Raw genomic sequence first — 144,179 nt, forward strand, 5'->3', positions numbered from 1 at the left:
AAAAAGCTGTGCAGCTTCTTCACTGCTCACCTTCATTAAATTTTCTACTGCACAGTTATGTTAGCCATACATCCATCTGCCATGTGACCTTCCTTAGTTATACTTATTACAAGTACAGTGCTCTCAGGAAAAAAAATCACTATTCATGTGCAGAGTACAATTTTCAAAGCTCATAACACAGATTAAAAAAGTCTTCATCAGAACATTCAAAAGCACTTCTCTTCAATCAGGACTGCTTTAGTGCCAAATGTCAACTTCTGCTTCTAGCCAACTCTGCAGGATTTCTCTTATATGACAGGAATTCTCTTGTGATTGAAAGATTTCTCTTGCATGAGATGAGCTGGTCAACACAGCTAGATACATGCTACTGCGTGTGCATTATAATACCAGCTAGTTATAGACAAAAAAGCTACAATTGTTAAGATAGTTGTTTTCATGTCAATAATTATTGAAAATATTAATGTGTTCATTAATAGATGTAGTTCAAATGGATTAAATATGCCCTTTCAGCTGACATGCCTGCCGTATAAATGGGCCCAATTAAGCAAGAGTAAAAATTAAACTCCAGAGAAATACACCACAGTAGGATCACATACCTACTTGTATTCCTTGATTATTTCAAATTATGACTTTCACTAGAAGCATCTACAGAAATAGGATTTCAGTATTACCAACTATAAATATTTGTAAATGTCTTAATGTTCATTCTTTTATTCCAATTTTGTATTATGTGTATCTCCTGCACACCTAGAAAATGTCTACTGTGCTCACTCTGCATACTATAACAAGATAAATATACCCTTGTTTCAGTGAAATCCTGAAGAGTGCGTTTGACTTGAACAGAGGAGGACAATTAGTTTCCACCGATATTCATAAACGGTCATTTCTAACTGAATTTAGAAGGTGTGACAGGGTCGGGCCAGATGGCTATAGGAGAGTAATAGAAGGCAGATATATTAGCCCCAGGTTAAGTAGATCCTTTTCCCTGGGTAAGGTAACAGGGAAGGGTTTTTTTTGAAACAGAAAGAAAGTTTATTGGTAACACTTACAAGATTACCAAAGGAAACAAAACAACTATGCAACAAAACAACGCAAAAGAAGGTATAACACAGCAGCTTTCAGGAGGGAGAAGTGTTCAGGCTAGCCTGGGCCCAGAGCGGGGGGGCTTCCTCGACACTCGTGGTCTTCCACCCTCCTGAGTTACCTGGTGGCCTAAAGCGGGGGGGCTTCCTCGACACTCGTAGTCTTCCACCCCCTCGAGTTACCCAGTGCCGCGCCCAGTGTCACCGACCCTCCCTCTCCTGAGAGTGCCCGGTAAGATGGGCACGGCTGCGGGGTGGGCGGTTTGGGGGGGGGTAGACACCCATGTATTATAGGACCCCTCCTAGATGACAGGAATGATGGTATCCACAGCGGCAACGGCTGGGGCTGGCATCTCTCGCTCTTCCCCTCAATCAAAGGGTCAGACGGAGGGAACCGGACGGGGTCACCGAGCAGAGAACCCCAGACAGCGCCCACCGCTCCTCGAAGGCTTCAAGGGAGTCGGTGGACGCCGCCCAGAGGAACTCTGCCCAGATACGTGAATGTACTGAGGATCGGAAAACGGCCCCACAATCGCAGGACGTTTCATGGGCCAACCTCCTCTCTCTGATTTTATAAATGGCTGTTTTAGCCAAAGCTAGGAGGAGGTTGACCAGAAGATCCCGCGACTTTGTGGGGCCACGGATGGGAAGTGTATAGATAAAAAGGTGGGGGGGGAAATGAAGCCAGAAGCGTAATAGAATATTTGTGAGGAGCCGGAAAAGGGGCTGCAATCTGGCACACTCTAAATACACGTGCGCCAGGGTTTCCCTCACATTACAGAAAGGACAAGTATCCGGAATGGGGGTAAACCGTGTCAAAAACACGCCCGTACTCACAGCTCCGTGAAGGAGCCGCCAACTGATGTCCCCGACGGGCCTTGGGACCAAGGTGGAATACAGGCTGGCCCACCGAGGTTGCTCACCCTCCAAAGGTGGCAGGAGATCCCGCCACTTTGTATCGGGGAGGGACACCAGGGTGTGGCCGTGAAGGGTGTGAAGCGTAAGTGTATATAAGTATTTCCGTAAAGCAATTTGAAAGCTAAGCGGCTGCAGTTCGTGCAGCCGGCTTGCAGTGAAAGGGTGGGGGGTTTGTTGGGATCTACGGGGTGGGGACCCAATGGAAAGGTCCGGCGGGCCTGGGGTAAGGGATGGGCGGGGTGCGCCCTCGCACAAGGCTCGGCTAACATAAGCCCGAGCAGCGGGGGTCAAGGCGGCCTTCACCTCCTGAAGTACGCGCCGGGGGGTACGGAGGCTGGAGAGCCCCATGCGCCGAGCGAGCGTCAGGGGATCCAGCCAGTCTCTCCGGTCGTAGTCCAGGAGGTCTCCGACCCTCGTGACTTCCGCCAGGACCAACCTCTGGCGCACCGAGCGGGACTCCGCCACCTGCACACGGAGCTGGGGGTTGTGTAGCAGGGGCTCCGTGAGGAGATCTGCTCCCACGGTGGCCGCCACAGACCTGGTTGTTAAAAACAGTTTCCAGGTCCGGAGGAGGTCCTGGTAGAAGACCGGCAGCCCAGAGAGGTCTCGCGGAAAACCCCTCGGTGAAAGATAAAAGAGCTGCCGGTCATATCGAAGCCCTTGGAAGCAGCGCAGGAAGGCGTGCGCCAATATGCTCCACGCCGAACTACGTGCACTATAAAAGAGCCTCTGGAGGGCCTGGAGGCGGAAAACGCGGACCTGAGTGTACAGACACTTCAGGCCCTGCCCTCCTTCCTTCAGGGGTAGATGAAGAACTCCAACAGGGGCCCAGTGCATTCCTGACCAGAAGAACTCTAGAATCAATCTCCGGAGGTGGGTCAGGAAACCCGGGGCCAGGGCCAGGGTGTTGAGCCGGTACCAGAGCGTGGACAGGACTAGTTGGTTAAGCACCAGTGCTCTCCCTCGGAGGGAGAGACATCGGAGTAGCCTCGTCCATCTCCGGATCCGCTCTATCACCCCGTCCTCTAAATTTTGCCAGTTCTCCGGCGGGGAAGGATGCGTGGCGGAAAGGTAAACGCCGAGATAGAGCAGTGGACCCGCACTCCACCGGATGGTCTGAAGTGCGGGTGGGAGGGAGCTCACCTGCCGCCAGTCCCCCACCGCCAAGCCAGAGCTCTTGACCCAGTTGACTCGGACGGAGGAGGCTGCCGAATAGATGGCTTGGCATGCCTCCACTCGCGCCAAGTCACCCGGGTCCTGGACCACGAGGAGTACGTCATTGGCGTACGCCGACAGGACCAGCCGCAGCTCCGGCTCCCGCAGCACCAACCCTGTCATCCTCCTGCGGAGGAGACAGAGGAAAGGCTCGATCTCCAGAGCGTACAACTGGCCCGAGAGGGGGCACCCCTGCCGCACTCCTCGCCCGAAGCTGACCGGTTCAGTCAGGGTCCAGTTGAGCCTAACCAAACACTCCGCGGAGGCATACAGCACCCGGAGAAAACTCACAAACTGAGGTCCAAATCCAAACGCCTGCAGAGTGCTCAGGAGGTACCCATGGTCTACTCTATCGAACGCCTTCTCCTGATCAAGAGACAGGAGGGCGAAGGATAGACCATCTCTCCGCCTGAGTTCCAAAAGGTCTCGGACTAGAAAGAGGTTGTCAAAAATGCTGCGACCCGGGACAGTATAGGTCTGGTCTGGGTGGACCACGTCCGCCATCACGGACCCTAGCCGCAGCGAAATTGCTTTCGCTACAATTTTGTAATCCGTGCTAAGGAGTGAGACGGGACGCCAGTTTCGTAGATCGCGGAGGTCCCCCTTCTTCGGCAGCAAAGCGAGCACCGCTCGCCTGCATGACAGAGGGAGGACCCCGCTCTGCAAGGACTCAGCCCAGACGGTGACTAGGTCTGGGCCGAGAATGTCCCAGAACGCGCGGTAAAACTCCACGGTCAGCCCGTCCATGCCCGGAGATTTATTGGTGGGCATGCGACGGAGGGCTTCCGAGAACTCGGCCAGGGTGAGAGGCAGCTCTAGTCGGTCTCGGTCGCCCACGCTGACCATGGGGAGTTCCTCCCAGAGCACCTCACAAGCGTCAGGATCGGTCGGGTCCGGGGAGAAAAGGCTTGTGTAGAAGTCACGGGCCCTCCCACACATCTCCTCCAGATCCGTGAGGGGGGTACCGTCTTCCGCAAGAAGGCAGATGACGTGTTTCTTGGCCCCCCTCGTTTTCTCCAGGGCATAGAAGAAGCGGGAGCCGCGGTCCATCTCCCGAAGGAGGCGGATGCGGGACCGAACAAAGGCACCTCGGGCCCGGTGGTCCTCAAGGGCCCGGAGCTCCTCCCGCTTCTCCCGGCACGCTCCGCAGAGGGACGGGTCCTCGGGATCGGCGGCCAGGCGCCTCTCCATCTCTAAGACCTCCCGTTCCAACTGCTCTATCGCCGCATTTCGCCGTCGGCTGGTGCCCCGAGTGTAGTCACGGCAGAAGAGCTTGGCGCGCACCTTCCCGAGATCCCACCATCGCCGCACCGAGGGAAAGGCACGCCACTGCTCTCGCCAGGCCAGCCAAAACTCCCGGAAGGACATCACAAAGCTCTCGTCCTCCAACAGGCTGTTATTAAAGTGCCAATAGGCCGGCCCCGGTCTCTCTGCACGGAGGGAGACCGTTACAGTGACTAAATGATGATCGGAGAATGGGGCCGGCCGAATGGCGGAGGAGTGGGCTTGTGAAAGATGGAAACGGGATAAGTAAATAGGGTCCAACCGAGAGTGGTGTGACCGATGGGCCTCCACCCGGACAAAGGTGAACGTGGAGGTGTCATCTGGGTGATGGTCACGCCAGACGTCCACTAGGGAGTGATGGTCAACTATCCCTTGGAGAATATTCGCAGCGGCCGGACTCGGTTCGGCCCCTGAGCGATCCCGTTCCTCGAGGGTGGTGTTAAGGTCCCCTCCCAGGACCAGGCACTCGTGCGAATCCAGGGTGCCGAGAAAGTCGGACACCTGCTGATAAAATTGTGGCCGCCTGGAGCTCATTTGTGGGGCATAGATGTTAACAAGATTAACCACGAACCCCTCCATACGGACTCGAAGGTGCAGCACGTGGCCCGGCACGGCCTCATTGACCCCTAGCACCTCAGGCCGTAGGTTGCGGGAGAACAGGCTTGCCACTCCAGCCTGCCAGGTCGCGAAGTGGCTAAAGTATACCCCGTCCCCCCACTCCAGCCGCCACCTGTCCTCGGCGGCCGGGTCCGTATGGGTCTCCTGCAGGAAAACTACAGAGTACCTCCCTTCCCGAAGGTAAGAGAGCACCTGGGACCTGCGGAGAGCCATCCTACAGCCCCTGGTATTCAGGGTCGCAATAATAAGAGGCGTCATGCGGAGGGCTGGGGGCCTCGTATTGGTGGGGGGGTTCAGGGCCCCCGGCGGGTTGCACAGCAACCCATGACCCATCCCGTGGGTGAGTAGATCGCGTCGGAAGCTGCGGGCTCGCTCGTAGGCCGCAGCACCGCGCTTTCCTTGCCCCCTGCCTTCCTTTATAAGGGCCCTTGTGGCCTGGAGGATTTGATCAAAGTCCCCCCATAGCCAAAGAGCCAGCTGTGCCCTATCGCGGGCACCACGGGTGTGCTCTAGGAACTTCCGTAGCGCATGCCGCAGCTCATGGGGGGGTGGGGTTACAATTCCCGAGGTATTCCCTGATGGGCCTCTTAATACAGCCTCGTGGTCCGCTAAGGCAGGTAGACAGGGTGCGGACCACCGACGGGGCGTCTGACAGGCTGGGGTTATTAAATTCATTTCACGCCTTGGGGTGGAGGGGGATGGCAGGGGAAAAATTGCCACTCCTAATGGGTCGCGGCTAGAAAGTGCAAAGACTGCTCCCTGGGGGGAATCTGCAAAAGGCGGAAAGGAAATAACCCCAGGGGCGGCATTAACATTGCAGGAGGAGGGACCTTGGGCAGGGGCAGGGGTGGGGGCAGGGGCAGGGGTAAGGCTCTGGGGTGCAGGAGGCAAGCAGCTAAAGGAAAGTGCCTCCTGAGCAGAGTCAAGGGTTAAGGGGTAAGGGAGGGGGCTCCCAATAATGCTAGGTGCTGGCTCCATGGTGGTCTTAGCGGCCATGGCATCAGGTGGTGGACCGCCTTCTGCAGGGTGCTCACCCGGGAAGGCAATTAGGGGGAGGGAGCATGGGGAAAGGGAGGCTGGGGTAAGGCTGCCCAGCTCGAGGCCAGCCAGCAGCAGATCATCCCCTCCCTGGGTGACCGGGGTCAAATCTAGGGCCTCAATCTCCGCATACACGGGGGAGAGGCCAACTCCTGCCACCCCGGGGGCCTCTCCTCTAGGGCCCGCCTCAACGGTCGCCTCGGGGTCCGCGGGGGGTTCAGGTAGCATCCAGGCAGAAGGGGCGTCCTCAGAAGTCTCGGAGGGGAGGGTCTCCCCTGGAGGGGGGATTCTGCCCTCCAATGCCAGTCCGTCTTCCCCTCCCGACACCAGCGGATGGATCTCGCTCGCGGCCGTGGCGGGAGGCTCGATAGCAGTGCCTCCTTTCCTGGTCTTCCGGGGGGCTTCCGCGTTGGGTGGATGCAGCGGAGCTCAAGCCTTCCGCTTGCCTCGTTTCCCCTGGACTAGGGTCCAGCCCTCCATAGCATCATCTGGGGGCTGGTTAGCAGGGGTCGTGTCGGGGGGCGGAGGCGATGGTTTAGGGGTTCGGGGAGGTAGCGGTGGGGCAACATGAGGGGCGGGTGCTTCTCCTTGGGGAGGGCCCTCTCCTATACCCGATAATATCCTTGCCCCACCCTCCTCCATGGGCTCTGTTGGGTTGGTACTAGCGAGGGTGGAACTCCCTTGCTCGCCCGGGCGTTGTAGGGAAGGTATCTCTTGGGCCCGGACGGGAGGAGCGATGGGTCGAGTAGGAGGAGGGTTGGTTTCAGGTGCTGGGCAGCCAGGGGCGTCGGCAGCGACGGGGCCGATGTCCTGCCGGGTCTCGGGGGTTTCGGGTGCCCCTCCCCCCCGGGCCAAAGGGCAGTCTCTGCGGACATGCCCCGCTGAACGGCACAGGTAGCACCGGGCCTCTCCGGTAGAATAAAAGACCCGATAGCGGGCTCCCTGGTAGGGGACTAGAAAGGACTGCTCAAGCGCCTCTTCGTCACGCGCCCCTGCCGGTGGTAGAAGCTGCACTTGCCGGCGGAACGAAAAAATGTGACGGAGGGTGGGGTCCTTGCAGCCCAACGGGAGAGGGCTGATGACAGAGACAAGTTTCCCCAGGGTGGAAAGAGCAGGTAACAGGGCAGCATTGGGTAAGAAGGGAGGAACGGAGGTAAGGACGAGGCGGACGCCCAGGTCTTCTAACGGTTCTAGGGGGACAAACACCCCCCCCACCGTCAGGCCCCTCTCTACCGCCTCCTGGGCGGCATCCTCCGAGGCTAAGAAGAAAACAACCTTCCCATACATCTTGGAGGCCGCCACAATAGTCGTGGGTCCTACCAACTTCGCCAACGCCTGCACGTATGTCTCCACGTGGGGCGAGGCGGGCACCAGGAGGCAACGGACGCCGTGCTTCCTGGTCAAGGCGGGGAAAGGGCCTCGGCCGCTGATGATGGTGGCGGAGGCGGGAGGGGGCGAGATGACGAGGGGGCAGGTAGGGGAGAGCCCGCTGCCGCCCGGGCATACGTCCTGGGGGCCGGGGGAGGGGCAATCGTGGAGCTGGTGGAGGGAAACGCAGGGAGGGGCGCCACGGTTGATGACGAGGCCGCAGCGGTGGGGGCAGCCCCTGCCATGGAGGGCTCAGTGGTTTTAGCGGGGCCCTTTCCTTTCCACCCGCCCTGGCCCTTCCGGCGAACCGGGGGGGGTTTCCTAGAATCTGGGTGGGCAGTGGGTGCAGCAGCAGCAGCAATCAGCCTGGTGCCTCCTGCTACCGGTGCCCCAGCAGGGGGGTGGCAAGTATCTTGACAATAGTGGTAGGGGAGGGACCTTGGGGGTCGGGCAGGGGTGGTGGTGGGGGAGGGACAACTAATTTTATTGAAGCAGTCTCACCCCTCTCGTTCCCCGCCATTGTGAGCAGGGAAAGACAGGGAGACACCGGAAGGAGGAGGTGGGAGGGGAGAAAACGGAGTAGCCCCTCCTTCCGCTAGGCTGCGGGCAGGAAGGGAAGGAATGCCGAGGGGGGGGGACTGGGGGGAGAGGGGGGGAACAAAATCGGGGTCCAGTAATAGGGGCAAGTTGTGGGATAAGCAATCCGGGGGGGGGGGTGCAGACCCACACACGTTTGTCCAAAGAGTCTCGGTTGGTCGGCTGTTATGTCCGGTCCGGAAGGCAAAGTTCAAAGCGGACAGCTGGATCCGAAGGGAGATGGCAGGTTGCCAGCAGGGACAGATGGCGGGGGGGCCGTGACAGTTGTAATAACGATGGGGGGGTAGGGGCACCGATGGATCGGGGGTGGGGGTCTCCACGCCACACCCCCTGTGCCGCCACAAACGCAAGTAATCACAGTCAAACTCCCCCCCACGAGAGTATAATTCAGAAAATTACTCAATCTTTTATAGCTCTCTTGAATTATTTCTTCTGTCTGCTGAAATCTCCTCCGGCTGTGTTGGCTGTGTTCCAAGGCTTCCGGCATGTTAAGAATGTTGTAAAGTCCGAGCTGCTGGCAAAACGGCTGGGTCTGGGGGTTTCCACTCCCCCCTCCGGACAGCAAATTGGCAATCTTCCCCCCCCTCCTCCGGGGGCTCAGCTGAGGCAAGTAGCTGCGCCCGAAAGCAGGCGTGGGGGGGACGGGTGCTGGCGAAGGACCTAGACGGAAAAAAACCCACAAAAATGAAAGGAAAAAACAAAAAAGCGTCTGGCCCGGTCGGGGGGGGACTAAAGCAGGTGCAAAAAGTAAGAAAATCCGGGCCAGGGGGCTTTAGGAAAGAATAGAAAGCAGATAGCTGAGGAGCAAGCAAAAGACGTTCCGTTTCCTAACAGGGACGGTTTTTTTTTGAAACAGAAAGAAAGTTTATTGGTAACGCTTACAGAATTACCAAAGAAACAAAACAACTATGCAACAAAACAACGCAATCAAAAGGTACAACACAGCAGCTTTCAGGAGGGAGAAGTGTTCAGGCTAGCCTGGGCCCAGAGCGGGGGGGCTTCCTCGACACTCGTGGTCTTCCACCCTCCTGAGTTACCTGGTGGCCTAGAGCGGGGGGGCTTCCTCGACACTCGTGGTCTTCCACCCCCTCGAGTTACCTAGTGCCGCGCCCAGTGTCACCGATCCTCCCTCTCCTGAGAGTGTCCGGTAAGATGGGCATGGCTGCGGGGTGGGCGGGTTAGGGGGGGGGGTAGACACCCATGTATTATAGGACCCCTCCTAGATGACAGGAATGATGGTATCCCCAGCGGCGACGGCTGGGGCTGGCGTCTCTCACTCTTACCCTCAATCAAAGGGTCAGACGGAGGGAACTGGACGGGGTCACCGAGCAGAGAACCCCAGACAGCGCCCACCGCTCCTCAAATGCTTCAAGGGAGTCGGTGGATGCCGCCCAGAGGAACTCCGCCCGGATACGTGAATGTACTGAGGATCGGAAAACGGCCCCACAATCGCAGGACGTTTCGTGGGCCAACCTCCTCTCTCTGGTTTTATAAATGGCTGTTTTAGCCAAAGCTAGGAGGAGATTGACCAGAAGATCCCGCGACTTTGTGGGGCCACGGATGGGAAGTGTATAGATAAAAAGGTGGGGGGAAAAATGAAGCAAGAAGCGTAATAAAATATTTGTGAGGAGCCGGAAAAGGGGCTGCAATCTGGCACACTCTAAATACACGTGCGCCAGGGTTTCCCTCACATTACAAAAAGGACAAGTGTCCGGAATGGGGGTAAACCGTGTCAAAAACACGCCCGTACTCACAGCTCCGTGAAGGAGCCGCCAACTGATGTCCCCGACGGGCCTTGGGACCAAGGTGAAATACAGGCTGGCCCACCGAGGTTGCTCACCCTCCAAAGGTGGCAGGAGATCCCGCCACTTTGTATCGGGGCGGGACACCAGGGTGTGGGCGTGAAGGGTGTGAAGCGTAAGTGTATATAAGTATTTCCGTGAAGCAATTTGAAAGCTAAGCGGCTGCAGTTCGTGCAGCCGGCTTGCAGTGAAAGGGAGAGGGGTTTGTTGGGATCTATGGGGTGGGGGCCCAATGGAAAGGTCCGGCGGGCCTGGGGTAAGGGATGGGCGGGGTGCGCCCTCGCACAAGGCTCGGCTAACGTAAGCCCGAGCAGCGGGGGTCAAAGCGGCCTTCACCTCCTGAAGTACGCGCCGGGAGGTTCGGAGGCTGGAGAGCCCCATGCGCCGAGCAAGCATCAGGGGATCCAGCCAGTCTCTCCGGTCGTAGTCCAGGAGGTCTCCGACCCTCGTGACTTCCGCCAGGACCAACCTCTGGCGCACCGAGCGGGACTCTGCCACCTGCACACGGAGCTGGGGATTGTGTAGCAGGGGCTCCGTGAGGAGATCTGCTCCCACGGTGGCCGCCACGGACCTGGTTGTTAAAAACAGTTTCCAGGCCCGGAGGAGGTCCTGGTAGAAGACCGGCAGCCCAGAGAGGTCTCGCGGAAAACCCCTCGGTGAAAGATAAAAGAGCTGCCGGTCATATCGAAACCCTTGGAAACGGCGCAGGAAGGCGTGCGCCAGTATGCTCCACGCCAAACTACGTGCACTATAAAAGAGCCTCTGGAGGGCCTGGAGGCGGAAAACGCGGACCTGAGTGTACAGACACTTCAGGCCCTGCCCTCCTTCCTTCAGGGGTAGATGAAGAACTCCAACAGGGACCCAGTGCATTCCTGACCAGAAGAACTCTAGAATCAATCTCCGGATTTGGGTCAGGAAACCCGGGGCCGGGGCCAGGGTGTTGAGCCTGTACCAGAGCGTGGACAGGACTAGTTGGTTAAGCACCAGTGCTCTCCCTCGGAGGGAGAGACATCGGAGTAGCCTCGTCCATCTCCGGATCCGCTCTATCACCCCGCCCTCTAAATTTTGCCAGTTCTCCGGTGGGGAAGGATGCGTGGCGGAAAGGTAAACGCCGAGATAGAGCAGTGGACCCGCACTCCACCGGATGGTCTGAAGTGCGGGTGGGAGGGAGCTTACCTGCCACCAGTCCCCCACCGCCAAGCCAGAGCTCTTGACCCAGTTGACTCGGGCGGAGGAGGCTGCCGAATAGATGGCTTGGAATGCCTCCACTCGCGCCAAGTCTCCCGGGTCCTGGACCACGAGGAGTACGTCATTGGCGTACGCCGACAGGACCAGCCGCAGCTCCGGCTCCCGCAGCACCAACCCTGTCATCCTCCTGCGGAGGAGACAGAGGAAAGGCTCGATCGCCAGAGTGTACAACTGGCCCGAGAGGGGGCACCCCTGCCGCACTCCTCGCCCGAAGCTGACCGGTTCAGTCAGGGTCCAGTTGAGCCTAACCAAACACTCCGCGGAGGCATACAGCACCCGGAGAAAACTCACAAACTGAGGTCCAAATCCAAACGCCTGCAGAGTGCTCAGGAGGTACCCATGGTCTACTCTATCGAACGCCTTCTCCTGATCAAGAGACAGGAGGGCGAAGGATAGACCATCTCTCCGCCTGAGTTCCAAAAGGTCTCGGACTAGAAAGAGGTTGTCAAAAATGCTGCGACCCGGGACAGTATAGGTCTGGTCTGGGTGGACCACGTCCGCCATCACGGACCCTAGCCGCAGCGAAATTGCTTTCACTACAATTTTGTAATCCGTGCTAAGGAGTGAGACGGGACGCCAGTTTCGTAGATCGCGGAGGTCCCCCTTCTTCGGCAGCAAAGCGAGCACCGCTCGCCTGCATGACAGAGGGAGGACCCCGCTCTGCAAGGACTCAGCCCAGACGGTGACTAGGTCTGGGCCGAGAATGTCCCAGAACGCGCGGTAAAACTCCACGGTCAGCCCGTCCATGCCCGGAGATTTATTGGTGGGCATGCGACGGAGAGCTTCCGAGAACTCGGCCAGGGTGAGAGGCAACTCTAGTCGGTCTCGGTCGCCCACGCTGACCATGGGGAGTTCCTCCCAGAGCACCTCACAAGCGTCAGGATCGGTCGGGTCCGGGGAGAAAAGGCTTGTGTAGAAGTCACGGGCCCTCCCACACATCTCCTCCGGATCCGTGAGGGGGGTACCGTCTTCTGCAAGAAGGCAGGTGATGTGTTTCTTGGCCCCCCTCGTTTTCTCCAGGGCATAGAAGAAGCGGGAGCCGCGGTCCATCTCCCGAAGGAGGCGGATGCGGGACCGAACAAAGGCACCTCGGGCCCGGTGGTCCTCAAGGGCCCGGAGCTCCTCCCGCTTCTCCCGGCACGCTCCGCAGAGGGACGGGTCCTCGGGATCGGCGGCCAGGCGCCTCTCCATCTCTAAGACCTCCCGTTCAAACTGCTCTATCGCCGCATTTCGCCGTCGGCTGGTGCCCCGAGTGTAGTCACGGCAGAAGAGCTTGGCGCGCACCTTCCCGAGATCCCACCATCGCCGCACCGAGGGAAAGGCACGCCACTGCTCCCGCCAGGCCAGCCAAAACTCCCGGAAGGACATCACAAAGCTCTCGTCCTCCAACAGGCTGTTATTAAAGTGCCAATAGGCCGGCCCCGGTCTCTCTGCACGGAGGGAGACCGTTACAGTGACTAAATGATGATCGGAGAATGGGGCCGGCCGAACGGCGGAGGAGTGGGCTTGTGAAAGGTGGAAACGGGATAAATAAATACGGTCCAACCGAGAGTGGTGTGACGGATGGGCCTCCACCCGAACAAAGGTGAACGTGGAGGTGTCATCTGGGTGATGGTCACGCCAGACGTCCACTAGGGAGTGATGGTCAACTATCCCTTGGAGAATATTTGCAGCGGCCGGACTCGGTTCGGCCCCTGAGCGATCCCGTTCCTCGAGGGTGGTGTTAAAGTCCCCTCCCAGGACCAGGCACTCGTGCGAATCCAGGGTGCCGAGAAAGTCGGACACCTGCTGATAAAATTGTGGCCGCCTGGAGCTCATTTGCGGGGCATAAATATTAACAAGATTAACCACGAACCCCTCCATACGGACTCGAAGGTGCAGCACGTGGCCCGGCACAGCCTCATTAACCCCTAGCACCTCAGGCCGTAGGTTGGGGGAGAACAGGGTTGCCACTCCAGCCTGCCAGGTCGCGAAGTGGCTAAAGTATACCCCGTCCCCCCACTCCAGCCGCCACCTGTCCTCGGCGGCCGGGTCCGTATGGGTCTCCTGCAGGAAAACTACAGAGCACCTCCCTTCCCGAAGGTAAGAGAGCACCTGGGACCTGCGGAGAGCCATCCTACAGCCCCTGGTATTCAGGGTCGCAATAATAAGAGGCGTCATGCGGAGGGCTGGGGGGGTGGGGACCTCGTATTGGCGGGGGGATTCAGGGCCCCCGGCGGGTTGCACAGCAACCCATGACCCATCCCGTGGGTGAGTAGATCACGTCGGAAGCTGCGGGCTCGCTCGTAGGCCGCAGCACCGCGCTTTCCTTGCCCCCTGCCTTCCTTTATAAGGGCCCTTGTGGCCTAGAGGATTTGATCAAAGTCCCCCCATAGCCAAAGAGCCAGCTGTGCCCTGTCGCGGGCGCCACGGGTGTGCTCTAGGAACTTCCGTAGCGCATGCCGCAGCTCATGGGGGGGTGGGGTTACAATTCCCGGGGTATTCCCTGATGGGCCTCTTAATACAGCCTCGTGGTCCGCTAAGGCAGGTAGACAGGGTGCGGACCACCGACGGGGCGTCTGACAGGCTGGGGTTATTAAATTCATTTCACGCCTTGGGGTGGAGGGGGATGGCAGGGGAAAAATTGCCACTCCTAATGGGTCGCGGCTAGAAAGTGCAAAGACTGCTCCCTGGGGGGAATCTGCAAAAGGCGGAAAGGAAATAACCCCAGAGGCGGCATTAACATTACAGGAGGAGGGACTTTGGGCAGGGGCAGGGGTGGGGGCAGGGGCAGGGGTAAGGCTCTGGGGTGCAGGAGGCAAGCTGCTAAAGGAAAGTGCCTCCTGAGCAGAGTCAAGCGTTAAGGGGTAAGGGAGGGGGCTCCCAATAATGCTAGATGCTGGCTCCATGGTGGTCTTGGCGGCCATGGCATCAGGTGGTGGACCACTTTCTGCAGAGTGCTCACCCGGGAAGACAATTAGGGGGAGGGAGCATGGGGAAAGGGAGGCTGGGGTAAGGCTGCCCAGCTCAAGGCCAGCCGGCAGCAAATCATCCCCTCCCTGGGTGACCGGGGTCAAATCTAGGGCCTCAATCTCCGCATACACGGGGGAGAGGCCAACTCCTGCCACCCCGGGGGCCTCTCCTCTGGGGCCCGCCTCAACGGCCGCCTCAGGGTCCGCGGGGGGTTCGGGTAGCGTCCAGGCAGAAGGGGCGTCCTCAGAAGTCTCGGAGGGGAGGGTCTCCCGTGGAGGGGGGATTCTGCCCTCCAATGCCAGTCCGTCTTCCCGTCCCGACACCAGCGGATGGATCTCGCTCGCGGCCGTGGCAGGAGGCTCGATAGCAGTGCCTCCTTTCCTGGTCTTCCGGGGGGCTTCTGCGTCGGGTGGATGCAGCGGAGCTCGAGCCTTCCGCTTGCCTCGCTTCCCCTGGACTAGGGTCCAGCCCTCCATAGCGTCATCTGGGGGCTGGTTAGCAGGGGTCGTGTCGGGGGGCGGAGGCGATGGTTTAGAGGTTCGGGGAGGTAGCGGTGGGGCAACATGAGGGGCGGGGGCTTCTCCTTGGGGAGGGCCCTCTCCTATACCCGATAATATCCTTGCCCCACCCTCCTCCATGGGCTCTGTTGGGTTGGTACTAGCAAGGGTGGAACTCCCTTGCTCGCCCGGGCGTTGTAGGGAAGGTATCTCTTGGGCCCGGATGGGAGCAGCAATGGGTCGAGTAGGAGGAGGGTTGGTTTCAGGTGCCGGGCAGGCAGGGGCGTCGGCAGCAACAGGGCCGATGTCCTGCCGGGTCTCGGGGGTTTCGGGGGCCCCTCCCCCCCGGGCCAAAGGGCAGTCTCTGCGGACATGGCCCGCTGAACGGCAGAGGTAGCACCGGGCCTCTCCGGTAGAATAAAAGACCCGATAGCGGGCTCCCTGGTAGGGGACTAGAAAGGACCCCTCAAGCGCCTCTTCGTCACGCGCCCCTGCCGGTGGTAGAAGCTGCACTTGCCAGCGGAACGAAAAAATGTGATGGAGGGTGGGGTCCTTGCAGCCCAACGGGAGAGGGCTGATGACAGAGACAAGTTTCCCCAGGGCGGAAAGAGCAGCAGGGGGGGTGGCAAGTATCTTAGCAATAGTGGCAGGGGGGGGACCTTGGGGGTCGGGGAGGGGTGGTGGTGGGGAAGGGACAACTAATTTTGTGGAAGCAATCTCACCCCTCTCGTTCCCCGCCATTGTGAGCAGGGAAAGACAGGGAGACACCGGAAGGAGGAGGGGGGGAGGGGAGAAAACGGAATAGCCCCTCCTTCCGCTAGGCTGCAGACAGGAAGAGAAGGAATGCCGAGGGGGGGGGGGACTGAGAGGAGGGGGGGGGAAACAAAATCGGGGTCCAGTAATAGGGGCAAGCTGTGGGATAAGCAATCCGGGGGGGGGGGTGCAGACCCACACACGTTTGTCCAAAGAGTCTCGGTTGGTCGGCTGTTGTGTCCGGTCCGGAAGGCAAAGTTCAAAGCGAACAGCTGGATCCGAAAGGAGATGGCAGATTGCCAGCAGGGACAGACGGCGGGGGGGCCGTGACAGTTGTAATAACGATGGGGGGGTAGGGGCACCGATGGATCGGGGGTGGGGGTCTCCACGCCACACCCCCTGTGCCGCCACAAACGCAAGTAATCACAGTCAAACTCCCCCCCACGAGAGTATAATTCAGAAAATTACTCAATCTTACGGCCCTCTTCACGATGACTTATAGCTCCCTTGAATTATTTCTTCTGTCTGCTGAAATCTCCTTCTCCGGCTGTGTTGGCTGTGTTCCAAGGCCTTCGGCATGTTAAGAATGTTGTAAAGTCCGAGCTGCTGGCAAGACGGCTGGGTCTGGGGGTTTCCACTCCCCCCCCCGGACAGCAAATCGGCAATCTTCCCCCCCCTCCTCCGGGGGCTCAGCTGAGGCAAGTAGCTGCGCCCGAAAGCAGGCGTGGGGGGGGCGGATGCTGGCGAAGGACGTAGACGGAAAAAAAACACAAAAAATGAAAAGAAAAAACAAAAAAGCGTCTGGCCCGGTCGGGGGGGGGACTAAAGCAGGTGCAAAAAGTAAGAAAATCCGGGCCAGGGGGCTTTAGGAAAGAATAGAAAGCAGATAGCTGAGGAGCAAGCAAAAGACGTTCCGTTTCCTAACAGGGACGGTTCCAGAACAATCAGGAACCTTCTGGAGACAATTAAGACAGGCTGATTAGAACACCTGCAGCCAATCAAGAAGCTGCTAGAATCAATTAAGACAGGCTAATCGGGGCACCTGGGTTTTCAAAAGGAGCTCACTTCAGTTTGTGGTGTGCATGTGAGGAGCTGGGAGCAAGAGACACTAAGAGCTGATAGTGGGAACGTGGACTGTTGGAGGACTGAGGTGTACAGGCATTATCAGACACAAGGAGGAAGGGCCTATGGTGAGGATAAAGAAGGTGTTGGGAGGAGGCCATGGGGAAGTAGCCCAGGGAGTTGTAGCTGTCGCACAGCTGTTCCAGGAGGCGTCTAGACAGCTGCATTCCACAGGGCCCTGGGCTGGAACCCGGAGTAGAGGGCGGGCCCGGGTTCCCCCCAAATCCTCCCAACTCCTGGTCAGACACAGGAGGAGTTGACCTGGACTGTGGGTTCAGAAAAAACGGCCAAGCTGAGGGCTGCTGTGAAGCTCCAAGGCAAGCAAATCTGCCAAGAAGCGCAAGACCCACCAAGGTAGAGCAGGAACTTTGTTACAAAGGGCATTTATTTGGAAAGTTTGCTCCAGCCCAGAAATGTAAAAAAAAACCCAACCCCAACCCCCCCCCCCCCCCCGTCATTGGGACAACTGAATAACATTTACTTCAGCATGACTCTGCTCCTAGGTATATCTTAAATCTAAAAGTTTATTCAAATTTTTTAAAAATGTGTTATTTTATGTAGGGCATTTTAAAAATAAATATTGCTCTAAAAATTAACAAGAACCTATAAAGCAAGTTATGTAGGTGTTTTAAGCTCTTTCTCCGCCCAGTCCTTGTCTGGAAACTATTTACATTTAGCTTGTTATTCAAACTTTCACTTTTTCTCCTTTTCAAAGCAAATCTTTATTTAAAAATATATAAGGATAGTGCCTGACAATACAGTCCTGATGCTACAATTTGGTGAAAACCTTGGTTAAAGAAATATACAAATGAAGAAGTAATTAGCACTGGAAATTGGAGAATCAGCTCCAAGTCTTTGGCTGAAGTCCAGTCCAGGTCAGACGCTAATGGAAATCATTATCGTTGGACATCTGTTCTGTGACCCATGTGAAAAGAGATGCTTCTGTTAGTCCAAGTTTCTAGTGGACAGGTGTCCACATCATAAAAGAAACTATTATAACTGTCAATAATTATTGCTCTGTCATCTCACACTCAGAAGTGTTGAGGAACACTGCTTAGGCAACGTTGGCTTTTATGGTTTTTGTAGTTATACATTGTCTATCTTTTAGATAAGTGACTCAGATATTGGTCGCGACTAAATGAAGTGCAAAATTAGGCTCTGATCCAAAGTCCAGTGAAGTCAGCGGTATTCTTCATTGACTTCAATCGGCTTTGGATCAGCTCCTGACAGCCAGTTCTGGCTCCCACTGATATCAATGATAAAACTCCCTTGAATGTATTGAGCCGGACACAGCAGCAAAATGAGGACACATACATGGATGGATTTTAAGTGGCAGGCTACAACTTTTATTCACTTAAACATGGGAGTGGGGCATTACCTGCCCAATGCCCATAGTCTCCTATACCTGCCATTTAAGTGGTTCCATTGCAGGGGTTATAGGGGTTCTACCATGTAACCTGTAACTCAGAGTAGTCTCTCCTCAGCCTACCTCCTAAATCCTACTACCCATCCCTCATGAGGGGGACAGAGAGTGCAGAAAGATGGGCAACTTGGCCTACGAGGGCCATAAGATCTGATCCTATTCCATGAGCCCAAGGCCCATCACCAAATTTCCAAGTCTTTTACCTCTGCAAAACGTTTAATTGCACTGGAAATCTGCCACAGAGAGCCCCATGACTAGCTTGGTCACACACACACACACCCCAACCATGCCCACTGGTATGACAACTCCTGCTCCACACATTCCCTCATGTTCTGTAGCCATATGTCAGCACCTCCACCTGACAAACATACACCATCATCCCTAAAAAATTCAAGCCAATTGTAACAGACTTCCCCATGCTGTAACAGCAAACCCTCCGTCTTCAGGAATATTCTGGTGATCACCCGATTCATTTTCTTCTGAGCCTTCTCCATGCAGGTTGGATCTGCGGTCGCCCCCCAAACCTGCCTTGTGAGCATTTTTGACCATAGCAACCTTACCTCGGGCCACAACTGCCTAATCAAGTCAACAGCCCTCTGGATTCTGTCCCATGCAGCCGCTGGTCCATATTATTGATCAACAAGTGAGGAAGTGGCATGAGCTGATCTCACTGCATGCCTCTTCTGCTGAACCATTGTATGCAAATGGCTTCAGCCCTGAAGTCCATTTGGGATTTGTCTGCTATCCTGGCTGCCCATTTGTGGGCCCAATGACTATAGAGTGCAAGTCCGTAGCTAGTCCCTCAGGTGTCAGGCACCATGGTTCCAAATTTGTTGGGGCACCACCTGCGTATCTCTGATGAAGGCAGGGTGAGTTCCCAGAACCTGTTGTCCTGAAATCAAGATAATGATGCTGCCAATGCTCTATCCCCTCCTGAGATGTGCATTTCACAACGAATTATGCTAAACAGAAAGCAGTGTAAAATGAAGACCCTCATCCACCTCATAACTAAGCATTATCACAATACACGGCGATAGCTAATGTTAAAAGCTTCTGTGTCCAACTAAAGATGCAACTGTGTTCCCACTTCTGCAGTTTAAGTAAGAAAATGATGTTATCAATCGTATCTTTATGTGTTATCTTTCTCGATACTATAAGTGGCTGTTGGAGAGGGGGGGTGCAGACTTACCTTGTGGTTAGGGTTTGGGGTTGTGGCAGGCTTGCCTTGTGGAGGGAGGGTGCTGGGTTTTTTGCATTTCAAAGGTGGTAACTCTACTTGCTCTGGGTCAGTCCCTTTTGGCTGCTGGTCTAGTCAGCTTCCCCCACCCACTGAGGTGGGTAAGTGGTATTTCTGTGCTGCAACACAGCACCACACAACATTGGGGAGAGATGAGATTGTCACATAAAGGAGCTTGTTCAGCTCCCTAATTCTGAGGACTTGGCCTCAACTCCTGAGCCACTTAGAGGTGCTGCAATGTAATTATATGTAGGACCCTTAATGAACCCTGTACCAGTGGAGCATGCCCTCTTTCCAACCCCAATAACATGGGGAAACAGAGGTGCATGCCCATTTCCATCACCTCTTTGCCAACAGGGCAGAATTCCTACATCGGGGAATTTTCTGCTGGAAATTTGCAGCCAGTTTTAGCCCCTTTTTGAGCCATTCAAAGTGGTGTAGAGAGCCCATAACCCACTTAAAAACTAGAGCAGTACTGGGCCTTTAGTCAACAGTATCATATACAGTAAATTTTAAAGTACAGAATTTTGAAACACTGTTATTCTAGGAAATGAGATATGGCTTTCTATTTCTCATCATACATTAGCAAAATTTTTCTTGTTTGTTTTGTCACAGACTTTTCTTCTGCTTAATTTGCCTCTCTTTCTCTCACTATTTTGTTTTCTTTTGTTCTTATAGAGAGACTGCACTTTAAAAAAATCCTCATTATTCTATGTATTAAGATTTTCTTTGCCTTTCTATTCCTCATAATTTATTAATGATGCAACTATGACTTCTATTTGACTAGTCTATTCCTCCATTCCTCATATTTTATGAAATACAAAGATGATAAAGAGACAAAGTCATTATTATTTTAACGTTAGCTGCACTGAACTGTCTTTGTTATCAATTAGTCTTCAAACAGTTTAAATATTTTTCCACAACCATCGCCCCCTTTTCTTTTTAAGCTGTCTGCATATTACTTCATTATTTACAGCTGCTCTGGTACTCCTTTCATGAGTAAGTTCTGTATTCATCATCTTTAAACTTTTAAACATCTGATACAAAATATGAAAACTGTTCAGAATTTTCTAGGTAGAATGATAGTTTTTTTTAAAAAAAATTACTGAAAGTTTTAAAAGCTATACGTTTTCCACATTTATTTTCAACCACTTATTTCTTCACTAATGCTGGCCCAGTTTCCTGGTAAAGGTGAAAATCACCATTAGCACTGCCTCAAAACATCATATTCAATAGAACTCAGATTTGTTTTATTGCTCAATCTCATTATTCATATTTTATGATACATGTACTTGACTTTTTGACTGTACTTAATTCCTTATCATTAATGGCACACGCTCGTCTGCTATCCTTCTTGTAAAGAGTGATTATTGATCCCCATTAATGTAACTGATATATCTTTCCCCATCTATTAGCCATGTCTTTTCAAGCATATAATTTAACTGAATTCCTTCCTTTTATTATTACAGTTCCCTCTGTCATCCATTTATGACACACATTGCACTCACTTTTGTTTCTTACTCTTTGTGCTTCATTTGTCACAAAATGTACAATTATTCTATGCTCATTTTATTACACTTGGGTCATTAATTGTGGAAATGGAACTTTATCAACAATGGTTTCTTTAAATGAAAATGTGTGAATTCAGTACTTATTAAAATAATGAATTAGCACAATAGCACTTGCTACAGCCATGTATAATGTATACCTTTGTAATCTTACAGCATAATTCTGTGTCCATCTACCACATATCTGACATCCGTGTTATTCCAATCCTTAGAATTTTTAAATATCTTGGTCAGAGGCTGAATGATGTCAAATTGCTGAATTTTTGTGGGAGGTGTACAAACAGTGGGTCCCATTCTGCTCCTGCTTGCTTCTTCGACATCAATCTATACCTCACTGCGCCACTCTTTACACCACTCTAGCAACATAAGGCAGCTGCAAAGAGGGCAGAAAGGCCCATGAGTAATGTGCCTTATACAAAAGTTTTTTTCTTGCTTGTATAGGGCTTGCAGAGTATCACTATGTCACCCTCCTGCACAAGAGTGTACAGTGTTTGCTCTCTTCTGGTCCACAGAGTGACCCCTAGGTGGCCATGCATTAACTTGGAGCAATTCCTGGTTTTTTATTCTAACTCACGCTGGGACCAAGTAAACCCTTGACCAGATCCAGAATTCAGAGGATGGAAAGGTGGCAGAAAGACACTTTTGCCCTCTCACCATGTAGACTGCACCTCTTGTGCTGTGCCAAACCTTGCCCTTGATTTTTAAACCAAACTTATTTTAGAAATTAAAATTGGGTAGATGGTAATGGGTAATGAGGCTACATTGCCAGATCCAATGCAGACACGTAACTACATCATCGGTGTTAAAAAAGGAGAATTCTTTGTGGGGAGGTAATACAGTTCCTCCTCATCTGCTAAAAATGGAGAGCACACCCCGTTTCTCCTAGTTTGGCTGTGTAGTGCCCCCGCCCCAGCGTTGCCTCCTCCAGGGCTGGTGCAGCGAGAACTCTCCCTCCCATTTCAGTCTTTTACCATTTATCATGAGCATCACCATCTGATAGCTGTTGTTGCCTAAATCTCGGGGCAAGTTCATACTAGGTAGTTAAATCTACTTAAGTCGATATCTAGCCACTGCAGTAATTAAGTCAGTTGGACATGTCCACACCACACTCAGCGTGTCGGTGGATTGCACTCTCACTAGCAGTGCTTGCAGAAGCACTGCACTGAGGGTAGCTATTCTAGAAAGGGCTTGCAATGCCTCCTGGAACCAAAAGATTGTCATGAGGGAAATGGGACCATGCCTTTGACTTCCCATAATGCAGTTTCCTACCCCCCACCCTGATATCAACGACAAACAACCCATACTTTTTTGCTCCTTTTTCCAAAAACCTGGCTTAACCATGCACACTCCGTAGCCCAAGAAGCATGGATGCTGCTCAGCTGTGCACTATTATTGTGAGCATTACAAACACCACATGCAACATCCTGCAGTATTTCCAGAGCAGAGAGAGGAGCAGCCTCACAGAACATAGCAATGTCCTTCAAGCAGCCCTGCTGCAAGCCATAGAACGAAACAATTCCTGGTTGTTGCTGGCATACGCACAGCAGTTGAACATGGTGGAGCACCATTTCTGGTCCTAGGAAATGAGCACTGACTGGTGGGATTGCATGGTTATATGTTGTGGGATAACTAGCAGTGAAGTGAGCTCTAGCTCACGAAAGCTTATGCTCAAATAAATTGGTTAGTCTCTAAGGTGCCACAAGTACTCCTTTTCTTTTAGCAGTGGCTGCAGAACTTTTGATAGCAGAAGGCCACTTTCCAGGAACTCTGTGCAGAGCTTTCCACAATTCTGAGCACAGCAACACTAAAATCAGACCTGCTCTGACAGCGGAGAAGCAAGTGGTGATCGCGCTGTGAAAGCTTGCAATGCCAGATTGCTACCGGTCAGTGGGGAATCAATTCAGAGTTGGTAAATCCAATGTGGGAGTTGTTATTAGCTCTGTCTGTCAGTGTCAGGACCAGAGGGGTAGGGGGAATGGGCTCCAACTGTGACCCTGGTGCCCAGCTGACAGCTCCGGTGAACGGAGGGGCTCCAGCTGTCAACCCCCCTTCGAGGCTGACAACCAGTAGGCAATGTAAGTAACACAGTGTCTAACAGACATTGCATTTCCCTAAGTACATCAATTTAAACACTACGCCTCTCGTGGAGGTGGAGTTATTAGGTCAGTGTAGTGGGTGACACATTGGCTGGAGCAATGATGTTAATTTAGATGCTTACAGAGTTAGGTCGACATAAACTGCCTTACATCAGCCTAACTCTGTAGTGTAGACCAGTCCTGATTATTTAGCAAGATTTTTAAATGCAGATAATCCTATGAGAAGGGAAGGAAGTAGGGATCCACCCAAGTAATGCCTCTTTTTGCACACAGCATTGTTGCTATTTAGATTATTTATTAGTTTGCATTACAATAGATGTCTATCCCATTGATGAGCAGCAAGTAAACACAAGGTGAGAAAACTATTTTTCAAACCAAAAAAATACACTAATGCATAGAAGCCCCAAGAATGCTAACTACAAAGAGTTTTTAAAATGGTTTACTGATTAGTCCAATTATTCTCAGGTAATTTGTTATCTCTCCAGGAATCCTCATTTTACACTTTGAAGTGAAAAGAAGCTCCATTTTTGCATTACTATTTTCCTGAATTAAGTCCCCATGACTCTTCTGTTCTGAAGCCTCATCTACTTTTAGCAATCAGTATTGGAAGATAATCAGAGCCCATTAACACAGTAAGATAAGTTAAAATTCATTAGTTGTTGCTCTCTGTGAGTGCTTATTCAAACTTTCCTGCTTAAACAACTATCTCCCTTCTAGATTACATTTTGGCTCAACAGTGGACATGTTTACTACATAACTCCATTTTATTCAAGACAGTCTAGTGCTGTATGTATGCAAACAGTAACAGGTGTAAAGTATCTTATTTTAATTTTAGAAGTATTGAGACCCAAATAGAACCAAGTGAATCTAACAAAGCAGATACATTGATACTAGATTGCTAATGCTTTTTAGACTGTTAGCCAAATCCATATTTAGAAGGAAGAAGCTCTCTACACTTTCTATAGAATAAGTATTACCAATTATACATTACCATTCATCTATGTTTTTGTAACCATGGTAAATATATTGCATCAGCTGATCCTGTAACATCAACACACATTAATAGCAATCTAAATATTGGACATTCACTGAAATGGTATCTGTTTGAGAGAAAGAGCAAAAGTGAAGGGGACTGAGGTGCAATGGGTGTAGTTCCAGATGGTCCCAAAATGATAAGGGAAACTCCTAATTATGTAATCCAAACAGAAGAACCAGAAACTAGCTATTTGTGGGGGTACAAATGTAGGAAGAGGCATTCTGGAAGTGGAATTCAGGGATGAGTGTGACATAGAGGCCTGGGAGCAGTACCAAACGTTACCAGTGAAAAGGGTATGTGTGTGGAGAAAAATGGCCAGGAAAAAATAGAAATCCTGGAGGCCGTCCAAGAGATGCTAGAAAAGGATTTTAAGTACTCCTGAAAGTGACCATGTGGAGATGGATGAGAGACAGAATTTCAGATTGAAAGATTAGAGGAGCTAAGAGAGACCTTATAAGTTTTTATTTTGTGCATTTAATATGCATACCTCAAGGCAAGATCCTTAGGATCATCTATTTGTTGCCCAGCACAGCACAGGCAGAAAGTGGTTGTGTCATAAATATAAAGGGAAGGGTAAACCCCTTTGAAATCCCTCCTGGCCAGGGGAAAGCTCCTCTCACCTGTAAAGGGTTAAGAAGCTAAAGGTAACCTCGCTGGCACCTGACCAAAATGACCAATGAGGAGACAAGATACTTTCAAAAGCTGGGAGGAGGGAGAGAAACAAAGGGGTCTGTGTGTCTGTCTATATGCTGGTCCCTGCCGGGGATAGACCAGGAATGGAGTCTTAGAACTTTTAGTAAGTAATCTAGCTAGGTATGTGTTAGATTATGATTTCTTTAAATGGCTGAGAAAAAGATTGTGCTGAATAGAATAACTATTTCTGTCTGTGTATCTTTTTTGTAACTTAAGGTTTTGCCTAGAGGGGTTCTCTATGTTTTTGAATCTAATTACCCTGTAAGATATCTACCATCCTGATTTTACAGGGGGGATTTCTTCATTTCTATTTACTTCTATTTTTATTAAAAGTCTTCTTGTAAGAAATTGAATGCTTTTTCATTGTTCTCAGATCCTAGGGTTTGGGTCTGTGGTCACCTATGCAAATTGGTGAGGCTTTTTATCCAACATTTCCCAGGAAAGGGGGGGGGGGTGCAAGTGTTGGGAGGATTGTTCATTGTTCTTAAGATCCAAGGGTCTGGGTCTGTAGTCACCTAGGCAAATTGGTGAGGCTTTTTACCAAACCTTGTCCAGGAAGTGGGGTGCAAGGTTTTGGGAAGTATTTTGGGGGGAAGGACGCGTCCAAACAGCTCTTCCCCAGTAACCAGTATTAGTTTGGTGGTGGTAGCGGTCAGTCCAAGGACAACGGGTGGAATATTTTGTACCTTGGGGACGTTTTGACCTAAGCTGGTAAAGATAAGCTTAGGAGGTTTTTCATGCAGGTCCCCACATCTGTACCCTAGAGTTCAGAGTGGGGGAGGAACCTTGACAGGTTGTATGCCACATTTGCAGTTCCCTTATTCTTCAGCTGCTAGCCACCAGTCTGGTTTCAAGCATCAACTTCAAGCAGTCTGGGGGTTGCTCTAAATCGCAGAAACTGAAACAGCATCCAAAGGGTAGTTACGACCATTGGAGATTGTGGTAGTGTATGAGCATTCTAACCACACTACTTCTCCTCAGTCATATCCCCTGTGCTGTGTGGCAGTCAGATCTGCCAGCTCTATAGAGCTTGAGGAGATTCCCATACCTAAGAATAATTGTCAGCTGGCCACTTAAAGAAGCTTTACATTGTTGGAGTAATGCAACACAAACTTTATGAGGCCAAGGTTCTGGACCACTAGCTGTACAAATAAATAAATAAATAAATAAATAAATTATGGATTAATAATAATGCGGTAATGCCCAAGAGTTCTAGTCCTGGACCAGGATTCTATTGTGCTAGGCACTGTGTAAACAGAACCAAAAGATGGTCCCTGGCCCAAACAGTTTACCATCTAAGAAGTTACCAGCAAACACTTAGATAATATTGGAAAAAGTCCATCAGAGGATTTGGCAAAGCCATTAACTGAATTACAGTGTTTTAAGATTACTCTAAACCCCAGCCTTAGCAGCAAAATAAAATGAAAGGAATTAAAAACCTTTCCCCCCCAATATTACCATCACAAATCCTATTTCACATGGAGTCTTCAGACAGGAAGAAAAAACTAATAAAAGCAGTGCAATTTATTCTAGAAGGAAGGATACTTTCTAAGGGGTTAATTAATTGGGGATAACAAGCAAGCTTTCATGTCAACACAGAAGCATTATTAATGTTAATACACAGCTGCTCTTAACACCTTTACTGAAACAACTGAGTTGGTTAAATAGTCAAGTGACAAGGAGACATTATTGACTGTAAACTGCTAAAATCCTAGGATTAGTTTAAGTAAATTCTAACATTCCAAATTAACTAAGCCTGTGAAAAACAAAAAGGGTAAATATTTTCCATGCATCTAATGTAATAAGGACACTTGCAAATAGTTGATCTGTTGTATAATAATTGGTTGTTCTATTTAAAGGTCTGAATGCGGAGAAGTTTAAGCAATAAGAACTGTTCCTGATAATATATATTGTGAATGGTCATACTTCTGCTAAGAGAAAATAGGCACTCAGCACTGATAATTGTGTGTGTTATCTGAAAGGGGAGGTCACACAAAATTGCACAGAAAAACAAAAACAATAGAGTCAGAGTGGACTGGCAAAGTATGAATCCAAATTTGACAACTGTGCTAAGGGTTAAGGACTCGTAATAACTCCCTCACGGTAGAAGTAGCAGAGGATCACCACAGAGATCTCTGCACCTGCTCCAAAAATTAGCTGCCTCTGTAGTATGGGACTGGAGCTATGAGGCTTGGGTGGGAATGGGAGTAAAAGTGGTAGAGAGTATTAGGGTGTCAGCTGTTCCTCCTTCCCGCAAGCCACGTGGTAATAACAGAAAATTGTTAATAATGTTGACAATTTGCAAAAAAACAACAACAACAAGAAACCCACTACTTTTCTTACGAAAAATAAACCCACAACCCTGAGTCTCTGAGTCCAGGTCATCTGATTCAGCCTTGCACAGTTTGGGCAGCAAGGCTAAAAATTGCAGTGTAGAATTTCACGCTCGGGCTAGAGCCCGGACTCTGAGACCCACCCCCTTGCACAGTCTTATAGCTAGTGTTCCTTCTCCAGCCTGAGCCTGAATGTCTACACTTCAATTTTATAGTCCCAGAGTCTGACCCCTGTGAGTCCAAGTCAACTGCCATGCCGCAGGTGTTTTATCTGTGTAGACATAACTAAGGGAACAACATCTCCACTTCCACCTCCTCCAAAATTCATTCATTTCAAAAGGAATTTTTTGATAAATTCCTGTATTTTTATGAAAGTTTCCCAACTTACACTTCATGGAAACACAGAATTGTAGGACTGGAACGGACCTCGAGAGGTCATCTACTCCAGTCCCCTGCACTCATGGCAGGACTAAGTATTATCTAGACCATCCCTGACAGGTGTTTATCTAACCTGCTTTTAAAAATCTTCAGTGATGGAGATTCCACAAACTCCCTAGGCAATTTATTCCAGTGCTTAACTAGCCTGACAGGAAGTTTTTCCTAATGTCCAACCTAAACTTCCCTTGCTGCAATTTAAGCCCATTGTGTCTTGTCCTATCCTCACAGGTTAAGGAGAACAATTTTTCTCCCTCCTTCTTGTAACAATCTTTTATGTACTTGAAAACTGGTATCACATCCCCTCTTAGTCTTCTCTTGTCCAGCCTAAACAAACCCATTTTTTTAAATGGTCCCCCGTTGGTCATGTACTCTAGATCTTTAATATTTTTTGTAGCTCTTCTCAGGACTTTCTCCAATTTTTCCACATCTTTTCTGAAATGTGGCATCCAGAACTGGACACAATACTCCATTGGAGGTCTAATCAATGCAGAGTAGAGTGGAAGCATTACTTCTCGTGTCTTACTTACAATACTCCTGCTAATACATTCCAAATTGATGTTTGCTTTTTTTTTCTTTTTTGGGGGGGGGGCAACACTGTTACTCTGTTGACTTATATTTAGCTTGTGAACCACTATGATCGCCAGCTCCCTTTCTGCAGTACTGCTTCCTAGGCAGTCATTTCCCATTTTGATGTGTGTTCCTTCCTAAGTGGAGTACTTTGTATTTGTCCTTACTTCAGACCATTTCTCCAGTTTGTCCAGATCATTTCTAATTACAATCCTATCCTCCACAGCACTTCAACCCCTCCCAGCTTGATGTCATCCACAAACTTTATAAGTGAACTCTGTATGCCATTATCTAAATCAATGAAGAAGATATTGAACAGAACCAGACCTAGAAATGATCCCTGTGGGACCCCACTTGATACACCCTTCCAGCTTGACTGTGAACCACTGATAAGTACTTTCTTGGAACCATTTTCCAATCTGTTATGCATCCCCCTCATTATACTTCCATTTAGGTTGCATTTCCCTAGTTCAGGGATTGGCAACCTTTGGCATGTGGCCCACCAGGGTAAGCCCCCTGGTGGGCCGGGTGGTTTGTTTACCTGCCGTGTCTGCAAATTTGGCCAATTGCAGCTCCCACTGTCCGCGGGTTTGCCACTCCAGGCCAATGGTGGCTGTGGGATGGGCCAAGGGATATGCTGGCCGCTGAAACTCTGAGAGTAACAGGGCTTACCTTGGTGGGCCATGGGAAGTGATGGCCAGCACATCCCTTGGCCCTTACTGCTTCCCACAGCCCCCATTGGGCTGGAACAGCGAACCGCGGCCAGTGGGAGCTGCGATCGGCTGAACCTGCAGACGCTGCAGGTAAACAAACCAGCCTGGCCTGCCAAGGGGCTTACCCTGGTAGGCCGTGTGCCAAAGGTTGCCAATCCCTGCCCTAGTTTGTTTATAAGAAGGTCATGCAAGACAGTATCAAAAGCCTTACTGACGTCAAGATATACCACATCTACCGCTTCCCCCCATCCACAAGACTTTTTTACCCTTTCAAAGAAAACTATTAGGTTGGTTTGACAGAATTTGTTCTTGACAAATCCATGCTGACTGTTACTTATCACCTTATTACTTTCTTTGTGTTTACAAATTGAATGTTTAATTATTTGCTCCATTTTCTTTCCAGGTACTGAAATTAAGGTGACTGGTCTGTAATTCCCCTTTTTTATAGATTGGTACAATATTTGCCCTTTTCCAGTCCTTTGGAACCTCTCCTGTCTTCTATAACTTTTCAAAGATAATCACTAATAGCTCAGTCAGCTTCTTGAGTATTCTAGGATGTATTTCATCAGGCCCTGGTGACTTGAAGACATCTAATTTGTCTACATAATTTTTAAAACTTGTTTTTCTCTATTTTAGCTTCTATCTTACCTCATTTTCACTGGCATCCAGTTAGTAGCGATCCAATGTCTAACTAACATTTTTGGTGAAAACTGAAACAAAATAGTCATTTAGCATTTCTGCCATTTCCACATTTTCTGTTTTTATTTTCCCCCCTCATTGAATAATATGCCTACTGTGTCCTTTGTTACTTCTTCTTGAACCTAATGTATTTGTGTAATGTTTTCTTGTTATCCTTTATGTCTCTAGCTAGTATAATCTTATTTTGTGCTTTGGCCTTTCTAATTTTGTCCCTACATATTTGTGTTATTTGTTTATATTCATCCATTGTAATTTGAACTAGTTTCTACGCTTTGTAGGACTCTTTTTTTTACTTTTTGATTATTGAACATCTCCTGGTTAATCCAGGGTGGTCTACTGTCATACTTCATATATTGCCTACACTGTCGGATAGTTTGCTCTTGTGCCCTTAATAATGTTTCTTTGAAAAACTGTCACCTCTCTTGAATTGTTTTTCCTTTTAGGTTTCAGAGTAGCAGCCATGTTAGTCTGTATTTGCAAAAAGAAAAGGAGTACTTGTGGCACCTTAGAGACTAACCAATTTATTTGAGCATAAACTTTTGTGAGCTACAGCTCACTTCATCAGATGCATAAAAGTGGAAAATGCAGTGAGGATGTTTTTATACACACAGATCATGAAAAAATGGGTGTTTATCACTTCAAAAGGTTTTCTCTCCCCCCACCCCACTCTCCTGCTGGTAATAGCTTATCTAAAGTGATCACTCTCCTTACAATGTGTATGATAATCAAGGTGGGCCATTTCCAGCACAAATCCAGGTTCTCTCTCCCCCCACCCCACTCTCCTGCTGACTCGTCCTCAGACGTTCTTATTAAACCCTGGATTTGTGCTGGAAATGGCCCACTTTGATTTTGTCACTTCTTATTTCTTTACATTCTACCTCATCATTGATATACAATGCTACTCCACCACCTTTACCTTTATTTCGGTCTTTCCTAAACAGCACATACCCTTCAATACCTGTAGTCCAGTCATGACTACTATTCCACCATGTTTCTGTTATCCCTATAATATCTGGTTTCACTTCCTGCACCAGTAGCTCTAGTTCCTCCATTTTGTTACCTAGGCTCCTCATACTGGTGTACAAACATCTTAATTTTAGCTGTTTGGCCTCACTCACATTCTGTACCCTATTAGGCACAGTCATTCTACAGCCAGTATAACCTATTAGACTGGTATCTACACTGCCCTTCCTCCTACCCATGGCTGTATCCTCTCTTACTTCGTTTTCCTTCCTCTCAATGCTAAAATCCAGCGTGGAGATTACCTGGACATCAACCAACCATCTCCCCCAAATTCCTAGTTTAAAGCTCTCTTAATCAGTTGTGCCAGCCTCCATCCTAGAAGTCTACTTCCTTCCCTACTCAGATGAAGTCCATCCCGAGAGAACTGTCCTCTGTCCATGCATGCCTCCCAGTGGCCATACATCCCAAAGCCCTCCTTATAGCACCACTGCCTAAGCCATCTGTTGATAGTCATAATCTTGTCACACCTTTGTTGCCCTTCTGGGTGGTTAGGAAAACGAAGAAAGCATACAGGGAGTGGAAGAAGGGAGGGATCAGCAAGGAAAGCTACCTTATAGAGGTCAGAACATGTAGGGATAAAGTGAGAGAGGATAAAAGTCAAGTAGAGTTGGACCTTACAAGGGAATTAAAACCAATAGTAAAAGGTTCTATAGTCATATAAATAAGAAGAAAACAAAGAAAGAAGAAGTGGGACCACTAAATACTGAGGACAGAGTGGAGGTCAAGGATAATCTAGGCATGGCCCAATATCTAAACAAATACTTTGCCTCAGTCTTTAATAAGACTAAAGAGGATCTTAGAGATAATGGTAGCATGACAAATGGGAATGAGGATATGGAGGTAGACATTACCATATTTGAGGTAGAAGCAAAACTCAAACAGCTTAATGGGACTAAATCGGGGGGCCCAGATAATCCTCATCCAAGAATATTAAAGGAATTGGCACATGAAATTGCAAGCCCATTAGCAAGAATTTTTAATGAATCTGTAAACTCGGGGGTTGTACCGTATGATTGGAGAATTGCTAACATAGTTCCTGTTTTTAAGAAAGGGGAAAAAAAGTGATCTGGGTAATTATAGGCCTGTTAGTTTGACATCTCTAGTATGCAAGGTCTTGGAAAAAAATTTGAAGGAGAAGGTAGTTAAGGACATTGAAGTCAATGGTAAACGGGCCAAAATACAACATGGTTTTACAAAAAGTAGATCGTGCCAAACCAACCTGATCTCCTTCTTTGAGAAAGTAACTGATTTTTTAGACAAAGGAAACGCAGTGGATCTAATTTACCTAGATTTCAGTAAGGCATTTGATACCATGCCACATGGGGAATTAGTTAAATTGGATAAGATGGGGATCAATAGGAAAATTGAAAGGTGGATAAGGAATTGGTTAAAGGGGAGACTACAACGGGTCTACTGAATGGTGAACTGTCAGGCTGGAGGGAGGTTACCAGTGGAGTTCCTCAAGGATCGGTTTTGGGACCAATCTTATTTAATCTCTTTATTATTGACCTTGGCACAAAAAGTGGGAGTGTGCTAATATAGTTTGCGGATGATACAATGCTGGGAGGTATTGCCAATTTAGAGAAGGACAGGGATATTCTACAGGAGGATCTGGGTGACCTTGTAACCTGGAGTAATAGCAATAGGATGAAATTTAATAGTGAGAAGTGTAAGGTCATGCATTTAGGGATTAATAACAAGAATTTTAGTTATAAGCTAGGGACGCATCAATTTGAAGTAACGGAGGAGGAAAAGGACCTTGGAGTATTGGTTGATCATAGGATGACTATGAACTGCCAATGTAATATGGCCATGAAAAAAGCTAATGCAGTCTTGGGATGCATCAGGAGAGTTATTTCCAGTAGGGATAAGGAGGTTTTAGTACCATTATACAAGGCACTGGTGAGACCTCACCTGGAATACTGTGTGCAGTTCTGGTCTCCCATGTTTAAGAAGGATGAATTCAAACTGGAACAGGTACAGAGAAGGGCTACTAGGATGATCTGAGGAATGGAAAACTTGTCTTATGAAAGAAGACTCAAGGAGCTTGGCTTGTTTAGCCTAACTAAAAGAAGGTTGGGGGAGATTTGATTGCTCTCTATAAATATATCAGAGGGATAAATACCGGAGAAGGAGAGGAATTATTTAAGCTCAGTACCAATGTGGACACAAGAACAAATGGATCTAAACTGGCCACCAGAAAATTTAGACTAGAAATTAGACGAAGGTTTCTAACCATCAGAGGAGTGAAGTTTTGGAATAGCGTTCCAAGGGAAGCAGTGGAGGCAAAAGATCTATCTGGCTTTAAGATTCAACTCGATAAGTTTATGGAGGAGATGGTATGATGGGATAACATGATTCTGGCAATTAAATATTCATGGTAAATAGGCCCAATGGCCTGTGATGGGATATTAGATGTGGTGGGATCCGAGTTACTACAGAAAATTCTTTCCTGGGTATCTGGCTGATGAATCTTGCCCATATGCTCAGGGTTTAGCTGATCGCCATATTTGGGGTTGGGAAGGAATTTTCCTCCAGGACAGATTGGAAGAGTCCCTGGAGGTTTTTCGCCTTCCTCTGTAGCATGGGGCACGTGTCACTTGCTGGAGGATTCTCTGCTCCTTGAAGTCTTTAAACTACAATTTGAGGACTTCAATAGCACAGATATAGGTGTGAGGTTTTTTGCAGGTGTGGTGTGTGAAATTCTGTGGCCTGCGTTGTGCAGGAGGTCAGACTAGATGATCATAATGGTCCCTTCTGACCTAAATATCTATGAATCTATTAATTCTACCATTTCATGATCACTTTCACCTAAACTTTCTTCCACATTCAAATTTTCAACCAGTTCCTCCCTTTGTCAAAATCAAATCTAGAACAGCCTTTTCCCTAGTAGCTTTCTCCACCTCCTGAAATAAAACAAAAAGAAAAGGAGTACTTGTGGCACCTTAGAGACTAACCAATTTATTTGAGCATAAGCGTTCGTGAGCTACAGCTCACTTCATCGGATGCATGAAATAAAACAGTGTATCCAATTATTTGTTGGATAATGTGTGTCCTGCTGTGTTATTTTCCCAACTGATGTCTGGGTAGTTGAAGTCCCCCGTCGCCACCAAATCCTGTGCTTTGGATGATTTTGTTTAAAAAATAGCCTCATCCACCTCTTCTTTCTGATTTGGTGGTCTGTATTAGACCCCTACCATGACATCACCCTTGTTTTTCATGTCTTTTATCCTTACCCAGAGACTTTCAACAAGTCTGTCTCTTATTTCTATGTCAACCTCAGTCCAAGTGTATACATTTTTAATGGATAATTCAACACCTCCTCCCTTTTTTCCCAGTCTGTCCTTTTCTGAGCAAGCTGTACCCTTCTATATCAATATTCCAGTGATGCCAACTATGTTATAGTTGTGTGTGTTAACTAGTATTTAAGTTCTTCCTGCTTATTCCCTATAATTCTCTCATTGGTATACATACATGTAATACACTGATTTGATTTTCCCCCTATGTTCTTTCTTGTCTCTTCCTTATCCCTGTTCTAATGGACCATGCTTCCCCCAGATTTCAACCCTTCTCCCAGGACTCTGTGTTTTTGACTTATCTGTGGGCTTTTATCACCTGCCGCTGTCTTACCTAGTTTAAAGCCCTCCTCACTAGGTTAGCCAGTCTATATGAAAATATGCTCTTCCCCTTCCTCAGTAGGTGGACCCCATCTCTGATTACTAGTCCTTCTTCCTACAACAGCATCTCTTGGTCAAGGAAGCTGAAGCCCTCCTGGCTACAACCTCCACACAGCCAAGCATTCACCTCCAGGATGCATCTGTCTGCCTGGGCCACTACACTTTACCAGAAGGTTTGAAGAGAACACCACCTCTGCCCCCGACTCTTTCACCCTTACTCCCAGTGCCCTAAAGTCACTTCTGATCTGCTCAGGGTCATACCTCAAAATATCATTAGTGCTCACCTGGATGAGTAGCATAGTGTAGTAGTCACAGGGTCAGATGATCCTAGACAATCTCTCCGTAACATCTCAGATATAGGCCCCTGGCAGGCAGCACACCTCCTAGGAAGCCATGTCAATATCTTTTCATAATAAATATGTCACCCGCCTTTTTAGCATTTTTTTAACGTTGTTTGGCTTAGTTCTCCTCTCACAGCAGTGTAATTCAGGAGTAACTCAATAAAAGTCAATTACATAAGGGGCACACGAACTATAAGGCCCCAATCCAGTGTAAATTATAATTTACAGACTCTGCTGAAGACTCATTTTGTTACGAAATCCTATAAGGATTGCAATAATTACTTTGGATAAAAGTTTCAGTTCCTGTATTTCTTGTTCCACTTTTTTACCTATAGCAGCTGTATTATAGGTAAAACAAGCACTGTGAGCTTTAACAATTTGGTGTTAAATATTGCAAAGCGGAGCAAGGCCCTGTTGCAGGAGGAGGAGGAGTGTCCTCCAAAGGAACAACAATTCTTCTGACAGGGAATCACTGGAGAGGTGGCCAAGGTGTTTGTCTTTATTTTTGTCAAACATTTTTAAAATATAGAGAAAATTCATGAATGAACATGATAAAAGTAATCTAATTAAGACTACACAGTGTTAGGCATGTGTGACTGCAAGGTGGGCCTCAAGACACAAAGTGATTGTTTCACTACAATGGTACGCATAGAGAAGGAAAAATAATAAAGAATGTTAGAGCTGAGTCCAAACTTTTGTGATTAGATTTGGATCTAGACATACCTACCCCACATTTTAGTTTGAAGGTGTTTGGATTGGGGGCAGGGAGGGAGTTGGTTCAGCCTATTAGACTATAGGCATTAGCTGAAAAATCCAGATTCACAATTTCAACCTGGAATTACAAGGAGAGGGGGTTTAGGGTGAGAGGGTTTTTGTTTTTTTTTAATTGGGCCCATTTTACATTTACGTATAATACCTCTGTGCTCCTGTAGGTTCCCAACATGTTTTAAACAAACTAAGATCCTCATTCTGTAGCTGGTTTGTACAGGAAGAACCTTGTGACCCTGTGTTTTTAGTGCAGTTATGTATTTGTACCTGGGTCCACTTACACAGGTCCAGTTTTGGGATCAGTCCATAAATGGATATGCAGACTATAGAAGCGATTACTAATCCCACCACTGAAAAGCTTCCCCCTGTATGGTGGAACTCAACAGCTGTCAAGCACATTCGAAATACAACTTTGGAGAGGAAGTGGAGCAGCATACTGAATAAGCCTGATTCTGCTATCCCAACAGAAAGATTCATGAGTAAATCCACTAATCTGTACCAGCCCACTGTCCTTTAAGAGTGATCACTAGCCTAGAAGTAATGAAACTATGTAGTGCTATTTCACAATTGCATTATGTAGTGATGTGTAAAATTCAACTTTGTTTACCACCAGCAGATTTTACAGCTAAGATTTTCCAAAGGAACTACGGTTTCTGGGTGCCTCAATTTTAGGGTCACCTTAGAATTTAAGAAAATGCAGAGAAATCATTCTCTAACAACCAAACCCCTGTAAGTCATTTCAAGTTGAGCACTCACTGTCACTAGTCATTTTTGAAAACCCTTGCTTGATCTGCATTTTTGATTCTGAGATTCATTCTGTTATCAAGATTTGATTTTTCATCAAGCTGAAGTTTGCAACACTGCATCAGGCAAAGATCTATGTATCTTATTTAATTTAATTAATTAATTTATTTAATTTTGTTATTTGTCCTGTCCCCGTTGTGTCCCCCTCCCCACTACCCCAAAAAAAGATCAAAAAGCAAAAATCTTCCTTTCAGGACACTTAGCTTTAGGGCACATGACAAATTACAAATTCCTTATGGGATCTCTTCTTGAATTACAGAGCCTTAAGAAGACACACAAAAGGCATCCCCCCTTCCTCTTAACTTTAGTTTCCTTCCTTTCTCCCTCCCCATCTTTTCCTTTCTCTTTCATTGCATGCCAGAAAGCTTGTCTGTTTGAATGGGTATTAGTGAAGGGCTAAGGTAATAAAGAACAGGAGCATGTGCTGATATTATGGACAATATAGTAACTGCTCTAGTATTGTGGATATAAATCGGTCAAAGGCCTCAGAGATTTGCATGGGTACCCTTGGGTGTCAAGTCATTTTTAGATCAAAATCTATAATTAATTTCATATTAAAATTAATGTAATATTTGTTGTAGTTACCACGATGAATTCACAAGGTTACCATGTGGCTTCCTTATTCTTTCTCGTCTGAGAGTGCATGGGTTTAAATATTATATGAAAAAGGAAATGACGTCAAAATTTTGTGAAAGAACCAGGGGTGAAAGTAAGTTGAGTGACTTACTGGTACGCTGGGGCCAGCTCTGGCCCCTGGAAGGGGCGGGGCCTAGAGTGGAAGGGGCAGGGTTGAGGGGGTCAGAGCCAGCCCCAGCCCAACCTGTAAGGTAAGTGCCCCCTCCCTTTTCCTCCTCCTCCCCCCCCCACCGGGGTAGCAGCAGCAGCCTGGGGTTCCGGGGGCTATTTAAAGGACTGGAGCAGCAGAGGCAGGTGGAGCTGCTTTATTAAGCAGTGGCTGCAGCCCCAGGCCCTTTAAATTGCCTCCAGAGCCCCGCTGCTGGAGCCCTGGAGTAGCAGTGGCGAGCTCCAGCGGCCATTCAAAGGGCCGGGGCGGTAGAAGCAGGGGAGCCCCGGGCCCTTTAAATAGACCCCGGAACCCTGCAGCGCTATCCCAGGGCTCCAGCAGCGGGGCTCTGGAGGCAATTTAAAGGGGCCCCTGGGAAGCCAGGCTGCCCCAGTACGGTGCACCGGCTCTTGCTGGTACGCCATACTGGGGCGTACTGACTTACTTTCACCTCTGGAAAGAACTTTACCTCAGGAATTTCTGTATTTTCATTGTGTGGCATTTAGGAATGAACAAGTGCATCCTTATATTTATGTTTGTACTGAATAAAAAATATTCAAAAAATAAGCCTGAGCTGTGAAGTTTAGATACCAGCTCTGAGTTCCTCCAACTTCAGGGTTCTTTAGAACTCAGGTTGTTTTCATATGCCAGTTTAATGCAAGCTCATGCCATTTCTTTCCCAATATACCTAGAAAAGAAAAATGGTAAAGAAGCCATAAGGAACTTAGGTCCTGACCCAATTCCCTTTAAAGTTAATGGAAAGAATCCTGTTGGATTTCAATGGGGATTGGATCAGGGCCTTACATTGAGGTAAATTTGGAGTAACTCGACTGGGGTCAAAGGAGTTCACCACAAGGGATGAGAATTATGGTCTCAGAGTGTCCTGATTGGATGGTGAGGGGGCTATTTAAGGCTTAGTGAGTGTATTGTTTTAGTCTTAAATGTACAATAAACCTGCTATAATGAAGGATTATTATTCTAATGCCAATGGTCATTGACAATGCTGTCTCACATATGCCAACATCTGTGAGTTGTCCCTCGACAAAATCTGGCTAACTATCAAGTACAAAAGCCTAAACGTCTATGCCAATTATGCACAGCAGTATGTGTGCCATTGCTGTTCCATCTGCACAAGCCGCACCATATGCCAGTTGCCGCTGAGTTGGAAGAAGTCTCCATTGAAGAGACGCTCCAGTGACTACTCGAGAAACATGATTCCTACACTCTCTGCCCTAATTTTTCTTTTGTTATATTTAAGAACTTCACTGCCTTTAATTAACCTCAGCTTCCTCAGACCTGTAAGTCTGGATACTAAGAGAGTCTATGCGCCAGCTGGAAATTATCAACTTTTCCCAGCATGTCTGAAGACATTCCTGGCTTTACAATACAAACTGATAGACTGTAAGCCTCTTCTTGTCTCTAAAAGTACTTATTAATATTGTGAGTATATATGCTCTCTTCATTTTGATCTATCTATACAAGCCTAGAATGTAAGCTATGCCATCTCATTTATATAATAAAAGTGATTTATTTAAGTTCAAATTGCTACAAACACCCTCCCCCCACATATTAAAGTATATAATGCAGAACCATTGAATAATCAATATCCAATCACTCAGATATAACTTCCTATAATAACCCAAAATGCACATACCAGATTAAGATGCAAAAGATACATTGGAATTATCAGCCGTCAAACAGCTAATTTAGTAAATAAAAGAAAAAAGGGGGGGGGGGAAGGACAAACAAACAAGAAAAAAAATCACATCCTATGCAAATATTTAAAAAAAAATCCCCATCTATCTCCATCACAGGTTGCTGGAAAATTCAGCCCAATAAAGATCTTGGAATGGATCTTATATAAAATCATAACATTCAGTTTCCCATGCCTAGCATAAGGAGCTTTTCCTCATTTTTTTGCCCAGTATTCTGTAGGTAATTGGTTCAAGCTGATTTGCATTTAAAGTTCTGGAGCATAACAGGATGAACTATATGCAGCAGCAGTTTTGTGGACAAAGTCTAAAGGAGCTATCCTTTTTCTCTTCATGAAGTATCCACAAAGCAACTTTTGATCATTACAAATTGGTATGATGTTCTGAATTATACAATAAAAGATCTAAAAATATATTTTAACCTATCGATTTCTCAGACACAAGAGATAAGGTAAAGGACAGGTGTGAGAGCACTTTTCCACCTCCTCTGCTCCAAAACAGAGGGATAGCACCCCTTCTTTTTGCGTCATATTGCTTGGCGAAATGAGAACAGGTCAGACAAGAGAATCTATAGTGGGAGGTGGAGGAGCAGCCAGTGCCAGGCTGGGAAGTGTATGGGACTCCAAGCCTTCCCCCCAGTAAGTGGAGCAGCACCAGCACCTCACGGGAGAATTATTGAAGTTACTGAAGACTGAGAGACACACAATACCATATATATATTTAACAACAAATTTGTTATAACTCTCTCCAGGCTGGATTTAAATGAAAGTCAATGGGAATTAGGCGCTTAAGTCACTAAGGTACTTTTGAAAATGTTACCCCAAGTTATCTGAAGTGTAAGCCCTTAATTGAGTCTGAGTCAGAGTGGAATACGAGAGACATAGGATAAGAGAGAAAGAGAAGGAATAGCAGTTGGACAGGGTCAGTTCGAGGTTTGGAAGTGGAAAACAGACCAATGATCTCAAGATCAGTGATGTGGTGAGCATGTGGGAAGTACTCAGGCCTTCTCCCAAGGTTCCCTTTTCCCCCCTCCTTCCTCACACCAATTTTCCATCTTTTTTCTTGTCTCTCCCTCTTTCCTCATTTATTTACCCCTTCCCCATCCCACCCTGTTTACTCCCCTTATTGACACCTCTTACTTATTTCCCCCCTTTCATCTCCTCTTTCAGGTCTCAATTTCTGACTCCTCTTATGTTTCCACAATTCACAGCATTCAGAGACTTCAGGAGAAGCTTAGAGAAGGCACACACTCCAAGCTGCACCCTAGCCAGTCAAGGAAAAGGAAAGTAGGTTTGGAAATCATCCCCTGGGGCCTTATACCCAGGCCCATTCTCTTTTCCCAGTCTTCTCTTCACAGGGCGCTTTTGTCCCAGGGGTAAACATGCTAGACCCTTAACAGGTACCAATCCAATAAAGCTGCCATAAAGTTAGACATGAAGGAACGGATGTCAGTGATAGTACCTTAGCACAGGGTTCCCTTAAGTGAGTTTGGACTTCTGATGTCCCACCTGATTAATGCACCTACATCTATTCTTTAAATGGGAGTTGGTCACTTCCTTACCCTGTGGGTTGCATTGGCATTCAGTTACTCCATTGGCAAAAACTATTAGCGGACACAAAGTTGGGTAGCTGTAAGCATGACTGCCAGGAGCTTTGTCACCAGTCTTGGCCATCCTAGCTCGTGGCAGGCTGGTGTGGCCAAGGTTGGAGTCAACACAAGTTTCCTTAATTGTGCGAATAATGGTTTGAAGCAGACACATTTGACTTCCCTTTCTTTACATGGACAATTTTTAATGTTTTAAGGGGAAAATCAACTATAATATGTAAAACTGTCCCTAAAGAACTGATAACAGCTGCTCTTTTTAATTTAACATTTTGGTGTAAGTCTAAGATGGCACTAATATTCACAAAAAATGTACGATCTCTCTCATACCTTTCTGAATAAGTACTTTGTATGGGTTATGTTTTGAGAGCAACTTTAAAAAAATGTCCAATAAAATAAGTTTAATAAAGAAATGAATTCCATTTGTACAGAGTAATATGAAGAGAAAAGATGCAGAACAATACTCTGCCAGGTTACTTTGCACTCACAGAACTCAAAGGGGATCTATGCTTTAAGGCTTCAGTGAGTGATGTTTCAAGAACTGTGTTGATGTGTGGTTGATGGGCCTTTAAGGCGTGGATTTTTCTGTGCAGCATATTCCAGAAGATTCATTAGTTGACAGTCATTTGTAGCTGGACGCTGGACCCAAGAATGGAGTGAGTTAGCTATTTGCTTCTAAATAAGTACGCATTCACTGGCCTAACCCACTTATTCTATTTCTTTCTTGCTTTTATTTTGGTTTTTCCTTTATGTTGTTCTCACTCAATTTAAACAATTTCGGTTAACTTTTTTAAAAGTCTGATTGATTTATTTGCATTTGGAAAAATAAAACATTGGAATTTTCAAAAGCACTCAAACGTTGTTAGTTGAAAAATAAGTTTTTTTACAATTTTCTTTTTGAAAAAATTAATTTTGCAAACATTTGTGCATGTTAAACAAAAATCATTTTTGGCTTTCAGCTGATTTTGGAGGTGGTGGAGCAGGTGTTGGGTTGGTTACTGAAAACAAAAAACATAGTGTTAAGTTTTTTTCTACAAACAACAACATTTTTTGCCAAATATAATTTTCACAAAAAAACTAAAAAAAAAAATCTCATTTTGACATTTTGGCCAGGACAAAAAAAGAAAAAAATCATTTCCCAACCAGCTCCACTGAAGAAATTACCAAAAAAGGCAGCAGTCACTGCTAACTGCATTAGTTGTTGTGATGTATTTTGCTGATCAGTTGGCTGGTGTCTACACCATACATAACTCAAGCTAGCACATTCATTATTTATATATTCATTTATATAAATTAGTCATGGCATTACTGAATAAGGAACAGTTCTTACCATTAGCAGAAAAAAAGCCTCTAACAAATGATGACAAGAATTGGGTGAAATAACGCAGATGCCAATCCTGCAGACTTGGGTCTGCATAAGTTTACTCACACAAGCAGTCTCACTGAAGATGTGTGTATAAATGTTTGCAGGATCTACTCTAAAAGTATTTTCCACCAATTCAGAGAGAGAGAGAGAGAGAGAGAGATCTCTTGCCTGACATATTTATATATTTATTGAATTATGACCAAATAAATACATACTGAATATTGTTGGTCCAGTGGCTTCTTGCCCTGAATAGTCAGTAAATGTAGTCTTTTGATTTGCAGTCATGATAATAATAAGTGCTATTGAATAAGATGGAAGGAGTTTAGTATTAATTGCACTTCTCTTATTCTCACCAGTATTTTTAAAACAAAGCTGAGGAGCCTATATAGGGTGTTCTATTAATACTGGATATTGTTGGTTCATTTTCCTTTGTTATTACAGCACAATATATCAAGATAGGGGTTTCATGGGGTCCACTCACTGCTAGGGTTGCTTCCTCCTAGCCACTCTGTGGATTAGCTCCTTCCTGGTCCATGGGCCTCTTCTGTTGCATGCCCTGCTGCTGCACTCTCTCAGTCCCTCCAAAGCCACACGTTCCTTCATTATTCGGTGCTCCAGCTAGGTCATTAAACGTATTTCCCCCTTTCAGGATATCAACATCTTTCCTCACTAGCAGTCTTCCCATTTACTGTCTCTGTCATAAACATACAGCTAAGGGTATCCTAGAATTCCTCCTAACCTGTAAGGCATTAGGAAGCTTAGATAACCAGGTTAGCACCTGACCAACAGGACCAATGGGGAAAGAAGATACTTTCAAATCTTACTGGGGGAAAGGTTTTTTTCTTGCTCTTTGTTTGTGTGGGGGTTCGCTCTTGGGACTAATAGGGACCGGACATCAATCCATGTTCATAGAATCATAGAATCATAGAGTATCAGGGTTGGAAGGGACCCCAGAAGGTCATCTAGTCCAACCCCCTGCTCAAAGCAGGACCAATTCCCAGTTAAATCATCCCAGCCAGGGCTTTGTCAAGCCTGACCTTAAAAACCTCTAAGGAAGGAGATTCTACCACCTCCCTAGGTAACGCATTCCAGTGTTTCACCACCCTCTTAGTGAAAAAGTTTTTCCTAATATCCAATCTAAACCTCCCCCATTGCAACTTGAGACCATTACTCCTCGTTCTGTCATCTGCTACCATTGAGAACAGTCTAGAGCCATCCTCTTTGGAACCCCCTTTCAGGTAGTTGAAAGCAGCTATCAAATCCCCCCTCATTCTTCTCTTCTGCAGGCTAAACAATCCCAGCTCCCTCAGCCTCTCCTCATAACTCATGTGTTCCAGTCCCCTAATCATTTTTGTTGCCCTTCGCTGGACTCTCTCCAATTTATCCACATCCTTCTTGAAGTGTGGGGCCCAAAACTGGACACAGTACTCCAGATGAGGCCTCACCAATGTCGAATAGAGGGGAACGATCACGTCCCTCGATCTGCTCGCTATGCCCCTACTTATACATCCCAAAATGCCATTGGCCTTCTTGGCAACAAGGGCACACTGCTGACTCATATCCAGCTTCTCGTCCACTGTCACCCCTAGGTCCTTTTCCGCAAAACTGCTGCCTAGCCATTCGGTCCCTAGTCTGTAGCTGTGCATTGGGTTCTTCTGTCCTAAGTGCAGGACCCTGCACTTATCCTTATTGAACCTCATCAGATTTCTTTTGGCCCAATCCTCCAATTTGTCCAGGTCTTTCTGTATCCTATCCCTCCCCTCCAGCGTATCTACCACTCCTCCCAGTTTAGTATCATCCGCAAATTTGCTGAGAGTGCAATCCACACCATCCTCCAGATCATTTATGAAGATATTGAACAAAACCGGCCCCAGGACCGACCCTTGGGGTACTCCACTTGATACCGGCTGCCAACTAGATATGGAGCCATTGATCACTACCCGTTGAGCCCGACAATCTAGCCAGCTTTCTACCCACCTTGTAGTGCATTCATCAAGCCCATACTTCCTTAACTTGCTGACAAGAATACTGTGGGAGACCGTGTCAAAAGCTTTGCTAAAGTCAAGAAACAATACATCCACTGCTTTCCCTTCATCCACAGAACCAGTAATCTCATCATAAAAGGCGATTAGATTAGTCAGGCATGACCTTCCCTTGGTGAATCCATGCTGGCTGTTCCTGATCACTTTCCTCTAATGCAAGTGCTTCAGGATTGATTCTTTGAGGACCTGCTCCATGATTTTTCCAGGGACTGAAGTGAGGCTGACTGGCCTGTAGTTCCCAGGATCCTCCTTCTTCCCTTTTTTAAAGATTGGCACTACATTAGCCTTTTTCCAGTCATCCGGGACTTCCCCGGGGGTTCGCCACGAGTTTTCAAAGATAATGGCCAATGGCTCTGCAATCACAGCCACCAATTCCTTCAGCACTCTCGGATGCAACTCGTCCGGCCCCATGGACTTGTTCACGTCCAGCTTTTCTAAATAGTCCCTAACCACCTCTATCTCCACAGAGGGCTGGCCATCTCTTCCCCATTTTGTGATGCCCAGCGTAGCAGTCTGGGAGCTGACCTTGTTAGTGAAAACAGAGGCAAAAAAAGCATTGAGTACATTAGCTTTTTCCACATCCTCTGTCACTAGAGGATGTGGAAAAAGCTAATGTTCTCCAACTCTTTCTAAACAAGTCTCTTATATTTCAAACTTGTAAGTAACAGCCAGGCATGGGGTATTAGTTTATCTTTGTTTTCTCAACTTATGAATTTTCCCTTTGCTAGAGCAAGGTTTATCCGTTTTGTTGTAACTTTGAAACTAAGGCTAGTGGGGGTTCCTCTGTGCTCTTTGAATTTTCTGCTACTTTGTAAGGTTAACTACCAGCCTAAATGTACAGAGGTGATTCTTTTTACCTTTTCTCTTTAAATAAAATCCTTCTTTTTAAGAACCTGACTAATATTTCCATTGTTCTAAGACCCAGGAGTTTGGGTCTGTAGTCCCTTTGTAACCAACTGGTGAAGATATATGCTCAAGTCTTCCCCAGGAAAGGGGGTGTAGTCTTGGGGGAATAGGACTCCAACTGGTCCTTTCCCTGATTGTTTGTTAAATCACTTGGTGGTGGCAGCGATCCCAAGGCAAGAAAGGAATCTGAGCCTTGGGGAAGTTTTAACCTAAGCTGGTAAGAATAAGCTTAGGGGATCTTTCATGCAGGTCCCCACATCTATGCCCCAGAGTTCAGAGTGGGGAAGGAACCCTGACAGTCTCTATGGTGCCACTTCCCCAGGGATTAGCAGAAGAACCCGGGCACATCCTCTACTCTGGGTTCCAGCTCAGGGACCTGTTAGTCAGCATCCAAGGTCTCTTCCCTCCAGGGCCTTACTGCCTTTCTCTGAGTCCTCTCCTACACCTTCTAACACTCCCGCTCCCCCTACCCCCAGGTTTGCAAGCCTCACAACTCCCTCCTCCTAGGAAGTAACTGTAGGCTACTTGCCTCTGTAGCCCCAAACACACCTTTCTTCTCCCAGGGAAAGACAGCAGCCTACTTCCCAGCAAACCTCCTCTGCTATCAGCTCCCTCACTTTATAGAAGCCCCACATGTTCCCACACAAGTGAACTTCCCCTAATTAGGGATTTCTTCTCAACCTTAATTCTCCCAGCTTGTATTTTAACAGGTTAATTGGCCCATGTGGTCTCCATTAACCCCTTCAGGGCAAGTATGGGCTTAACACCCCATCAGGGTTCAAAACTCTAGCTTGGATTGCTAGGTGCCCAATATCTGCCGGCAATTAGGCTTGTCAGCATTTCCTGATTTATCCAGAGTCATTGCCAGCAGACAGCTGAGTCCCTGGAAAGCAGAGATACTGTTATAACTACTTATTTGTGTAACACAATCCTGATGCATGGGGCTTAGTGCACAGCTTGGGGACAGGAGACAAAAGTCCAGGGTAACTTCAAGCCATTCTTCCACAATCCTGGGTTGAGTCCCAGCTTAAATTGGAGCAGCCTCAGGTTTGCTCTAATATATATATGGGCTGCTAATAGCCATGGCCCATTCTGGCAGAGCTAGCCAAGTGCAGTGATACCTCAACCATGCTGCTTTTCCCTAGTCACACCCTCTGCACTGGCAGCTGGTTGGGGGAGTCGTGCAGAAGGCAGTACAGTATCTTACCACCATGCCAGTATTTCCTAATGCTGGAGGAATTCTTCAGTGGCTGGGTAAACTGTGATGCTGTAGTACAAATCTACCAAAATGAAGGGCCAAATAGCCGTGTCAAAGGGCTAATCATGCATTTCTACTCTGCTTTTAGGAGCTGATTCACCACTATGTTCTCCAGTTTTATGGTGTAACTCCACCAATGATGTCTGAGTGGCATAAAGCTAGAGTATCGCAGTGGTGAACCATGTCCTGATAACATGTCAATCACAATGATATCTAAATGTGTTTGTGGTTTTGACCATTGAAGGTTTATTGTAAGTCACCCTACCATTGTTTGAATGCAGCTTTGTCAAATGTGAATGTAGCAGAACAAATTTGTGTTGAGATCCAAGACAGTAATGGAAACTGATATACAAAAATTTTGTGTAGACACAACCTTGTGGTGTAGAGCTGTTTAGATGTGCTCAAATTTCTTCCAAAATTATTATTTGATTATTTTAAATTGCAGCTATAACTTCAGATGCCAGGAATATTACACACACACACTAATGTACTGCATATTTTAATTTTATTCTACAAAAAGCAAAATAATATCCTAGCTTGAGTATACCATAATAGTTAGTTTTTTTAATTAATTTCTTGTACTAGGAGTTGCATAGTTATAGTATTTTAGTTTGTTTAGATTAAATAATTTTAATGCTGTACTCAGCATAAATGGAGAGTGCTTTTAACCATGAGAATAAATATTTGGAAGCTGAGGTTTTTCAATTGCATTAATGCCATTAGTCTACTTAATAATAGACTTTTCATTGTAATTTAAAAGGTAGTTTATCTTGCACTAAAAGTAATAAAATGTAACAGTATATAATAAAAAAGCTATCTCTAAACCACTTATTTAATTATATTCGGTGCTTGTAGTGAACTAGTTTTCTAATTTTATATTTTCATTGTGCTTTTACTTTTTTCTTAGCTGCATATATGTAGTATTTTAATAACATATTCAGATTGCATTGCCGAGATATGTAGATTAACATTTGCAATGGACTGGATTTTAAATGTTAGAAATAGTTTATAAGCACTTAGAATTCCCAGTTCTCTGCAGAAATAGGTTATGCAGAAGTAATAGTTTTCATGTAAAATGTGTGTGCTATAAATAGATTTCCGCATATAGAGTGAATGTATTGCTGAAGTACAGAGTGATCTGGGAAATGGTTCCCTCAATAAAGCTCCCAAACTTCCATTTCTGAGTTAGTACGTTGAACAGTTAGCAGTGGGGGGGGGGAGAGGGGGAGGAGTCATGGACATGTATACACACATACACATATACTCCATAGAACACCCCTAATTTCCACCTAATCGGTGGTCATTCCTGTATAACAGTTGACTCCGTACAGCTAATAAGATGGTATCTAGCACCTTCTTCAGTTCTCAATGCAGATTTTTCAGCCCATCATTGGGGAGAAGGAAACTCATTGTAAAGGTGTTCCCACCCTCTGTTGTCATTCCTCAGATGAACAAGTACATTACTTTAACTCTTTTTAATCTTGTGCCAAGAAGCAAGCAAACAGAAGAAAAAAAAATGATCAAGTCACCATGCAGAAAATAAATTCAAACATCTGCTGATATTAAAGCAATAGTCCTCTTGTAATGTATATGGCAATGATCAGAATATGACTTTTTTCCCCACCGTTGCAGAGTGCAGCACAAAGTTTATGCAGCACTTAAGTCTCACTTTAGCCCTCAAATTGATGGTTAAAGATGTGATAAGTTGTCTCGCAGATTTAGGGTCACCAGATGACAAGTGTGAAAAATCGGAACAGCGGGATGGGGAGTAATAAGCAACTATTTAAGACAAAAACTCTGAATATTGGGACATCTGGACACCCTACTCAGATTGCTATCAAAATAGGGTTTAAGTGGAAACTAAGTGGGTTTTTTTGGATTCTCTAGACAGGGCTGAATTTCCCCAAATACTGATCTCACATGTGGAATTGCTCCCAATTTCCTCCTGAGTAAATGAAATCAATTTCAGGCCCATAATTCATATCTGAATTCTGACACTATAGCTGAACTTGGTCTTGCAGAATTCTTTTGACTAGGTGCCTTACCAATGGCTCTTAAGGAAAGTAGGCACTCATGGAACAAGGGGAAAAAGTCCTCTCATAGATCAGCAACCAGTTAAAAGACAGTAAACAAAGGGCAGGAATAAATGGACAGTTTTCACAGGAGAGAGAGCTATGTAGCAGGGTCCCCAAAGGATCTGTACTGGGACCAGTACAATTCAACATATTCATAAATGATCTAGAAAAAGAAATACTCAGTGAGGTTGCAAAGTTTTCAGACAATAAAAATTACTCAGTGTTGGGCTTAATTATCCTGACTATGAAGAGTTACAAAGGGATCTCACAAAACTGGGTGACCAGGCAACAAAATGGCAGATGAAATTCAGTGTTGATAAATGCAAAGTAATGTACATTGTACAAATATAGTTGGGTTATATTTTCCAATGATGGGATCTAAATTAGCTGTTGCCACTCAAGAGAGACCTTGGAGTCATTGTGGATAATTCTCTGAAAATCGATGTGCAGTAGCAGACAAAAGCTAACAGTGTTATGAACCATTAGAAAAGAGATAGATAATAATACAGAAAATATCATGATTCCACTATACAAATCTACAATACTCACACACCTTGAATATTACTTGCAGTTCTATTGGCCCCATCTAAAAAAACACCCGTTAGAATTGAAAAAAAGTACAGAGACTTTTCTGCTTAGAAAAGGAGAGGACTAAGAGGGGGAATGACAGAGGTCTATAAAATCATGAATGATGTGGAGGAAAAAAAGTGTTATTTATAGGGCTGTTGATAATCGCAGTTAACTCATGCAATTATCACAAGAAATTAATCACAATTAAAAAAATAATCATGATTAATCGCACTGTTATACAATACAATTGAAATTTATTAAATATTTTGATGTTTTTTCTACATTTTCAAGTATATTGATTTCTATTACAGCACAGAATACAAAGTGTACAGTTCTCACTTTATATTATTATTTTTATTACAAATATTTGCACTGTAAAATGATAAACAAATAGTATTTTTCAAGTCACCTCATACAAGTACTGTAGTGCAATCTATTTATCATGAAAGTGTAACTTACAAATGTAGATTATTTTTTTGTTACATAACTGCACTCAAAAACACAACAATGTAAAACTTTAGAGTCTTCAAGTCCACTCAGTCCTACTTCTTGTTCAGCCAATTGCTAAGATAAACAAGTTTGTTTACATTTACGGAAGATACTTCTGCCTGTTTCTTATCTACAATGTCACCTGAAAGTGAGAAAAGGTATTGCCATGGCACTTTTGTAGCTGGTGTTGCAAGGTATTTACATCCCAGATATGCTAAACATTTGTATGCCCCTTCATGCTGCAGCCACCATTCCAGAGGACATGCTTCCATGATGATGATGCTCGTTAAAAAATAATGCATTCATTAAATTTGTAACTGAACTCCTTGGGGGAGAATTGTATGTCTCCTGTTCTTTTTTACCGGTATTCTGCCATATATTTCATGTTATAGCAGTCTTGGATGATGACCCAGCACATGTTTGTTTTCAGAACACTTTCACAGCAGATTTGACAAAATGCAAATAAGGTACTAATGTGAGATTTCTAAAAACATCTACAGCACTCAACCCAAGGTTTAAGAATCTGAAGTGCCTTCCAGAATCTGAGAGGGACGAGGTGTGGTGCATGCTTTCAGAAGTCTTAAAAGAGCAACACTCAGATGTGGAAACTATAGAACCTGAACCACCAAAAAAGAAAATTAACCTCCTGCTGGTGGCATCGGACTCAGATGATGAAAATGAACATACATCACTACATTCTGCTTTGGATTGTTATCAAGGAGAACTCATCATCAATATGGATGCATGTCCTTTGGAACGGTGGTTGAAGCATGAAGGGACATATGAATCTTTAGGATATCTGGTATGCAAATGTCTTTCGACGCCAGCTACAACAGTGCCATGGGAACTCCTGTCCTCACTTTCAGGTGACATTGTAAAGGAGAAGTGGGAAGCATTGTCTCCTGCAAATTGTAACCAAACTTGTTTGTCTGAGAGATTGGCTGAAGTTGGACTGAGTAGACTTGTAGGCTCTAAAGTTATACATAGTTTTATTTTTGAATGCAGTGTTTTTGTACATAATTCTAAGTTTGTAAGTTCAACTTTCATAACAAAGAGATTGCACTACAGTTCTTGTATTAGGTGAATTGAAAAATATTATTTCTATTGTTTTTACAGTGCAAATATTTGTAATAAAAATAAATATAAAGTGAGCACTGTACGCTTTGTATTCTGTGTTGTAATTGAAATCAATATATTTAAAAACGTAGAAATCAAAAATATTTAAATAAAATTTATTCTTTTATTGTTTAACAGCATGATTAATCACAATTACTTTTTTAATCACACAATTGGAATTATTTTTTTAATCGCTTGATAACCCTTGTTATTTACTCCTTTACTTAACATAAGAACCAGAAGTCACACAATGAAATTAATTGGCAGCGGTTTAAAACAACAAATACAAGGAAATACTTCTTCAGGAAATGCACGGTCAATCTGTGGAACTTGTTGCCTGCGGATGTTGTGAAGGCTAAAACTATAAGTGGGATCATAATAGAACTGGATAAGTTCATGGAAGATAGATCTATCAATGGCTATTAGCCAAGATGGTCAGGGATGCCACCCACATTCTGACTGTCCCCAAACCTCTGTCTGCCAGAAGCTGGGACTGCATGACAGAGGATGGAGAACTTGATACATTTCCCTGTTCATTCTCTCTGAAAAATCTGGCACAGGCCTCTGTTACAAGACAGGATACTGGGCTAGATGGCCATTAGTCTGACCCCGTATGGCCATTCTTATGTTCTTAATGAATTAAGTACACAGTTCTTATTTTCAGTGGGTGAATTAATCCATTTCACCTCATTAGATACCAAATTGAAAATACCATGTTTGCAAGCTTGCAGGTACTATGATAGGTACACTCATTAGGTCTCCCATTTGACCATTAGTCCAATAGATTCATGGGTATTGAAAGTGACCATATTAAAAATAATGTAAAATATCTATACATACTTATAGATTTCATTAAAACATGTAGCATGGTGATGAAGCTTCTGAAATGCATGCAATGTAAATTTTTCAGAAATGGCAAGACTGTAAATTGGATTAGAAAATCAAAGTATATATGCCATTTTAAATAGTTAAATCTTACCTTTTAATCAAATAAGTCATTCTCTTGATATTTGAAAAGACTGGGCAACACCACAAAATGTCTAAATGATAAAATGCTGGCTCCTGTTGGAAAAACTGCAGAAAATTAAATTTCTGTTGGATAGACTGTGCTAATACTTCATATTGCATATTTCCCCAGTGAAAGATTATAGCAAACTATACAGTACTAACCAAATGTTTACAACAGCTAAGTCTCAACTATTCACAGATTAAACGTGACTGCAAACAGAAGGAATTTGGCTCAACTCTAGTGTAAAGAAAGATGAATAGGGAGCATATGAGTGGCCAACATATTTTTTATTGTCAATATAGCAGCCTATGTTGTAGGCTCCACAATACTGGAATATCTAAGTTTTTTTAGTGTGTAACTTTATTTGTATTGTGCAAAGGTGCAATAATAAAGATTTTCTTCTAAGTGGCTACAATAGTTTTAGGAAGTTGCAATCCAAATTACAGTCATTCCTTTTCAGGTATTGTATTTAAAAGCCAAGAACACTGAGAAGCTTTTCACATCTACCATTATTCCAGGACACTTGCTTGTTCTACTTTATCAGCAAAAGGTCTTTCTTTTACAAGATGAGCAGTACAATATTGATCACAGTCTAATTTTAAGGCTGAACTACTTCGTGTAATACTAAAACACGCATGTAGGCTGTCAAGGCTGATTCCCCACTCTGGCACTTCGAGTGACCTGGAGGGACCTACTCACCAGGGCTGGAGCAACAAAATGGCACAGTGAATGGTTGTGGATTCTGATTATGTTATGGCTTGCACCTAGTGTAATAAGGGTTTTATATTTAATGAAAATGGCCTTGCTATGGAAACATTTTATTCATGTACAATGACTCCTTTATTTTTTCCCATGACCGACAGCTTGAAATGTGTCCTTTGGTGGGTCATCAACACCTGAAAGCAGACTTTCGCTGATTAGAAGGAGGAGAAAGAGAATGCGGGAGGACATGTTCACCAAGATACTGAATGGCTCCAGGACAGCTGACACAGAGCTGAGAGCTTGGAGGATTTCACTGTCCAGGAAGTTAGATGTGGACATGGAGAGCAGGAAAGCTTCCAATGAGCAAGAATGTGTGGCACAGGATGAGATGCTTCGGATTATGAAGGACTAAGCAGACATGTTGAGGCATCTGGTTGAACTTCAGGAACAGAAGCAGGAGAGTAGAATCCCTCTGCAGACCCTGGTGAAGAGCCAGCCAGCATCGCCTGATGCAGAATCACCCTCCCCCAAACATTCCCTGAGGCATAGGCAAAAAGTCCATTATCCCTTTCAGTTAACTCAGAGGGTGGGTACAAGGAACAGAAGGTACCCATTCACAGACCTTTGATGGTCTGGAATGCGGTGTTATGTTACACAGCTGAAAATGTTTCTCCCAACTGAACTTTACAACCCCATTTCCCCACGGTTACCTTTTTTTTTTTCTGTTCTCCCTCTTTACTTATGTTTGTTAAATAAAGTAAATGGATTTGAGAAATAAATGTTCTTTACTGAGTAGAAGCAGTGGGCTTGGGTGGGGGGTTGGCTTTAAAGGGACAGTGATACAAGGCAGCTGAAGGTTTGGGAATGCACAATGCAGACAAGCGGCTCACATTACTGTGGCTCATTATTGAAATGGCTTTTCAAAGCCTAACAGTTATGCAGCACCCCTTGCTGTGCTCTTCCTATTGCCCTGGTGTCTGGCAACTCAAAAATGGCTGCCGACCCCTGTGGAAAATTTTCCCGTTTTTTCACAGATATTATGGAGCACACAGCAGGAAGCTATAACCTGGGGATGTATATATGGGGATGTTCTCTTCACTAAGTTAGTAAACTTCTCTTGCACCCTTTCAAACGACCAAAGGCACATTCAAACACCACTCTACACTTGCTGAGCCGATCTTACTGCTGTGCAGACGGCCGGTGTACAGTTTCATGAGCCGTGGGAGCAAGGGGTAGGCTGCGTCCCCCAGAATAACTGTAGGCATCTCAATGTCATCAATGTTCATTTTGTGGTCTGGAAAGAAAGTCCCAGATAGGAGCTTTTTGAACAGATCCAAGGTCCTAAAGATGCACGTGTCATGAACCTTTCCCGACCATCCTACGTTGATGTTGGTGAAACGGCCCCTGTGATCCACCAGTGCTTGCAACACCATTGCCTTCAAGGTTAGGTCCCCAGCCAGTAGCCTCCATTCTTTGTGCTGCCTTCAGAGTTGGGTGGCCAGAGAATACCTCTCTCTGAAGCCAGCACTGCAGCCATCAGCAGCACAGAAGAAGCTACAGTTGGCAGTGGCACTGGCTTTATAGCTGGGCACCCAGCCAGCAGCCACTGTTCTGTGCTCTGCTTTCAGAGCTGTGAGGCTGGAGATGAGATTTCACGGTCTGTGACACACTTTTCACAGCTGTGGATTTGGTAGATGCCTACTGAGAGACTGTAATAGTCACCTCTAACCCTTCTCTTTATTAAGCTAACTAGATTGAGCTTCTTAAGTCTACCACTAGAAAGCAGTTTTTTCTCATCTTTCAACATTCTCATGGCTCTTCTCTCCAATTTATCAACATCCTTCTTGTATTCCAGCCGCAATCACACCAGTGCCAGTCTTCCATTGGTTATATATACTTTTTTTATACCTGCCTTCCTTTCCTCTCTAAGACAAAACAGTTCTTTTACCCAATATGGCCTTCAACCTTGATTGTAGCTTTTGGGACATTTAGTAAAGCTTTCTTAAGCAATTCCATTCTTTTGATAAAACACTTCCTCCCAACTGTCTTGGCTCGTAATTATTTTCAGCTTTGTGAAATTGGCCCTTTAAAATCACTAAGTGATTTATATCTGTATATTACTACTTTGGACTTTATTCTGTCCATACTTTATAAATGGGACCAAGTCATGATCACCTGTACTTATGCAACCATTCATTTTTACTAGTTCACTGATCAGTTCCTCTTTATCTGTGAGCTTAATATAGAATTTCCCCATGTTAGTTGTGACACTTTTTGAGTTAAGAAATAGCAGGTATAATATTTAGAAATTCCAGGAATGTTTTAGTACTAGCAGCATGAGACCACCAGCATTTTCCCAGTTATAGTTCCAAGGAAAGTGTGTGTTTTTACCCTACCAAGTAAAAAAGACAGAAAAATAAGGACTCACTCCTTGTAGGTTGCTTCCTGGTTTCAGCCCCACTGAGTGTTCAAAAATTGATGTGTGACTTAACTCAGCCAATTCACAAACATCCTTCTCCTCCTTCTTTCTCCAAGTATCTTATTCCTTAGCTGTCTCTGCTCTCTTCCAAGTGGCCCTATTACAGCAAGGGCAGGACTTCACATGGTAGCACATTGGAACGTAATGTATTATATCCATAGTGCATCCCAGTCCATTAAACACCTCATCAAATTCAATCTGATACTTTGTATCCTAAGTATAGAGAAATAATACACTCACTTGGTCATCTGCATTTGCCAATTCTTTAATATTCCAAAAAACACAAAACTTCCTGCTCCCCTGTTTCAATCCTTGTTGAGTGGGTTCTGTATGTATAGATATGCCAATGTAGCTTTGCTATAGGAGGTTCATGTTGTGCACATTGACAGAAAATGCACTTTTTAAAAAATTATGATTATTTTAATTTAACATAAATTGGGCACTAGTCTTTTTTGGAATACATTTCCTGTGATTATGTTGCACTCAGCTGCAGTACCTTATTTTGAAATTTACTTTTTATTTTATTTTGTTGTTACAAACCAATCTGTTATAGACCTTTGCTTTGTAAATTTGAGATCCAGTAAAGAAATCTGTTTCTATAATATCATAATCAGAGTTTTGACCTCCAGCAGTTTGGTTCTGAATGTATTGTGCTTATCTTTACACTTTTTCCTGAGTGTGACACACTTTTCCAAAAATGGTTGTCTTTACAAGGTTCACAATTCTCTATCCCTTTGACTTGTGTTGATAGGCATTGCTTCTATATTTATTGTATATGACTCTGGTTTCTGCTGTTTGCTTACTCTTGTATTCTGTCTTAATATCTATTTTTAATTAGGTACATGTCAGTTCTTTCACTGCTTGCTAACGTTTTCCATTTGGGAAATTCACATTTCACTAATCCTGCAAATATCTACTGTTCTTAGCCCTCCAACACAGGAATACCATAATCATCATCTAATTCAATTCTTGTATCTTAAATTGATTTTGGAAATGGTTCTGCTTGTCATCCACTTTTTCCTAAGTAGGAGTTTGGATGATCTGCATCTTCACTTCTCTGAATAACATCTAATTGGTCTCCTGATACAGTGAATGCTAAGTCCCAAAGAATTCTACTTTGGATATCTGTACTTGAGTACACGATAACAGAGACATCAGTGAGTATATTTGAAACACACTATTTTATGCCTTTGGGCAAAGAATCCATGAGTAGCAATTATATGAGATGCTTTAGACACTTTCATCTCCTACCCAATAAGATCTTTGGTCTTTTTGGTCAAATAGGCTTTTGGCTCATCTATTTTATGTTGCTGCTCCTTAGGAGAAAAAGGAAAGAGTTCTAGAAACACATTTTGTTACCTATTAAAACAGTAAAATGTGCAGTAAACATGGCTTTGATGCATATGGAATGACAATAACAGCAGCTGTTGAAATAAATGTTTGAAAACATTTTGGAAGTATATGGAATCTGAAAGAACTTTCTAAAGGGCAAGGGGTTGAACTTCAGCCTGCTTTTAGAAGAAGAGAAGGACCTTTATCAGATCAGGACACATTATAATATTTACAACAAATAATAGGACTTATTTTTACCCTACTTTTAGTGGTCTCTATGGGTGAAATTCACCTTAGTGTATAGAGGCCAAGACTTATATTCTAAGGTCCTTACTTTGATCTGGTTATCAGCTATACCACAAATACTTTGGTTTCTATTGTCTAGAATTGAACTGTTTAAATAACGTGGGTTATCTTTATTATATAGGTGTAACATAATGGGCACTCATTTCTTGATATTAAAATGAGCCTTTCCAAGTAGTATTCTGGAATAATTTTGTCTAGCTCTTTGCAGACCCCTCCATTGGAATGCAGTATTGTCAACTCCAAGCATTCAAAAATCATGACTTTTTTTTATGTGTGTGTGGGGGGGTCTTATTAGTCGAATTTTGAGTCTTCAGGATACTCTTGGATCACATTTTTAAGCTTGTCCTCTACAATCGTGAAGGCTAGAAACTTACTGAAAAAAAGAAAACAGACTTTCACTTAATCACATGCCTCCAGGCACCAGAGTTTTAACATATGCACTAAATATCACAAGAGATGGAAACAATGGGAGCAACTTTCTCTAGTTCTCTGACAGGTTCCTTTCTAACCTGAGCAATTCATGTGGTTTCATTGGTCTATTTTTGCCAAAGATATAATTTACTTTTGAACGCACATAATTAAAGGTGAAACAGACAGGAGTGGTGGCAAGATATGGATTTTTATTTTCTTGTTCCCATCAAATAGCATGGGTCAGTATCCATTTATTCCAGTGGATACAGTGACGCCAATCACTGGCCACAAAGCAAGGAGTCATATGTTCTGTCTTCTCTGTAATCAGCTGGGTAGCGCACCCCCGCCCCCAGCCTCCAATTAGTTAGGCTGAAATAAATTCAAAATATAAGGTCCTAAAACATTTATTTGTGAATAATAAGTGAGCTGAAAGAAGCTCAATTTATTACTTTTTTTGCTGGGAATAGATCACAACCAACTTTATAAAGGGTTTTTAAAGTGACACTGGTCCAGGAGTGAAGGGTATCAATCCTACACCTCAGACCAGTGTAATTTGGGGAGCAAAATTCCACATTTTGCAGGATTTTTCCCCCATAGAAAGTTAGTTTTGTTAAAGAGAGAATGAACAAACATAAGAAAAAGAAAGATCAGTATCTGAAAACTGTTCATGGGTCTGGAATGCAAGAGTTGGGGTTTACTGCCAAGTTTGGGTTCAAGTCTCAACTCCCCAAAAGTTTAGAGTCATTCATAGCTGATGTCAAGATGAAGCAAGAAACTACTGATGCTGCTAATGATTACTTCATTTTTTAATGGCCTGGTAAAAAACCAACTGCACTCATGGTCAAAGACTGATTTATTTCAAGATGCATATTTAGGTAGAAAGGAGGAACCTTACATAAGGATTTTACCTCCCTTATACAGAATATCTAGAAATTTGAGAACAGAGGGGATCTTTTCACTAATTACAATAAAGCCAAGGATTTTTTAAAAAAAAGTTAATAGCATAAAATACCTGAGACGGAAGATGGCCTATCTTTTTGAGATTGTCCTAGAAGCAAGCTAGTTTCCTGTTCAACAAGATTTATTCAGATTACTCTTAGGACAACAAAAATTAAAACTTACAAAGTTTAACGTGGATCCCAATTGTTATTGTATACACTTACTATTTACACTTATTAGTGTGCATTTACAGTTAAGAAGCTTGTATTGTACTTGAACATTTTATGGAACTCTCAGGAAGGATTGTACTGTTATTGCTAATCATTTTTGTTTTCCCCTGCCATTTGTTGGGAGTTATAGAGTATTAGTCCTTGGATCACTAATGATAATTGCCTGTCTGCTCCAAAGTTATAAAGCAATTTTAAAATGCAATTTTTTGTTTGCCTCATCTGTAATACTAATGGAAATTAATTTAAGAATTTAACATTCACAAATTTCATTTTCACTTTGTATATTCAGACTGATGAAGAGGTTTAGTAATTTGTTTGGTATGAGATTAATTTATGTAGATTCATTCACCTTAATTCCCAATGCCTGGATCATCTGTCTTAAATATTTGGTTTATCAATTATAGTATGTTAAATATAGTTGGCATAATTACACAAGATTACTGGTTATAATACACTTAAAATACAAAAACCTTAACATCTGTAAGTTTCATATTAACCATATTACTTTTTAAAATAGAATAATATGTTGTGGCTGTAGGAGATTAAGACTACACAGAAATGTAGTTTAAGTATTTAAAGATAGAATTTCTCTACCATAATCAGTTACATGAAGTATCTTTATGGTCTTAATGTAATTAATATACACCATATTCACCAGTCATGAACAGAGGTGGCCACAAATGGTGCACAAACAGCTCCCTCTTTCAGAAATCTCAACCCAAGCATATTGAGAAGTCCCAAGGAGTAACTCTGGCCATAGAATTGACTCTAGTTAGATTAAGTTATAACAGCTTCCACAATGAACTGCATCACAAAATTAACATTGTATTTCTTCAAAGACTGAACAGACCTCAGACGCCAAGAAAAAAAAACTTGCAAGAATATGTGTGACAACACCATTTTGTGACTACTGATATGACATAACAGTATAATGAAATTGAGGAAGTTAAAGGTTATATTCCTGTGGGTCATAGGGGTAGAAGATGTATTACACTTTGTACTTTATGTCTTCTGCAGGGTTTTTGTTGTGTTTAGCTAAGAGATGTTTCAGAGTAGCAGCCGTGTTAGTTTAGCTAAGAGATGTGTTCCACTTGTATTTTCCTTTGACATCTATTGGAGTCATATGCAATAAGCACAGCCCAGGATCAGATTCTTACTATGACTCATGGCTAACAAGAAAATGCTTTTACTAACAGACAAGATTTAAGCTCATCCTGTATGAGTGGACCTCACCCTGTCTTCTAGATACTTATTGATGTCAGTTGCTAATCCTTCAGTCTTCCCAAATAAAGGTTACATATCTTAAAAGATCCATCCCTTAAAGCTTAAAAGATAGGCAATATCTCCAGGAGAGATTGTTTGCTCTCCATTATAACAAAGAAAGTATTTCCTTTCCACAACATAGCTTTTTTTTTTAATGTCCAGAGACAATACTGAGAATGGCTAAGATAGAAGGATTTTGTGCAGGTGAATACATAAATTTAATAAACTCAGGAGAGTTTTGGCAGAGGAGAAGCTGCACAGTAGATTTTTCTGATTTGCCTGCAGTACCGAAAAAAAATACATCTACAATTTCTGTCAAACTGAATCCAAAAATTCGGAAAAAATTTTGCAAAATGGAAAAGGTGATTGTTTCATTGAGATGCCATTATAGAACCTGATATCATTCCACATAATTCTTCAATCTTCCTAACATGTGAATTAATGAAAATAAACATTTTGATGATGTTTCCAATAAAAATTTCAAGACTTTTCCAAAGAAATTAAAAAAATGAGTGCATTCTGAAACAATTACAAATGGTTTTTTGTTGGTTTTTGTTTGTTTGTTTGTTTTGTTTTTTGGCAAAGCTAATGTTTCCCATTTTCACCTCTCCTTACTAATGTTTAAGAAGCTCATGGTGGATTGCAAGGAATGTAAACCTCAGATACAATAGTGACACACACTAATCAAATCTACATGAAAGAATATTATGTGAATATTCATCTTCATTTTAGTGACTATGGGTTCCGTTAATGGGATGTTTTGCATAAGGACACAGTCAGAACATATGGTAGGGTGATGAGAATGTGAGCATTAACCACATGTGTTGAGTTGTATAGTTGAGTATAATGCCCTGGTCACTTTCTCTTTCAAAGAGAGTAGTAAGGCTAGATAGAGATAAGTGTAGGTGGATTGGGGAAGTGAAATCTAACCTCCCAACTACAGTGTGTACATAGATTTGCTATTCAGTCTTTCCCATATCACCACAATTTCTACTCCATAGTTGAAGCAGTGGCTACAGTCCCTCCACATCATGGACTTGGTGTGTTGGGACCACCAACTGTATCTGCATAAACATGGATCACACAACCCCTCACTCAGGCACTCTCCCAGATCATCCCTATTGTAGCCATTCATGGTGTCCTATATGAGTTCAGTGCAAGGACCTCTGCAACGGCATGCATCACATGCACAGGATACCTGCAGGACCACAGATTCTCCCCCTTTGGCTTTTCCAGATAGACCCAATGGAAGATTCAGTTTGTGCAGAAGACCTTCCACTGGCTCTGAGTTTGATGTAAACAAAAACTTTTTTTAATAAACCACCTTCTTCCTATCTGACCCAATCAAAGCTCTTTTTGATATTGAATGAAATGGTAATTTACTCCATCTCCTCTCTAAGAGTTATTTATGATGGCTAAAAGCCTCAGATGTTTTAATTAGGGTGTCTTTTTAAATATAAACCCCACCCACTTAATGCTTTTCATCTTTGGAATCAATATTTCAAATATGTCAATTCCCATTTAATATCTGTATTAAGTAAAGGGCTACAAGGAAATAGATTGTTATAGCCTCCTAAAAGTGCAAAGACGAGAGACAAACCATAAGATTCAATGAGCTGTCTCCACACGTGATATAATTTCCTCACGTATAGGTCCTAAATGGTGCAATCATCTCAGGGATTTAAGCATAAAGCTCAATAGAAAACCACCTAAGATAGGTGATTTAGTAAATGTCAGCTTTTTAATAGAAAAGGGAATATCCTCACCCACGGTGGCCCTGTACAAAATATTGCTGCCTACTTGCAAGAAGATGCTTAACATCATATTCTGTAGAAGAACATCAACTTTTTCATGTGGAAAATCTAACCTTCTAACAAATTCTGTATATCTGTGCATAGGATACAAAGCTGCCTTTCTGAGGCATGACTTTTCAGCTTTAATTTTGAATAGGTATACGAATGTATGTCTTCTTTAAACTGAATACTACCCATTATAAATAAAAATAGATATAGATGCATTATTCAATTTAACATTTAGCTGCAAGAATCAACAGTACTGTTTCAGTTAGTTATCATTATTTGTTAGAATAATGATGGTTATTTATTTCCAATATTCATTCCATTCTGAAAATTTTCCATTTAATGCTCACATCTCTACCAACCAACATTTTAGAAAGGGAACCCATGAAATCAGTGAAATTACTCACATAGATAACATTACTCATATTTGCAAAATCAGGGCCTAAAGTTGCATCTATAATGTAATTAATTACTGAACTTTATCAGCATATCATTAAATGGATGGATGAGGGCTTTATGATCTGATTCGCCATTTTGTTACTACAATTTTACTTTTTGTTTAACATAAGAACATAATAAGAACAGCCATATTGGGTCAGACCAAAGGTCCATGTAGCCAGTATCCTGTCTTTCAACAGTGGCCAATGCCAGGTTCCCCAGAGGAAATGGAAAGAACAGGTAATCATCAAGTGATCCATCCCCAGTTTCTGGGAAACAGAGGTTAGGGACACCATCCCTGCCCATCCTGGCTAATAGCCATTGATGGACCTATCCTGTATGAATTCATCTAGTTCTTTTTTGAACCCTGTTATAGTCTTGGCCTTCACAACATCATCTGGCAAAGAGTTCCACAGGTTGACTGTGCAATGTGTGAAAAAATACTTCCTTTTGTTTGTTTTAAACCTGCTGCCTATTAATTTCATTTGGTGACCCCTAGTTCTTGTGTCATGAGACAGGGTAAATAACACTTCCTTATTTACTTTCTCCACACCAGTCATGAGTTTATAGACCTCTATTATATCCCTCTTAGTTGTCTCTTTTCCATGTTGAAAAGTCCTAGTTTTATTAATCTCTCCTCATACAGAAGTCATTGCATACCCCTAATAATTTTTGTTGCCCTTTTCTGAATCTTTTCCAATTCCAATTGTTTGATTTAAACTCTTCCAGCAGATAGAAGGAGCCAACAGTATTTTTAGGGATACAAGTTCATAAAGTGCTCTAGATCGATCTGATGTTTTCTTTAAATAAAGAGTTATTTGAATTAGAAAAATACAGCAGATGAAAAATCTTCTCAGAAGATTTTTAAAAAAATGTATTTAATTGCAAACTATGAATATGTACATTGTAGGTACGATGACAAATGAAGTCTGTTGTAATGACCTTGCTTAGTTAATAAAATATTGCTGCTCAAATCAGGTTTCACTTACAGCATTTTTAAATCAGTAGTCAATTGAATTATACCAGAGAAACACTCGTCACAATAAAAATAGAAAAAATGTACAGGTATAAGAGATGTATTAGGACATTGTAGTAAATGAGACCCTGAAATTATGAACTATTACTATTAAATAATTACCAAAGCATTAAGGGTTTTTTTTTTTTAGAAAAGATAGATTAGAGGGCTAAGAGAATAAAACCCACAGTCTAATAGCTTGATTTCTTCAATAACCTGAGAAAACTGTTGTTGCAGCCTTTCATGAACTGTACCACTGTTGCAGCTGTAGAGACTTCCCCTTTTTCCCTACCTCTGAATAAGTAAATGAATTAAAAATCACATTAAATTAAAATCAAAACATTAAGAGATTATATGATTACCAGATAGTGTAGTAAATTAGGGAACTTTATAATATTATACGTAAAATGTGTATGAAAAGGGACGTCAACTATAAATAATACAGTATCAGGCAAAATTTTTGTAAACTTAAATGACAGGATTTATTTACCTCATGAGCAATCCTGTTAGGGAAAGAAAGGGATTGCATTCATACTGGTTTATTTTAATGTAAGTGATAAAGAGAAGTAAAGCTAATGTTTGCAATCAAACATTCTTATTCTAACAAGTTAGTGAAATACACATCTGTACTGAGAGAGGCAGAAAATAAAAGGAATTGAAACCAAATAGCATGTTTATGAAGACACTTGACCACAGAGTGGAACAATCAGAAATGTAACTGTTTGGTTAATAATGAACACACTAAGTTCAGTCATACCTACAAGTCCCTCCATTGTTATAAAACCTAGAAGAACAGAAATAGAAGTATCGTATAGTTGTTCCAGACTGCTGGAGAACCAGACTTCTTGACATGACTTTGCATTGTATAATGAGCTGTTAAAACACGTTTAAATAGTATCAGATAATATGGAGGAACTTTGTATAAATTATATGAACTTTAAACTGGACATTTCAGTAACTAGAAGAGTGTTGATGGAACAACTGCAACTTGAGCAAGCATAACTACAAACATGGCCAAGGGATGCAATGCAAAAGGGTTAATCAAAAATGACCTCCAGAGGTAAGTTGGTAACTGGAATAAACCAGCTGGTATTCAAAGTATGTTCCAAGATGTTTGTACCACCAGCTATGATCTAACTTGTTTTAGGCAAGCTGATGTCACAAAATGTTGCACAAAAAGACTGGAAAATTCCAGTTCCTTTTGCAAGAACTCAAAAACAGATGTTTCGTTCCTTGACTGAATGGTGAGAAAGTACAACTCTCATTTTGGTTGGACATTTTGAATCTTCAGCAGAAGTATGGGTCACCATCTAATTGGTCCATGTCAGTACCTCCCAGAAGAGGAATCCAGTTGAGCTAACCAGTAGAAACCATCTTGTCTGTTGCAGCACATCAATTCCAGAAAGCACTGGGGAAAGTCATGTCTGTCCTTCATTCCACCTGTGAATGACTCCTGCTGTGAATGACAACAAAGCTGAAAACTGATGGCTGAGCAAAAGATCTCAACAAAAGTTACAGAGAGACTTTCTCATGGGTGATGATCCAAATGAGTCAATCGACCACTTCCGGAAACTGGGTACCTAATTAGTTAGGAAGTATATATGCTTATGTATGTGCTTTAAAGACTGTCAGAAAGTTACAGTGTGTGTCCTTGTGTTGTAAAATGTTCTAATCAAGATTGGTGTTAAGTAGCTTTAAAACTGAACAAGTTACTATTAACTAGAATTGCAGAACACTGTACATGTGTCTACCATAGTTCAGGGGCACCAGAACAGAGGGGTCAGGGGCTTTTTAGTGGTAGCAAGGGTGAACGATGGGGAAGGGGGTGGGGCAAAGGGGGCTGGGCCACAGGGGAAGAGGCAGTGCAGGTGTGTGGCCACAGCTCAGGCACGGTTGCCCCCCCCACACACACACTTTTAGGAAGCTTTTGTTGCTCCTGCCATACTTAATGGTTTCACAGTCCTTTTCAAGCTCTAGGTGTACCAGACATAAAACAGACCAAGTGTGCACGCCTCTTGTACGGCACCCAGTATATACGCTTTGTTATAAATGTAGGAGTTTGTTAGATTGTTAGGAGTGTTAGTTAGATCCTGGGGCTAATATAATTCATTTGGAAGCAGGGTAAAAATGTTGTCTAACTATAAATCTACTCAGAAGGAGACCCTGATGAATTGGCATGTAACTAACTGACAGAATTGTCTTGTGATCTAACTTTGGATTGTTTTTCCTCTGTGTTAGCAACACTGGAGTTGATAACCAATTCACGTAAGTGAAGCTCTGAGGGACTCAGTCAAAAAGCTAAACAAAGTCGCCTTTCCAAGAGAGTGATTGAATAGGCGTTATTTTCTATTTTGGTTCTGTGATTTGATTCTGAAAACTGAATGGGTTATCTTGACCAATTTTCTAATGTATGTAGCCAAATCATACTTCAATATAATGTTGCCTTCTTGTATCCTATGCTATTAGTTGCTGTTAAGAATATTTACTAAACTCTATACAACTAAGTTCAAGTCCTTTTTCTTTAATTAAGCAACCAAAATTAAAAAAAAAAACCTAAGAAAAGTAGCACAGGCAATCAGTAACGATGTTGCTTAACTAAGGTTTGCTTTATGTGCTGTCCCTCTCACAGCAGCTAGTCTATTCCTCCACCAGTGTAGAATTATTCAATACAATGTATTTTCTGTCGCACTGTCGAATGCACTATTAATTGTTTCTAGTGGTGGCAATATCATAGCCCATGAGGTTAAAGCTAACTGGAAACTTTTCCACCACTTCTCTTTAGAAAGCAATAATATGCCAGTTCTTGCCTGATATTCTTATGATGCAAAGTTTTCATAAATTGGAGTCATTCTGAAGATCCTGAGAGAAAAAAATTCAATACAGGCTACCATTTGGTGGTTTGTTGGTGTTTTTTTTTTTTTTTAATTTGTTTGTTTTGTATTTTTCGTCAAACACATCTGAAAGGAATGTAATGCAATGGACAACATCAAAATAACAAAAGAGCATATCTGGATTAAACAGATCACAGAAAGGAAAACAAGTGAATGCAGCACTACATCCTTATATTTCTCTGCAATGCCTACATATTGCTGAAATAGTGGTAAACAACATCATGCACTTCTCAGAGAGCTCTCCAAAACTTTGGAATGAATGAAGGAGGGAGTGGGTGCTAATGTTCATTCAGAATTTCCTTGCTTACATCAGTTTAAGGATTTTAACATCCTAGGGTTTGTTTTGTTTTTAATATAATAGGAGATTTGGTGATTTATCTGAGAATGAGCCCGATTAAGGAAAGAGTCTATGTGATTCTAGAACAAAAGCACTGTTCTTAGGGTTCTCTCTCTGACAAAGCTTACCTAGTGTGAAAAATTATTAAACCAAAACAAACAGCAGTCTGAGATTCCTGACCAGGCTGATTGGCTGATGTGTTCCATGTTCTAGTCTACATAATCTAGTCAAGAGGTTCTCAAAGTGAGTTCCGCGGACTACCAGTGGTCTGCAGGGAGCTAGTTGGTAACATTGCTCCTCCTCATTTTTCCTGCTGTATTTCTGCTTAAACACCTTCCTAACATTTCTTTTCCAACTTGATCAATTGCATAACATCTTGGTAGGAACTATAACAATTACAAATGGGAGGAGAGATTGACCTCAGAAGGTACCATGCATCTATGGAGTGACACATAGCCCTACAGCAAGTGAGGAGGGCATGCGTCAGAAGTTTTAAAGAAAAAAGTGCCAGCACATCCAGAGTTCTAAGTGAAAGGAGGCCAATGAAATAAATTTCATTTTTACATTGTTTTAAGGTGTCGTGTTATAGGATTTTTTCAGAATGTTTACATTAAAGTGAGCTTGACACTATAGAGTGTATCTTGTGGACCACATGCTACAACTCCTGTTCAGCCCATCTGTCTTTCCCAATGCAACTATAATCCTTCCAACAATAATGCTCATACACTACTTTGTTCAATCATTAATTTACTAATTTTTACAAACACCGCTCTGAGGTAGCTCAGATATTATGGTGATGAGTGTGGTATAAATGCCTAGATAAATAAGGATTATGAACCCTTTGTGCAGATGTGAAAGTCAAAGTAAAAGGTACAGTGAATTTTACTTTACACCAAAGACCATGTCAATTTGGAGGCAGAATTTGGCACCAAAGTCTTCTTTTCATTCCCACTTGAGAGAGAGCTGTATTTAAAGTGAGCTAACCTATGTTATATCTCCTGGGTGCTGGGCTCTATAATATTTCTTTCTGCTTCTCTACAACAAATAATGTTAGTCTCTCACAGTAGTAAAATACCATTAAAACCCATCATCTATAGTGTACATCTAGAAGGTTTTGTTTTTAATTTAGAATTCCACTTGCACCAAAACTTGATACGAAATAAAAGTCAAATTTAAGAATAAAGTATTTTGTGATTCATTTAATATCAGCAAATTTTAGTTACATAAAGTTATTTAATGAAAAAAACTTATATTTTTCCATACTAGGGATTTTGTTTGTTTGTTTTGAAGAACAAAACATTTGCCTGCAGATTCATGTGTTTGCCATTAATTTCAATGGGAAACACATTAATGCTTTTTAGCGTAAAATTTGGACCCAATTATCCAAACTTTGAGGGCCCAAACTGTACCATATTCCAACATGTTAGGGGCCAAATCCTCACTTGGTTTAAATCAGAATGGCTCCATTAAAATCAGGGAGCAATACCAATAGTGGAGATTTGGTTTTAGTTTTCTTTAGACATCTCAGTTACATTTGTCAATTAAATAAATAAAGTCTTGTTCCCCAGGTCGACTCAAAATTATAGGAGTAGCTAATCAGAATAAAGCTGTAGTAGTCTTATGGCTATCATCATTCTTGTCTGCAGCACTGAGCCAAGATTTGTTCCTGCAGCAGTGAGGCAAAACTCCATTAGACTTCATCTGGAGTTTGGTCTGAAAAAGGAATGGAGGCTTGGACTCTTTGGGATTACACACACTATTCTTCAGTTCCCTTTGATGCACCACCTATATTTCTGGATTTGTGCTCTCGTGCATAAATATTTTCAAAAAGTTACTAGAATACAATGAAAAAATGGCAAATGGAACCATCTCCATTCTTTCTTTTTAGTCCGTAAGAGGTTATATAGTTTATAAAAAAACAATTCTTACTGTACTGTACTTCTTCATGAAGAGTTTCCCTGAGAATACACTGCTCTGTTATAAATCTAAGCTTTAATTGCAGTGTCATCATCTTCCTTTGTGTTCTGATGGATTTATAGTTCCCACTGTGAAAGTGAACCAAACCATGCAAAGCTAATACAACCAGGTGGAATAACACTCTGATACAGGACAAATGAAAGACACCCAAGTTAAACAGCTTCCCTATGTGTTTCATCAAGTATGTGAAGATGATCTTTTCCAATGAGAAAGTACCATATGGCATTGAACAAGGAAAATAATCTATTTACAAAGAGGAAATATGTACTGCCTAAAATTAATTTGCAGAAGCATTACTATAGTGAAGCAGGTATCCATTCATTTGTTTTCATATTACCATTTAACCCTTTGTTGGCTTCTCCCAGTTAGTTAAAATTCTAATGATCTAATAAGAGAGATTACCAGAAGGTGCAACATTCCACGTATATTTCAAAATAATCATATACATACTCCAAGCTACTTTACAAACAAAATTTATGAACCGTGTACAGTATGGAAATGAAGAGTTGGTCAGGAAATGGGTCCCCTCCCTCCCACCAAATAATTTTTTTTAAATATTTGGTGAAACAAATCAAATCCAAAAATATTGATTTGCAATACTACGCAGCACCTCACAGGAGTTGCAGTTCAGATGCCTCATTGGCCTGGCTTTTGATGCACCACAGTTTCCCCTGTTGCTGAACCACCACAGTGCACCATGGAAGATGTAGCCCAGCGAGGGAACCTAGCCAATAGAGAGAAATAGAGCATAAAACACTCAAATTATAAATCCCATTGAGGACTATGGCAGCAGTTTCAAACTGAATTTTTTTAGTTGTTGTCCCAAAACATTTTGAGTTTCCAATGTTCAATTTTATATTTTTCACGAGAAAACAGATGCTTCTCTCTCTCACACACATAATTAGAACCAAAAAAAAAAAAAAAAAAAGATCAATTTTCTCTCAAAAAGTTCAATAGATTTTTTTAACTGCCCTATGGAAATCACTTGCCTGTCACTGAGACCATTTAAACAGCACACTTGAAAACTTCACAGCTTTTACAGATAGGAAAGGAAAAACATCATTCTAATTTAACTGCAGAGAGAGTTCAGGCAAGCTGAATATAATTACCCGAATTAAAATTTGTGAAGGTGAACACCTCTACTTCTTAGAATAATATCCTTAGCAGTTGTTTCTTCCAACTACCAATAGCCTAGGCAGTTTCTATAAAATTTTGCATTAAAACTAAAAATGAGAATTTTTTCCATTACCACATTTATTTAAATGTGTAAGTTACTCTCTCTCTCTCTTTATATATATAAACTGTACAATATAGCAAAAATGATTCCCTGCCCCCAAAATGTTGGTGTGTAAAGATATGAGAGCATGAATTAAATTGGGAGAGGAAAGGTAGTGGTACTCTTCCAAACCCACTTGAAATTTCAGAATAAGTCACTGTTGTCTGTAGATGTTTCAAACACTGTGTGTTTTCTTTGGGCTTGGCTCCCTTCACCCAGGTTTGAATACACCCACGGGCTTGGCTTGGGCTTAGATGCCCTCCTCAGTTCCTTTGGATTGGCTACTGCTTAATCAGGGACAAAATAATACATAGAATCATAGAAGATTAGGGTTGGAAGAGACCTCAGGAGGTCATCTAGTCCAACACCCTGCTCAAAGCAGGACCAACACCAACTAAATCATCCCAGCCAGGGCTTTGTCAAGCCAGGCCTTAAAAACCTCTAAGGATGGAGATTCCACCACCTCCCTAGGTAACCCATGCCAGTGCTTCACCACCCTCCTAGTGAAATAGTGTTTCCTAATATCCAACCTAGACCTCCCCCACAGGAACTGGAGACCATTGCTCCTTGTTCTGTCATCTGCCACCACTGAAATCAGCCAAGCTCCATCCTCTTTGGAACCCCACTTCAGGTAGTTGAAGGCTGCTATCAAATCCCCCCTCACTCTTCTCTTCTGCAGACTGAACAAGCCCAGTTCCCTCAGCCTCTCCTCCTAACTCATGTGCCCCAGTCTCCTGATCATTTCCGTTGCCCTCTGCTGGACTCTCTCCAATTTGTCCACATCCTTTCTGTAGTGAGGGGCCCAAAACTGGACACAATACTCCAGATGTGGCCTCACCAATGCCAAATAGAGGAGAATAATCACTTCCCTAGATCTGCTGGCAATGTTCCTACTGATGCAGCCCAATATGCCATTAGACTTCTTGGCAACAAGGGCACACTGCTGACTCATATCCAGCTTCTCATCCACTGTAACCCCCAGGTCCTTTTCTGCAGAACTGCTGCCTAGCCACTTGGTCCCTAGTCTGTAGCAGTGCATGGGATTCTTCCATCCTAAGTACAGGACTCTGCACTTGTCCTTGTTGAACCTCATCAGATTTCTTTTGGCCCAATCCTCCAATTTGTCTAGGTCACTCTGGACCCTATCCCTACCCTCCATGTATCCGCCTCTCTGCCTAGCTTAGTGTCATCTGCAAATTTGCTCAGGGAGCAATCCATCCCATCATCCACATCATTAATAAAGATGTTGAACAAAACCAGCCCCAGGACGGACCCCAGCCTTATTCATTACCCACCTTCTAAGATTTGCCCTGACATCAAATGCCTTGGGTCTTCAGAAAGGATGGAATCTTTAAATACACGACAGAGACCTCTGTCACTTGAGCAAACGGAGTAATTGATAGCAGTACTTGGTTGCAATCCACTAAGCGGTCAAGCACTAGAGATGAAGGAGAGACACACTTTGCGAATGGGTTTTACAGATATTTGCTCACAGCAGAGGAAGGGTGAGACTCAGGAATCTCAGGTTCCATTCCAGGCTCAGCAGGTGAGTGTGCTCCGGGGAGAGAGGAGGAGTGACACAGGTCTCTTTTGCCCATTGTCCACCCCTTCGACTGCCTCCCAAGTTTAATGCCTTCTACCCCTTCTCCAATCTATCCCTGACCCAGTCCTGTCTCTTTCTCTCTTCTGACTCCTCATCCCAGCACCATTCTCCATACTTACCCACTCCTGGTCTCCACTCCTCAGGCTTCCAGTCCTAGTCTTCTCCCCAGCTTCTAAACTTGATATAATTCTCCCCATTAACCCCTAATTTTCAATCCCCACTCCCACCCAACCAGTCCCCATCTCCTCTGCCCCCTCCCATAGCCCCTAGCCCTCATCTACTTGCTCAGCCAGTCGAGTTTCCCCCCTCCAGGCCCAGTCTCCCTCACTAGCCTCCTTGTCTCAATCTATTCCCGTCACCCCAATGTACTTCTTTAATCTGTCTTTTGTCCTCTCTGCATTCAAATTAGGCAGCTTCCACCGTCATGCTGACTGGGCATTAGCAGGGGTGCACAGAACATAGAAGAAATAGGGTCCCTGCTATTAGTTCTGGTACGTGGACCTGGAATGACCTGCAGAAGCTGGGAATCCTGGACTGAAGAATGCCCAGTGAGGAACAAATCTTTGGGAAATTTAGCTACAGGGATCTAGCAAGTCTCTACTGAGCTTGTGTGAACTGTGATTTTTCAGAGGCTTATGATATGGACAAATCTGGGCAGATTTTCATGGGAACAACCAAAGCACTTCTCTGACAAAAAGGACACACCTGCCAAATTTCAAGTTCCTGCTCCAAAGCATGGGGCAACTCAGGCTTCTCAAAGAATAGTTTGACGGTACATACTTAATATGGAAAAGTTTAGCCCAAATGGTTTAAGTCTGGCTAATTTATGAGCAACTGAAAACAGGGTCTTATAAGAGGAAGTGTAGGACTGATAATGCTTCATATACTGATGTTTAGTGTGGGGGGAAAGGGACAGATCATGAGCACATGCATTTTCATTTGACGTGATGATTAGACATTCAGAAAGTGATGTTTGAAAGACAGGTGACAACTGAACAAATGGTGAAAGGTAAAGAGGCAGATTTAAGAGCTGTTGACATAGAACAGTGGTTTTCAAAAAGGGATATGTGTACCCCTGGGGGTACGCAAAGGTCTTTCCGGGGGTTCATCAACTTATCTAGATATTTGTCTAGTTTTGCAACAGGCTACATAAAAAGCACTGGCGAAGTCAGTACAAACTAAAATTTCATACAGACAGTGACTTGTTTATACTGCTCTGGATACTATACCCTGAAGTACAATATTTATATTCCAATTGATTTATTTTATAATTATATGAGACAGTCTGTAATTTTTCGGAAATAGTGTGCTGTGACACTTTTGTATTGTTAAAAGAAAAGGAGTACTTGTGGCACCTTAGAGACTAACCAATTTATTTGAGCATAAGCTTTCGTGAGCTACAGCTCACTTCATCGGATGCATACTGTGGAAACTGCAGAAGACATTATATACACAGAGACCATATAACAATACCTCCTCACACCCCACTCTCCTGCTGGTAATAGCTTATCTAAAGTGATCATCAAGTTGAGCCATTTCCAGCACAAATCCAGGTTTTCTCACCCTCCACCCCCCCACACACAAACTCACTCTTCTGCTGGTAATAGCCCATCCAAAGTGACCACTCTCTTTAAAATGTGTATGATAATCAAGGTGGGCCATTTCCGGCACAAATCCAGGTTTTCTCACCCCCCCACCCCTCTCCAAAAACCACACACACAAACTCACTCTCCTGCTGGTAATAGCTATTCCAAAGCAACCACTCTCCCTACAATGTGCATGATAATCAAGGTGGGCCATTTCCAGCTCAAATCCAGGTTTTCTCACCCTCCCACACACACACAAACTCACTCTCCTGCTGGCAATAGCTCATCCAAACTGACCACTCTCCTTTCAATGTGCATGCTAATCAAGGTGGGCCATTTCCAGCATAAATCCAAGTTTAACCAGAACGTCGGCGGGGGGGGGGGGGGGGGGAGGTAGAAAAAAACCAAGGGGAAATAGGCTACCTTGCATAATGACTTAGCCACTCCCAGTCTCTATTTAAGCCTAAATTAATAGTATCCAATTTGCAAATGAATTCCAATTCAGCAGTTTCTCGCTGGAGTCTGGATTTGAAGTTTTTTTGTTGTAAGATAGCGACCTTCATGTCTGTGATTGCGTGACCAGAGAGATTGAAGTGTTCTCCGACTGGTTTATGAATGTTATAATTCTTGACATCTGATTTGTGTCCATTTATTCTTTTACATAGAGACTGTCCAGTTTGACCAATGTACATGGCAGAGGGGCATTGCTGGCACATGATGGCATATATCACATTGGTGGATGTGCAGGTGAACGAGCCTCTGAAAGTGTGGCGGATGTTATTAGGCCCTTTGATGGTGTCCCCTGAATAGATATGTGGGCACAGTTGGCAACGGGCTTTGTTGCAAGGATAGGTTCCTGGGTTAGTGGTTCTGTTGTGTGGTATGTGGTTATTGGTGAGTATTTGCTTCAGGTTGGGGGGCTGTCTGTAGGCAAGGACTGGCCTGTCTCCCAAGATTTGTGAGAGTGTTGGATCATCCTTCAGGATAGGTTGTAGATCCTTAATAATGTGTTGGAGGGGTTTTAGTTGGGGGCTGAAGGTGACGGCTAGTGGCGTTCTGTTATTTCCTTTGTTAGGCCTGTCCTGTAGTAGGTGACTTCTGGGAAATCTTCTGGCTCTATCAATCTGTTTCTTCACTTCCGCAGGTGGGTATTGTAGTTGTAAAATGCTTGATAGAGATCTTGTAGGTGTTTGTCTCTGTCTGAGGGGTTGGAGCAAATACAGTTGTATCGCAGAGCTTGGCTGTAGACGATGGATCGTGTGGTGTGGTCAGGGTGAAAGCTGGAGGCATGTAGGTAGGAATAGCGGTCGGTAGGTTTCCGGTATAGGGTGTGTTTATGTGACCATTGTTTATTAGCACTGTAGTGTCCAGGAAGTGGATCTCTTGTGTGGACTGGACCAGGCTGAGGTTGATGGTGGGATGGAAATTGTTGAAATCATGGTGGAATTCTTCAAGGGCTTCTTTTCCATGGGTTCCATGGGAGAGTGGTCACTTTGGATAAGCTATTACCAGCAGGAGAGTGAGTTTGTGTGTGTGGTTTTTGGAGTGGGGTGGGGGGGTGAGAAAACCTGGATTTGTGCTGGAAATGGCCCACCTTGATTATCATACACATTTTAAAGAGAGTGGTCACTTTGGATGGGCTATTACCAGCAGGAGAGTGAGTTTGTGGTGGGGGGGCGGAGGGTGAGAAAACCTGGATTTGTGCTGGAAATGGCCCAACTTGATGATCACTTTAGATAAGCTATTACCAGCAGGAGAGTGGGGTGGGAGGAGGTATTGTTATATGGTCTCTGTGTATATAATGTCTTCTGCAGTTTCCACAGTATGCATCCGATGAAGTGAGCTGTAGCTCACGAAAGCTCATGCTCAAATAAATTGGTTAGTCTCTAAGGTGCCACAAGTACTCCTTTTCTTTTTGTGAATACAGACTAACGCGGCTGTTACTCTGAAACCTTTTGTATTGCTATGTCTGATATTGTAAACAAGTAGTTTTTAAGGGAAGTGAAAGTTGGGGGTATGAAAGATAAACCAGACTCCTGAAAGGGGTACAGTAGTCTGGGAATGTTGAGTGCCACTGGCATAGAGGATATAGCTGATCCATGAGAGTGGATGCAGTCAAGAAAAGACTCAAGAAAAGACAGGTCAGCAGACATGAAAGATAAGAAGTAGGAAACAGGAATCCCATGAGCTAATGGGGGATAGAAATTCAATCCAAATATATAAAATATTTTAAACCCTTTCAGTAACTAAATTTTATTATGAAGTGTTTTATAAAAGAATTTTAAGTACAAACTAACCTGAGGAGATCAGTGTACCACTGACTCCAGAGTAATAGTTTGGAAAGGTAATGAATGTAAAGGTTATTACGTGGAAAGGGTGAAATTTTATCCCTGTGCCAGACCTCACAGGAAAGGAGCAAGGCATGATTGATTGTAGGACAATGCAACACAAAATTCCAAATCCATTTTCAGTATACTGCATGGGAATTAATGACACTCTTTTGGATAGACATAACAGGAGCTAAACCTAACCCCCGCCCCCACCCATGAACTATACTAAAATATAAATCTTTAAGTTGTTTTCTTATCTCAATCATATTAGAGCAGTGCATTGGTCACTATGAATGTTGGTTTTGTTTTGCAAAGAAAACTGATAAATTTTATCACTTGCAGATCATTTTTGTATTGGTTTCCTTGTTAAATTCATGAACAAAAACTGAGCAATTTAAGTATAAGAGGGCCACTCAAACTAAAGTGATTTGTTTTAATTATAGTTTGAATAGCATTTTGCTAAAGAAAATCCACGCACTGCATAATTTCATAATTTCTGTATGTTTGAATAAAAGGTTCAAGTTGCCTTGATAAGACTTCAGGCTGCTGTTCTGAAGCACTGCAACAAATCTAAAACCTCTCATAAAATGAAAACCTTCTAGATGAGAGTGCGGGAAGACACAGGGGAAACAATAAATGAGGGTGTATTGAGTCCTGTGAAAAATGAAAGGGCTTCTATGATGTGGGAGTATATTATATATTTTAAACACACTCTAAATACAAGAGATGACAACATTCTACATGATGCAGATACTTTTTTCTTGTTTTTAATATATAAATACAGACACGCCTTGAGAAGATTTCTCTCTATGCATGTTTTTCTGTGTTTTTTAACTTGAAAATTAAGACTGTCTCTTCAAAAATCTGAAAGAAAAGAGAACCCAAGGTAAAAAAAAAAAACACACTACTTTTTCTTACAGCACTGATGCTCTATATTCTAGTTTCTCATCTTACAGGTATGAGTGGCAGCTGTGTATCTCAGAAAATCCATCACCGTGTGAGTGCACAATTTCAATAGCAAACTTTTCAAGACACACAGCAGCATAGGCCTGCGCATTTGTGGTGCTCTTCTAATCCAGCTGATCTCAGGACCCAGCCACTCCCAGTCTTTATTCAGTCTTAATTTGATGGTGTTAAGTTTGCAATTTAATTCCAGGTCTGCAGTTTCTCATTGAAGTCTGTTTTCTTTTTTTTTTTTTTTTTTGGATGAATGGCCACTTTTAAGTCTTCATGTTTTTGCTGATACAGACTAACACGGATACCCCTCTGAAACCTGCTACAGTATATGTCTTACATCAATACCTAAATGTTCCAGTTTGGGATCAGGACACCATTTTAGTTTTCAGTGCAAATGCAAGTAAGAGTGTAGGTAGCTACTAAGCTATTTTACAGTTGAGTATTCCTTGAAACCCTGACTTTGGCCAGGTCTAAACTATAAACATAAACTTGGTATAACTATATCACTCAGGGGTGTCAAAAATCCACAGCCCTTGGTGATGCAATAATATTGATCTAAACCCTGGTGTAAAGAGTGTTATGTCGCTGAGAGTGCTTCATCTGCAGACATAGCTACCGTCTTTCGCAGAAGTGGATTAACTATGCTGACGGGAGAAGCTCTCTAAGAGCCAAGCACCTCCTACTGACTTCATTGTAACACAAATAATACACAGTAAGTCAGGCAACTCATTTTTGGTTAAGCCTGTCTTCACCTTTACCACACACCCATATAATGGCAACTTTTAATGGCAATAACTATATATATATAAAATAGTGCTTGCCAACAGAAGTTAGCACTGTACAGTTTTTATGGGTAAATGTAATCATTACCCAACTTCCCATCACTCCTCAAAACTCCTTTGTTGTATTGCCTACAAACAGCTTGACCACATTTAGGCTGTCAGTATGTTGAGACAGCTGCTTATCATACTAACCAGTTATGTCTCATTGTTTCTTTATACTTTATTCTTTATACTGTCCATCTGCCGTCTAATGACTTATACTTCCATTGTAAACTCGTGGGATAGGAACCTTCTTTTTGTTCTCTGTCGGTACAGCGCCTCACACAATAGATTCCCGAAGTAGTGCCTAGGACTCCTGGGCACTGTCGTATTACAAATAATTAAATACTATTTCCCTCTAATTAGGGAAGGAAATAATTGTTTCCTCCAATACAAATGTTTATAATAACAGAAAGTAAAAACACTGAGTCTTCACTAGTGGCCATTACCAGGATCCTGCCACTTTAATAGAATTATAGTGAACTTAATTTTGAAAAATCCTTGCCTAAGGACTTGGCAATATTTCTATTATTTCTGCTAGAAAAAAAAATTATCTCCAAAAATGAAAAGTCATGAACAAGGGCTGACTTTTTCAAAACTTGTATTACACATGAAATTTGTGAGTTTATTGGAAATGTTACAGAAGATTTCCATTTACCAAAACCCCACTCTTCAGAGTCCTTTTTATAATGTTAAACACCAAAGTTTGATTAAGACATTTTTAAAAGATAAGAAATGTGTCCATTTTGAACCCTGCATCTTTCAAATTTTTCATGATTTTTAAAACAGAAAAATCTCAACTTGTTCTAAGGGTCCGGCAGCTTTAAAAAAAAACTTGTCAAACTCAGGGGTCTAAGAATACGCTTAAATATATATGAAGTAAGACAACAACTGGAATAAAAGTAATAATTACTATATTTTACATACATTCAGGAGTAAGATGTCAAAGTGACTCAGATGACATGGAAACTTAATTGAGACAAAATGAATGGTGATTGGGGATGCTCAGTAACTGCTGACACCATAGCTAGGAACCTACCAAATTCATGGTCCATCTTGGTCAATTTCACGGTCATGGGATTTGTAATTGTTGGGTCCTGATCCAAAAAGGAGTTGTTGGGGGTTGCACGGTTATTGTAGTGGGGATTACAGTACTGCTACCCTTCTGTGCAGCTGCTGTCGGTGGCACTACCTTCAGAGCTGGGCAGCTGGAGAGCAGCGGCTACTGGCCAAGATCTCAGCTCTGAAGGCAGAACCACTGCCAGCAGCAATGCAGAAGTAAGGATGCCATGGTATGGTATGGCTACCCTTACTTCTGCGCTGCTGCCTGCAGAGCTGGGCCCTCAGTCAGCAGTCACCACGCTCTGGCCATCCAGCCCTAACCATAGAATAACTATAAAGCAACACTCACTTCTCACCCATTAGCTTGGTGCTTCTCACCCCACCTCAATATTTTCCACCACTCTTAAGGTTTAGCCACATACAATATCGCGTTCAGAAGAATTAACTTTGTTAGGGCAGGGAGGAACACACAAATAAACACACCACAGAACAGCAGTCTATGCATTTGGCAATACATTCATTCTATACCTTTCTCGGAGTCATCTCCCAGTCAAGAAAAATCAGCTCCCTGAAGTGCTACTGTAATGAGACTGAAGCCAGAGCAAAGGATTCCTTTTCACTTTTATTGCAGCTTCCAAGACTAAACTGAGAGTAACAAAACACCATTCATTGCTGTCAGTGTTAGCAGCTACACACATTTGGTATCTGCAAGCAGTGGCATGGTACTATTTTTCTGGATGAAAAGTCTCATCTATACAAGGGATGTGCAAACATCTAAACACTCAGCAGTTCAGTTTGCTTCCAAGCCTGTGAGGCCCACATCACCAAATTCCATTACCGCTGCCTTCAAAAGTGTGATTAAGCCTTCCCCTGATGGAGTTCTCTCTCTTCTGGGGAAGTGTCATTTCCTTCCCTCAGAAAGCCCTAGTGACCTCTCTACACAGCTTCCTGACAATGCTACATGTTTAAAGCAGTCCAGGTTCATAGACTTCCCCAGCAGAACAAATGGTTCTTCTTAGGAGCAGAAACACTCAAGATTTAACAGTAGCAGACCCCACTCAAGGATGCCAAATCTCATCACAAGAGGCAAGATAGGGATAAGAGAGAGATAACCTATCCAAACCTCATAAACTGTTTCAGCACAGCTCAGGGTGTTGGCAAAGTTTGAGGTCACTTTTTATTTTGTGCTAACTGGTCCTGCTCATTAATATATTCTTAGTATTGAGGCTGGTTAATCAGTTGGACATCAGGTCCAGACAGCACTTATGCATGTGCTTAAGTTTCATGGTCTTCAGGTGCTTACAATTAACACCATGTGTAATAAATGAAGGGGGGAGGGTAGCTCCCTTTTATGAACAGCCAGTAGCTATAAAATCCCTCTTAGTAGCTGTTGTCTAATTACTTTACCTGTAAAGGGTTAAAAAGTCTCACTGTCATGCATAAGTAAAAGGAAGTGAGTGCGCACCTGGATAAAAGAGCCAATGGGAAGGCTAGAACTTTTTAAAATTGAAACAAGACTCCCCTTTCATCTGTCTCTTCTTCTTCTCTGGAGGGGAGGCAGACAGGACAGGGCAGAGCTATGCTGTAAGAGCTTGGGCCAGGTATGAAAAAATCATTAGTATCATACCTAGAAACTAATCATTTAAAACCCCAGATATGTAAGTAGGTCAGGAAATGTCTAGGAAGTTGTGATTAAGTTTATTCCTTTTATTTTGTTATGGCTTGTGGATTCCTCTGTGCTAACCCCAAATGCTTTTTGTTTTGCCTGTAACCTTTTAGCTGGACCTCAAAAAAGCTATTCTTGCTGCTTACTCCTTATAGTGTTTTGTTTTGTTTTTTAAATCTAGCAAATGCCCAAGTTCCCTGATGTGTTTTCTTTCTTTTTTTTATTGTTATTAATACAATTTACCTTTTTTAAGAACAAGATTGGATTTTTGTGTCTTAAATGGTTTGTGTACATGTTTGTTAACTGGTGGCAAGAGCTGATTTCTTTCTTTCTTTTTTTTTTTTCAATCTCAGTTCTTCCTCCGGGGATGGGGTGGGGAGTGAAAGGGCTTGGGGGCACCCCACAGGAAGGAATTCCCAACTGCACCTTCCTGGGTTCTAAAAGGGGTTCTGCCCTTGGATGGTGGCAGCATCTACTCATCCAAGGTCAGACAGAAGCTGTAACCTTAGGAGTTTAATACAAGCCTGGAGTGGCCAGTATTAATTTTTAGAATCCTTGTGGGCCCCCACCTTCTGCACTCAAAGTGCTAGAGTGGGGAATCCGCCTTGACACCATGTTTAAGTTCCATCCTGAATCGAGACTTTAATATGGATAGTCTCAACTGCAGTGAATGTGATTCTAGATAAACCATTAAGAAGAGTCCACTCCAGCAGAAGACAATGTTGGCATTGTGGAATAAATCAGTTGGTCCAAATGAAGCTTCTATACTTTTATTCACAAATAACTGTGGTACCATAGATATTAATGATACATTGTTTCATTATACTAAGGAAGACCTAGGCCATAAAAATGAGTGATTGGAAGAAAGGGACATTGAAAAGGAGTCCATGAATGTTCCAACCAAATAGGGGCCTTTATGGATTTCAAACACACACATGCCCAGACAAATGCACCAGCAAAACCAATATTTGTGTAAGCTTGAGTAATTCCATGTGCAAACAGTTATTTACAGATTTTTGAAGCAGAAGAGGGAGGGTTTTTCCTGCCCAGTTACATTAGTAGGAATATGGGTTATTGCTTCTTGCCTCACCCTGAGAAAAGACTCGTGGATTACAGAAAGCAGTCTATATGCAGTGGCAAGCCCACTGAAAAACCTGCTGAGGGAATGGCCATCCAGTGCCCCAAAAGTTTATGGAGGAAAGAGTACCTTCCTCAAGAAAGGCAGCAGAGCTAATAACACAGACTTCCTCTACCCAAGAACTGATGCAAGGTTAAATTGAACGTATGTCTACACTGCAATTATAAAACCTATAGCTGGTCCATGCCAACTGACTTAGGCTCGCAAGACTCAGGCTAAGAGGTTGTTCAATTGTTGTGTAGATGTCCATGCTCAGGCTGGAACCTGGGCTGTAGGACCCTGCGAGGTGGGAAAGTCCCAGAGCTCAGGCTGCAGCCTGAGTCCCAATGTCTACATGGCAAATAAACAGCCCCTTAGCCCAAATGCCAGGATCCTGAGTCAATTAGCATGAGTCAGTCACCGGTGTCTAATTGCAGGGTATACATACCCTGAGGGGCCCCACATTTGCTGGATTCAGTTTATAAAAAACTTAGCACTTATATAGTTCTTTACATGATTAAAGCTCTCTACAAACACTGACCATCTTCAACATTGAGGCAAATAAATGAAGTAACTTGCCCATGGCCAGACAGCAACTCAGTGGCTAAACTGGGATTTAGAATTTAGCCATTCCCAACCATACATTAAGTCCTCCAGATCACATGGTCTGTCTCTCTCTGCTGTGTTGCAATCTTTAGCACAACTCTCTTTTAAAGCTGTTGGTGTATGGACTAGCTGGAGGTGATGTTTGTTTAGCTCTGTAAAAGATGCCCATGTTTTTTTCTGGTAGATATTCACACACAAAAAACTACTCAATAAAGGGCAACTGAAAGATGAGCAAGAAGGAAAAACATAAGAATTTGAGGTTACTGTGGGTTAAATGGAGCGAGGTAATTTTGCTGTTGTTCCTGCCTGTACATAATTCTGTGTTCAAGTCAACATGCTGCATTCACCTCTGTTTGCTTCCTGTACTTATTTAGAAGCAGCAAAACCTGAATAATTGAAAGAAATGTATCAACTACTGCCCAACGTTTGCTGTTGGAAGAGGCAGAATTTAAATCTAGTCTAAGGCAGGGATTGGCAACCTTTGGCATGCGGCCAACCAGGGTAATCCCCCTGGTGGGCTGGGGTGGTTTGTTTACCTGCTGCATCTGCTGGTTCAGCCAATCACAGCTCCCACTGGCTGCGGTTCATCACTCCAGGCCAATGGGGGCTGAGGGAAGTGGCACGGGCCGAGGAATGGGGTCTTACCCTGGCGGGCTGTGTGCCAAAGGTTGCCGATCCCTGATCTAAGGAATATGAAAATGATTCATGGTGTTGTTAAACAACTGTAACAGAGATCCCTAAGAATGGCTTGCATCTGTGAGGTTGAAATATTGCTGCTGTTGAAAAAAAGCATTTTTTGTTAGGAATGTTCTTTAAAGAAGTGGAATCAATAAGTGATAATCCCAGCTTCCTACCCCCTGTCAAGACAACTGCAAACATAAAGACTACTTACAAATGACAGAAATTTCTTCAGGGTCTGATATGTTAATAGAATGCAATTATGTATTTCCACTTAATATCCAGTCATCGGAACTTTGTGTAGATTGCATTATTTCTTTTTGCGTTTCAAACAGGAAAATAGGAATTTTGGTATCGGACCAGATCTGAGGTCCAGCTAGTCCAGAATGCAGTCTTTCACAGTAGCCATTACCAGACACTTCAGAAAAAGGAAGAAGATACAGTGTCTTGGGATAACTTGCTCACAAGTAAAGTTTCTTCCCAACTCATCTTAAAGGTTTGCTTAAATTTGAAGCATGAGGGATTACACATCCCTTCTAAAACATTTGATTTGTTGTTTTTTTTTAAAAAAAATCCTTGCCTATAGCACTTGGGATGTTCTTATTATCCATATATAGATGTCAAATTCTTTTAAACCTATAAACTCTTCTATTTAATTTTATATTGTGGCAATGAGTTCCATAGGCTAATTATACATGTAAAAAAATCTCCTTTTAAAATGAGCAGCAGCCCTCCATTTGTGCACTTTTAGTCTTCCCCTTCAACTCACACAAAAAGTCCCTTTCCCTCCACTAAGAAAAGCTGGATTAGTTTCTATCTGAAGTCCATGCCATACAAATACGTTTTTTTCAGTCAGACGTAGTGCCCCTGAAGACTCACACAATGGGCTTCTTGCCTAGTTGCTCTGCCCAGTATGACCACAGTAATCTCGGGCCCTGCTGCCTAGGGAGCTCAGTGCAGTAGAAACAAGGCCTAAGATACAATTAGTATCCACTCTTTTTGCCTTAAATTGCAAAAACTTGAGATTTTGTATACAACATATCTGTGTGTAGAAAGTTACTTTGGCATTACAGCCATTTTGTAGAACTTTTTATATCCTAGAGGTAGGATTGCTCTAAACCTTTAAATACATTTTTTTTTAATTCACACCAGACAAGTCAGTCAAAACATACTGCTTGCACCTCATTCATTCAGAGAGCTCTCCTACACTTCCCAGACAAAATAGTGCTATACCTCTCAGCTGGACCATATTTATTAGTATGTATATTGCTGTAACATTTACACACCCCAGTGAGGGATCAGCGCCCCATTGAGCTAGGCTCTGTGTACGCACACTGAAAAGAAGACAGACCCTGCCCTCAAAATCTTATAATCTAAGGCCCCCATCCTGCAGAAATATGCATGCGCATAGATGTACATACTGAGGGTAGGGCTACACTTAAGAGAACACACACTGCTCACACAGCTAGCACAGGTCTAAATAGCAGCGTAGATGGTGAGACACTGCTTAGGCAAGTAGAGACATGGCAAAATCCTAGAGTATGTACACTACATGGTTCTGTAAAAGCCCAATCAATGCCTCCCATGCCTACACTACTGTTTTTAGCAGCATAGTGTCCCACTGCCTTTCCCTCCCATTAACTTCAGTGGGACTATGCATAATGAATAGAGCAAAGCACATGAATAAGTCTTTGAAGAGTCAGTTAGAGCTGTCTGAAAAATTTCTGTTGAAACTTTTTGGATGGGCAGTGTACTTTCAACCAAAACAGCTTTCATGATGGTCCAAATTGTTTCCATGGATTTCCATGGATTGCAAAATGAACATTTTCATTTCATTTTGGGGAAGAAAAACCACACACCCCACCTTCCCCCTTCTTCTGTTTTCCCAGTGTGTGTGGGAGGGAATATTCAGCATTTCAGTATTTGTAGGTTGGATGCCAAAATGCAAGGCAGAAAATGGTGAAAATGTAGTTTTATGTCCATGGGTCCCTCCTGCAATTACTGAAAATGACTCAATTGGATTTTGGGGAATGGAACTCATTGATACATTAGGATTCCTTATCACCTCAGTCAACTGTGATGTCAACGCTTTTATCTTTTTGATGAAGTTGTTAATAAGTTGTGATGGTGGTACTCATGCTGGAGGATGTAGTAATCTATGGCCTAATGATCAACTACATGAGACTATTGTGTATGCCAAGGATTTGCAGGTGGGCCAAAACTCTGCCTCCAAGTACAAGTACACTCCAAATTTGAAGGTGAGTATGGTCCAAATCTAGACCAACATCTGATGTTTGGATTCAAAGGGCAGATTTAAACTTTGGATTCAAACTCCTGAGGTCCCTTCTAATCCTACATTTTTATGATGTAAAATTTGAGCTTCCAGGTTTGGAGCCCACTTACTCATCAGAAAGAAGGCTTAGCAAAGACATTCCCAAGCACCCTTTTCCTGGTATCTTTGTGAGGGGCACTGCCAAACTTCTCTCCCCCTTTGCCACCCTGGCACCAGGTCAGGCTGATGATTCTTCAATTTTGTAGTATCTTGGAGGTTTAAAGGGGCAGTAGCTGGTCCGATGCCTCCTACACCTTCACAACTCTAAGCACTATGATAGCAAGGAAAAGCAGAGACCACTCCTTGCTGCAGCTTTTTTCACCTCTAAGTCACTCAGGCTGTGGTTGGATATGCAACCAAAACTGCCCAGAGAAAAAAAAATATACCAGCAACTGACAACCCATTGAAACACCGTTATAGATACCTGGCACATAGCTGCATCCTAGAACATGAGGCTCAGCCCTTGTGCAACATTTGAAATGTGGTCCTACTGTTACTCAGCATAAGTAGCTCCAGGAAACACTGAATAAACAGTCAATGATTATAAATATAGCAACAACATATACCTTATTGGATGTCCAATTGAAAGCCAGAAAGGGTAAATGAGTTATGCACTCAGATATACACTGGTACAAATGAAAACTCTCCTTCAGATTATCTATTCCATAAGTATCTCTTAATTCATAGAATCATAGAATATCAGGGTTGGAAGGGACCCCAGAAGGTCATCTAGTCCAACCCCCTGCTCGAAGCAGGACCAATTCCCAGTTAAATCATCCCAGCCAGGGCTTTGTCAAGCCTGACCTTAAAAACCTCTAAGGAAGGAGATTCTACCACCTCCCTAGGTAACGCATTCCACTGTTTCACCACCCTCTTAGTGAAAAAGTTTTTCCTAATATCCAATCTAAACCTCCCCCACTGCAACTTGAGACCATTACTCCTCGTTCTGTCATCTGCTACCATTGAGAACAGTCTAGAGCCATCCTCTTTGGAACCCCCTTTCAGGTAGTTGAAAGCAGCTATCAAATCCCCCCTCATTCTTCTCTTCTGCAGGCTAAACAATCCCAGCTCCCTCAGCCTCTCCTCATAACTCATGTGTTCCAGACCCCTAATCATTTTTGTTGCCCTTCGCTGGACTCTCTCCAATTTATCCACATCCTTCTTGAAGTGTGGGGCCCAAAACTGGACACAGTACTCCAGATGAGGCCTCACCAATGTCGAATAGAGGGGAACGATCACGTCCCTCGATCTGCTCGCTATGCCCCTACTTATACATCCCAAAATGCCATTGGCCTTCTTGGCAACAAGGGCACACTGCTGACTCATATCCAGCTTCTCGTCCACTGTCACCCCTAGGTCCTTTTCCGCAGAACTGCTGCCTAGCCATTCGGTCCCTAGTCTGTAGCTGTGCATTGGGTTCTTCCGTCCTAAGTGCAGGACCCTGCACTTATCCTTATTGAACCTCATCAGATTTCTTTTGGCCCAATCCTCCAATTTGTCTAGGTCCTTCTATATCCTATCCCTCCCCTCCAGCGTATCTACCACTCCTCCCAGTTTAGTATCATCCGCAAATTTGCTGAGAGTGCAATCCACACCATCCTCCAGATCATTTATGAAGATATTGAACAAAACCGGCCCCAGGACCGACCCTTGGGGCACTCCACTTGATACCGGCTGCCAACTAGACATGGAGCCATTGATCACTACCCGTTGAGCCCGACAATCTAGCCAGCTTTCTACCCACCTTATAGTGCATTCATCCAGCCCATACTTCCTTAACTTGCTGACAAGAATACTGTGGGAGACCGTGTCAAAAGCTTTGCTAAAGTCAAGAAACAATACATCCACTGCTTTCCCTTCATCCACAGAACCAGTAATCTCATCATAAAAGGCGATTAGATTAGTCAGGCATGACCTTCCCTTGGTGAATCCATGCTGGCTGTTCCTAATCACTTTCCTCTCATGCAAGTGCTTCAGGATTGATTCTTTGAGGACCTGCTCCATGATTTTTCCAGGGACTGAGGTGAGGCTGACTGGCCTGTAGTTCCCAGGATCCTCCTTCTTCCCTTTTTTAAAGATTGGCACTACATTAGCCTTTTTCCAGTCATCCGGGACTTCCCCCGTTCGCCACGAGTTTTCAAAGATAATGGCCAATGGCTCTGCAATCACAGCCGCCAATTCCTTCAGCACTCTCGGATGCAACTCGTCCAGCCCCATGGACTTGTGCACGTCCAGCTTTTCTAATTAGAGATATCCAATGAGAAACTCAGTGTAGCATATATTATTTACAATATGTGTTGTTATATTGATGATCTTCTCGGTGATATTCAAGGTCCAATTTAAAAATTATTGAAGACATTGTACATCACTGGTTGTTAAATGTGATGATGATACACCCTCACAATAAAATGTATAACTTTTTTATTGTTTTATTTTTTGACAGAGTTTATAACTTAAAATAGCTGAACTAATCATTTTTATTTTAAATGATTTATATAAACATTGGCTAAGACTTTTATGTCATATCAAAATTTACCTTGGAGCAAATTTTTATAGCCAAGTTATATATCGCTGGAAATAAAGATTTATAATGCTGACAGACCCTCAACAACCAGGGCTGCTATAAAAAGGTGCACCATAGAAATGCCAAGGTGATATGAGGGGAAAAAATATCAGTGAAAACCCCAACAAGGATGTTAACAGTGGACTTATAGGTGATAATTCATAATAAAACATGCCGAACACTGTACCGTTCCACCACCAAGTAGACGACTTTAACAGCCTAACTAAAAATGAATTCTTTCCTAAGGTGTTTGCACAGACTGGTTGCCAAGGTTAATGCGATGGGAGCGATGCAGTAAAATGGTGTGTGTCAGTGCTACAGATCCGAGTGTTCTGAGAAGTCTTCCCAGGGAGCACACGGATTTTCTAAAAAAAGGGTGTAAAATTCATCATAATCACTAGCTTAAGAAGAGTCCTTATGAGGTCCCCTGTTATTAAATTTACCCTGAGAGAAGTACACGAGGGAGCAGAAGTAGCAGAGTCCACCCCTTTAACACCAGGTCATAATTATCATAGACATAGTGTATGCATGGTCACTACCAGCTGCCTGATATAAGTGGCAAGAATGCCAACATTAGCCTACCCCAAGTTTTAGTGTGTTGGTTCCTATTTCTAGCCCACTCATGATAATCTAGATTTTTATATTGCTCTCATCACCATGATACCTGAACAATTAGAATAGGATCAGTCTACCATCTACCAATATATACTACCTTTAATCAGAAAAAGAAACAAGCAATTAAAAAAAAGAGACATGTTTTGGGAATAAGGAAATGTAATTTTGTGTGGGGGAAGGGGTTATGGGTCAAAACTGTATTTTCCACTGAATGCATCCAATGAAGTGAGCTTTAGCTCACGGAAACTTATGCTCAAATAAATTTGTTAGTCTCTAAGGTGCCACAAGTACTCCTTTTCTTTTTGGGTCAAATTATAGTTGCAGCAGTGCTGTAGTCAATATGGAAAGAAGTAGATTTTAATCACTTGATATTGGTAAATAAAAGTTTTGTGTATACCTGATCCAATCCCAAAACCTTACTCAAATTGATTGCTTACCTTACATTACTGATTACCTTATTGATTTCATGTACATTTAGAGGTGATGTATTTGTGCCCTTTTGAAATGGGAGCACGAGAAGGACATTTATCTTTTCATTATAAGGGCAAGTTAGATGATGACCAATAGGTTAATGAAAGTGAACTTTCAGATTTAAAGGTATCTACTCTCTACAGTTCAATATTCCAGTGAACAAATGATCCCACTTAAAAAAAAATGACTGAAATAAGCAAATAGAAGGATATTGTTTAGAGAGGCCTGACTTCTCGAGAATTAAACAAGTACAAACATTATCAAGTTTTCAGGTCATATGTTTCTTATTTGAATGTGTGTGCAATTTTGGTCACAAGGAAAATACATAGTTAACGTTAACTTTGTTAGGCAGACATTTTTAATCCAAAAGTAGTCAACACACGTAGAATAAGGGCTTTCTTCAACTATGAGAACAAAGGTATTTGTTGCCCTAAGTTTATCAGGTTACATTTATCTCCGGAGTAACAGAGGTGTAATTGCACCAGAGGTGTAATGGGCCCATTACATTTTTGTCATAATATATTACAATCCCATGTAGAAAAATGTTTTTCTAAATATAATTTAGAGGTGATTTCATAGGAAATACTTTCAAACCTTTCCCCACATATAGGAAGGAAAGCCAGGAAGCAATTATCTGTTCTTGATCAGAGATGAGACGTGTGCTCAAGGCAACTGTATTTGCCTAAAGGGACATACAACTGAACTAAAAACAAATCCAGTAGAGGTCTCTCTGGATACAGTTGGATAGTGCGAGGAAGAGATAACTGCTGTGTACTATGCATGCATAATATTAAGAGACAAAAGAGTAAAGTATGACTTGTAAAGTAATGAATTCAATATGGAATGCCTGAAGCATCTGCCCCAGAGAGTGTAATAAATAAGGTCAGTTAGTTAGAAAGGGCCCAATAATAATGCAGTATGGTTTGCTCTCTTCCAAGTACAGTTTTTCTGTCTTGTGGAAGGAATTAAAAATCCTTCAGTGGCTATTTAAGGAATTTCTGAGGGGAAAAAATAATACAGGTGTATTACTGTTAAAGAAAACATTGTTTAAAGTGAAAAGGAGTACTTGTGGCACCTTAGAGACTAACCAATTTATTTGAGCATGAGCTTTCGTGAGCTACAGCTCACTTCATCAGATGTTTACCGTGGAAACTGCAGCAGACTTTATATACACACAGAGAATATGAAACAATACCTCCTCCCACCCCACTGTCCTGCTGGTAATAGCTTATCTAAAGTGATCAACAGGTGGGCCATTTCCAGCACAAATCTAGGTTTTCTCACCCTCCACCCCCCCACACAAATTCACTCTCCTGCTGGTGCTAGCCCATCCAAAGTGACAACTCTTTACATAATCAAGTCGGGCTATTTCCTGCATAGATCCAGGTTTTCTCACATCCCCCCCACCCCCATACACACACAAACTCACTCTCCTGCTGGTAATAGCTCAATGTTTAAAGTCTTTTTGTATTTAAAAGTTACTGTGTCCCCTATGCTGATGAGCGATTGGACTGAATAATCATAAGCGCAGAATATGTTGGACTACGGTGCCCAAGTACATTCTTAAAGCAGTGTTCACAGGATAAGTCAAAGCTGATTTCTGGAAATATTTAACACTTTTCCAGTTTTGCATTTTTGGGGTTTTTTTTACTTTCATTTCTGTGGAACATATTGTTTGACGTAGGTACATCATTTTATAGTACCTTTCTATTTGTGTGCCTTTAAACAGCAAACTGAAAGCCCACCATGCTGTTCTGTCATACTCAGAACTTTCGTTAGTTTCAATGTTGTGCGTGTATAATGGCTGCAGGGTATTGTCCAGAGGGTTTAGTCCTCAAATCTGCAAATACAGGTCTGGTCTACACTATAGATCTATATCAGTAAAACTACGTCACTCAGGGGTGTAAAAAATCCAAACCCTTTGAGTGACGTAGCTATAATGACCTAACCTCCATGTAGACAGCACTGGGTTGGCAGGAGAGCTTCTTATGCTGACATAGCTCTCCTGTTGGTGTAGTTAATCCACCTCTCCAAGAGGCAGTAGCTATCTCCCATCAGGTTAGAGCATCTTCATTAAAGCGCTACAGCAGTGCAGCAGCATTGGTGCAGCATTTTATGTGTAGATGTGCTCTTAGGCATATGAGTAGTCATGTTAACTATACTCATGTGAGGAATGCCACTGAGGTCAAATGTGCACAAGAGCTTGCAGGATCAGGGATGTGGTCTTTTATATATTTCATTTGATTATAAGGAATCTTCATGTGCAGAAAAGCAGTAGAGTTTGAGAGAAAAAGTTATTAATGTATTTGGATTTGGATGTATTGACATTGCAGCTTTTATTTATTCATTTAAATAAAAGGAATTGGAAAACAGAAGCCATTAATAAGTAGCTATAAAAATTTCACAGTTTAAATGCTTATGAGGAAGAGATGTTGATACACCACATTCAACGTTGTTGTTTTATTACAAGGATAGATATTCTTTCCATATTCCTGAATACATATGTATATTATTTACACACATTGTGAACTTGAGAATAAGAGCATAGTATACTTTTTGAAGCATGGAAAAGTAACTGGCACCAGTATTAGAATAAGTTTCAAGAAGTGTGGAATACAATATTCCTTTGACAGACTTGTGATATCAAAAGGACATACTATCTCCATACTTTTGATCTAAAACTTGTTTGTGGTGAATTTCTCTATTGCTTGGAAAATTTCCTTAGAGGTTTTATACTAAAATAGATTTGAAAATCTCACTAGAGTGGGAGATTGTGTCTCTACCACTATTTCTCTCTTTCTTTTGTTTGTTCAGGAATGGACTGAGTATGTGACTTCAGTACAGACAGGATAAATCTAACAAATAATGTCTTTGCACACTCTACAAGGCCTTCTTTACATTTTCATCTCCTCATGCTAAAAGGTGGCTGTTATTTTTAAATGGTCTCTCTATTATCTTTGATTGAAATTATGGTATTTTGATTCTTTATATTTTCATGTCCTCATGCATTTAAGATAAAGGAATTGGAAAGCAGAAGCCATTAACAACAAATGTAAAGTTTGCACAAAGCCCTGACTTGGAAGTCTTCGTTCCGTTTCTTCATCTGTAAGATGGGGCTAATGATACTAACCTCCTTTACGAGTTCTACAGAAAAACTAGGGACTTTTATTATTATTACTGAAGTTAGTAACACTGCACGTGGTAGTCAGAAAAATTCAAGGTGCCAATCCTGAAATCTGACCTGTGTGGTAAACTCCAGGCCCCTGATACCTGCAACATACTCTGTGGGTTGACCTGTGCACCCATTTATGGGCCTCTGTGAAGACTTACGTGTCTTGCTACACTGACCCCGTTGAAGAATAAGAGCCTGAAGTTCCAGTCCTACGATTTCATATACACATGACTAATTTTCCTAATATGACCATTTCACTGAAGCTAATGGGACCATTCATATGAGTAAAATTAAGCACCTGCATAAAGCCCCAATCCTGCAGTTGACTTCAAAGCAGCTTTGGGCAGGCATGGTGTTATGTCTAGCTATGTACAGTCAGTTACAAGATGAGGAATTAGATGTTTGTAGGATTAGGGTTCAAGTGATGTTTAGTCTTTGTCTATCAGAGGGAACACCCTAGCTAGATAGCAGTAGCTCATTCATTTCCTTACAATAAATGGAGGCTCAATCCCCATATGATTAGGTAAGTACAAAACTTTCAGGTTTAACAAAGTTTTCCAGAATCACATTCATGCTGAGCATTACCCCAAGTTAAAAAGTTGAGCAGAACCCGCAGAATGCATTCTAATTTCTTGTATATCCTTTTACAAGTTTCAGCCAATATCTTCTACAGTCTTCATACAAAATGTAACATTCTAACTTACTTGAAAGGGCACCTTCCAGACCCTACCCTGCCAGGAATGGAAAGGAAAGCTCCCTCTTCTGCCACAGAAGCTGCAAGTCTATTGTGCTGTCTCTGGCACTAGAAACAGCTGAGATAACACCTGCTTCAACTAGTGAATCAAACAACTGGGGAATCCTCTCTGGTTGGGTAACACCAGAAAAAAAAATCTCCGAAAGCTTCCTACTTTAGAAAGAAGTGGAAAAGCTTTCTTTATATCTCAAAGAAAAACAGAGGGAAATATACACACAACAAACATTAGTATTGTCTAGAAAGAACAGACTAGTTAAGCAGCATTTATTCGATCCCTCATCTTGCTTTAAATTTCTTAATAGAAAAATATGAATATCCCCATCTGATGAAAAGTGTATTGAGAATTTCAGCATTCTTTTGGCCATGCACACTCCCATCTTCGAAAAATACACAATTATTTTAAAAATGTTAAAGTTTATTTGAATATTAAAAGCATCAAGAGTTTTAAAATTCTAAACAGACTACTTACTGGTGTAGCTAGTCAGTGTGTACAGCATAAGCAATACATCATAACTGTGGTGCTGGATAATGTATTAGCATTTGCTGTAACTGGGACAGAAATACATTGAGGATATTGAAATTTATACTTAAGAAAAGGGAGAATATACCTAGAAACTTTTCATATTTAAAAAAAACAAAAGTATTATGCCAAGATTTATCCGCACATGCCCTGGAGCACTCATGGAAAAAAATTAGTGGGTACTTAGTAACCACTGGTAGCCAGTTCTCCCCCTCCCCTTGCAGTGCCTCCCATCCACTGGTGGCCCCACCGATCAACTCCACCTCCTACCTTGCACCCCCAACTTCTCTTTCAAGCCCTACCCATGACTTGGGCAGCCAACCATCTATCTTCCTCTGGTTCGTGAATCGCTAGCAAAGATACTACAGCCTGGACTTAGGTGCCTATCTCTGTGATAAAGGCGGGGCTTAGCACACATCTCCCCAGGCTAAATTAAATGGCTCCCCACCTAGCGTGCTGACTTTATGAATCATATTCTAAGATGTCTATCTCTCCTCATTCTTTGTATAGGGAGCCTAGGTGCCTAACTCAGGTATTCTACACTACAAGCATTGTAGTACAGACACTTCTTATAACGATAGAAGGGTTTTTTTTTTTCCATTGCTGAGTAAATCCATCCCCTCCAGAGACAGTAAGTAGCTCAACAAAAGAATTCTGTCAACCTAGTGGTGTCTACAGTGGGGCTTAGGTCAACTTAATGAAATCTGTCAGGGATGTGATTAGTGATGTAGCTAGGTTGACATAAGTTTTAGGTGTAGACTAGGCCATAGGCTTTGTTGATCACAGTGTTATTCTAGCGATTTCTGGATCTCCCCCTCAATTCTTTGAAGGTGTCATGTTAGAAGTGTGTCATTAAGAGCGCCATGATTCTGGGAGGGTTGTGGTCTTTAGGACTCTACCTCAGGTCAATTTTTCTTTGGGAAAGAGGATCATTCACAAGAATTATAAGCATGCATAAGTGTCTCTCTCTATTTTGTCTCTATGGCACATCCCACCCTCTGGGTGCTATATAAATAATAATTAAAAATTAGAAATTAAATTTAAAAATGTTGTCCTAGCCTTTGAAAGGGGTAAAAAGGTAAGCTAATACAAGTGGCTGTTTTGTATAAGGCTAGATATAAAATATACATATTTATTCAGAATTTCTTGTTCTTGTTTTTCATTCTGCCCACTCTCTCATCCATCCTATTTTTTCCTGCTCCATTTTTCTCAGTCTTGTGCCAGCAGAATACCAACTAAGTACACTTCAAATTTCCAAACAGATTTGAATGTTTATTAAATTACACAAAATGCCTTTCCATAACACTGAATTTCCTAAATATTTACAACAAATGACAATGCAAAAGTTTATAAAATGCTAAATTTACAGGAAACTTTTAAAAACAGATAAACAAAAAACCCTGTTTGTAATTCGTTTTTCACTTTAAGCATACCTGGCAAAATGAGTAGAAAATGTGCAGTAGGTTGAAACTATCAAGCTCCGCTCAGTATTCATCAGAGAAGCTTCAGGCACTCCATCTGAGATAATTTGCAAAAGGACATGATTCAGTAGAGTGTGATTGCATGGAAAAAAGTCAGTCAAATAGTATTCACAAAGTAACTTGAAAACCAGTGTGGTGCAGTTTCAATGTGATTCTGTGAGGAATTTAGCAGTTAGTGAAAATGTCAATATCAAATGGGAGCTCATTCACTGTAAAACTATCCAATTGAAATGTAATACATATATTTAACATCCCAGGCCTAAACGTTTGGTATAATGTCTCTAATGTTGACATTCAAGGAGCATTCAATTTTTTTAGGCCTTGTGTCATTTGTTTAATTTCATAAATGAACTGTAATTTGCAAAAGAACTTATGTGATCATGAGATTCCAGCAAAGAACCAATAGTCCCTTGTTCCTACATCCAGTTTGAGCCATCTATTCATTCCCTTCTTTTCTTTGTGCCTCATCTTGTGCCTGTAAAAATTTACTGAAAAGTAGATTTTCCACCTGTGCTGAGACTTCCTGGATAATCTATCTCCTCTGAAAATAAATCCCCTTAAAAACATAATGAGATCTGGATTCTCAAATATAGCCCACACAATGATTTATCAACAAGGAAAGTCCTACCTCCGCTTACCATGAATTGCTAGTTCTGCTCATGCTGCCTAAAGCATAGAACAAAACAAAGGATTTTTCCCTGATTTTCAGAGCACTCTATATGCCCCTCATTCTCCCTGTTCCATACCAGCAGCTCTGTGTTCACCCCCTTTCCACTTCCTCCAGGTCCTCCATTCCCTTCCATGGCAGGGGTTGTGTGCCCCACATTTGCCCCCATCCCAGGGGTTCTGTCTGTGCCCCTGTTTCCCTCTTTCCTCCATGCCACTGTCTGCCCCCATGGCTCCTCCTCCACCCATTCCATGGTCCCTCATTTTCCCCCCATGACAAAGGCTCTCTGAACTCTCATTACCCCCTTTTCTCCCTTCTTCCCAGGGGCTCTGTTGGTCCCCCCACTCCCTCTTCCACCCATGATAGGGGTTCTGCGTACCCTTTTCTCCCCTTCCCACGTACAAGAATGCCCCAATCGCTTCCCCACCAGGGGTTCTGTGTCCCTGATTTCTCCCTACCCCCACATCAGGACCCCCCAGTTCTTCCTGTCCCTCTATGCCAGAGCCTGTGTGCATACCTGTATTCTCCCCTTCAACCCCCATGGCCCTCACCCCCTCTTCCTCCTCAACTATTCTGCTTTATCTCTGGGAGATAAGTCATTCACAGTATCAACATGTTATACTCCTTAGAGGGTGAGCAGAGATGGGGTATTGTTTTTCTGGAAGGCATTAATGAGCACCATCAAACAATTGTTTGATCTATGGACACTTGCAGAGGTGCTTGAAGCTGTGGCTATACTAAAGAGCTGGCAGGGCTTCATGGCCTCCCCCCCAATGAAGTCTGTGGAAGTGCAGGTGCTCAGCCCCTCTCCAGATTTGACCCATGGATTTGACATTAAATGCAAAATCCTTGGTATTAATGGGAAAGAGGGAGCTATAAAATAATCTTGCAAGTCTTTACATATCACCTGTCTGCCTGAGGAATTCTTATATTTTTTCCTAATGGGGACCGCATTTTAATAGACCATATATCAATATTAGGAACATATATGGTTCCCACAGTATGTGAGTACTTCACATTTTTTTAATTAAGTTAATGTGTTTTTCCCCCACTACACCTCTGTGAGGTAGGGAGATACTATTATCCTCATTTTATAGCTGGGAAACAGAGAAATTAAGTGACTTGCCCACAGTCACACAGAGTTTGCAGCAAAGCAGGGAAATGAGCCCAGTTCTCCTGAGTATCACAGCAATACCTTAACCACCGGACTGCCCTTCCTCCCAAAGGGACTGTCCATCTCTTCTATGATCCAGGATCACATGACATCCTTACATGGACAGCACTAGGAAATAAAACAATATTAGAAAATAATTTAGTGTGTGTAGCTGTGTTTTAATTGAATTTAACAGCAGGAAACAAGGAGGGGAAACCATCATCACATGTCTAGCCAGTCCTTCTCTGACCACCAGCAAGTTACCTGCAGAATACAAATTGTTCATACAGCATAGTTTGGCAACCTCTGTTAATGCCATATAAAGTTCCAAAGAAGCCACATACCACTGAGAGAAAGAAATCTCTCTCACTTTTCAAGGAATATAGCTAACGGTACTGCTTTTTAAACATGACTTTCTAGGATGGTATTTCAGTGTCAGCCAATACATGAGTAAGTAAATATACATCAACATCACTCAAATGATATTTCCAGAAGTAATAAATATGACCCAAAATGCCCAGTTCTACACTATGGGATAGCAGTTATTGATATTCCTATAAATCCTTACAAAGAAGAAGGTGTAGGGCTGGATATATTTTAGCAGGAAAACACCTTGTTATTGGAAAGGGCAGGAGACACAGAACTAATGGGAAGAACCAGATAATGGTAGAATCATAACACAGACAATACCATAAATTGCCTGTGTGCAAGACATTAATCTTTCCAAAGATGTTGCAGCGTGCCTTATAGATGATGATATGTTATCCAAAATAATCTTTGCAGTGCTTTGTGTTGCATAGATGCCATATTAACAAGGAACACAGTGGGTTCTTTCTCCTCACCTCAGCAAGTTTAATTGATGTCATGCCAGATTCTCAGTTAGTTACTGCTGATGAAGTCTAATCTTTCAGTGTTAAGGTGTTATCTCAAGAAAAGAAACTATTTGGAATATAGATGTGACAAACTACTTCAAAGCAACACAAACTACCATATTTAGGAATCATGTTCTTTCCTGTTAAAGTAAAATGTTCCATCAGCTGTACTGAAGGAGAGCTATAATGACATTAATTATCCCATCAAAATAAATTACAGGTGAGCATTCCCTAAGGATATTGCAGATAATACAATACAGGTCATGTTTCCTACGTAATTAAGGTAATCTGCACCCCAGCTATCCAGTAAGGTCTGTATCCTGTGCAATTTTATTCTTCATGTAAGAAGTAAAGAAGAGGATTTTCAGTAGAAATTTGATGTTCACTTTGCAAGCAATCCACATTGCATTGTTTCTGGACACATAAGCCTAAACAAATTGTACGACATTCAAGAACCACTTAAATCTTTAAACAAATAATAGCAGTACAACTCAGTATTGAATCTCTAGAAAAATATCAGGTCTGAAAAGCTCTGTGTAAGCTTGAAAGCTTGTCTCTCTCACCACCCGAAGTTGGTCCAATAAAAGATATTACCTCACCTACCTTGTCTCTCTAAAGCTGCAGCATTATAGATAGAGCCAAGGCTGCCTTTATGAAGATAACAAATAATGATTAACGAGTAATGCATTTGCAGACGTGGGGTTATATCATTGTAAAACCAATGTAAGAGAAAAGAGAATCAGGCCCAAATTCTGCTCTCACTTACTCCCACATAACTTAGTAGAGTTACTCCAGATTCTCTTACACTGGTGTTAAGCAGAAGTGATACTGTTGAAGTCAACGGTAACGATATAAAGCTGGTATGAGACAAAGGAATATTAGGCCAAGCTGCTCTCAGTGCCCTGATCTGACCTACTGAATTAGGTGCATATTACTTTGACTGCATATAGTGTCAAAAATCATGGGAACAGACACTCAACATGTGAAAGCTGTCATAGCTCAATTGAAGTCACTGAAGCCATGACAATTTTCATCAGCTGGGGAACTGAGCAGCAGTACCCAGTTTTTTTTCAGTTAGAAGTTTCTAGATAGTACATTTCCATTCTGAACAAGAGTAGGGAGTTATCAAACTGATTATCTTGAATATAAGGGGCCAAATTATCTAGTCCATGAACTCCACTTTGCCCCTCATGAGTGTAAAGTGGGTTTGAAGCATTTAAAGCTGGAGATGGCCTTCAGAGCATTTACGCTGTACAGCAGCTCTCTCCTCCAATGAAAAGCTGACGTTAGCAGCTATGCATCAACCGCTACCCTACATAAAGCGTAAGTGTGGGAAGTGGGTGTGGGAAGATATTCAAGGAGCAGGCTAGAGCAGAGTTGGGGAGGGAGCATGCTAAAGCAGAACTCTGCGAAGCCCAATTCTCCCCAGGCATAAGGCTCCCAAGGGAGGGAGTAGCTCCTTTAGAGTCCAAAATTGCATTGGAGCTGAGCAAGTTCAGTATCAGTTACCCACAGCCACCTCCCCACGACAGCTAGTGAGAAATTTTATGACAAAAGTTAGCATTACAGAGTTAAGTCAACTTAAATTATGTTGAAGAACATAAGTCACTTTAATAACATCAGTTGTGTACGTCCACACTGTGTGTCAGCAGACTGTGTCCACAGTCATTGCTCTTGCATTGACAGAGAGAGCATTCCATTGTGGAAAGCTATCCCACTGTGCAAATCACCACCCTTTGCCCCTTGGGAGCTCTGGGAATGGATCGAAGTGGATCATGGGGATATGCTTGCCTTCCCATGAAGCAGTTCTTTCCGTCTCATCATTCCATGGGCTTCCTACTTGTTTTGCACCATTTTCAACAGCCCTTGTAAACTGTGCACCTGCCATCTCTTCCTGATAGCATGGATGCTGAACTGCTGACCAGTATGGTGATGAGCGTTATGAACACAATGCAGCTGGTCCTGCAGTACTTCATGAGCTGTGAAACAGAAAGTGAAACAGTAGTGCCTGATCTGTGGTCTGCCATGGAAACAAATAATTCAAGTTTGCTGCTGGCATTCGCGGAATAGCTTGCCACGGTGGACTTTCGGTACTGGGCTCAAGAGACAAGTGCTGAGTGGTGGGATCTCTTTGTGATGCAGGTATGGGATGATGAGCAGTGGCTGCAGAACTTCTGGATGCATAAAGCCATCTGCTGTGTGGAAGCTGGCAACTTCAAACTGCTATCAGTCAGGCGTGAATCAGTTTGTAGTTGGAAAGTCCACCGTGGGGGGTTGCATTCATGCAAGTGTGCAGGGCCATTAATTGCCTCCTGCTTATGAAGGACTGTGACTCTCACTAATGTGCAAGCAATACTTACTGGCTTTGAGGCAATGGGATTTCCTAACTGCAGTGGGACAATAGATGGAATGTATATCCCAATTTTGTCCCCTGACCATCTTGAGACGGAGTACATCAACCAAAAGGGCTACTTCTCCATGGTCTTGCAGGCGTTGGTGGATCACCAGGGCTGTTTCGCTGACATCAGTGCGGGATGGTCAGGGAAGGTGCATGATGCATGCATCTTTCAGAACACTGGACTGCATAGAAAGCTGGTACTTTCTTTCCAGACTGGAAGATTCCAATGCGTGATGTGGAAATACCCATAGTGATCCTTGGAGACCCCACTTATCCCTTGCTTCCATTGCTCATGCAGCCTTACACCAGGAACATAGACAGCAGCAAGGAGTGCTTCAACAACAAGCTCAGCGGGTGCCAAATGACCATTAAAAGGTTGTTGGTACTGTCTTTTTGGCCGGTTAGACCTCAAGGACATTCTCCAAGGAAAGATCAGCAAAACAACTAGTGCGAATCTTTTTAACTTGACTGTGCTTCCAGCAATGTTATATGGCAGCAAAACACAGTCGCTGACAAAGACTGAAGAACATCAACTGTCTGTTACACAGAGGATGATGGAACGAACATTTTGGGGCATTTCTCTCCGCAATCACATCCCCAATTAAATAATTATGCAGCAGTCTGGAGTGTGAGACGTTGTTGTTGAAAGCAGGCTCAGCAAAATGCAGTGGGTGGGACATGTGGTCCGACTCAGCGACAAAAGATGGACCACAGCTATATCTGAGTGGTATCCATGAGAACAGAAATGCCCATGCAGTCGGCCTCCAAAGAGATGGAATGACTTCCTAACAAGGAGATATGGACAAGCATGGCGAAGGATGGCCAGAGCGAGAGAAGATTGGAAGACGTGTTGTGATCAGCTCAGTTTCAACTGATGAAGGACCGACAGTCTACGCAGTCTATGCAGACCTCAATGAGGAAAATATTCCAATGGTCACTGTGACCTGCTCCACTCTGCATAATATTTGCAAAGTGAAGGAGGAAAAGTTTCCCCGTGGGTGGATCACCGAGGCAAATACAAGTGCAATTAGAAGGATGCAGGGGGAGGCTATTTGAATCAGGGAGGCTTTGAAGGAGCATTTTGATAATGATTCCCAGTAATGTGTCTTTATGTGATGCATTTGGCCAAGCAATGTTTACTTGCCACCTTGAATTATCCTGTAGTGCTTGCTTCCTGAGCGTTAATTGTAGTAAGCAAATATTCCTACCTATACTCCTGTGTTTCAATATCAACACTGACCGATGTGTGTATGTCACCAAAAAAAAGCATTTTATTTTAAAGATTCAAGTTTTATAACAGGACAAAACAAATTTTTGGTCAAACAGAGGATATGGCAAAGAGGAACAGTCTTGCAGTTAGGGCTCTCACAGCTGTGTGTAACTCCAGCTTTTGTTGGGAAACCGGTCCTTAGGCATGAATTGCACAGGGTACTGTGAGGGACTAGGAACACTCAAGGAATGTACTGGGAGTCTGGGGAGGGCATGGACCAGAGTTCTGTATTGCTGCACGGGGAGTCATGCACAGATATGCTTGGATTGTAGGGTAATAAGGGACTTCATCATCTCTGTCTGGCCCTTCAGGAGCTTTATCATCTCCTCCTGCCCCCGAGTCCTTTCCAGGCTATTCAGCCTCTGTCATTCATTAATTGTCTCCCTTCACACTCTTGTTTCGCTATGTGCTGCATCTGTTGACTGCAGCACTTTGTGAAACATGTCCTTCTTACTCCTCCTGGCTCATCACCTTATCCGCCAGTGTGGAGGATTCGGTCCTCAAGGGCACATCTGCAGAAGCCAAACAAACAATGAACAGAGACAGTATTATAAGTGAGTTCACAGCTGTGAATCCCAAAAGTTACTCACACTTCTTTCTCCCTGTCCCTTGGCTAGCACACAGGTTGGTGAAAGTCCCAAATATGGTGAGTTTGTGAGGAGTGGGGGTGGATGGCAAGGGGGAATGGGCAAGAAGGGACAAAGGGAGGTTTGCACAGAGGGTTACTACAAGTGGCTAGGGGGACTTTTCTGAATATTGGTACCCTTTTCCACGGGCTAGGGTAATTGAACCTGACATCTCACTCCTAAGGGTAACCCAGAATTCAAAGAAGCATCTCATGCATGAGTGCAGCTTCAGACCAACTCCGTATGCTGCTTGCCTGTATTTTGCTTTGTTCCCTGCAGAAATAATTGTCGGTTGGTGTGACAAAGTTTCATACAGTGCGGGGAGAAACAACGTAGCTCTGCCAAGGAACCTTCGGCAGAGGACTGCAGAATACCTACAGCAAAGTTTCCTAAAGATCTCTATGGAGGATTCCTGGGACATCCCTGTGTACATAAACAAACATTTTCATTGTGGCCCTACTGCATAGATGGACAGGGTCTGTTGTTAATTTCTATCCCTTACTCCCACCTCTACCATATAACAAAGTACATGAGACCTCAATCTGTTCTCTCCATGCAGCATCAAAGCAAAACTACTATTTACCGGAGCTCCCCTTTCCTGCATTGTTCACACCAGAGCTAGAGGGCTAGGACTGGCTAAAGCCCTCTGGAGTGGAAAAGAGTCCTGACTTGCCATGTCACCAGATGACCTTGCTATGTGCTCCACATTGTCCTCCAGCCCCACTTTCTCATCCACCACTTCATCATTGGGGTTGAGTCCACTGGCCACTGCCTCTGGTTCCACTGAAGTATCCACACAGTTGGTGATGGTGGAGGTGGGGTCACCACTGAGGCTGGCATGCAGCTCCTTATAGAAGCATCATGTCTTCAGCACTGCACCAGAGCTATGATTGGCCTCCCTTGCCTTCTGGTACACCTGCTTCAGCTCCTTAATCTTAGCAAAGCAGCACTGCTGTGTGTCCTTCTCATGCCCCCTCTCCTGCATGCCACTAGCAATCAGCTTGTAGATATCAAAGTTCCTATGGCTGGAGCAGAGCTTCAGCTGCAGAGCTTCCTTTTCCAATAGCCTCAGCAGATCCAACAGCTCCAGTGTGCTACATACAGGAGAGCATCTGCTGCAGAAAGCCAGCAAGGTCAGCTGGGAAGATGCTATGTGAACTGTGCATGTTGAGCAAACAGGAAGAGGAATTTCAAAAATTCCCAGGACTTTAAACAGGGGAGGATCTCATACCTGTGTATCTTCAGGGCAACGGCGTTCAAAGTGCTGACCAGAGCCATCATGAGGGGCACTGTGAGATACCCATGGGAGGCCAATTTGGGTGACATAAGCCCAGTGTCTACACTGACACAGTGTCACTCTAACTATGTTGCAAAAAGCTCTATGCCATTTGCCAACGTGGTTTTATTATGTCCTGTAGCAGGGGAGCTACATCAAAGGGAAGAGCATTTCTGTGTGTACACCTCGACTGTTTTGGTGATGAAATCTGACTTTTGTGGACAAAACTGTATAGTGTAGACAAAGCATCAGTGTTGTTGGAAAATGTCAGTTCAAGGAGGGAAAAGGTTTGCTAGTTTCCTAGTGGGCTGCGAGCACTCCAGGTTCCAGGGTCCACAACTCCAGGGCAGGCTCGTCATGGGGTCTGCCCTGGGGCTGGGGACTCCAAGGCTACCAGACACCTTTGGCTCCAAACCAGCCCTGAGATGCTTCTGAGGTCCCAAGTCTTCCAGTCTCCCTGACATGGAGTAGAGAGCCTAGATGCTTTAGAGCCTCAGCTCCATCCAGGCCTCCAGGGCAGCTCCATTGTTTGGGCTGAGAACCTGAAAGCCTTCAGAACCCCAGCTCCAGCTCAGGCTCAACTCTCAGCTCTGCAGCAGAGGCTGAAGTCAGGCATCTCAGGACTTCCAAGGTTCCTTCCGTGGAGCTGGGACCCTGGAAGTCTGGCACCAGCTTACAGGATCTGCAGCTCTGGGGGAGCTCCACCATGTGAACTCGCTTGGGCCAGGGACTCCAGATGCTTCCAGATTCCCAGGATAGCTTTTTTCTGTCAATATATTACAGGAAAAACAGAACAAAGCAAGGGCCACCAAATAATCTCAATCCAAAATGCTGTGTAAGGTCAAAAAAGATTAGAACTTTATTCTAGCACACAGCAAACAGAGAGAAAATTCCAGAACAGTGCCCAATGAAGAAGAGGTGGGGAATCTATTGTCCCACAGGATTTCTTGCTCACACTATTTATCTTTAGTTTTACTACCAAAATTCTCTTGCCACTTATAATAAATCTGCCAGGCAATGCAGGAATCTTTTTCCCTTTAAAGGATTACATATAATATATGGATGATTCAGTAATTGTAGTGCCTTGTACAGCAGACAGAAAAATGATTTAAAAAAAAACCAACTTTTCATCCAAATGAAAATTATGTATGTAATTATGTGTTCATATATAAATGCATGCATACTCCATGACCTGTTCTGCAAAATAGAAATACTTGCCTGTTTTATATCTTTTTTAAAAGCAACAAGTAATCCTCTTTTGCAAACTGGAACAACACTTTTTCCCCATCTGGCAAAACATTGCATGATTTCCCTTATGTATTACTTCAACGGTGGGTTCTCCCATTCAGCAAAATAGATGTTTTACAGCTTTCATCATAAAAAATGCTGATTCAAAAGCAACTAATTCTAAACATATAAGTACGAAATATAACAGGGAAGTTCAGAAAAGTTGGGAACAAAGAAATTAATGAAGAAGTGTTAGATTACCAAATTCATGGTAGAGAGAATATGAAACAGGATTGATATTAAAGTGTTGAAGAGGTGCGCATGCTATGGTATCAATATGTCACTTAGAATGAACTGTACGATGACATTCATAATGCTCACACAAGTTTTCTTTTTTCCATTAAGGTTAAAAGACAACTTTTTGTCAGCTCATTAGTAAATGTATATCAATGTAAAGAACCTAGAATAAATGTAGTTGTTGAAAACTTCTTATAAGACATAGTATTTAGTAAAACAACATTCAAATTTACTGCTATGTGTTTTATAATTGCATATGCATCATATATTTTTGTTATTGGATATATTGTTAAATATCAACACGGGAGCTGTCCCTTTAAGAATAGGATGGGACACTTGATGGTAGGATATACTTGCAGGCATCCTTGAACACAGCATTCATCCACAAGATCTGCTTGTAGTCCCAGACCATGGAAGACTCAGTTTGTATGAGCTCTAAAGTCAGGACTCAAGTTAATAAACTTATTCTTCAAGAAAGTAAACCTCATTCTTGAAATCATATCATGAAGTGAGTTAAAAGTACATATCACACTCTGTGAATTATGGTAGCTAGAAAAGAAAAGAACGGTGTTCCTGTCAAATCTTATGATGCTCATTAAGCATTTGGATGAGCTCAGGTGAGTTTAATTATGGTTCAGATTTTGGAAGATAAATCTCAAAACTGCACACAAAATGAACAAGACTGCCTCACAAAGTTGGTGGTTTGTCATTGACTAGCACTCATATATAGAATGATCTGCTTAGAGCACTTGTGTCTTTAGCACTCTTGAGTAATGTGTTAACTGTCTGTTCATTCCATTCATTTGCTCATAGATCTTCTGTACACACTACTACACACGTCCTGGTTTCTTCATGCCCCAGAGGTTCTCAACCCCTGTGCTCTGCTCTGGGACCCACCCCACACCTAACCACTTCCCTCAAGCACCCACACCCACCTTGCCTCTTCCTGCCCCAGTTCTACCCCAGGCCCTGCCCCTAGCCTACGCCGTCTCCCAAGCACCCATCCCTGCCCTGCCTCTTCCCACCCCTTCCTGTCCATTTCTGCCCCCTCCCCTGAGTGCGCCCCATCCCCACTCCTTCTCCTGAACACCGTGGAACAGCTGATCGTGGCAGGCAGGATGCACTGGGAGGGAGGGGAAGGAGTTGATTGGTAGGGCCACTGGTGGATGGGAGGCGCTGTGGGGCTGGGGGGAGGCACTGGCTGCCAGTGGGTGCTAAACACCCACTAATTTTTTTCCGTGTGTGCTCCAGTGCTGGAGCACCTATGGAGTCAGCGCCTGTGTGCTACTAGAATACTCTATGGACATTCTGAAAAAAAGCCCTCATAAACCCCAGATGAAGTAAATAGATGTATTCATAACCACATTTTCTAGATGGGGAAGTAGGAAAGTAAGTCAACTTGCCTAATGTCATACAGCCACTACATGTCAAGCCAAAGAGCAGAATACATGTCCTCACGCTCACAGGTTTAGGCCTATGACACTATGCCAGAATACTGCCCAAATAAATAATTGAATCTTTCTGTGTCTCAGTTTTTCTGCAAAGTGAGCAAGTGAGATTGTCAATGATACATAAGCGTATCACATGGCTCTAAATGTGTCACATGAGTATCTCCCTTTCTCATACGGTATAATGCTGGTGTGTGTGTGTGTGTGTGTGTGTATTTTCAGTACACATACACACGGTCCATGGACCAGATATATAGTGCAATTCGCCTGTGCTCTGGAAGAGCATGTGAGGTTCTTTACCTTATGAAAGGCTCACATAGGTGCTGCATTGGAACAAGGTCCAACAGGTAGAACTGCTATACAGGCACGGAAGACCACGCAATGACCTGGCCATAGATTCACATTTATGTAGGTCCAGTGGCCCCAACACCTCACATGACTGGTGCACAGGTGCTGTGGCTGCTAGTCATAGTTTGGAATAGGTTTCAGAGTAGCAGCCATGTTAGTCTGTATTCGCAAAAAGAAAAGGAGTACTTGTGGCACCTTAGAGACTAACCAATTTATTTGAGCATGAGCTTTCGTGAGCTACAGCTCACTTCATCGGATGCATACTTGGAATAGTAGATTTGGGGAACAGAAGGTCTGAACCTTGAGCTCTGACTAGAGGGTGGATTTCACCTCAGAATTTCACTCACATAGAGCCTGACTACCATGCAGGTAGAGTGAATTTCACCGCTATAGAGTATAAACAGTGATTTTGTAGAAATAAGCCCATACAGAAATAAATTGCATTGTAGTGTATGGCAATGTATCATTAGAACACTATCTCAATTGACTGTGAATTTGCCTTAGTACCAAGATACAACTAAACACAGCACAAGTAGAAGAGAAATTCGTCTAAAGCAAGAACCCAATGCTTAGAGCTTTTGAAAAGATAAATATGCTCTCAGCTAGTTATATCTTTAAACTGAGCACAGGATTAATTTTATGTCAGCAAATTACAGTTTTTAACAAGGTATACAGAGCACGGAAACATATAATTGTTCAACACTTGAAATATGCTCTCTTTCAAATAGAGGTAATGAAGTTAGCTGAAGGTGCAGTACAGGGGAGGGGGGAGAGAACCTCACTTCTTATCTGTTCAATGACTTGTTCTTTACAGGTGGTTGGTTGGCAAATTAGCAGCTATTATTTTCTGCAGTGATAAATCCTAATATTTGAAAAAGCTAGTACAGATGGATTGCAGTTCATTGCCATTTGCCACAGTACAATGAAGATTTAATCTTTATGATAAGCAATTCACTTCTTTACACGACTGCTATAGTGGTATTTAAATTTAATGTCATCAGTCCATTTTTAAGGCAGGTAGCAACTTAGTTTCCTGCAGTTCTTCAATATAAAGTTATTTTTATGGTTTGTGTGACAAAGTTCCTGCTCTACCTTGGTGGGTCTTGCGATTTTTGGTGGATTTGCTCGCCTTGGAGCTTCACGGCAGCCCTCAGCTTGGCCGTTCTTCTGAACCCACAGTCCAGGTCAACTCCTCCTGTGTCTGACCAGGAGTTGGGAGGATTTGGGGGGAACCCAGGCCCACTTTCTACTCCGGGTTCCAGCCCAGGGTCCTGTGGAATGCAGCTGTCTAGAGAGCCTCCTGAAACAGCTGTGTGACAGAGACAACTCCCTGGGCTACTTCCCCATGGCCTCCTCCCAACACCTTCTTTAACCTCACCACAGGACCTTCCTACTGGTGTCTGGTAATGCTTGTACACCTCAGTCCTACAACAGTCCACGTTCTCACTCTCAGCTCCTAGTACCTCTTGCTCCCAGCTCCTCACACGCACACCACAAACTGAAGTGAGCTCCTTTTTAAAACCCAGGTACCCTTATTAGCCTGCCTTAATTGATTCTAGCAGCTTCTTGATTTGCTGCAGATGTTCTAATCAGCCTGTCTTAATTGTCTCCAGAAGGTTCCTGATTGTTCTGGAACCGTCCCTGTTGGGAAACGGAACGTCCCTCGCTTGCTCCTCAGCTATCTGTTTTCTATTCTTTCCTAAAGCCCCCTGGCCTGGATTTTTCTTACTTTTTGAGCCTGCCTTAGTCCACCCCCCACCCCCCTGCGACCGGGCCAGACGCTTTTTTGTTTTGGTTTGTTTTTTTGCCGTTTTTCTTTGCTGCTGTTGAGTGCTGGTCGGCCTCCAGCTCGCAGCCAGCACCCACCCCCCGCCCCATGCCTGCACCCGGGCACCGCTATTTGCCTTAGCTGAAACCCCCGGAGGAGGGGGGGAAGATTGCCAACCTGCTATCCGGAGGGGGGAGTGGAAGCCCCCAGACCCAGCCGTTTTGCTGTTAGCTCGGAATTCCTTATTATCTCTGAAACATTCTCGGCATGCCGGAAGCCTTGGTACAAAGCCAACACAGCTGGAGAAGAAGAAGATAGACGACAGAAGAAATCACCCAGGGAAGCTACAAATCATCGTGGAGGGGGACCGTAAGACTGAGTAATTTTTTGAATTATACTCTCGTGGGGGGGAGTTTGACTGTGGCTTAATTGCATTTATGGCGGCACAGGGGGTGTGGCACGGAGCTGCCCCCTGATCCATCAGTGCCCCCCGCAACATTATTACAACTGTCACGGCCCCCACACCATCCGTCCCTGCTGGCAACCTGCCATCTGCCTCGGATCCAGCTGTTTGCTTTGAACTTTGCCTTTCGGACCGGACATAAAAGCCAACCAAACGAGACTCTTTGGACAAACATGCGTGGGTCCTCACCCCCCCGCCCCCGGACTGTTTATCCCACAGCTTGCCCCTATCACCGGACCCCAATTCCTGTTTTTCCCCCCTTCCAGTCCAACCCATTTGGTACCCACCCCCGGCCTGCAGGCCAGCAGGGAGGAGCAGTTAATCTGCTTCCCCCTCCCCCTTCTGGTGTCTCCCTGTCTCTCCCTGCTCACAATGGCGGGGAATGAGAGGGGCAAGGCCCCTCTACCAATATCAGTTGTTCCTCCCCCACCTCCCCCCCTCCCCAACCCCCGAGCCCCCCTCCCCCCCACCACCACCACCGTCAAAACACCTGCCACCGCCCCCGCTGGGGCACCGGCAGCAGGAGGCACCAGGGCGACTACTGCCGCTGCTACGTCCACCGCCCCCCAGATTCTCGGAACCTCCCCCCCCCAGCTGGCCAAAAAGGCCAGGGCGGGAAGAAAGGAAAGGGCCCCGCTAAGACCACTAGGCCCTCCATGGCAGGGGCTGCCCCCACCGCTGTGGCCTCATCATCGACCGTGGCGTCCCCTCCTGCTGGTCCCTCCACCAGCTCTGCAAACGTCCCTCCCCTGGCCCCCAGGACGTATGCCCGGGCAGTGGCAGGCTCCCCCCTGCCTGCTGCCTCATCATCTTGCCCACCCACTCCCTCCGCTACCATCACCAGCGGCCGGGGCCCCTTCCCCACCTTGACCAGGAGACACGGTGTCCGTTGCCTCCTGGTGCCCACCTTGCCCCATGTGGAGATATACGTGCAGGCGTTGGCGAAGGTGGTAGGACCCACGGCTATTGTGGCGGCCTCCAAAATGTATGGGAAGGTCATTTTTTTCTTAGCTTCGGAGGCTGCTGCCCAGGAGGCGGTGGAGAAGGTCCTGGCGGTGGGGGGGGGGGTGTTTGTCCCCCTAGAGCTGCTAGAAGACCTGAGCGTTCGCCTCGTCCTCACCTCCGTTCCTCCCTTTTTACCCAATGCTGCCCTGTTACCCGCTCTCTCCACCCTGGGGAAACTTGTCTCTGTCATCAGCCCTCTCCCGTTGGGCTGCAAGAACCCCACCCTCCGTCAAGTCCTTTCGTTCCGCCGGCAAGCGCAGCTTCTACCGCCGGCGGCGGCGCGTGACGGAGAGGCGCTCGAGGGGTCCTTCCTAGTCCTCTACCAAGGAGCCCGCTATCGGGTCTTTTACTCCACCGGAGATGCCCGGTGCTACCTCTGCCGCTCAGCGGGGCATGTCGGCAGAGACTTCCCTTTGGCCCAGGGGGGACGGGCACCCGAGACCCGGCAGGACATCGGCCCCATCGTTGCCGATGCTCCTGGCCGCCCGGCACCTGAAACCAACCCTCCTCCTACTCGACCCGCCGCTGCTCCCATCTGGGCCCAAGAAACACCTCCCCTACAACTCCCAGGCGAGCAAGGGAGTCCCACCCTTGCTATTACCAATCCAGCAGAGCCTATGGAGGAGGGTGTGGCCAAGATATTACTGGATATAGGAGAGGGCCCTCCCCAAGGAGAACCCCCTGCCCCTCATCCTGCCTCACCGTTACCCCCCCCGAACCCCTGAACCATCGCCTCTGCCCCCCCGACACGACCCCTGCTAACCAATCCCCAGACGACGCTATGGAGGGCTGGACCCTAGTCCAGTTGAAGCGAGGCAAGCAGAAGGCACGAGCTCCGCTGCACCCATCCTATGAGGAAGCCCCCCGGAAGACCAGGAAGGGAGGCACTGATATTGAGCCTTCCGCTAAGGACAGGAGTGAGATCCATCCGCTGGTGTCGGGAGGGGAAGACAGACTGGCACTGGAGGGCAGAATCCCCCCTCCACGAGAGACACGCCCCTCCGAGACCCCTGAGGAAGCTCCATCTGCCCAGATACCACCCGAACCCCCCGCAAACCCCGAGGCGACCGATGAGGCGGGCCCTAGAGGAGAGGCCCCCAGGGTAGCAGGAGTTGGCCTCTCCTCCATGCGGAGATTGAGGCCCTAGATTTGACCCCGGTCACCCAGGGAGAGGATGATCTACTGCCGGCTGGCTTCGATCTGGGTAACCTCACCCCAGCCCCCCTTTCCCCATGCTCCCTCCCCCTAATTGCCTTCCCGGGCGAGCACCCCGCAGAAGGTGGTCCACCACCTGATGCCATGGCCGCCAAGACCACCATGGAGCCAGCGCCTAGCGTCACTGGGAGCCAGCTCCCTTACCCCTTGACCCTCGACTCTGCTCAGGAGGCACCTTCTTTTAGTTGCTCGCCTCCTGAAGCCCAGAGCCTTACCTCTGCCCCTGCCCCCACCCCTGTCCCTGCCCAATTCACCTCCTCCTGCAATGCTATTGCCGCCCCTGGGGTTATTTCTTTCCCGCCTTCTGCAGATCACCCCCAGGGAGCAGCCTTTGCACTTTCTAGTTGCGACCCATTAGGAGTTGCAATTTTTCCCCCACCATCCCCTTCCACCCCCAGCCTGTCAGATGCCCCACCAGTGGTCCGCACCCTGCCTACCCACCTTAGCCGACCACAAGGCTGTATTAAGAGCCCCACCAGGGAACACCCCGGAAATTATAACCCCACCCCCCCATGAGCTGCGGCATGCACTACGGAAGTTCCTAGAACACACCCGTGGTGCCCGCAATAGGGTACAGCTAGCTCTTCAGCTATGGGGGGACTTTGATCAAATTCTTCAGGCCACAAGGGCCCTTATAAAGGAGGGCAGGGGGCAAGGAAAGCGCGGTGCTGCGGCCTATGAGCGGGCCCGCGGCTTCTGAAAAGATTTACTCGTCCACGGGATGGGTCACGGGTTGCTGCGCAACCCGCCGGGGGCCATGGACACCCCCACCAATAAGAACCCCCCACCCTCCCAGCCCTCCTCATGATGCCTCTCATTATTGCAACCTTGAACACCAGGTGCTGTAAGATGGTTCTCCTCAGGTTCCAGGTACTCTCTTACCTTCGGGAAGGGGGGTACTCTGTAGCTTTCCTGCAGGAGACCCATACGGACCCAACTGTCGAGGCCAGGTGGCGGCTGGATTGGGGGGACGGGGTATACTTTAGCTACTTCATCACTTGGCAAGCTGGAGTGGCGACCCTGTTCTCCCCCACCCTCCGGCCCGAGGTGCTAGGGGTCACTGAAGCCGTGCCGGGCCACCTGCTGCACCTTCGAGTCCGTATGGAGGGGCTCGTGGTCAACCTTGTTAACATTGTCCGACTTCCTCAGCACCCTAGATTCGCACGAGTGCCTGGTCCTGGGAGGGGACTTTAACACCACCCTCGAGGAAAGGGACCGCTCAGGGGCCGAGCCGAGCCCAGCCACCGTGAACATTCTCCGAGGAATAGTCGAACATCACTCCCTAGTGGACGTCTGGTGTGACTATCACCCAGATGACACTTCCACGTTCACCTTTGTCCGGGTGGAGGCCCATCAGTCACACCACTCTCGGTTGGACCGCATTTACTTATCCCGTTTCCATCTTTCACAGGCCCACTCCTCCGCCATTCGGCCGGCCCCATTCTCCAACCATCATTTAGCCACCATAACGGTCTCCCTCCATGCAGAGAGACCGGGGCTGGCCTATTGGCACTTTAACAACAGCCTGTTGGAGGACGAGAGCTTTGTGACGTCCTTCCGGGAGTTTTGGCTGGCCTGTTGAGAGCAGTGGCGTGCCTTTCTCTCGGTGCGGCGATGGTGGGATCTCGGGAAGGTGCGCGCCAAGTTCTTCTGCCGTGACTACACTCGGGGCACCAGCCGATGGAGAAATACAGCGATAGAGCAGTTGGAACGGGAGGTCTTAGAGATGGAGAGGCACCTGGCCACCAACCCCGAGGACCCGTCCCTTTGCGGAGCGTGCCGGGAGAAGCGGGAGGAGCTCCGGGCCCTCGAGGACCACCGGGCCCGAGGTGCCTTCGTTTGTTCCCACATCCGCCTCCTTCGGGAGATGGACCGTGGCTCCCACTTCTTCTATGCCCTGGAGAAAACGAGGGGGGCCAAGAAACACGTCATCTGCCTTCTTGAGGAAGACGGTACCCCCCTCACGGATCCGGAGGAGATGTGTGGGAGGGCCCGTGACTTCTACACAAGCCTTTTCTCCCCAGATCCAACCGATCCTGGCGCTTGCCAGGAAGAACTCCCCACCGTCAGCGTGGGCGACCAAGACCGGCTAGAGCTGCCTCTCTCCCTGGCCGAGTTCTCGGAAGCGCTCCGTCACATGCCCACCAATAAATCTCCAGGCATGGACGGGCTGACCGTGGAGTTTTACCGCACGTTCTGGGACATTCACAGCCCAGACCTGGTCACTGTCTGGGCTGAGTCCTTGCAGAGCGGGGTCCTCCTTCTGTCGTGCAGGCGAGCGGTGCTCGCCTTGTTGCCGAAGAAGGGGGACCTCCGCGATTTACGAAACTGGCGTCCCTTCTCACTCCTTAGCACGGATTACAAAATCGTAGCGAAAGCAATCTCGCTGCTGCTAGGGTCCGTGATGGCGGACGTGATACACCCAGACCAGACCTATACTGTCCCGGGTCGCAGCATTTTTGACAACCTCTTTCTAGTCCGAGACCTTTTGGAACTCGGGCAGAGAGATGGTCTGTCCTTCGCCCTCCTGTCTCTTGATCAGGAGAAGGCGTTCGATAGAGTAGACCATGGGTACCTCCTGAGCACTCTGCAGGCGTTTGGATTCGGACGTCAGTTTGTGAGTTTTCTCCGGGTGCTGTATGCCTCTGCGGAGTGTTTGGTTAGGCTCAACTGGACCCCGACCGAACCGGTCATCTTCGGGTGAGGAGTGTGGCAGGCGTGCCCCCTCTTGGGCCAGCTGTACGCTCTGGAGATCGAGCCTTTCCTCTGTCTCCTCCGCAGGAGGATGACAGGGTTGGTGCTGCGGGAGCCGGAGCTGCGGCTGGTCCTGTCAGCGTACACCGATGACGTACTCCTCATGGTCCAGGACCCAGGTGACTTGGCGCGAGTGGAGGCATGCCAGGCCATCTATTCGGCAGCCTCCTCTGCCTGAGTCAACTGGGTCAAGAGCTCTGGCTTGGCGGCGGGTAAGCTCTCTCCCACCCGTGCTTCAGACCATCCGGTGGAGCATGGGTCCACTGCTCTATCTCGGCATTTACCTTTCCGCCACGCACCCTTCCCCACCGGGGAACTGGCAAAATATAGAGGGCAGGGTGATAGAGCGGATCCGGAAATGGATGAGGCTTCTCCAATGTCTCTCCCTCCGTGGGAGAGCACTGGTGCTTAATCAACTAGTCCTGTCCACGCTCTCGTACTGGCTCAACACCCTGGTCCCGGCCCCGGGTTTCCTGACCCACCTCCGGAGATTGATTCTAGAGTTCTTTTGGTCAGAAATACACTGGGCCCCTGTTGGAGTTCTTCATTTACCCCTGAAGGAAGGAGGGCAGGGCCTGAAGTGTCTGTACACTCAGGTCCGCGTTTTCCACCTCCAGGCCCTGCAGAGGCTCCTTTATAGTGCAGGTAGTTCGACGTGGAGCATATTGGCGCACGCCTTCCTGCGCCGCTACCACGGGCTCCGATACGACCGGCAGCTCTTTTATCTTTGTCGGAGAGGTTTTCCGCGAGACCTCTCTGGGCTGCCAGTCTTTTACCAGGACCTCCTCCGGACCTGGAAACTGTTTCTAATGACCAGGTCCGTGGCGGCCACTGTGGGAGCAGATCTCCTCACGGAGCCCCTGCTACACAATCCCCAACTCCGTGTGCAGGTGGCGGAGTCCCGTTCGGTGCGCCAGAGGTTAGTCCTGGAGGAAGTCACGAGGGTCGGAGACCTCCTGGACTACGACCGGAGAGACCGGCTGGATCCCCTGACGCTCGCTCGGTGCATGGGGCTCTCCAGACCTCGTACCCCCCGGCGCGTACTTCAGGAGGTGAAGGCCGCCTTGACCCCAGCTGCTCAGGCTTATGTGAACCAAGCCTTGGGCGAGGGCGCACCCCGTCCATCCTCTACCCCAGGCCCACTGGACCTTTCCATTGGGCCCCTACCCTGCCGATCCCAACAAACCCTTCACCCTTTCACTGCAGGCCGGCTGCATGAACTGCACCCAGTCAGTTTTCAAATCACATCACGGAATTATTTATATACACTCACGCTTCACACCCTTCACGCCCACACCCTGGTGTCCCGACCCAATACAAAGTGGCGGGACCTCCTGCCACCCTTGGAGGCTGAGCAACGTCGGTGGGCCAGCCTGTATTCCACCTTGATCCTGAGGCCCGTCGGGGACATCAGTTGTCGGCTCCTTCATGGAGCTGTGAGCACAGGCGTATTTCTGACATGGTTTACCCCCATCCCGGATACTTGCACTTTTTGTAATGTGAGGGAAACCCTGGGGCATGTATATTTAGAGTGTGCCAGATTGCAGCCCCTTTTCTGGCTCCTCACAAATATTCTATTGCGCTTTTGGCTTCATTTCTCCCCTCACCTTTTTATCTGTACACTGCCCATCCATGACCCCACAAAATTGCGAGACCTCCTGGTTAACCTCCTCCTAGCCTTGGCTAAAACAGCCATTTATAAAACCAGAGAGAGGAGGTTGGCCCATGAAGCGTCCTGCGATTGTAGGGCCTTTTTCCGATCCTCAGTACATTCACGTATCCGGGCGGAGTTCCTCTGGGCGGCATCCACTGACTCCCTTGACGCCTTCGAGGAGCTGTGGGTGCTGTCCGGGGTTCTCTGCTCAGTGACCCCGTCTGGTTCCCTCCGTCTGACCCTTTGATTGAGGGGAAGAGCGAGAGACGCCAGCCCCAGCCGTTGCCGCTGTGGATACCATCATTACTGTCATCTAGGAGGGGTCCTATAATACATGGGTGTCTACCTCCCCCACCCCTAAACCGCCCACCCCGCAGCCGTGCCCATCTTGCCGGGCACTCTCAGGAGAGGGATAATCGGTGACACTGGGCACGGCCCTAGGTAACTCGAGGAGGGTGGAAGACAACAAGTGTCGAGGAAGTCCCCCGCTCTGGGCCCAGGCTAACCTGAACACTTCTCCCTCCTGAAAGCTACTGTGTTATACCTTCTGTTTGCATTGTTTTGTTGCATAGTTTGTTTTGTTTCCTTTGGTAATTCTTTGTAAGTGTTACAATAAACTTCTTTTCTGTTTCAAAAAAAAAAAAAAAACTTCCTTGTTCCCTTACCCAGGGAAAAGGGACCTCCTTCGCTTGCTGCTATGCTATCTGCTTTCTATTCTCTCCTAAATCCCCCTGGCCTGGGCTTTTCTTACTTTTTCGCCCACTTTAGTTCCCCCACCCCGACCGGGCCAGACGCATGTTCTTCGTTTTGTTTTTTTTTGCTGTTTTTCTTTGCTGCTGTTCGAGTGCTGGTCGGCTGCCAGCTTGCTGCTAGCCCCCCCACGCCTGCCCTCGGATGCTGCTACTGCTCCAGCTAAAACCCCCGGGGGTGGGGGGGAGGACTGCTGAACTGCTCCATGGAGGAGGGGAGTGGAAGCCCCCAGACCCAGCCGTTTGCTGTTCGTCTGTGGACCTGTAATTAGCCGACAAGTTATTTTTTTCTTCTTATCTACTTGGCATTTTTGGAATGCTCCGCAAAGCCTGGGAGAGAAGACAGCCAACAGAGGAATCACCCAGGGAAGCTACAAATCATCATGGAGGGGGCCATAAGACTGAGTAACTTTTGAACTGTACTCTCGTGTTGTGGGAGTTTGACTGTGTCTTATCTGCGTTTGTAGGGGCAAAGGAGGTGTGGCACGGAGCTGCCCCCCGATCCATCGGTGCCCCCCCAACACTACTACAGCCGTCACGGCCCCCCCACCGTCCATCCCTGCTGGCAACTTGCCATCTGCCTCTGGATTCAGCTGCTTGCTCTGATTCCACCATCCGGAAATGACAGTCGACTAAACTAGACTCTTTGGACAAACGCGTGTGGGTCCGCGTCCCACCCCCCCCACCCCCGGACTGCCCACCCCACAGTTTGCCCCTACTATCTGACCCCAACACCCGTTTCCTCCCCCTGTCCAGTCCGACCCATTTGCCCCCTCCCCCCCTGCAGCCCAACAGGGAGAAGTGGTTAATCTGCTTCCCCCTCCTCCCTCCTCCTTCTGGTGTCTCCCCATCTCTCCCTGCTTATGATGGCGGGGAATGAGAGGAGTGAGGTCCCTCTAACAACCTCTGCTGCCCCTCCCCCACCTACCCCCCTGCCCAACCCCCAAGCCTCCCCCCTCCACTGCTGCAAAACACCTGCCACCGCCCCCGCTGGGGCATCAGCAGCAGGAGGCACCGGGGCGACTACTGCCGCTGCTACACCCACCGCCCCCCCAGATTCTAGGAGAGCCCCCCAAGTTAGCCGGAAAGGCCAGGGTGCGAAGAAGGGAAAGGGCCCCGCCACAACCACCAGGCCCTCTATGGCAGGGGCTGCCCCCACCGCTGTGGCCTCGTCATCGACCATGGTGTCCCTCCTCGCTGTTCCCTCCACCAGCTCTGTGAGTGTCCCTCCCCCGGCCCCCAGGACGTATGCCTGGGCGGTGGCAGCCCCCCCCCAGCCTGCCGCCTCGTCATCTCGCCCACCCACCGCCTCCGCTACCATCAATAGCGGCCGGGGCCCCTTCCCCACCATGACCAGGAAGCACGGCGTCCGTTCCTCCTGGTGCCCGCCTCACCCCATGTGGAGACATATGTGCAGGCGTTGGTAAGGGTGGTAGGACCCACGGCTATTGTGGCAGCCTCCAAAATGTACAGGAAGGTTGTCTTTTTCTTAGTATCGGAGGCTACCGCCCAGGAGGCGGTGGAGAAGGGCCTGTCAGTGGGGGGGGCTGTTTGTCCCCCTGGAGCTGCTAGAAGACCTGGGCATCCGCCTAGTCCTGGGAGACCCCTCTCCCCCGCCCCTTAACCCTCGAATCTGCTCAGGAGGTGCCACCTTTCAGCTACTTGCCTCCCGAAGCACAGAGCCTCGCCTCTGCCCCCGCCTCCACCCCTGTCCCTGCACAATCCACCTCCTCCTGCAATGCTATTGCTGCCCCTGGGGTTATTTCTTTCCCATTTTTTGTGGATTCCCCCCAAGGAGCAGTCTTTGCATTTTCCTGCCGCGACCCATTAGGAGATGCAATTTTCCCTCCGCCATCCCCTTCTACCCCAAAGCTTGAGACAGACCTAATAACTTTAGCCTGTCAGACGCCCCGTCGGTGGTCCGCACCCTGCCTGCCCGCCTCAGCGGACCACGAGGCTGCACCAAGAGCCCCACCAGGGAATAACCGGGAAATTGCAACCCCCCCCCCCCCCCATGAGCTGCAAAAAGCATTGCGGGAGTTTTTAGAAGACATCCGTGGCTCCCACAACAGGGTACAGCTGGCTCTCCAGCTATGGGGGGGTTTTGATCAACTCCTTCAGGCCACAAGGGCCCTTATAAAGGAGGGTAGAGGGAAAGAAAGGCACGGTACCGCGGCCTATGGGCGGGCCCACAGCTTCTGTGATGATTTACTCACTTAAGAGATGGGTCACGGGGTCTACTTTAGCCACTTCATGATTCGACAAGCTGGAGTGGCGACCCTGTTCTCCCCCAAAGTATGGCCCGAGGTGATAGGGGTCACTGAGGCCATGCCAGGCGACCTGCTGCATCTCCGAGTCCGTATGGAGGGGCTCATGGCCAACCTCGTTTACATCTATGCCCCGAAAACAAGCCCGAAGCGGCCACAATTCTATAAGCGGGTGTCTGACTTCCTCAGCACCCTAGATTCTCACGAGTGCTTAGTCCTGGGAGGGGACTTTAACACCACCCTTGAGGAATAGGACTGCTCAGGGGCCGAGCTGAGGCCGGCCGCCGCGAACATTCTCCGAGGAATAGTTGAACATCACTCCCTAGTGGATGTCTGAAGTGCCCACCACCCAGATGACACTTCCACGTTCACCTTTGTCCGGGTGGAGGACCATCGGTCACACCACTCTTGGTTAAGAATCTATTTATTTATCCCGTTTCCATCTTTCACAAACCCACTCCTCCAACATTCGGCCGGACCCATTTTCCGAACATCATCTAGCCACCATAACAGCCTCCCACCGTGCAGAGAGGCCAGGGCCGACCTATTGGCATTTTAACAACAGCCTGTTAGAGGATGAGGGCTTCGTGACATCCTTCCGGGAGTTTTGGCTGGCCTGGTGAGAGCAGCGCCGTGCCTTTCCCTCGGCGCGGCGATGGTGGGATCTAGGGAAGGTGCGCGCCAAGCTCTTCTGCTGTGACTACACTCGGGGCACCAGCTGACAGACAAATGCAGCAATAGAGCAGTTGGAATGGGAGGTCTTAGAGATGGAGAGGCGTCTGGCTGTCAGCCCCGAGGACCCGTTCCTCTGCGGAGCATGCCGGGAGAAGCAGGAGGAGCTCCAGGCCCTCGAGGACCACTGGGCCCGAGGTGCCTTCGTTCGATCCTGCATCTGCCAGTGGGTGATTTAGACCAGGAAAGAGAGGACCTGCAAGCTCAGCTACAACAGATGCAGGGAAGGAGATACCTGCCCTCCCCTGGGTTTCAGACGGGAGGGCCCTCTATGCAGGCCTTTTCTCCCCAGATCCGACCGATCCTAATGCTTGCAGAGTGCTCTGGGACGATGGTCAGCTTGCCGATGGTCAGCGCGGGCGACCAAGACGGCTAGAGCTGCCTCTCACTCTGGCTGACTTCTCAGAAGCCCTCCGTCGCATGCCCACCAATAAATCTCTGGGAATGGACGGGCTGTCCGTGGAGTTCTACCGCGCGTTCTGGGACATCCTTGGCCCAGACCTAGCCACTGTCTGGGCTGAGTCTTTGCAGGGCAGGGTCCTCCCTCTTTCGTGCAGGCGACGGTGCTCACCTTGTTGCCGAAGAAGGGGGACCTCTGCGATTTACGAAACTGGCGTCCCGTCTCGCTCCTTAGCACGGACTACAAAATCGAAGCGAAAGCAATCTCGCTGCGGCTAGGATCCATGATGGCGGACGTGATCCACCCAGACCAGACCTACACTGTCCCGGGCCGCAGCATTTTTGACAACCTATTTCTAGTCCGAGACCTTTTGGAATTTGGGCATAGAGACAGTCTGTCGTTCGCCCTCCTGTCTCTTGATCAGGAGAAGGCGTTCAATAGAGTGGACCATGGGTACCTCCTGGGCACTCTGCAGGCGTTTGGATTTGGACATCAGTTTGTGAGTTTTCTCCAGGTGCTGTACGCTTCCGCGGAATGTCTGGTTAGGCTTAACTGGACCCTGACCCAACTGGTCAGCTTCAGGCAAGGAGTACAGCAGGGGTACCCCCTCTCAGGCCAGCTGTATGCTCTGGTGATTGAGCCCTTCCTCTGTCTCCTCCACAGGAGTTTGACGGGGTTGGTGCTGCGGGAGCCGGAGCTGCGGCTGGTCCTGTCGGCGTACGCCGATGACGTGATCCTCGTGGTCCAAGCAGTGAGTGGAGGCTTGCCAAGCCATCTATTCGGCAGCCTCCTCCGCCCAAGTCAACTGGGTCAAGAGCTCTGGCTTGGCGGTGGGGGACTGGCCGCAGGTGAGCTTCCTCCCACCCGCACTTCAGACCGTCTGGTTGAGCGCGGGTCCACTGCTCTACCTAGGCATTTACCTTTCTGCCACGCACCCTTCTCCGCTGGAGAACTGGCAAAATTTAGAAGGCGGGGTGATAGAGCGGCTCCGGAAATGGACGAGGCTACTCTGATGTCTCTCCCTCCGTGGGAGAGCACTGGTGTTTAACCAACTAGTCCTGTCCACGCTCTCGTAACGGCTCAACACCCTGGTACCGGCCCTGGATTTCCTGACCAACCTCCGGACATCAATTCTAGAGTTCTTTTGGTCAGGAATGCACTGGGCCCCTGTTGGGGTTCTTCATCTACCCCTGAAAGAAGGGGGGCAGGGCATGAAGTGTCTGCACACTCAGGTCCATGTCTTCCGCCTCCAGGCCCTGCAGAGGCTCCTTTATATTGCAGGTAGTTCGACGTGGAGCATATTGGTGCACGCCTTCCTGCGCCGCTTCCAAGTGTTCCGATACAACCGGCAGCTCTTTTATCTTTGTCCGAGAGGTTTTCCGCAAGACCTCTCCGGGCTGCCGGTCTTTTACCAGGACCTCCTCCAGACCTGGAAACTGTTTTCAACGACCAGGTCCGTGGCGGCCACCGTGGGAGCAGATCTCCTCATGGAGCCCCTGCTACACAACCCCTAGCTCCGTGTGCAGGTGGCGGAGTCCAGCTTGGTGAGCCATGGTTTGTTCCTGGCAGAAGTCATGAGAGTCAGAGACTTCCTAGACTATGACCGGGGAGACTGGCTGGATCCCCTGATGCTCGCTCGGCGCATGGGGCTCTCCAGACCTCGTATCCCCCGACGCATACTTCAGGAGGTGAAGGCCGCCTTGACGCACGCTGCTCAGGCTTATCTCAACCGAGCCCTGTGTGAGGGCGCACTCCGACCACCCTCTACCCCAGGCCCATAGGACCTTTCAATTGGGCCCCTACCCCGTAGATTCCAACAAACCCCTCACCCTTTCACTGCGAGCCGGCTGCATGAACTGCAGCTGGTCAGCTTCCAAATCGTGCCATGGAAATATCTATACACACTCACGCTTCACACCCTTCACGCCCACACCCTGGTGTCCCGCCCCAATACAAAGTGGCGGGACCTCCTGCCACCTTTGGAGGGTGAGCAACCCCGGTGGGCCAGCCTGTATTCCACCTTGGTCCCGAGGCCCGTCAGGGACATTAGCTGGAGGCTCCTTCATGGAGCTGTGAGCATGGGCGTGTTTTTGACATGGTTCACCCCCATCCCGGATACTTGCCCTTTTTGCAACATGAGGGAAACCCTGGCACACGTATATTTAGCATGTGCCAGGCTGCAGCCCCTTTTACGGCTCCTCACGAATATTTTATTATGCTTTTGGCTACACTTTTCCCCTCACCTTTTTATCAACACACACTCCCCATCCGTGGCCCCACAAAATCGCAAGACCTCCTGGTTAACCTCCTCCTAGCCCTAGCTAAAACAGCCATTTATAAAACCAAAGAGGGGAGGTTGGCTAATGAAGCGGCCTGCGATTGTAGGGCCGTTTTCCGATCCTCAGTACATTCACGTATCCGGGCGCAGTTCCTCTGGGCAGCGTCCACCGACTCCCTTGATGCCTTCGAGGAGCGATGGGCACTGTCCGAGGTTCTCTGCTCGGTGACCCCGTCTGGTTCCCTCCGTCTGACCCTTTGATTGAGGGGAAGAGGGAGAGACCCCAGCCCCAGCCGTTGCTGTCGTGGATACCGTCCTATCACACGTGGTGTACATCCCCCCCCGCACCTCCAAACCGCCCACCCCGCAGCAGTGCCCATCTTGTCGGGCACTCTCAGGAGAGGAATAATCGGTGACACTGGGCGTGGCACTAGGTAACTCGAGGGGGTGGAAGATGATGAGTGTCGAGGAAGCCCCCCCGCTCTAGGCCACCAGGTAACTCAGGAGGGTGGAAGACCATGAGTATCGAGGAAGCCCCCGCGCTCTGGGCCCAGACTAGACTGAACACTTCTCCCTCCTGAAGGCTGCTGTGTTATACCTTGTGTTTGCTTTTGTTTTGTTGCATAGTTTTGCTTTATCCTTTTTAGTGATTCTTTGTAAATGTTACACAAATAAAATTCTTTTCTGCCTAAAAAAAAATAAAAAAAATTACTCTCCTTTTGCCATCTGGCCTGACCCTGTCACATTTGTTACTGCATTTCAATCAATTTAAACATTTTAACATTAGCCATGTTTATCACCCAAGTGGTAAAAGCAGAGGACAGGAGGAATTTTAGAGTTACTAGAAATGCACATGGGTGTCCATGGTTATATTATGCACAAAGAGCTATTTTCCAGGGACTATTTAAAAGACAAAATATATCTTTTGGTCAAAACTTTCCCAGGTTTTTTATTTTGCAGAAATACATTAAGATATGTTGCACAATATTCTCAGCTGTACCCATTGTCTATGGGGCACAAAGGAATTGGTTGTGGCTCCCTGAGTCTGAGGCTGGTCCCACACTGGCACTGACCTACTTTAAGGTACCCTTGAGTCTGTTCTAAAATACAGTATCTGGCTCTGGCCCCCAAGGATCAAATGTTAGATGGAGATTGCTGGAGTACAGTGAAATTCGAGTCAGAGCTCCCTAGTATCGCCAATACGTCACCCACCTAGGGGACAATGCAAGCCTTATGTCTGCTGAGACACAGTGGGTGAATCTACAGCTGTTAAAATCCATACCAGCAGCTTTCTGGCCCCTTTGAACCACAAGAGAAGTACAAAAGGAACATATTATAGAAAATGAATCGTACCCATTTTCTTCTCGGATCCATGCACAGAGACCTGTTGCTGGCTCAGGGAAACAAACACACATCCTCAGCGATGTAAAAATGGGCAAACATGTTTTCCACACTCCCTATTTTCACCATCCTCACAATATATTTTAATCATATTTGTTTTCTAATGCAAGTGTCTCTGTACAGAGCCATTGTAGACTGTAGGGGATAATTATTTAGTCGCTATTATGTAACAATAGTGAAGAATCATAAAAGTCACATTCTTCTAACACTGAACAAGCATCCTATAAGTAGAATACAGAGTAGCAGCTGTGTTAGTCTGTATCCGCAAAAAGAAAAGGAGTACTTGTGGCACCTTAGAGACTAACAAATTTGTTAGTCTCTAAGGTGCCACAAGTATGCCTTTTCTTTTTATAAGTTGTCAAGGTTCCTCCCCCACTCTGAACTCTAGGGTACAGATGTGGGGACCTGCATGAAAAACCTCCTAAGCTTATCTTTACCAGCTTAGGTCAAAACTTCCCCAAGGTACAAAATATTCCACCCGTTATCCTTGGAATGGCCGCTACCACCACCAAACTAATACTGGTTACTGGGGAAGAGCTGTTTGGACGCGTCTTTCCCCCCAAAATACTTCCCAAAACCTTGCACCCCACTTCCTGGACAAGGTTTGGTAAAAAGCCTCACCAATTTGCCTAGGTGACTACAGACCCAGACCCTTGGATCTTAAGAACAATGAACAATCCTCCCAACACTTGCACCCCCCCCCTCTCCTGGGAAATGTTGGATAAAAAGCCTCACCAATTTGCATAGGTGACCACAGACCCAAACCCTTGGATCTGAGAACAATGAAAAAGCATTCAGTGTTTTACAAGAAGACTTTTAATAAAAAGTAGCAGTAAATAGAAATAAATAAATCCCCCCTGTAAAATCAGGATGGTAGATATCTTACAGGGTAATTAGATTCAAAAACATAGAGAACCCCTCTAGGCAAAACCTTAAGTTACAAAAAAGATACACAGACAGAAATAGTTATTCTATTCAGCACAATTCTTTTCTCAGCCATTTAAAGAAATCATAATCTAACACATACCTAGCTAGATTACTTACTAAAAGTTCTAAGCCTCCATTCCTGTTCTGTCCCTGGCCAAGACAACTACAGACAGACACAGACCCTTTGTTTCTCTCCCTCCTCCCAGCTTTTGAAAGTATCTTGTCTCCTCATTGGTCATTTTGGTCAGGTGGCAGCGAGGTTACCTTTAGCTTCTTAACCCTTTACAGGTGAGAGGAGCTTTCCCCTGGCCAGGAGGGATTTCAAAGGGGTTTACCCTTCCCTTTATATTTATGACATAAGTAGAATAGTATCCTGAAATCTGTTCATTTCTGTGTCTTCTTTTCTCTTTCTCCATTTGTGTCACTGTATAGCTTCTACCTAGAACTTTCCCCAGTCTCCTGCCTGAATTCCTGCTACAGTTTTAAGGAAAAATATCTTCACAGGATATAATAGTAATAATGTCCCAATTATTACTATTGCCTCCTCAAAGGACAATGTCAGACAGCTAGGCATTTTGTCTTCTTAAGTATGTAACTTTGATCTTTGACCTCAGTTCTATCTTATAAAGTCCAATATTTTGGTGGCCATGCTTACTGCATGCAATGTTTGCTGATATTATTTAAAAATATTATTTGGGACCTTTTTAAACTAAGGTTATTTCTATAAGAAATGGTATAGTGGTGAGCTGCTGAGTCTGAATATGGAAGGGTGACCACCTGTCCTCTATTTGAAAAAAGAATCCCTTATTTTGAGCCTAAAATTCCATGGCCTACATCCAATAAAGAACTATTAAAGCAGCGGTTTTCAACCTTTTTTCCATGTACAGAGCCCTAACAAATTTTCAATGGAGGTGAGGACCCCTGTGGAAATCTATGCATAATCTACAGAGCCCCAGGGTTCCACAGATCACTGGTTGAAAACCACTAAATTAGAGGATTAAGTAAGATTTAAAAGGTATGTTTTCAAGAAAGGATCATACACAATGATACAAACATTTATTGTGGGATGGTATACATGAAAAATAAGCTTTGCTATGTATTTTTGTACATAACCTACATTTCAAGGAAATAAGACATCATTTTAGTTTAAGGCAACTATAAAGTGGTTAAATGGCTAGAGAACCGATGCAGCTAGAGTTCCTGGGGACTTCAGAGCCTAAACATGACATGTAAAAGGGATAAATAGGAATGAAGGGGCTGATGGTATAAAAAGCTGTCCTCAGCCTGGCGGAAGACCAAACACAACATTCTGATCCCCTCCAGAAAGGGGGAGGAACTTTGTACCTGATTTTCCCTGTCCCCTGGAGAACATTATGGCTTTGGTTTTCTGGTTTATACCCTGAAAGAGGGAGACACTTTTTATTAAAGATTAAGCCCTGGAAAGGGACAAGTTGAGGGTTTTATTTTTTGTCTGCTTATTGAACTGGTGAGTTATTCTCATCACAAGAGTGCTTTATATCTGCATATTGTAAATAATTAAAGTGCCACTGAATGGTTCTCCAGAATACATGGCATAATTCCTAGATTTTGTAACACCAATGAAACGTCTTCTTGTTTTGCACTGCAAAGAGCTTCCTTTGTTTAGCTCTTTACTTCAGCTCCTAACAATTCTCGCAGATGGTGAGGGCAAGCACTCCATGAGACTGGCCCATTTGCACATATTTTTTTTTAACGTAAATGTTCATGTTCTTTCCTTCTAAACAAAGTTTCAAACTTTTCCTCAAATCTGCGACTGCATTGACCATCTTCTGAGGCAGTCTGAGCATGAGAAACAAGCTGGAAAGCAATGTAAAATGAAAGCTATTATAAGTTTCAGCGAGGTCATTCTATATGATGAGTGATCTTTTGTTTTTTGTTTTCATTCAAGACACTGTTCAATTATCATGCTGGAGGAAGTTTCTTGGCATATACTTTATGTTATTAAAAACCTGATTGTGATACTCCTAAAACCTTATTACTGATTTGCTAAATTCAGCTAACATGAGAATACAAAATGTCTTTAGAAGAAAAAAAGTAATCTCAGATGTTGCTAGCTCTTACAAGAAGGAAGAGAATTATTATAGGAACATTTTGAAACCACTAAAATAGAGTACTTACTTTTTTTCAGTGGAGAGACTTTGGAGGTTCACTTTCTGTTTGAAAACATGACTCTTTTAAACAAAACAAAACAAAACAAAAGAGTGGTTAGTAGAATGTCCAGATCATTGTTAAGGACTCTGGAAAATGAAATTATGTGAGATGTTGACTGTGCACAAAGGAAGAGGAGATGGAAAAATTGTTCATTGTGAATAAGTTATCTTATAATTTCAGTTCTTTTTGGTCACACTCCAACCCTTTTCTCTGCATATGAACGAGACATTCACTTATGTTCGATTTATACTTCACATGAACCAATGTCAGCCTGTGGACTGTTCATGAAGTGTTCACTTTAACTATTTGCTATTTGTACTGCTAAAGCACATGATATTTCTACTCTCAGACTGGAGGACTGAAATGTTAAACAGGAGAAGAAGAAATAGCAAATAAAGAATGAATAGTATCTGTGGTATTTGAACTAACAGCCATTGTTCAGATAAGAATGGTGAATGAGAAACAACCACTAAGCAATGTGGTTAATGTATTGGTCACAACTTTTGTAGAACATAACCTGTAAAGGGAACAAATCAAACAAACTAGCAGATAACTTCTCCAGTACAAAATGAAATCTTTGCCACTAAAGTCCCAAAACACAGCGGTAGGTTACCCTTCACCAAACCCTAAAAATAAATGGGAATTTGGTAAGTCCTGAAATCCTCCTCAGTATGCATAAATATAAGGGCATTTTACAACAGTTAAGCTATTATATATACAGTACATAGATATAAAAACATAACAACCAATCTGATTTTTACAATTATGCAGGTGCAGTTGCAACTATTAGTACATGAACAATAGAATGACTAACTTGCACATATAGTTCTTGCAGCTGAGTGAACAAATTGTGTATTTGTGCATGCAAATGGAAAGCTAACTAGCCAGTATACAGTATGTGCTCAAAATCATGCTCACACAAATTTGAAAGTCAGGCCCTTAATATAAGCCTTTGACAAAGTGGCACTTGCTGAATCCCTTGTTGAAATGTACACTGATCTGGCTAAGTCAGTGATTCATTACATATAGTGGAAGAAAATACACGTGCCTCATGCATACATCTAGAAACGTGAAGTCCAGTTTACTGACATTTTATACTATGAATTGCCATTGTTATTGAGTGGCATGCAATTTTCAACTGTTCAGACTTGTTGACAACAATCCTTTATAATATGCTCATGGCAGTTCTCTTCTTTGTGACAATCCAAAAATTGTTGAACATGGACAGTTGAAAATAGAGGATTTTTTCTCTTCCAGTGGGAGCTCTTAACCCATTGATTAAAAAAAAAAAGTTTGAGTAGAGATCAAGTAAGGAAAAATTTAGTCTAAGAAGGAGAATTTGTAGGCAAGTTAAGTGTGGGATTGGGGAGGAGGCAGTGCTTAATTTGTGCCGGAGTTGAGCCCCAGCTCATGTAGGCTTGGCAGTTCATAGCCCCAGCATTGTGTGCTTGCCACACCAGTTATGAAAATAAAAAAATTGCTTGAGCCTGGACACCTCTTTCGTTACAAATTAAGCACTGGGAGGAGAGTGAAGACTGCAAATAAAACTATTTTGCAGTCTGAACTACACAACATTTGTTCCTAAGCAAATGCTACACTAGATGGAAAAAAGCATTCAAAATATATCTTTGAAAACAATATATTCTCACTGGTCCTTAATTAAATGTAGTAGTCTAAGGACTATTACCAGACACTCTCAGCTCAGCTAGAACATTCTCTCTAGATGTCTTCCAAGCCAAATTAAGAACATCTCCAAGACTCCCTGCTTTTTAAGGCAAGCAGAAGAATTGGCATAGTACCCATACCTTGACCATCAGCTTTTGTCTCAGCCCTTCTCTGCACTTTAGATGGCTTCCATTGTTGTCAAAGGATTTTGGATTAGTTACCAAGACCACACCTAGTATCCAATTCAAGGACTTATCAACAAATAAAAAGGGAGAGAAGGAAACTGAAATAGGAAATGTAAACAGGGCAGCTGAGGGAGAAGTAAAACCCAGGAACTTGAGTGAAGCCGGGAGAAGTGGTCTAAATGAGATACGGGTGTAAGAGCATGTCCTTAATGGATTAATTTTCCTACTTAAACTAGAATAATTGTCTTTACATAGATCCACAATGCTTTCAAGAGCTCTGCTGTTCTTCAGGTGTGGAATAAAATCCATAGTTTTGTTAAAGTGTATTTGACATAGATCAATCCCTGGCTAATTTTGTAGCTCATTTTTAAATGAAAATGCTGAGTGTTGGAGTGTTCATGATGAAATTGCTGAGAGCTGGTTAGTTGACAACTTTGTCTGTCACCGAGCTTTTAATATGAATACAATTGCACTCTTATTTTTCACAGGTTCTAAAGAAAGAATTATTGATTGCAGGGCTGGTACATTCTGCCGACAATTTCTGAGCCGCTTTCCTATGTACTCTTAACTCCTTCGTTGCCATTCCTGAAGTCTGCAATTGTTCTTTTTCTTGATGTATAAATTCTTGTATTCTTTAATAAGAACTTGTTTGCATGGAGAATTATTCCAGAACCACTGTTCCTGAATGACTGTATGGGGTGATGCGCCTATTCTGAATTATCTTAATCCAATTCTGCCTCACAGTCATACGCGTTCTCTCTGTCCCTGGCCCAATGACTGTTCCAATGTGAATAAATATATAAATAATCATTGGGCCACAGTGAGTGAGAGTGAGAATAATGAGGGCATTGACCTGGGAGGTGGGAGACCTGAGGTCCAGTCCCCTTGATCCTATCACTCTTTCATAGAATCATAGAATATCAGAGTTGGAAGGGACCTCAGGAGGTCATCTAGTCCAACCCCCTGCTCAAAGCAGGACCAACACCAAGTAAATCATCCCAGCCAGGGCTTTGTCAAGCCTGACCTTAAAAACTTCTAAGGAAGGAGATTCCACCACCTCCCTAGGTAACGCATTCCAGTGTTTCACCACCCTCCTAGTGAAAAAGTTTTTCCTAATATCCAACCTAAATCTCCCCCACTGCAACTTGAGACCATTACTCCTTGTTCTGTCATCTGCTACCACTGAGAACAGTCTAGATCCATCCCCTTTGGAACCCCCTTTCAGGTAGTGGAAAGCAACTATCAAATCCCCCCTCATTCTTCTCTTCCGCAGATGAAACAATCCCAGTTCCCTCAGCCTCTCCTCATAAGTCATGTGTTCCAGTCCCCTAATCATTTTTGTTGCCCTCCGCTGGACTCTTTCCAATTTTTCCACATCCTTCTTGTAGTGTGGGGCCCAAAACTGGACACAGTACTCCAGATGAGGCCTCACCAATGTCGAATAGAGGGGAACGATCACGTCCCTCGATCTGCTGGCAATGCCCCTCCATCACAAAATGCCATTGGTCACCTTGGCAACAACAGCACACTGTTGACTCATATCCAGCTTCTCATCCACTGTAACCCCTAGGTCCTTTTCTGCAGAACTGCTGCCGAGCCATTCGGTCCCTAGTCTGTAGCAGTGCATTGGATTCTTCTGTCCTAAGTGCAGGACTTTGCATTTGTCCTTAGAATCATAGAATCATAGAATATAAGGGTTGGAAGGGACCCCAGAAGGTCATCTAGTCCAACCCCCTGCTCGAAGCAGGACCAATTCCCAGTTAAATCATCCCAGCCAGGGCTTTGTCAAGCCTGATCTTAAAAACCTCTAAGGAAGGAGATTCTACCACCTCCCTAGGTAACGCATTCCAGTGTTTCACCGGGACTTTCCCCAATCGCCATGAGTTTTCAAAGATAATGGCCAATAGCTCTGCAATCACATCCGCCAACTCTTTTAGCACTCTCAGACGCAACACATCTGGCCTCATGGACTTGTGCAACTCCAACTTTTCTAAGTACTCCTGAACCACTTCTTTCTCCACAGAGGGCTGGTCACCTCCTCCCCATGCTGTGCTGCCCAGTGCAGCAGTCTGGGAGCTGACCTTGTTCGTGAAGACAGAGGCAAAAAAGCATTGAGTACATGAGCTTTTTCCACAGCCTCTGTCACTAGGTTGCCTCCCTCATTCAGTAAGGGGCCCACACTTTCCTTGACTTTCTTCTTGTTGCTAACATACCTGAAGAAACCCTTCTTGTTACTCTTAACATCTCTTGCTAGCTGCAACTCCAGGTGTGATTTGGCCTTCCTGATTTCACTCCTGCATGCCCGAGCAATATTTTTATACTCTTCCCTGGTCATTTGTCCAATCTTCCACTTCTTGTAAGCTTCTTTTTTGTATTTAAGATCAGCAAGGATTTCACTGGTAAGCCAAGCTGGTTGCCTGCCATATTTACTGTTCTTTCTACACATCGGGATGGTTTGTCCCTGTAACCTCAATAAGGATTCTTTAAAATACAGCCAGCTCTCCTGGACTCCTTTCCCTCTCATGTTATTCTCCCACGGGATCTTGCCCATCAGTTCCCTGAGGAAGTCAAAGTCTGCTTTTTTATAGCCCAGGATCCGTATTCTGCTGCTTTCCTTTCTTCCTTGTGTCAGGATCCTGAATTCGATCATCTCATGGTCACTGCCTCCCAGGTTCCCATCCACTTTTGCTTCCCCTACTAATTCTTCCTGGTTTGTGAGCAGCAGATCAAGAAGAGCTCGGCCCCTAGTTGGTTCCTCCAGCACTTGCACCAGGAAATTGTCCCTACATTTTCCAAAAACTTCCTGGATTGTCTGTGCACCGCTGTATTGCTCTCCCAGCAGATATCAGGGTGATTGAAGTCTCCCATGAGAACCAGGGCGTGCGATCTACTAACTTCTGCGAGTTGCCAGAAGAAAGCCTCATCCACCTCATCCCCCTGGTCCGGTGGTCTATAGTAGACTCCCACCATGACATCACCCTTGTTGCTCACACTTCTAAACTTAATCCAGAGACTCTCAGGTTTTTCTGCAGTTTCATACTTGAGCTCTGAGCAGTCATACTGCTCTCTTACATACAGTGCAACTCTCCCACCTTTTCTGCCCTGCCTGTCCTTCCTGAACAGCTTATATCCATCCATGACAATACTCCAGTCATGTGAGTTATCCCACCAAGTCTCTGCTATTCCAATCACATCATAATTCCTTGACTTTTCCAGGACTTCCAGTTCTCCCTGCTTGTTTCCCAGGCTTTGTGCATTTGTGTATAGGCACTTGAGATAACCCGCTGATCGCCCCTCTTTCTCAGTATGAGGCAGGAGCCCTCCCATCTCACGTGCTCCTGCTCGTGCTTCCTCCCGGTATCCCACTTCCCCACTTACCTCAGGGCTTTGGTCTCCTTCCCCCGGTGAACCTAGTTTAAAGCCCTCCTCACTAGGTTAGCCAGCCTGCTTGCGAAGATGCTCTTCCCTCTCTTCGTTAGGTGGAGACCGTCTCTGCCTAGCACTCCTCCTTCTTGGAACACCAGTCCATGGTCAAATAATCCAAAGCCTTCTCTCCGACACCACCTGTGTAGCCATTCGTTGACTTCCACGATTCGATGGTCTTTACCCAGGCCTTTTCCTTCCACAGGGAGGATGGACGAGAACACCACTTGCGCCTCAAACTCCTTTATTCTTCTTCCCAGAGCCACGTAGTCTGCAGTGATCTGCTCAAGGTCATTCTTGGCAGTATCATTGGTGCCCACATGGAGAAGCAGGAAGGGGTAGCGATCCGAGGGCTTGATGAGTCTCGACAGACTCTCCGTCACATCGCGAATCTTCACTCCTGGCAAGCAGCAGACTTCTCGGTTTTCCCAGTCGGGGCAGCAGACTGATGACTCAGTCCCCCTGAGGAGAGAGTCCCCGACCACCACCACCCGCCTCCTTCTCTTGGGAGCGGTGGTCGTGGAACCCCCAACCCTAGGACCGTGCATCTCATGCCTTCCAATCGGCGGAGTCTCCTTCTGCTCCCTTCCCTCAGACGTATCATGTGGTGCACTCTCCACGTTAGTACTGTGGAGAGAACATGAAAATGGTTACTTACCTGTATCTGCGTTGCTGGTACATGGACGTTCCCTTTTTTTCTTCTGGAGGTCACATGATGCCAAATTTCTTCACCGTCCTCCTGTCCCCGCTGTGCAGCCTGCTCTGAATCTTCAGAACCTTGTGCCCTTCATTATTTATCCATAATGGAACAGCTTCAACAGAAGAGATTGAAAAAGAGCTCCCATGACACTGGCACACCAGGTGCCAGCTCATACCAAGACCCCTGGGCCCCACTAAACTCTGACAAATGCATAGCTGGAAACCAGTCTGGCTTAACTGTGTGTTATTATTGTTAAAATAGATACTAGAGTTATAAGAATGTGTTTAATGTTTAGACTTTATGGAATGCTTGTAGGATGCTGCATGTTTTAATCTTACTTATAAAATCTGATTCCCATGTTATAAGGTACTGTTTAATGTTTGTTCTTTATCTATAAAAATGTTCTCTAAGACTATAAATTACCCACAGTCAGGGGAAAAGTATTACCAAGTGTGAAATGCTAGCTTACCACGTTATCTTCACCCCAAGGAAAGATGATCTACAGACATCAGATAAGCAGTTATGGGCAAAATGATTGCTTCTCCAATGCCCCAGAACATGCCTGCATCCCATCACAGCTTGAATGCTAGGGGAAGGGAATAAAAATGCTTGTTAAAGGGTGTCATAAATATAAAGGGAAGGGTAAACCCCTTTAAAATCCCTCCTGGCCAGAGGAAAAATCTTCTCACCTGTAAAGGGTTAAGAAGCTAAAGGTAACCTCCTTGGCACCTTTCCAAAATGACCAATGAGGAGACAAGATACTTTCAAAAGCTGGGAGGAGGGAGAAAAACAAAGGATCTGGGTCTGTCTGTATGCTGCTTTTGCCGGGGACAGAATAGGAATGGGGTCTTAGAACTTTTAGTAAGTAATCTAGCTAGGTATGTGTTAGATTATGATTTCTTTAAATGGCTAAGAAAAGAACTGTGCTGAATAGAGTGACTATCCCTGTCTGTGTGTCTTTTTTGTAACTTAAGGTTTTGCCTAGAGGGATTCTCTATGTTTTGAATCTAATTACCCTATAAGGTATCTACCATCCTGATTTTACAGAGGTGATTCCTTTACTTCTATTAAAAGTCTTCTTGTAAGAAAACTGAATGCTTTTTCATTGCTCTAAGATCCAAGGGTTTGGGTCTGTGGTCACCTATGCAAATTGGTGAGGATTTTTACCAAACCTTGTCCAGGAAGTGGGGTGCAAGGGTTGGGAGGATTTTTGGGGGGGAAAGATGTGTCCAAACTATGTTTTCCCAGTAAACCCAGTTAAAGTTTGGTGGTGGCAGTGGAAATTCCAAGGGCAAAGGGTAAAATTAATTTGTACCTTGGGGAAGTTTTAACCTAAGCTGGTAAAAGTAAGCTTAGGAGGTTTTCATGCAGGTCCCCACATCTGTACCCTAGAGTTCAGAGTGGGGGAGGATCCTTGACAAAGGGAAATTGGTATTTTTATGCTGTCTGGACTCTGAGGGCCAAAGGTTCCCAAACATAAGCAAGAGATCCCCAAGCTGCTTTCTTGGCTACCCCTCAAGGACATAAAAGCTTGCTCATTATAGCTTTTACTACCTTTTAAACTTAAGATAGTAACATGTGTGTATAAAAACATATAGATAAATATATGCACATATATATTATATTATAAAAGTGAAAAGTGTTCATGGAAATTTTTCTTAAAATATAAATGCTGTAAAATTTCCCATGAACTACAAATTGTCTTTTTTTAACCAGCTCTCCTAAGCATAATTGATACAAGGCCTACGTATTAGTCAGACTGCACTAGCCTATAATAGCTGTAGTCAGAGTTAAAAAATTAGGGAGAAATATAAAATGAATTTAGTAACAAATGTGTTTGTATGATTTATACGGTGCATTTATATTTTAGAATATTCATATTTTGTATAATGACAGGTTTCAAAGTAACAGCCGTGTTAGTCTGTATTCGCAAAAAGAAAAGGAGTACTTGTGGCACCTTAGAGACTAACCAATTTATTTGAGCATGAGCTTTCGTGAGGTGAGCTGTAGCTCACGAAAGCTTATGCTCAAATAAATTGGTTAGTCTCTAAGGTGCCACAAGTACTCCTTTTCTTTTTTCATATTTTGTGTTAACTTTTTGTAGATGGGGTCTTTTTGCATATTTCAGTGATGCAGGTCGTTTGTAAAATCAATTTGGGTAGTGGGTGACTATAGTGTAAGTAATATTTTTTTCCAAAACTGAGACAGCACCGACAAGACTGTTACTGCACAATATTATGCCTACTGCTCTGTTCCAGGATAGTCGTATTCCAATTAAAATCGGAGGTCTTATGGGATTTTATACACTGTCCATTTGTTTGTGCCATTTTTAAAATTCATGCACAACATGGAATGAAGAATGCAGTCTTCAACATAAGATAAGAACCATGAGTTGACAAAACAGAAGATTGACACTTAAATTTAAGTTTTTATATTAATGATAGATATCTGTATTTTTTGATGCAGAGGACTGAATAAGTCTGAGCAGATATTACCTCACAGGAAGTTTGGCATACTGTTTAGTAATGTGAGCTTTCAGCATTATAGAGAGTTCTTTCTTATTTGAAAGTCATTTCATATAATGAAATCTATATATGAAATCTCAAAGTTTCTTAATAGCAAAAGAAATGCCAGGAGACACTTATCAGCAATTGTAAATCTTGCATAAAATATGCAGTTCGGAAATACACTTAAGAAAAAATTCCCAATATCTGGGACTTAAAATTGTGCAGTTCTGATTCTCCCCATGAATACAGAGTATTTGAAGAAAAACAGCAAGTAGATAGAAAGAACTTAACTAATGCACTCAGCTATCTCAATAGCATTTCAGTCAGTCTCCTTTCCCCCGTCCAACCCTTTCAGTAACTAACCTTAGAAGCCTGACATTTTCCCACAGTATTTGCACATACTATTATGAAGTAGAAAGGAGTTGGATCCCAGGTAATTTTCAAAGTAAAATTACCAAAAAAGAAAAACAAACAATTAACAAAATTAATAATTGGGTGATACAACAATAAATTAGATGGAATTATTAATTGCTTCTCCTATAAGTAGTTCAGGGAAACCAAATCAAAAGTTGGAATTATTGATTATGGTTATTAATAAGAGTGCACACAGGGGCTAATCACATACACTTTATCACGGATATTTTTTCCTATACATTAAAGGATGCCCAAAAATAAACAACCAAAGTTGATTTTGAATTTAAGAAAACATTTAAGTAATCAAAAATGATAAATGTATCTTATACACCATTAAATCAACAATGATTATGCAAATGAGATACACCAGATTAAAAAAGGTAAATAAAATGAGCAATACAATGTATCAACTCTTAAAACAGCCTCAACTAAAACATGAAATTCTAAAATATAAAGCAAATTAAAGCAAAGTTGATTAAGTATGTTGAACGGACTAGTATTATAAAAATGAGTATAAAATTCAAAGAGCCATGAGCATAAACCACAGTGGTATTTACTTCATTATTTAGGATGCTAAGAGCATCAACAGGTTGCTTACCCTAACTAAGGTTAACTAGTAGCAAATCATTATTTGCTTAATTCTACAGCTAAAGTTAAAGAAATAGTATCAGGCGTAAACTAAAGAAAGTAACCAGATTACAACAACTCAAATTCAACTTGATATCAAAACTGCTTAAACTAAAGAATGAATTAGGATGAAACGACATAGGCTGGATAAAGTAACATAGTTGAAAGTGCTGTCAACTTAAACAAAAACAAACAAGACCTTTACAATTTTGACTTCTGTCTTAGAAAATATTATTCTGAATCTAAACATGATTTTTAGGCAAATTCATAGTCATATGATGACTATACCTCAAAATTAAGTAGTTTTTAGATACATGTGTCTAACTAAATGTGTTACTATGACAACATGGAAAGCAAAGATATAACAACTACATACACAGTGACTGTCACAGTAACTAACAGTGCAGCAAGAATAAAATAGCTTTGGGTCTGATGGCGTTAATATGCAATTTTACAATTTTACAACTGTGAAATTTCAAAAAGCAGTTTGATTAACCAGTGTGTAGAATTAAAGTTGAATCAAGTAGGTTGAGGGAGTCAGTCTTTAGAGAGCTTATAGGTGGACAGTGCTCTGCAGAAGACACACAATAGCAGATTTAAAGGTAGCCATGCTGCAGCAAAAAACATCAGGACCAGACTTCAAAGAGAAACTGCTGAGCTTCAGTTCATTTGCAAATTTGACACCATCAGCTCAGGATTAAACAAAGACTGTGAATGGCTAGCCAACTACAAAAGCAGTTTCTCCTCCCTTGGTGTTCACACCTCAACTGCTAGAAGAGGGCCTCATCCTCCCTGATTGAACTAACCTCATTATCCCTAGCCTGATTCGTGCTTGCATAGTTATACCTGCCTTTGGAAATTTCCATTACATGCATCCGACGAAGTGGGTATTCACCCACGAAAGCTCATGCTCCAATACGTCTGTTAGTCTATAAAGTGCCACAGGATTCTTTGCCGAGTGTACACACAGGACACCTGTTCCATCTTTCAACTAGCATTATATGTATACAGTACATGACAAGCTGCTGCCATAAGTGTGAGGTGTTCAAAGAGGGTATCCCCTGGTCCTTTGCTTCTCTGCTGAGAACTATGCATCCTGGGATTTTTCTTGCTGTGAAGTGTAGGATGTATAGCAGAAGCCAGGCAGTTCTTTTTATTTTAATCCCACATTTCCACTGTCCTACCCCATGCTTCCTTTGTGGGTAGACTAGTGCCATTTTCAAATTGCTGTCAGCCAGAATGGGCCTGACAATGCACCATGCCACTATGCTGGGACCCTCAAATACTCAGAGGCTGCTTAGGATGTATTTCAGCACTCAAAGGGAGAAGAATTTAGCTTTGGACTCTGCCCACTGTCGAGCCAATCAGGTGATACGATAGAAGTAGCAGTTCTTCCAGCATCAGAGGATTTTCAGCAGTGGAGGAAGAGACAAGTATGAGGAAGAAGAGGAAAACACTGAGTAACTGATACTAGCGGAGGAGTCCCTGGAGCAGCTTTTCACCATGCAGCACCATTTCATGGAAACCAGCATGTATTGGTGGGAAAGGAGTCCCAAATTGGATAAAAGAGTGACTCACAGATTCATGGGTGTGCTTGTTCTGAGCTAACAGTTTATAGGAACTTGTGATACCCCTTGGTGAGATTGTAAGAGCAAATCACCTACCTGAACCCCTGTGAGCGTGAGGGGGTGATTTCAGCTGAGCTTATTAGCGTGTGTATAGGTTCTTTTATTGTTTCTGTATGTTTTTTTCTATAATGAGTTTACCTTAAAAATAAATGGGTTTGCTTAGAAAGAATTGTACTGCATAATTATGCTGTTTATAGCCTCTGAGAAGGCAAAGGGACCCTGCTGAGGCAGTCTGTTTTGCAGGGGAATTCAGAAGGAACTGTGCAGCCTAGAAATGCCCACAAAGAAGAGAGGGAGACGTGGGTCTCTACCCAGGAGGGGTGATGACTGGGGAGCTGGAATTCTGAGAGTGCATGCCCTTGATGGACTGTAGAGGAAGAATATAAGTGCTCTTCCTCTCAACTGTGACATTTATTATAGACACTCTGATTTATGCCTCACGCTACTGGCTAAGTGTTAATTTTGTCATTTATCTACATGGAACCTTGAGATTTTTTGGTTGGGAAGTACTGTCTGTATTGACACAGAGAAAACAGATTGTACCATCTTTTATGTACGTTTCTGTGTCACTTAATAGGAGATGTATTGAAAAATCTGTTTTGATACTAAGTATATTTGTGGTGTTACATTTTATTTCTGACTTTATTAGCATTTTAGTTTAATACAGGTTTATTCAAAATGTTAAATAGAAATCTAATCAAAGAGAGGGGGAAAGAGGACAGGTCACTCTTTTTAGGGTCTGAAATGTGGGGACATTAATATACCTTTGTTTAGTTCTTTCCTTAAAACCACGTATTTCCCTTAAAGGTCACAAGAAAACATTCATACAGTTAGAAATGTCTGTTAGCTAAGGACAAGGAAGCATCCCAAGTTTCAGATGTCGGTAACTTGGTCTACAATCAAGCCTTGGTTAGCCTTTATTGCAACAATACATGATTCAAGTGTGTGTTATTTCATTGTATCATTACATTATACTTCTAAGCAAAAGACCATCAAATTTGCATATTCAGGTGTCAAACATCAGACCATGTTAGGCACCACAGTATGCAGCTCTGCGTAATGCTGTTTAAATCTTGGTTAATAAAAATGTTCAAAATATATTTGCAGCAACTCACTATACAACTTCCTATTCCAGCATGTATTCTAGATTATTTGAGATATCTAAAATTATGAAAAATTAGAATAAGCAATTATGTTTCTCAACTTGAAAATCAAAAGTAAAACATCTGAAGTGAATATTTTTAACAGTGCAGCAGTCTACACAGAATGTGCCTTAGGTATAGCAGTATTACCAGCCTCAGATCTTCAATAAACAAGAGTCAGGCTGTTAAAAATAATGATATTATGAAAACATATATTTTGGGTTATTTAATTGACTTTCTGGTTTTTCAGCTTTTACAAAAACAACGAGGAGTCCTCGTGGCACCTTAGACACTAACACATTTATTTTGGCATAAGCTTTCTTGGGCTAAAGCCCACTTCATCAGATGCATGGAGAGGAAAATACAGTAGGAAGATATATACACTGCACCCTAGCTAGAACGTGCGTCTATATAGCATGAATTCACATATAACACAGTACCGCGCACGGATCCCAAATCCCGTATTCTAGTGAGGGTCTGGTGTATATACAGAGAACATGAAAAGATGAAGATTGCCTTTCCAACTCTAATGAGACAAATCAATTACAGTGGGCTATTATCAGCAGGAGGAAAAATCACGTTTATAGTGTGTGATACATCATGGCCACAGGGTAGCAGGAGAGGGTTTTTTTTTTTTTTTTTAATTGGAAAAGAATTTTATTTGTGTAACACTTACAAGGAATCACCAAAAAGGATAAAGCAAAACTATGCAACAAAAGCAAACACAAGGTATAACACAGCAGCCTTCAGGAGGGAGAGGTGTTCAGGCTAGCCTGGGCCCAGAGGGGGGGGGCTTCCTCGACACTCGTGGTCTTCCACCCTCCTGAGTTACCTGGTGGCCTAGAGCGGGGGGGCTTCCTCGACACTCATGGTGTTCCATCCCCTCGAGATTATTCCTCTTCTGAGAGTGCCCAACAAGATGGGCACGGTTGCGGGGTGGGCGGTTTGGAGGTGCGGGGTGGGATGTACACCACGTGTGATAGGACCCCTCCAGGTGACAGTAATGATGGTTTCCACAGCAGCAATGGCTGGGGCTGGGGTCTCTCGCTCTTACCCTCAATCAAAGGGTCAGACGGAGGGAACCGGACGGGGTCACCGAGCAAAGAACCTCGGACAGCACCCACCGCTCCTGGAAGGGGTCAAGGGAGTCGGTGGATGTTGCCCACAGGAACTGCGCCCGGATACGTGAATGTACTGAGGATCGGAAAATGGCCCTACAATCGCAGGACGCTTCATTAGCCAACCTCCTCTCTCTGATATTATAAATGGCTGTTTTAGCTAGGGCTAGGAGGAAGGTAACCAGGAGATCTCGCGATTTTGTGGGGTCACAGATGGGGAGTGTGTAGATAAAAAGGTGAGGGGAAAAGTGTAGCCAAAAGCGTAATAAAATATTTGTAAGGAGCCGGAAAAGGGGCTGCAGCCTGGCACACTCCAAATGTATGTGCGCCAGGATTTCCGTCACATTGCAAAAAGGGCAAGTATCCGGGATGGGGGTGAACCATTTCAAGAACACTCCCGTGCTCACAGAGCCATGAAGGAGCCTCCAACTAATGTCCCCGACGGGCCTCGGGACCAAGGTGGAATACAGGCTGGCCCACAGGGGTTGCTCACCCTCCAAAGGTGGCAGGAGGTCCCGCCACTTTGTATCAGGGTGGGACACTAGGGTGTGGGCGTGAAGGGTGTGAAACGCGAGTGTGTATAAATATTTCCATGGCGCGATTTGGAAGCTGACCGGCTGCAGTTCATGCAGCCGGCTCACAGTGAAAGGGTGAGGGGTTTGTTGGAATCTACGGGGTAGGGGCCCAATTGAAAGGTCCGGCGGGCCTGGGGTAGAGGGTGGGCGGGATGCGCCCTCGCGCAGGGCTCGGTTGAGATAAGCCTGAGCAGCGTGCGTCAAGGCGGCCTTCACCTCCTGAAGTATGCGTCAGGGGGTACGAGGTCTGGAGAGCCCCATGCGCAGAGCGAGCATCAGGGGATCCAGCCAGTCTCCCCGGTCGTAGTCCAGGAGGTCTCCGACTCTCGTGACTTCCACCAGGACCAAACTCTGGCGCACCGAGCGGGACTCTGCCACCTGCACACGGAGCTGGGGGTTGCGTAGCAGGGGCTCCGCGAGGAGATCTGCTCCCACGGTGGCCACCACGAACCTGGTCGTTGAAAACAGTTTCCAGGTCCGGAGGAGGTCCTGGTAGAAGACTGGCAGCCTCGCGGAAAACCCCTCGGACAGAGATAAAAGAGCTGCCAGTCGTATCAGGGCCCTTGGAAGCAGCGCAGGAAGGTGTGTGCCAGTATGCTCCATGTCAAACTACCTGCACTATAAAGGAGCCTCTGCAGGGCCTGAAGATGGAAGACACGGACCTGAGTGTGCAGACACTTCAGGCCTTGCCCTCCTTCCTTCAGGGGTAGATGAAGAACCCCAACAGGGGCCCAGTGCATTCCTGACTAAAAGAACTCTAGAATCGATGTCCGGAAGTTGGTCAGGAAACCCGGGGTCAGGACCAGGGTGTTGAGCCGTTACGAGAGCATGGACAGGACTAGTTGGTTAAGCACCAGTGCTCTCCCTCGGAGGGAGAGACATCAGAGTAGCCTCATCCATTTCCGGAGCCGTTCTATCACCCCGCCTTCTAAATTTTGCCAGTTCTCTGGCGGGGAAGGGTGCGTGGCAGAAAGGTAAACGCCTAGGTAGAGCAGTGGACCCGCACTCCACTGGATGGTCTGAAGCGCGGGTGGGAGGGAGCTCACCTGCCGCCAGTCCCCCACCGCCAAGCCAGAGCTCTTGACCAGTTGACTCGGGCAGAGGAGGCTGCAGAATAGATGGCCTGGCAAGCCTCCACCCGCGCCAAGTCCCCCGGGTCCTGGACCACGAGGAGCACATCATCGGCGTACGCCAACAGGACCAGCCGCAGCTCCGGCTCCAGCAGCACCAAACTTGTCAGCCTCCTGTGGAGGAGACTTAGGAAAGGCTATATCGCTAGAGCATACAGCTGGCCCGAGAGGGGGCACCCCTGCCGCACTCCTCGCCCGAAGCTGACCGGTTGGGTCAGGGTCCAGTTGAGCCTAACCAGACACTCCGCAGAGGCGTACAGCACCCGGAGAAAACTCACAAACTGAGGTCCGAATCCAAACGCCTGCAGAGTGTTCAGGAGGTACCCATGGTCTACTCTATCGAACACCTTCTGCTGATCGAGAGACAGGAGGGCGAACGACAGACTGTCTCTACGCCCAAGCTCCAAAAAGTCTTGGACTAGAAATAGGTTGTCAAAAATGCTGCGACCCAGGACAGTATAGGTCTGGTCTGGGTGGATCATGTCCGCCATCACGGATCCTAGCCGCAGCGAGATTGCTTTTGCTATGATTTTGTAGTCCGTGCTAAGGAGTGAGATGGGACGCCAGTTTCGTAAATCGCGTAGGTCCCCCTTTTTCGGTAACAAGGTGAGCACCGCTCGCCTGCATGAAAGAGGGAGGACCCCGCCCTGCAAAGACTCAGCCCAGACAGTGGCTAGGTCTGGGCCAAGGGTGTCCCAGAACGCGCGGTAGAACTCCACGGTCAGCCCGTCCATGCCCGGAGATTTATTGGTGGGCATGCGACGGAGGGCTTCCGAGAACTCGACCAGGGTGAGAGGCAGCTCTAGCCGTCTCGGTCGCCCACGCTGACCATGGTGAGTTCCTCCCAGAGCACCTTGCAAGCGCCAGGATCAGTCAGATCCGGGGAGAAAAGGCTTGTGTAGAAGTCATGGGCCCTCCCACACATCTCCACCGGATCCATGAGGGGCGCACCATCTTCTGCTAGAAGGGAGGTGACATGTTTCTTGGCCCGCCTAGTTTTCTCCAGGATGTAGAAGAAACGGGAGCCGTGATCCATCTCCCGAAGGAGGAGGATGCGGTATCGAACAAAGGCACCTCGAGCCCGATGGTCCTCGAGGTCCCGGAGCTCCTCCTGCTTCTCCCGGCACGCTCCGCAGAGGAACGGGTCCTTGGGCCTGGCGGCCAGATGCCTCTCCATCTCTAAGACCTCCCGTTCCAACTGCTCAATCGCTGCATTTCTCCGTCGGCTGGTGCCCCGGGTGTAGTCACGGCAGAAGAGCTTGGCGCACACCTTCCCTAGATCCCACCATCGCTGCGCCGAGGGAAAGGCACGCCACTGCTCTCAACAGGCCAGCGAAAACTCCCAGAAGGACGTCACGAAGCCCTCATCCTCCAACAGGCTGTTGTTAAAGTGCCAATAGGCCGGCCCCGGCCTCTCTGCACGGAGGGAGGCTGTTATGGTGGCTAGATGATGGTCGGAAAATGGGCCTGGCCGAATGTTGGAGGAGTGGGCCTGTGAAAGATGGAAACAGGATAAATAAATACGGTCCAACCGAGAGTGGTGTGACCGATGGTCCTCCACCCGGACAAAGGTGAACGTGTAACTGTATCTGGGTGGTGGTCACGCCAGATGTCTACTAGGGAGTGATGTTCAACTATTTCTCAGAGAATGTTCGCAGCGGCTGGGCTCGTTTGGCCCCTGAGCGGTCCTGTTCCTCGAGGGTGGTGTTAAAGTCCCCTCCCAGAACTAAGCACTCGGGAGAATCTATGGTGCTGAGGAAGTCGGACTCCCGCTGATAGAATTGCGGCCACTTCGGGCTCATTCCTGGGGCATAGATGTTGACGAGGTTGACCACGAGCCCCTTCATACGGACTCGGAGATGCAGCAGGTGGCCCGGCACGGCCTCAGTGACCCCTAGCACCGTGGGCCGTAGGTTGGGGGAGAACAGGGTCGCCACTCCAGCTTGTCGAATCGTGAAGTGGCTGAAGTAGACCCCGTCCCCCCACTCCAGCCACCAGCTGTCCTCGGCGGTCAGATCCGTATGGGTCTCCTGCAGGAAAACCACGGAGTACCCCCATTCCCGAAGGTAAGAGAGCACCTGGGACCTGCGGAGAGCCATCCTACAGCCCCTGGTGTTCAAAGTTGCAATAATGAGGGGCGTCATGCGGAGGGCTGGGGGTTCCTTGTTGGCGGGGGTGTTTGCAGCCCCCGTCGGGTTGCGCAGCAATCCGTGACCCATCCTGTAAGTGAGTAAATTGTCACGAAGTTGCGGGCCCGCCTGTAGGCCACGGCACCATGCCTTCCTTTCCCTTTACCCTCCTTTATAAGGGCCCTTGTGGCATGGAGGATGTGATCAAAGTCCCCCCATAGCTGGAGAGCTATCTGTACCCTGTTGCAGGAGCCATGGATGTCTTCTAAAAACTGTCGCAACGCTTTTCGCAGCTCATGCGGGGGTGGGGTTGCGATTTCCGGGTTATTCCCTGGTGGGGTTCTTGGTGCAGCCTCGTGGTCCGCTGAGGCGGGCAGGCAGGGTGCAGACCACCAACGGGGCATCTGACAGGCTAAAGTTATTAGGTCCGTCTCAAGCCTTGGGGTAGAAGAGGATGGCGGAGGGAAAATTGCAGCTCCTAGTGGGTCGCGGCTGCTCCTTGGGGGGGGTCCGCAAAAAATGGGAAAGAAATAACCCCAGGGGCAGCAATAGCATTGCAGGAGGAGGTGAATTGGGCAGGGACAGGGGTGGGGACGGGGGCAGAGGCAAGGCTCTGGGCTTCGGGAGGCAAGCAGCTAAGAGGTGGCACCTCCTGAGCAGATTCGAGGGTTAAGGGGGTGGGGAGGGGGCTGCCAGTGATGCTAGGCGCAGGCTCTGTGGTGGATTTGGCAGCCATGGCTTCAGGTGGTGGACCAACTTCTGCAGGGTGCTCGCCCAGGAAGGCGGTTAGGGGGAGGGAGCATGGGGAAAGGGGGACTGGGTAAGGTTGCCCAGTTCAAGGCCAGCCGGCAGTAGGTCATTCTCTACCTGGGTGACCGGGGTCAAACCTAGGGCCTTGATCTCCTCATACATGGAGTAAAGGTCGTCTTCTTCCACCCCGGGCTACTCCCCTCTGGCGCCTGCTACGACGGTCGCTTCGGGGTTAGCAGGGGGTTCGGGTGATATTCGGGCAGAAGGGGCTTCCTCAGGGGTCTCGGAGGGGAAGGTCTCCTGTGGAGGGTAGATTCTACCTTCCAGTGCTATTTTTTCTTCTCCTCCCGACACCAGCAGATGGATCTCACTCGTGGGCATAGCGGAAGGCTCAGTATCAGTGCCTCCCTTCCTGGTCTTCCGGGGGGCCTCCGCATCGGATGGGTGCAGCGGAGAACGAGCCTTCTGCTTGCCTCACTTTCCCTGGACGAGGGTCCAGCCCTCCATAGCATAGTCTGGAGGCTGGTTAGCAGGGGTCGTGTCGGGGGGGCAGAGGCGATGGTTCAGGGGTTCAGGGGGGTAGCGGTGAGGCAACATGAGCGGGGGGTGGTTCTCCTTGGGGCAGGCCCTCTCCTATGCCCGGTAATATCTTTGCTGCACCCTCCTCCATACGCTCTGCTGGATTGTTAACAGCAAGGGCGGGGCTCCCTCGCTCGTCTGGGCGTTGCTGAGGAGGTGTCTCTTGGGCCCAGGCAGGAGCAGTGGTGGATCAAGCAGAAGGAGAGGTAGTTTCAGATGTCGGGCGGCTAGGGGCGTCGGCAACGACGGAGCCGATGTCCTGCCGGGTCTCGGGGGTCTTGGGTGCCCCTCCCCGCTGGGTCAAAGGGCAGTCTCTTCAGACATGCCCCGCTGAGCGGCAGAGGTAGCACCGGGCCTCTCCCGTGGAGTAAAAGAGCCGATAGCGGGCTCCCTGGTAGGGGACTAGGAAGGACCCCTCGAGCGCCTCTCCGTCACGCGCCAGCAGCGGCAGTAGAAGCTGCACTTGCCGGAGGAACGAGAGGACGTGATGGAGGGTGGGGTCCTTGCAGCCCAACGGGAGGGCTGATGACAGAGACAAGTTTCCCCAGGGTGGAAAGAGCGGGTAACAGGGCGGCATTGGGTAGAAAGGGAGGGACGGAGGTGAGGACTAGGCGAACGTCCAGGTCCTCTAGCGGCTACAGGGGGACAAACCGCCCCCTCCCCACCGCCAGGCCCTTCTCCACCGCCTCCTGGACGGCAGCCTCTGATGCTAAGAAAAAGACGACCTTCCCGTACATTTTGGAGGCCACCACAATAGCTGTGGGTCCTACCACCCTCGCCAACGCCTGCATGTATGTCTCCACATGGGGCAAGGCGGGCACCAGGAGGCAACGGACGCCGTGCTTCCTTGTCATGGTGGGAAAGGGGCCCCAGACGCTATTGATGGTAGCGGAGGTGGTGGATGGGCGAGGTGACGAGGCGGCAGGCGGGGGGGGGCTGGCAGGCAAGCTGGCAGCTGACCAGCACTCGAATGGCAGAAAAAAAAAACAGAAAAAAAAAAAAAAACCAAAGAAAAAGCGTCTGGCCCGGTCGGGGCGGGAACTAAAGCAGGGGCAAAAAGCAAGGAAAGCCCAGGCCAGAGAGCAGCAGGAGAGTGTTAGAAGGGAGCCTTGTTCCCTGTAGAGGGAAGAAAGTTTGCTATAAATTAATTAAAGCACCTGAAGCCAATTAAAGCACTTGAAACCAGTCACATGATAACCCCCACACACACTTCAATCAGAGAAGAGGAGGAGTTGAAACAGAGTAGGATTGGTGTTGGAGTAGAGAGCAGTTTGGAGAAGTGCTGCAGTGGGCTAAGAAGACCAAGACCCTAGGTAAAGGGACACCTGGTTTGTGCAGAGGGAGAGCAGGAAGCCCCACAAGCTGAAGGACAGGAGAGCGTTTACCTAGTGGTTTACCGCTATCCCTGGGGCCCCTGGGCTGGGACCCGGAGTAGAGGGTGGGCCTGGGTCCCTCCCTCTCCACTCCCTTCCTCTAGGACACTAGTGGGACAGTTAATACCCCAGTTCAGGGGCAAGAAACGGTGCCCTGAATGCCCCCCCTACTCCCCAAGATGAGAGAGTGCGAGAATCATCATAGTAGTGCCGGCAATTTGCGACAAGTGTTAATCAGGATGGCCGATTTCAAACAGTTGACAAGAAGGTGTGAGTAACA

Source organism: Caretta caretta, chromosome 1 (assembly GCF_965140235.1).
Source record: "Caretta caretta isolate rCarCar2 chromosome 1, rCarCar1.hap1, whole genome shotgun sequence".
Taxonomy (NCBI): Eukaryota; Metazoa; Chordata; order Testudines; family Cheloniidae; genus Caretta; species Caretta caretta.